Source organism: Phyllostomus discolor, chromosome 8, assembly GCF_004126475.2.
Source record: "Phyllostomus discolor isolate MPI-MPIP mPhyDis1 chromosome 8, mPhyDis1.pri.v3, whole genome shotgun sequence".
Lineage (NCBI taxonomy): Eukaryota > Metazoa > Chordata > Mammalia > Chiroptera > Phyllostomidae > Phyllostomus > Phyllostomus discolor.
The window spans coordinates 94,958,693-95,086,215 of record NC_040910.2 but is presented as its reverse complement, the minus strand read 5'-3'; the positions used below and the strand labels follow the sequence as shown (position 1 = coordinate 95,086,215).

General features: G+C 48.1%; 1 protein-coding gene across 5 annotated transcripts; it reads left to right on the top strand.

Moving 5' to 3' along the window:
* The first annotated feature begins 72,396 nt into the window (after window positions 1-72,396).
* HNF1B (HNF1 homeobox B) lies at window positions 72,397-124,702 on the top strand. 5 transcript variants are annotated; one of them, XM_028520233.2, is made up of 9 exons: window positions 72,397-72,893; window positions 77,379-77,578; window positions 82,279-82,465; window positions 83,863-84,098; window positions 103,014-103,174; window positions 108,225-108,357; window positions 112,423-112,617; window positions 115,029-115,147; window positions 123,750-124,702. In XM_028520233.2, the coding sequence occupies exons 1-9, from the start codon at window positions 72,550-72,552 to the stop codon at window positions 123,768-123,770; spliced, it is 1,596 nt and encodes a 531-aa protein (XP_028376034.1). In that variant the 5' UTR covers window positions 72,397-72,549; the 3' UTR covers window positions 123,771-124,702. The 5 variants fall into 5 exon arrangements, with proteins under 5 accessions (XP_028376034.1, XP_035889540.1, XP_028376033.1 ...); XM_036033647.1 differs by having other exon boundaries at window positions 108,222-108,357; XM_028520232.2 differs by having other exon boundaries at window positions 82,201-82,465.
* The last annotated feature ends 2,821 nt before the right edge of the window (window positions 124,703-127,523 follow it).

The window sequence follows — 127,523 nt, the reverse complement described above, 5'->3', positions numbered from 1 at the left end:
GTTTAATTCCAGAGAGTCAAGTTGTTATGTTACAAGTTTGTTCTCAAAGTAGCAACTCTAGTTTTTTTTTTAATCCTCACCCAAGAATATGTTTGTTAATTTCAGAGAAAGAGGAAGGGGAGAGAGAAAAACATCAATGTGAAAGAGAGACATTCATCAGTTGTCTCCTGTTCGCACCCTGACTGGGGATCAAACCTGCAATCTAGGCATGTGCCCTGACTGGGAATTGCAACTTTTCTGGTGTGCGGGGGCAATGCTCCCACCAACTGAGTCACTTGGTGAGGACAGCTCTACTTTGCTTATGATTCCATTCAATAGAAGGCATGCAAAAGTGGTTTGTTTCTTCCTTGGTTGCTTGGAGGTAATATAATATCAGAGTTCCTGGAAAACCTCTTTTGCACCAAATTCAGATATGCTTCATGTTGAGTAAATATTTCAATCAGATTCTAAAATTGTAGAGTTGATTCATTCCCTGCTTTAAACAAAATCGGACAGAAAGTGTTTCACTAGCATTTTTGGGTGAGCTGGCCAAGGAGGGTACATTATTATGTCACATTACTAGTCCTGAGTTTATCGCTTATTTCATTTTGGCTAAATTGTCTTTCATTTCTCTTTTTCTTTTCTGACTTTTCATGCTGCAAAGGCATCACAGCAGCAACTGAAAGTACCCTTGTAACCTCACGACGAAAATGCATCGGCGGGGTGATGTTTTCCTGACAGACGCAGCTGTCCACCGACCGGGGCGCACGCTTCCTTCCCACCGCCGAGGTGCAGTCGCCAGCCTTCTCCCCGCCCATCAACCGCGCTGATGGCAGGTGCTGGTATTTCCTGCACCTGAGAATGTCTGAGAAATTTGGGTCGCTAGTGGTACCTGCCAAGTTGAATCTGCATGGTTCCTAATAGCCTATTTCGTTAACATCGAGCACTCCTAAAGATGCTTTGGGGTGGAGTATAAACCAGAATGTCCTCAGGATCTTTTTTTCCACCCCGTTGGCTGTTCTCTCTGTTCAGCTGGTCTTATGCTTGAGTACAGTTGGCTTCTAATCTTCAGATTATTCTTATGCTCATGATTTCAGGTTTTTGTGCTGTGCTGTAACTCAGACTTACTTTTTACCGTAAGAAAACCCAACAGCAATGTGATTCAAGATTATTTTTTAAAATGTGGGGTGCAAGTGGCCTCATTCATGACTACTTTTAGAACCTGATAGATAACCTCATTGCCTTTATTCTTCTAATTAAAATGACAAAAAAAAAAAAAACCCCAACAACCTTGGAACAGTAACAATGTGTATAGGAAGGAGGGGGTTCAGCTCCTGATTTTTAACCAATTAATATGAATCACCCTGAAATTTCAGATGCCTGCCTGTGCTCTGCAGGTTTTCCCTGCCATCTTGGAAGGCTCAAAGCAGTTTCCTTCTGTTACTGAAGGTACCAGGGGCCACAGCAGGGCTTTTACTCTCTTCTCTGTCACGATCGCTTCCGGCACCGGAGTTGCTTAGATAGATGTCTTCAGTTAGCTTTGGTGGCCGAGTCATCCTCACAGACCCTTCCTCAGAGAGTTAAGGCAGAGGAGCCAAGTTATCTGTCCCAATTCTGTACAATGTTTTGCATTGCCCCAAAGTAACTTGACTTAAGAATATAACTAAGTAGGAATTGTATGGAAAGGCATCCTATTTGGCACCCACTTGTTTGATCTTACCCACCATCTCTGAATGCCCGTCTGGAGAAAGAAGAACCCTTCAGAGTGAAATTGATAGCGGGCGGCAGCTGTGATGAGGAGGAAAGCAGGCTGATTTCCTGGGACCAGCAGGAAGGGAAAGAAGACAGAAATCTGGGCATCACCTTCTCAAAATTAGAAAATGGAGCCTAGATGGTATTTTCCTTTACTTTGCAATAAAATGCCTGCCCTGCTCTGGCCAGAGCAGTGTCTGGACGCTAATCTGAGTGGTGAAATACTCTCCTCCCATCAGAAACAGGTCTGGGCATGCTGTTGTGCAACTGTGCGAGGCTCAGAGGTAGCCCACTGAGAGGACAATGGGGCTCTGATTCCGTCCAAGCTCCTCCCACCAAGCCTTAGCCCCTCAGGACAGCATCCTCCCAGAGAAGCAGCCTCTTTCAAAGGTACCAGGGTCCCTAATTGGGTGGCGGAGGCCCTGAGCATGCTGCTGGCTTGTCTAGGGAAAGAGGGAGGTTTGGGAGTCAGTCCTGGGCCCCTTACCTAGGACACCAGTTAGCCTCTCACCACCCTGATTCTGTAGGATTATCAGGAGAATTAAAACAAACCGACTGACTTAAGCACTAATGTATGTCTCCTTCTGCCCCACATCTCCCCCGCAGGCCCCTCACAGGCAAGGGAAAGGACTAGAAATGGGCGAGGCCCCGAGCTCCACTGGGAGTAGCAGCCACTTTCCTAGTTTGGCCCCATGGCCCGTCCCTGAGGGCCAGTCTTCAGAAATTCCAGGTCCCGTTTACACGCGCTTTGGAGTTACACCTGGTTTTGGAACAACAGCTCTGACACTTAGTAACTATTGTCTTGGGTGAGTTGTTTGACCTCTTTTCTGTAAAATGCGGGTAAGGACCTCAGAGGGTTACAGCAGACGGTCACCCAGTACGCATAAAGCATCGTGCTTGGAGCTGGCGCAGAGCAGGTGCTTGGGAATAAATGGTGCCCTCGTTACACTTTTCCTCATTGTCCTCCCTGGGCCTGAATGTCTTCTCATTAGGGTAAGATCACTGGAGCGGGGCCCCAGGGAAGGGGCCTCTGTCTGCTTGCAGCACAATAGGGGTCCTCAGCGCTGCAGACAGGGACCTTATTGTAGGGCTGGGGCCGAAGTCTCAGACGCTGAGTGCTCCTTTGCCTTTTCTGTCCCCCACACCCCAGGACTACAGGACTGCCATCGGTAACAGCAGCTGCCTGGACTGATGGACTCTGGCGGGGGGGGGGGGGGGGGGGGGCTCAACCTCCCTGGGGGCATAGTCAAAAAAGCAGTTTGTAGCTCTTGCAAAAGCCCTTCCTGGAGAATGATTGCTCTATCATCTAGTCCCTGACTAACCGAGATTTACTGGAGGCATGCAGGGGTTTTCTGAATGGGAAGTCCTGTTAACAAAATGTTGTCACATGAGTAAGTCACATAAGAAAAGCCAAATGGTCATTTTCATGGATGCTGAAAGAGTATTTGATAAACCTCAATCTCCTTTTGCTTTTGTTAGCTTATTTGGTTCATTAGATTTCACATATAAGTAGAAATCACATGGTATTTGTCTTTCACCGCCCAGCTTATTTCACTTAGCATTATACTCTCCAGATCCATCCCGGCTGTAGCAAAAGGTAGGAGCTCCTTCTTTTTCGTGGCCTGTTAGTGTTCCATTGTGTAAAGGTACCACAGCTTTTACATCCACTCATGGGCAAGTGGGCTGTTTCCAAACCTTGGCCACTGTAAATAACACTGCAATGAACATGGGGCACATACATTCTTTTGAATTAGTGTTTCAGGTTCCTTTGGATTTATGAGTATTCCGAGGTGGAATTGCTAGGCTCAATCTCCTTTTTTGATCAAAATTATAATTTTTAAAAAATATTTTATTTATTTATGTTTGAGAGAGAGGGGAAGGGAGACAGAGAGGGAGAGAAACATCTGTGCGAGAGATATCAATTGGTTGCCCCCATCCGGGGACCTGGCTCACAACCCAGACCTGTACTCTGACTGGGAGCCAAACCAGCAACTTTTTGGTTTGCAGGCCAGCACTCAATCCACTGAGCCATGCCAGCCAGGGCTGATCAAAATTATTTTTAAAAAGGAATTTTAAAAGGTACTTCATTAACATCATAAAATATGTCTATCTTAATAGTGATTTTTCTAAAAGTCAGAAGCAAGAGAAGCGAGTCTGTCCCTACCACTATTACCTAAACTGTATAAGGTCTGATGGCCAATGTGATTAAAGAAGCCCAAAGTATAATTTTTCCAAAAAATTTTTTCAAAGAGGGATTACAAATTATCATTTGTAGAACACCAGTCTGGGAGACTGAGTCCACAAATCATTATTTTCAGAAAATCAAGAAAACAACAGAACTACTTACTAAAAGTTCTGTAAGGCAGCTAGCATAGCAATTAGACAACAAGAACATGAAAGTAACGAAGGCCAGCAACCCGAGCACTTACGAGACTGTACCTGAGTGCGCTGTGCCACAGTGACACTCTTTTGAGTTCACAGAGCTGTTGGAATAATCATCACCCGCATCTTCCTTTCCAATGAGCAACTGGAAACCTCCTTTTGCTCATTCCCGTATTTCAAACAACAAAAATGAATCTATGACATATTGAAATGTATAGGTGCAGCTAAAGCAGGCATTGGAAGGAAATTTATAACTTTTGACTGTTTTAGGGAAAGAAACGGGTCTCAAATCAACCATTTACACTTCTAACTGAAGAAACTAGACAAATAAAACAAACTAAAGCAGGCAGAAAGAAGACAGTTATGGGGAGTGAAAGAAGCCACTTCCAAAAGATTCCATACTGTATGGTTCCCTTTGCATGACATTCTGGAAAAGGCAAAATTTTAGGAATAAAAACAAATCGCTGGTTGCTACGAATCGAGGTGGGGGAAGGCTTCGACACAGGGAAGCATGAGAGAGTTTGGGGGGACGATGGAACCCCTTGGAATCCTGATTGCGGCAGTGGCTGCCTAAATCGACGCATGACAGAACCCAAGGACAAGGCTACTCCCTCGAGGTCTGTTCTGAATTATTGATTCAGAATGACTCACTGGTACTCAAAAGATGGGATCTACCTTACGTGTAACTATGGCGGTAAGAACTAGCATCTATTGGCTGCTTTCTATTTAACAAGCGTGGAAAAGATTCTAGTTGCATTATCCTAATATGGTTATAACTCTTAGACAATCCTATTAAATGCAAGAATATATTTTGTAGCTATTTTTATTACTCACAAATTTCATCTCTTTTTGGTTTTCTTTGATTCTTTTGGCAAATGTTCTTAAAAAAATTCAAGCAACAAGCATGTCTGGGAAACCCCAGCTGTAAAGGTAAATTATAGCAATGCAGTGTGTGGCCAGCAGGTGGAGACAGAGAACACAAAATCTTCAGATTCAGGTCCTTTACCAAAGCTGTTTCTCAGTCTCAGAGGCTGCAGCACCTGGATGTCAGGTTGCATTCATTGTAACATTGGTTCTCAAAACTGGCTGCGCGTTGGAATTACTGGGGGAGCTTTAAAAAAATACAGATTCTGAGGTTAGTGGTCAGGGGAGCAGTCTGGGAATGGGGCATTTAAAATCTGCACAATGATTGTAACTGCCGCAAAGTTGGAGGCCTGGACAACCTGTGAAAAACAGACGCAGGCTGTCACAGTTTTCATCCTTTCAAGAACCCGTGCATACTGAAGTGGAGAGGTATTAAACTTAAGTTAGTTAAATATGCCATCAGGACTAAGTTGGATACGGCCTCATATTAGATTCTAATGAATCAGAGTAACTCCAGGCATCAAATGTTTAAGAAGATCTTACAGAAGAAAAGTTTTAATGAATAAAATGCTAACCATAAGCTTAAATCTCACCCCTGGAAATAAAAAGCAGGTCAGCCGGCCACCCCTGCACTATCCTGGGGAACGTAGGAGGGTTCCCAGTGCTGGCCCAGCAGGTTTCCTCCCCGAGGAGCGAGGAGCACAGCCTGCACGAGGTGTCTGGGTCCAGAAGGTTGCGGTCGTGTGGGGTCATTCCTGCCGCGAGGCGTTAGGAAAACATGGCTCAGGCACCTGGCTTCCCAGCCTTGCTGGGGTACACTCCCCGAGTATATTTTCACTTTCGTTCCCCAAAATCTTTCAATTATTCTAATATCAGAGTCATCATAGATTAATTTTATAAATAACATTTATTGATTTTCCATATTATAAAGGTATTGAGTCTTCACTGTAGAACTTTTGGAAAAAAACAGAACGATAAATATGTATAAGTAAAAATGAGATAATCACTGTTATTCTGGTATGTTTCATTTAAGATTTTTTCACTATCCATGTACATGTGAGTGTGAGTATACACTATACACACTCCATATGCGTGTGCGTGCACATGAGCGCTTTTCCATACATGACTATGGGAAATGTGTCTACAAAACTGGGATCGTAACCTACATTTGTAGCCTGCTGTTTTACTTAATAATATACCACAAGTTCTAAATATTCTTCTAAAACATGACTTTAATGACTTGATAATAGTCATAGTATCAAAATACCATAATTTAACCAGTTCTTTATTGTTGACCATTGATTTCCATGAAACTTATTAATAGGTGTTAGAATTTTATTTGGATGTGTGATGTGGGGTAAAGATGTAACTTTATGTCTTTGCCAGCAGTTAGCTGATTGTCTCTGCTCCACTGATTCCATAATCGAGCCACCTTTTCTCCCCAGGAGTCATCCTTGACCTGTCTCCTTGACACGTCTCCTGCTACATTCTCATATTCCCACAGGACTACGTGGGGTCCCTGTCCTGTGATCCCAGGGTCCTCTGCCCTTGTGTGAGTCTTTAACGCCTGAGCTTCACAACAGAAAATTCAGTAGCCAGATGACCAACCAGACAAGACAGGTTCCTTGATGGACAGGGCTTGACTCCACCTTTTGCTTGGGAGTCTCAGAGGCAGCTAATTGTTACTGAACATGTGGTACTGACATTGAAAACAAGGACTTTCTATGTAAGAGAAATGAATATAAGCTATAAGAGAAAGAAAATAGTTTTTTTTTTTTCATTTTACAAGTGTCCATAAAGTATTTTTTTATAAAGCCATAGAACTACCATCTGGCCACCTTTATTCCGAGGGCTCCTTGCTGGGATGTCTCTGAGATGGGCAAGTGGAGAGGTCCACTGAGCAGCCAGACAGGAGGGGCTGGGGCACCCAGAAAAATCTGGTAGCTTTACCAGCTTCTGAGTTGTTAGAATGAATGCCACAGAAAAAAAATGAGCAATCCCCAGAGGGTCTGTTCAATATAATTGGCTTTTCTGAGAAGTATTATGCTAAAGGCATCAGGAAAGGTACTGAGGTGACTACAATGAGCTTCTGACCTTGCCTCACAAACACAGAAACCTCTGAATCAAGTAGGGCACAGAACGCTCCGGAACTGTGCAAAAGGGAGAGCAAATCTAACCGGTCTGGGGGGGAAACCTCATCAATAATCAAAATGTTTCTTGACTATCTCCCACATACTAGGCAGTTTCACTCACATTCTCTCATTTACTTTAAAACAACAACAACAACTATATTATCCTCCTGTTCTGTTTCCCTCCCTCCCTTCCTTCCTCCCTCCCTTCCTTCCTTCCTTTTTTCTCTCTTTCTTCCTTTCTTTTTCCAGATTAGGAAATGAAGCTCAAAAAGACTGAGTAATATACTCACATTTACCCTGTGGGTGACAGGGCTGGGGTTAGAACACAAATTGTTTGATGCTAAAGTCCAGTGCTGGCTTCTGGAAACTTCTAGAGGGGGAGGCCTGAGCTCAGCATTGAAGACTTAGTGGGCCAGCGAGGGGGTGAAGTGGGACAGCGAACAGAACGATAGCTGGTGGAGGCAACTGCTTGGGCCAGGCTTGGGAAGGGGGCGGGGCACAGGGATTTGAGGTCTGGAAATGTTTCTCGGACACTGAGCCATTTTTTCATGGGAGGGGTCCCAGAACGGAGCTCAGGGACGCTAGGACATGGCCAACAGAAAGGGAAGGGCTCTGATGATGTGGTGAGCAGTGTTTTTACATTTATTCTGCTGGCACTGAATTGAGGGGAAAAAATGAGAATGCTGACTTAGGAAAAAGGTTAAAGACCAATTTATCTCAAATGAGTCTTGATCATCAGTGTGAGGACTACTCTGTCCCCTCCGACCTGCAGGGCACAAACACACTGCCCCACTCAGGCACCCAGGCCCCAGGGAGAGTTACCTGACGTCAGCAAATGCATCCCCAGAGGTGACCAATGCCACAGTAGAATCTGGGCACCATTTCAAGTTTTGTTTCCCTAACAGTGTCACCAGACACATTCACTATGTAGTGACAATCATCCAGCCTAAACCCACCATCAGGAAAGCAGCTGAGTGTAATCCTGAGGTACTCATGATGCATTCATAAAAATCTAGAAAACAGATCTAGATCTTCATGGAAGCCAGACCTTGAATCCTATCTGAATTTTCATAATAACTCATGAGCTGCTGATTGCATTATTTCTGAAGTTCTGCAAGGGTGCAACTGCTGTCATTTCCCCAGGCAAACTGCAGCGTGCATGCATGTGTGCGTGTGTAGGGGCAGCCCTGGCACAGGGCTTTTCTTTTCTTTTTTCTTTTCTTTTCTTTTCTTTTCTTTTCTTTTCTTTTCTTTTCTTTCTTTTCTTTCTTTCTATTTTTAAAGAGAGGGGAAGGGAGGGAGAAAGAGAGGGAGAGAAACATCAATGTGTGGTTGTCTCTCACACACCCCCTACTGGGGACCTGGCCCGTAACCCAGGAATGTACCCTGACTGGGAATTGAACTGGCAACCCATTGGTTCAAAGGCCGGTACTCAATCCACTGAGCCACACTGGCCAGGGCTGCCCAGGGCATTTCTTAGCCCTCTTGACTGGTCAGGAGCCACCTTCTCCTGGGAGCCTTCCTTAACCTGCTTTGTGCCCTGCCCTTTGAGGTCCATATGGCATCTGGGCCTCGAATAGCTCTGTCATTGCAGGTTTGTCCCCACATCTCACCCTGTGCACATGCCCACAACAGTGTGACCCTTCCCCAGAAGACACTAGGGAGGTTTACTCACTTTTGTATCCCCAGTACCTGGCGCAATGTCAGACACATGGCAGGAGATCAATGAACAATTACTAAGTTGAACTGAACCTTGTAAAAGCTTCTGTGTGTTAGAATTATCAGGAGCTGAAGGCTTTGTTTATTCTTGCAAATTCCTTCTCAAGTGGATCACAAACAGCATCCACCCTGCCAGCTCTTCTCTCTGCAACTGGGGAAGACAAACAGAAACACCACCACCTCACACCTGTCCGCTGCAGTCCCTCCCAAAGGAGCTGCTGCTGAGCTCAGCACCTGCAGGTCGCCCCGGCTCTGCCCACCCTGTCCTGCGGTTCTGACTGGCATGGACCCTCCCATCCCTCCCCAGGCTGGCTGGATGCCCTGTGTGCCCACCCTGCCTCGTGGCAGGGTGGGAGAAGCCACCAGTGCCCCCTGGGATGTGCCTTACAAAGGAGGCAATCGGCTCAGCCCTTCTCAAACCTGAATGTGCTCAGGATCCCCTGGGGCCCTGTTACGTTACAACAATGCGCATTCTGATCCACTGGGTCTGGGAGGGGCGGGGATTCGGCTCCACTGACCAGATGATGTCCTATTGTGATCTCTGGCCCATCCCACGACCCGTAAGGGGTGAGGATGCACCAGTCCCGACCCAGTTGTCCAAGATGGCGAAGCAGTGCCACTACGGCAAATGACTGCGTTTAGTCACTGTCCCTTCTCCTTAAGTCAACTTCTATAATTTCATGCATAGGCATTCTCAACAAGCCCCGGAGTCTTCTATTTTTTTTTTTTTTTTGTACCCCAGCACGGTACAAAGAACAGTGCCTGTGTGCATTACCCCCAACAGTATGTTGAAGTGCAAAGGAAACTGGAATAGGTACGAGGTGACGTTCCTTCCAGCCCCGGCTCCCCAGGCCCTGGGGCTCTCCGGGCTCTGTTTCCTGACCGGAAAGTGGGGCGACGGTGCCCGGCCTGGCGGACTGTTTCAGGGAGGGAGTGTGTCAAACCGGTTTCTCACTCTGCCTCTTCCAGACTCTGGCTGAGTGACCTAGGGAAAATGATTAGGCTTCTCTGAGCCTCCCTCATCTGTAAGTTAGAAACGAAAAAAAAAAAAAATAGGGGTGTAGAAATACGCGATGCCCGGCATCTACTAGACGCACAACAAACGGAGGATCCCTTCTCTCTTCAAAGGGCTGGTGCTGTGGGACCTCAGCGCCCCTTGTCTGTGAGGCCTCCCTGGGCGCCCCGATGCACCCTCGGAGCCCCCAGCATCTGATCCCCGCCTTGTCCAGGTCCCACCTTCCTCCCTGATTGATGATCACCATCTAACATTTCACTGACTCATCTGGTTTATTGTCTTCTTCCCCCACCAGAATGACTGGGCTGTGGACAGGGGGAGCAGAGGAAAGTGGGACCGAGCGCAGGCTCAAGGCCAGGGCTCTGGGTTCACACCCGGAGCTCAGGAACGACTTAGCCAAGCGACTCGAGTCGGCGTATCTTAGCCTCGGTTTCCCCGTTTGTAAATTACAAGGACAAGCATTACCTTGCAAGGTTGCCGTCATCAGTGACTCTCAAGGCATGCTCTTTGGAACATCAGTCCCACGAGCTGTGTCGGGAAGGGTTTCACTATCAAGTGAGTTTGGCAAACGCGGAATATCACCTCTGCAGCTTGGGGATTCTCAAATAACATTAGGCTTAACAAACTGAGAAAACTGAAAAAGAATTCATTTAATTCTGATTACCATAGTGTTTTTTCAAGCGACAGAACCCTCTTCGCGAGGAACGTGCATTAGCACCCCGAGGAGGCAGTGCCCCGAGTAACTCCTGTGCAGGAGGCCTGTGCGGGGATTCAGGGAGACGCTGAGCACCGCCCTCCGCGCGGCTCCCAGCGCGTGCGCAGTGCACACCCAGCGCGAGCCAGCGCCTTCTGCACTCCTTCCCTAAAGGCAGCAACGTTTATTCAAACTTGTCCTTGTTCGGCTACAAAGAACAGAAAAACAAAAAACAAACAAACAAACAAAAAACATTTTAGTCTATTGGGACAAGAAACTTCCCATAGAACCGTTGTTGATTCCTTTACGTGAAAGGAGAATCACATCAGGTTAAATTAAAGAGGTGTGTACTTTGGAAGCTGAAACATGCGACTCGTGAGCCTAGATTTGCAGAACGCTCGCCCTGGGACTCCTGGGGGGTGACTGGTCACTGCTGCACCGGCAGGAGGTGGCGAAGGCCAGTAACGTGCCCGAAGTGACGGAGTCTGAGCTCCTTCCGGTGACAACCCCACCTGCATACACAAACCAGAGTGGGTCCTATCACGTGGGTTTCTAAATGGCATTCCAGGCACTATGGTGGTGTCGGAGAAACCGCCCCTGCCCGCACAGGCTGCGCTGGGGAATGCCGCCCACCCGTGCCCGCCAGACCCCGGGAACCATATGCCCTGTGTTGCTACATCGTGTAGAGAACATGCACTCTTATTTAATATTTTTATAGAAATCAACTCAGTCTTTTCAACTTAAGTACACATATTTTTTAAAAGATTTTATTTACTTATTTTTAGAGAGGGAAGGGAGGGAGATAGAGAGAGAGAGAGAAACATCAATGTGCGGTTGCTGGGGGTCATGGCCTGCATCCCAGGCATGTGGCCTGACTGGGAATCGAACCTGCGACACTTTGGTTCGCAGCCCGCGCTCAATCCACTGAGCTACGCCAGCCAGGGCAAGTACACATATTTTAAAGAAATGGAAAAAAGTAATACCACTTTGCCTCAATGGAAAGTAACCACAAAAATATTGTTTTGCAGATAAAGCAAAACAATATTATCAAATTCTAGGCTGGCAAAGCTTCTGCCTCGGAGCCCTGTCGGGTCTCTGTCCAGTAAAGAGCCGGGCCCAGGGGAGATTCTTGTTGGGGAGAAAGGGACAGGTCACCCAGGGTTAGAGGTTATCAGGGCGTTCTAGCACAGCAACAGCCCCCTTAAAGGAATCGGAAAAACTGAAAGATAATTGAAAATGTTCTCACTAGAGATCTTTGTGTTTTTTTAAAGTATATTCTTTTTTTTTAAGATTTTATTTATTTATTTTTTAGAGAGGGAAGGGAGGGAGAAAAAGAGAGAGAGAGAAACATCAATGTGCGGTTGCTGGGGGTCATGGCCTGCAACCCAGATATGTACCCTGACTGGGAATCGAACCTGCGACACTCTGGTTCGCAGCCTGCACTCAATCCACTGAGCTACGCCAGCCAGGGCAAGATCTTTGTTTTTAATGATTTGCCCATGTAGCCCCAAACTGCCTCCATACCACACACCTGGGCAGGTGCCATAACGTCTTCCTAGCTCCTGTGGGTGTCCTGCAGGCTGTGGTCACTTGCGCAGCTGGTTTTAAACTCAAGGACAGATGTTTCTACTGTACACATCTTTCTATTCTTCTTATAATTCCAAAGTCTCACTTTTTCCCCAAGATCCACTGTTTCCAGGCAGTATCCCTAATGCCTGTATCATTTATTTACAAAGCATGTTTCGGGGCTTGTAAAACCATCAGCTCGCCAAAGCTGTGCCTGTTTTGATCTGAAATAGGCCAGGCAGGTTAAAAATGGCAAAAAAAAAAAAAAAAAAAAAAAAAGTCATCAGTGCTGGGGAAGGATGGAAGCCAGGCAAAGGCTTAGTGAACTTGAACTCACTCATGTATACAGATGAGGAAACTGAGGCCTGAGAGGAGGGAGGGACTGATGATCAGTGACAGAGTTGGGTTGGACTCTAGGTCCCCGAATCCTAGTTCAATGTCATCTCTCCGCTATGCTCCATCTGAAGTTTGCTCAGAATCCAAGCCACCATTTGCTTTTTTAGTGTGAGAGGTTTGTCTACTTTGGAATCTGTTTCTAGCTGCAGAACCAGAAAGGAAAACCAGAGACCAATGAAGAAGAGAAAAGGGTTGTCTGGCAAATGTTTCTCTTCATGTGTGACCTTACTTCTCTCTCTCCTGATTGGCTGGCTCAAGAAGAATCGCAGATCGATGAGCTTCAGCAGAAGGTAGGGACCTCATATCAGCCATTCAACCAGTATCTAGAGAGACTCCCCATCTGCTAGTGCACCTGGTCCAGCCACCTCATTTTATAGAAGACAGTGAGTCCCCGAGAGCAAGTGCAACCCACTAGGCATGGCCCAGCTAGTAAGCAGCAGCGCTGAGACTACAAGTCTGCTAGGTCACTGCTAGATCCAAGGCCAGTGCTCATTTAACAAAAAGGTTTTTAAAATAAAATTCACTTCCTAACTTGGGCAAGCACCAATGGGACCCTACTTAAAATCCATTTATTCCATCCATCCATTCAACAAATACTTAACTGAGTGGGATATGTCCACACATATTGACAAGGGACGTGTGATATGATCCCTGGCAGCACTAAGGAGCCACCTGAGGCTCGAGGCCGTGAACTGAAAGTGTGGGCCAGCAGCGTGGCTGGGCGTTTTTCTCTAACCTCACGCAGCTACACAGGGTCGGGTGCTAGGTGAGTGGGAAGTCAGATCTAACTGGTTGTGGTTTTGCCAAAGGAGGATGATGAAGGGGGAGAGTTGAAGGTCTGCAAGAAAGTGATTAAGATGAATCAGAGGATTTAAAAGTGAATTTTATTTTTCAAACATTTTTTAACACTTCACAAAATGAATTTTGAAACCATGCGTATTCAGGTTGAAATGATAATGTTGTCATCTTTCTTCAGAAGCTGTCTTAAGAGCCTTTGCCTCGGCTGGTTCGACTTGTAGATAGAGGAGGTTAGACTTGATTTAAATTGTTTGAGTCAGTCCTCAGCCTGAGAGCCTCGGGACTTTCCTTCCTCCGGAAGAGCCTTTTGAGACAAGTCTCGGGGTCAGTCCAAAGCTCAGGAGCTGCAACTCAACTTGTAAAGCCCTTTAACAGCATTACTTGCGTAAGTAAATAGTTGGCTTCCTATTTCAGCAAAGGACGCATTTGTTCTCAGGGCTGCCCTTTGTCCTGGGTGCCCACCCGGGTGCGAGGAAAACGACTCCCCTCCTGACATCCGATCTGAAATAGCCAGGGCAGTTTGGACGCTTCAGCCACAAAGAAACAATAGCACGCTGAAGCTGAAGCACAACCTCATTGCTTCCCCTCTCAGTTTTGTGGTCTGTCCGCCCCCTACCTCATCATAACACTCACTAAGGCCCTGGCCTGCTTTCCACTCATCGTAGGTGCCCAGGCAGACCATGCACACTGCCTGGATTTCATTGATGTCAGCCGTGGTAATGATTAAGTGAAAACACCCCACCCCAGTCAAATGTCTCCCTTTTCCCTGCAGATCCCCATTGTAAGCCAGAGTGCAATGTGCCTTCCAGTGTTTCTCCCAGAACTCCGTGGCTAGAGTGTAGGTGAGGCGACAGGACAGGAAGGAAACCCTTCTGACATGAGTCATGCCACCGCCCTTGCAGCACCCCAGAAGCCAGCCTCCGCCCCGCATGGGTGCAGCAGTCCTTGGAAAAACCCATAACAGATATTTCACTGCCAAATGAAGGTATATTACGTATCGATCAAGATGTACACTTCAAATGTGTACTCTTTACTGTACATAAATTATAATCTAATAGGAATATTTTTAATGAAGCAGAATTCTAGATCATGTCCTAACCAGCATGGGGTTTTAGGGTGGGGGCTAGCGAGAATGCTATTACTCACTTTAAGATCCCAGGATCCTGGGTTGCCTTTGATAAGCGGACATCAAAACAGTGAGGAATGATTGCTCATCCTTGTTTCCCACAGAGAACAAACAATAAAAGGTAAGGGACCCGACCCTCGACCCTCGACTCTCCTCCTCACATTCTCAGTCCCTCCGAGAGATTTACAAGAAAAGCCCAGGAAATTCCAAGCATGAATACCTCCCCAGATAAGACAGAAGTGGAAGAAAACCAAACTTTTAAAAGTAACCATTCTGATCTTCATGCAAACATGGAGTTAATCTCAGGACAGCTAAGCACAATTACACAGATGAATTCATTGTGTGAAATGGTCACTGAGCATAGAGAATGTTAGTGCCAGTTCAGAGTCCAGGCTCTGCTGGGGTCATACCTGAATCTGCTGAGTCGAGCACATGGAAACCTCGGTGCGCATTCAGCCTTGACCGTTGTTTTTTAATTTATTTCAGAGCCGCTCACTGGGGTGGCTTCAGAAAATGCAAATAGAATGTCTGTGGAGGTGTTTAAAGATCTGTCAGGTTTTGATGCATGTTAAATTGAAAATAAATGGAATAAACATCTGAATTTAAAATAATTGAAAATAAATTGAATAAATATCTTTGGGACTGTGTTTACATGTGTTCATGTTGCTCTTAAGATAATGGTATAATTTTTATAATCCTTTGCCCTTCAGATCAGCTTCTATTCGTACACAGCTGATACAAGCATTACATGGAGCATGGTGCAACCGGCCCTCACTCCTGCCCCGTCTCCAACCCTCCACGAGTCCTGTGTTGCTTCCCTCCTTGAGTCCAGGCCTCCGCACTGTGCGCTGAGGAGTGTGGACCGTGTGGTCCAGCCCTCTAGTTCTGAGGCTGCAACTCAGGGGAGTTTGGAGACACCACTTCCCCTCAAGGATTTCATTGTAAGCAAATGGAAAATATTTTTACAGTGTAAAATTCGCATGACTCTACAGTCTGTTCAGCCTACCAAACCCACAAACTTAGGGCCACAGTTGGAAAGAACTGAAGTCTTTGTTTTAAATAGCTGTTCCTGTTCCAACCAAGAGAAACATTTAAACTCATCAGGTTATCACTGGCCATGGTGACCCTGCGAAATTCAGCACTACACGGAGGAATTGCTCTGTGTTCATAACCATAAAATATTTGCACTGAAAGAGTCCTCCACAAACATGTAGGCCCAGAGAGGTCAAACAACTTGCCCAAGATCACACAGGCAGCAGGAGGGAATCAGGGACCAAGATGTAGGTCTCTCACTCTCAGGGTGCTGGTCAGGAGCTGCTGCTTGTGCCCTGAAGAATTAGAAAAGCTCACCTGTTGGATTTGTCCTTCCATGTCTACCTACACCCTCCACAGGAAATAAACATGTTGCATTTTATTTTTTAGATTTAGAAGTTGTTGAAATTCACCAGAGAAATGATGAAGCATCTTTGTTCAGAGCTGCCCCTGCCTCTTCACCAGAAGCTGAGTAACCCAAGAACTAGAGAAGGAAGCGGGGTGCCCCGACCCCTCAGGAGCAGGAGCAATCTCCACCAGAGACATCTGTGTTGACTTTCTGAGTTTGAATCAGAACAGGGTCGTGGCACATTGATGGAGCTTGGGCCTACGGAAAACAAGTTGGTATTGGAGTAAAACAAAACAGATCTGAATATGTCCCAGTGTTCCCTGACCTTGCACAGGGTCAAGCATAGGGTCTTTGGGACAAGCACTTCCATTTCCAGCATTCTCCAGTGCTTGAGTTGCCATACGCATCAGGTGCCACGCTTCTGCTCAGATGCACTTGGATTCGGGGGCCATGTCCGCTATGTGTCTTCTAGAGCAGGGGTCCCCAACCTCTTGCCCTCAGACTGGAACTGGGCCAGGCCTGTTAGGAACCGGGCCACACAGCAGGCGGTGAGCTTGAATGTAACCTGCTTAATCATCCCCAAACCATCCCCCCAGCCCCCAGCTCCCTTCTGTGGAAAACTGTCTTCCGTGAAGCCTGTCCCTAGTGCCAAAAATGTTGGGGACCACTATTCCAGAGACAGACGGCAGGGCCTAGAGGCAAGGGACTGTTACCTGAAACTCAGAGAAGCTAGCATGGCACGGTGGAAATGACAAGGGGCCACGAGAGCCAAGTGTCCTTGCTATCGAGCTGTATGACCTTGGTCAGGAAACTTACATTCTCATCTGTGAGATGGGGAGAATCCCATCTCCCGCTGAGGGGATTCAAGGAGAGAAGGCCTCTGTAGTTCCCTTTCTCTGCCCCTCTCCTTAGCAGGACCTGTATTGAGGAATGCTACCATTTACTGGGTGCCAGGCACCTCTTAGCTCATCGTATCATCACAGCTGAAAGTGTTTTCACACATGTCAGATGTGGAAAGATATGGTACCCGAGGTACGATGTCATTTTGGCATCCAATTCCCACCCACCTCCAGCCAACCATTACCATCATTTGTGAAACTGGGACGTGGCGTGAGCTTCCCTTGTGTACCCTCAAGCACATTCCGTTGGAGGTGGGAGCGCTTCCATCTTCCCTTTCTCCGTCCCTGTCCCCACTTTGCACCTAAGCATCATGCCCCGTGGTTGACGCTTATCCCCAACCCTCTTCAGCAAGAAAAGCAGCTTCCTATACATGAAAGAGGAGGGGCCACACTGGCCTTGGTGAGACACCGTGTCCCCTTCTCAGGTCCCCCCTGTACAGTCATCTGTAGTCTCCTGCCGTCCTCCTACTGGACGCTGCTGGCCACCAGCAAGGTTCTGGTACCGAAGAAGGCGCCCATGAGCATCACCGTGACTCCACCTCTCACTCAGCGACCTCAGCCAGCCTCAGTTTCCCCACTGGTAAAAAGAGGGCCCTGGATGAGGTGCCTCTCAGGGGCCCTTCCGGCTAGTGTGTGATGGGAGTTACCGTCCATCAGAAAATGCTTCTTTTTCTGGCTCCCCAATGGAACTGGGACTCCTCCACCCTATCTAGGCAGTTCAGGCTTTCTTTAAAGAGAGCTAGTTTTGCCAGGTTTTTGAGGCCTATTTCCACTCATAGGCCATAAGTATCCCAATGTCAGCAGCTAAAAGCAACAGATCAAAAAGCATCACCTGAACCCAGTCTCTGCTTTGAACCCGATGCCAAGTCTAGGGCTTATCAGCCAGGGAGTGTGTGTGAATTACCATATGAAAGAACTCTCTTGGATCGTATTTAAAAGAATCCTCTTTTAATTTAGATAAGAAAAACACCCAGTTCTCCAGAAAACACAAATAAATTCTTCTCTGAATGTCCGGACAGATTTATGCCCACAGAAGATGTAATTATCTCCTTCTAGAATAAAGGAATCTTCCAGCTATGAGGAAGAGCCGAGAAGCCAGAATGTTCTGCTTGAGACTGCAGCCGGACCACCACAGAAGGTTGCCCGAGTCATTCACCGCACAGGGTGCTCGGTTTGTTGCGGGTGGAGGGGTTGGAAAGCAGGGGTGGGGGGCTGGCTTAAATCCAGCTCGTGCTCCCCCAGCTGAGCCACATTCTCAGTGATGGATCCCGTGGGTTCAACGGGAGGTGCACCTTTTGTAACTCAGCAAAGGCGTTCAGAAGCTGATCTAATTGCCTCCAGCAAGAGAAATAGGTCTTTCCTCTACTTACAAATACATCATCTTCCAAAGGCTCATGGCGAGAGTGGATTGCAGAAAAGCAGAAGTGAAGGCTGGGCCTTGGGTGGGAGTGACGAGAAGCTCCTCGGGGAGACCATCTGGGTGTCTGGAGGGGCTGACGCCCCCAGTGCCTCCCAGCTGGCTTCCAACAGAGCACAGATTTGAGAGGAACCCAGAAAGAGACTGCTCCCCGCTCTCCCCTGCCCTTCACGACCCCTCCTTATGGCTCGGCTCGGCCTTCCCTGACCTCCCAGCCCAGGCCAGCATCCCTGTTACCGTTTCTCAGAGCAGTTTTGTTTTCTCTTTACAACTGTCCTGTTGCACTCTGCAAAATATGTGTGTAGGTAATGTGATTCCCTTCCACCTCCCCTATAGACTGCATGCTGTGTGAGGGGAGATGGTGTTGGGTTTTGCTCTTGTATCCCCAGCACAGCAGCTGGGGTACAAAGCAGGAGCTGTGAGTGGAGGGGCATGGTATGAATGAAAGGACCTGGGTCTTGAACTTGGCATCCCTTCCTATCAGGCCTATTTGGGCACAGCGAGTGATGTGCAATCTCTAGGACCTAAGCCCTGTGCCCAGGGACATAGACTAGAAAAGACATACCCAGCCCTGGTCTGGCATCCAAAATACACTAATAACACAGCTTCCTGCCCTGGCTGCGGTGGCTCAGGTGGTTGGAGTGTCACCCTGTAACCAAAAGGTTCCTGGTTCAATTCCCGGTTCGGATGCATACAAGAGGCAACCAATCGGTGCTTCTCTCTTGCATTGATGTTTCTCTCTCTCCCTTCCTCTCTCTCTAAAAGTAAAATGTCCTTGAGTGAGGATAAAACACACACACACACACACACACACACACACATACACCCCTTCCCAATTCACCCCAGGAGGTTTGGGCATCTAGGATTTGTATGTTTAACAAGGTTCCCCGGGTGATGCTAAACTACCTGTCAGGGTTGAGAAACCACAGATACTGTAGCAGCAAACATAAGGAGCCTTAGATGCTAAACAGAGAGAGCCCGAGGTCCAACCTAGACTTTCACGGAAGGCTTTCTAGCGGAGATGGTGCCTCGGCCAGGCCTTGGTGGTTGACAAAAGTGAGTGATGTGAAGAAAGGAAAGAACATTCTGCGTCAAATGAATGAAAACGGAGAAATGGGCCATTGCATGGAGTGCCTCTATGGAACACAGCAGCGGGACTGCATAAAAATGACAACCGTCGGGCTCCTAGCAGTACGTCAAGCACAAGCCACTTGCCATTCAGCTGGGCTCCCAGAACCCCTCGGGGCAGGCAACTCACATTTCAGCAGCCGACACAGGAGCTTCTCTACAGTGCTCTTGTGGTGCAGGCCTCACAGTTCTATTTTTGTTTTCATTCACCCCCCTCCCCCACCACCTCTCTCATATTCTCCCTCTAATGAAAGTGTGGCCTCACCAACAGCCTTCTAGCCCAGCGCCCTGAGGGCAGGATTGCCCTCCAGGCACCCAGATGGTCTCCAGAGGAGCTTCTGTTCACACCCACCCACGGCCCAGCTTCCACTTCTGCTTTTCTGCTATCTGCTGTAGCCGTGAGCCTCTGGGAGATTTGTATTTGTAAGCAGAGGAAAGACCTATTTCTCCTTGTGAGGGGCTGCCTGCTAGCATATACGGTGTCTTGATAAATAGGTTTGACTTAAGAGTCCCAAACTGTCCTGGCTGGCAAAGTGGTGGCAGCATCCGCAGGCCAATGGGCGTGGCCATGCTCAGCAACGTGGCAGGAACCGGTCATTTTATTCCACGTAGAAGCAACGTCTGGAGCGAAAAGGTCAGGCCCCCAAGGGGCCTGCACATCATGTTTCACTTTCATCTTTATTGGGCCCAGAATGGGGTTTTGGGGGGTGCAGGCTACGGTTGGGAGTGATACAGGGGATACGTGTGGATGGGAGGGCAAATCCTTACAGACCCGCCTTCACTGGAGTGGGAGCAATCCGCAGCTGGGTGCTGCAGGCTGCAGGAAGACCTCTCACCCCCACCCCCAGCTCCTGCCTGTCCTTCTCCATCTTTCTGCCTCCTTTGTCCCTGCTCCTGTTCTCCTCCCCTCCTGCACAGCTGGCCATGGTCCCCTGCTAGACTGGCAGGCTGATGCTTGCTCTTAACTGGACTTGTTAAACTGGATTTCTCTTCTGAGCCCAACTACTGCCTGGATGTGCTTTCCCAAACCAGCAAACATGCTGCAGAGAGGGAGGGAGAGTGCTTAGTGCATTCTTTCCTCTCTTTGGACCAGGGGCCTCAGGAACCAACGTGGGTCTGAGGTTCTCAGCCTCGGCTCCGAGCTGCAGACCCAGGCCTCTTCGGAGCAGTGCCCCGTGCCACAGTTCAGTGCCACCCCACCGAAGCCTGAACTATCTTGTCTGCTGTCCAGTTATAAATTAATCTCTTGTCATCAGTGATTAACTTATTCGAGTCACAGGAGCTGCTGAACCAAAACAGCTCCTTGGGGTGAAAGAGTCTCCAGCTTCGTGCGATGTGTGGATCTGCCTGTGACCCTCATCACTCTGGCCCCTGTGCTGTGTCAGCAAAGGAGTGGAGACTGGCCGGGACAGGGGTCCTGCTCTGGGCGCTGCTGCTCTGGAATGCTCCCCGGGCTCCTTGAGGTGGAGATCCACAAAGCAAAGGTCTAGGGTTTGTTTTCCTAGTGTGTTTGTCTGCAAGGACGGCTTTAGAGATGGGATTGGGGTGGGTGTAGTCTCGGGAGGCATATGTCACCTGAGTAAAACAGCCTGGGGCTGATATGGGAGAATGGGGAGCCACATGTTGCAACCTGCCGGATGTTGAGGGGACTTAGGGTCATCTCGTGGAGCATCAGCCATCGCAGGGAAGAGGCCTGGGAGGTCACCAGTTCCAGCTTTCTTTGGACACCAGGGAGGTGGGACTGACTCACTCCAGGTCACACTCTAGAGCCCCTGGGAGGAGGAAGAGTGAGTGTCAGGTCGTGTTCTGTGTCGGGTCAAGTCTTGTTTCCTCGCCGCCAGGGAGATGGGCAACATACAACTCTCCTGGAAGAAAAGATTCAGCGAATCCTTCCATACGCTGCATCTACCATTTGAAGTTCTTAAAAACAAAATTTCTCTGATTTTTCTGAAAAAAAAAAAAAATAATGCTGGCAGATTTGGTCTCACTTCTTAGTCCTAGGGCTCCTCATGGCAATTTTAAAGTGATGTCTTTATTTACCTCTGTGGCTATCCCCCCCAAAACCCTTAACCCCAGTCTCACCATGAGAAAAACATCAGATAACCCCCAGCTGAGGGGCATTCTGCAAAGGACCTGACCAGTACTGCTCAAAACTACCGAGGTCATCAAAAGCAAGGGGATTCTGAGAAACTGTCACAGATCAGAGGAGACAAAGGAGACTGATGATTAAATGCAACGTGTCCTGGATGGGATTCTGGGACAGGAAAAGACCATGAAGGAAAAACTAGTGAAATCTGAACAAGACATGCGTGGAGTCTAGTTAATGGTGACGCAATCGTGCTGGTTCCTGAGCTGGAAGAAACGCACCGTGCATGGCGTGCAAGGTCCCAGAAGCAGGGGACACTGGGGGACAGGTGTACTGGACTTCTGGACTATCTTTGCCACTTTTCTGTAAATTTAAAACTAGTTTAAAATAAAGCATTTATTGAACAAATCTTTAAATGTTGTCTTCCAATTTCCTTGGACTGGAACCTTCATCAGATGTGTAATTACGGTGTCCATGGCATGCTAGGTGTGGAATAAAAGTGTGTGAGGCGAGGAGGAAGTTGGGGAAGACACTGAGGTACGAAATACAAAAGTGAATGTAACTATTCAGCAACCGACGACTACACACACCAAATGTGGTGTACACACACGCAATGGAATACCACCGTCCACACACAGCAATGAATCACTGACACATGCTACAGCGCGATGGACCTGGGGAATAATACACTGAGCGAAAGAAGTCAGACACAGAAAGCCACGTGCTGCATGATTCCATTTACGTGAAATGTCTAGAAAAGACAATCCCACAGAACAGAAAGCAGATGAGTGGTTACCAGGGACTGGGGCCGGGGGTGGTGAGGAACTGCCAGTGGGCACAAGGCTTCCTTTCGGGGAGAGTGAAATGTTCTGCTGTTGGAGAGTGGTGATGGCTTCACAGCCTTGACTAAAACCACCGAATTGTCCACTCTACAAAGGTGCATTTTATGGTGTGAACTGCTTACTAAACTAAAAAAGATACAATAAAATGAAAATGTTAAAAAGTAAACACAACCTAATCTGTACCTTCAGGGAGCTCACCATGTGCTGGGGAAACCAGGTGAGTGTAAGCCTTTCTCCATGTCTGTGGCCCTGGGGTCAGGAGCCCTGATGCTCTTGTTCACCGTTGATTCCCCGGCACCTGGCACAGGGCTTGGCTCGTCACAGCCTCTCAGGAAGTACTCGATGAATGGAAGAATGAGTGTGCTAAGTCCGATGACAGCATGAGTGTGCTAAGTCCAATGACAGCTATGGGGTCATGGAAGAGAGGAAAAGGTGTTCGGAAAAACCACAGGCTGTGACGTGGACAAGAGTTACTGTACCACGACACCATAAAGATTTTGAAAGCCCTGCCAAGTGACTAATCCATGCAATCCCGAGCCCCCAGGCAAAGCCCTGCAAAGTCACCTTTTCTAGCCCACTGCCCACCCCACATGCCCTGGGACCCCTTTCTTTTGAACACCCACAAACTCAGAGCTCTGCTCCGCCTGGGAGCCCAGAGTCTAGAGCACAGGTGGCAAACACAAGGCCCATAGGCCGAATCCGGCCCTCCACCTTGTTTTATCTGATCCGGCACCTCATTTATACCTGGTGGCAGCACCGAGCTCCTTGCCCCTAGTTAAGGAGTCATTACATTTACACAGTCCTAAAATTGCATTCGGCCCTTTGAAGGCAACCATGAGGCTGATGTGGCCACCAGTGAAGGTGAGAGTGACACCCCTGCTCTAGAGAAAGGGGTGTGTGTGCACACACACCCCATGCTTCTGACGCAGCGTGCTGAGGGCCGGAACAGAGGCGTGCAGAGGAAGTGAGGGCCTGGAAGGAGCAGCTCCCGGGCCTGGGCACAGGCAGGTCACCAAAGGTTTCCTAGAGGAGGGGACATCATTGCAGCATGAGGGAACTCAAAGCACGAGGCGTGGACTGATTCTGAAACACAGTTTCTGGGTTTGTATACTTCCACCTGTTCATTTCACAGTTTGTTTTCTTGTTCCTCCTTCCAAATTGGGGAGGGGTGATGGGGTCCGCAAAGCCTTAGAAACAGGGATATGTGTCTTATGGCACTTTGCTTTATTGCACTTCACACATGTTGCTTTTTTTTTTTCTTACAAATCGCCAGCAAGATTACCACCTGCTTAACTGTGACAGTGGTCAGTTGGGAAACAAACCCACACTACTTCTGGGATGTGACTGCACAGCTTTTAATGTTGTCACTGAGACCTCTGTAAGGCCCCCCGGTGACTCAGCTACTCAAAGGTAAGAGTGGTGAAAACATGAAAACTAGCTTTGGCTTCCAGAACCAGCCAGAAGGAAGTGAACTTTTTAAAAATCTGGTTTCATGGACCTCAACACACTGGTGGCTGTGACTGGAAACCGAGTGTCATTGGGCCTTGACACTCTGGGCCTTGGCAGAGCTCTCCGTCACCAGCAGCAGCTTACAGGGAAAGAAATGTGCAGAGCTAGGCACTGCAGCCTTGGCAGGAAGTCAGAGGAGGAAGAGCAGAGGATTTGGGGTCAGACCAAGTTGGGTGTGAAGAATAGCCCAGCAGCTCGCCAGCCATGTCGTCTCAGGACATACTTGTGCAAAATCTGGGCCTTGGTTTCCTTGCGGGGACATAGTCCCTAGCCCGCTGGATTGCTCTGAGAGTTTTAAAATATAATGCCTGTGAAGCATTCTGGTCAATGCCTGGCAAATAAGAGATTCTTAATAAATGGCAGCTATTATTTTTCATGATTATTGTAATTACTGTTATAATGATAGTGACACCTTGTTGATTTGGAGGGTATTTGAAAATAAATTTCTGTCCCCAAATGCTCACTGTCCATTGTAACCTAAAAACCTATTCAAAGGACAAACTGAGTTCCGGGTTTTTATCCTGGCTAAATTGTGAATGGGGTTTCTATACCATTTCCTGATGAGTATTTGTGATGAAATCACAGAACCACTGAAACTGAATTGGAGACCAGAGGTTCCTGTGCCTTTGAGCCTTGTCTAAAAAAGAAAACCAAGAAAGAGCCTACAACAATAAAACCAAGAGCCTATGCACCTCAGTGGATATGCTGAAGATGAGAGGTTTCGTTCCTAAAATATTTCAAACTTTCAAGTGAAATCTGATTTCGTTGTCCATCTCTGATTTAGTCTTAAGCATTGCATAATGCACTACTTTCAAGTACCACCACACAGATGTACCCCATGGTTTAAACAGAAGAAGGAAAAGAAGGCGTGGGAGGGGGAGCGGGAGGAAGGACGAGCAGGGCGGGGGAAGGCACAGGTGTTGGTATTTAAAAAACACCCAGGTGATTCCAGGGTGCAGCCAGAGGCCCATTGGATGGTGCAAACTCCCTCGGGCACGTAATCCTATACACACCTTTGGCAAAATAGTGAATAGGAAATACCTGCTTTCTTGTGTCTCCTTACAGGTCATCTGGGTTTAATACAATTGCACCAGCCTGACACTTACTGTATTTGATAGATACTGCTGGGTGCCACGTGCTCCTTGTAAGACAATCACTAAGAATGCTGGGAACCACACTCACCAAGGACGAGGCTGTGCTTTTGCACACACACCCGTTAGTTAACAGGGGAGCCCAAGGCTGCAGCCCGGTGAGCGTTGCTCTTACACACCGGATGACTCACAAGGGATTTCAGAGATTTGCTGGGCTCTCTAAGCTATTGATCTGATCACAGACACCACATCCAAAGAAATAAGTTAAAAAAAATTTAAAGACTTTTTGAACATCAAAGCATAGTTGCTTCTCTTCAGTGTTTCCCCGCAATGCTGTTTGCACGTGGCGTCTCAGAGGTCGTCGGTTCTCGGTTTCCTCCTTGCTCGTGTGGCCACTAGATGGCGCGCGTTACAAAACCTTGGCCCTGAAGTGGGGCTGCATCCCTCACTTGCAATGACTAGAGGGAATCAGAGGTAGGGCTGACAAATTTAGCAAATAAGAAGGGAAGACCCCCAGTTAAATTTGAGTTCCAGATAAACAGATATTGCATGGGACACACTTGTACTAAAAAATTACCTGTTGTTTGTCTGAAATTCAAATTTAACTGGTTGTCCCGTATTTTGCCCCAGGCCCCAAAGTAGCACCATGTTTAGACGGTCTCATACGAATAGTCAGACAATGACATGTTTTGGAAATGTTTGCTCTGTGAGATAGCCTGAATTCCTCAGGTCAACACATGGACACACAGAAAAAGAAAGAGACTGCATTGTTCAGATTTTCCTCACGACCTCCAAGGCATAACGGTCCTAGAGAGGAAGCGGAGCCCTGCTCCTCGGGAAGGGAGGGGAAGAACCGGGAACGATTGAAGTGAGTCATCCTCACTCCCCTGCTGAGAGGTTCCCATCCTGGGAACTCTGCCCATCTGCTGGGATTCATTCCACACACCTTACTGAGCAATCTCCGTGTGCCAGGTGCTGCAGATAAAAATACCACATCGTTTTGCAAGCGAGGAACTCAGACTCTGAGTTCCCAAGATAACACAGCAAGTGATGCAGCTGAGGTTTTAATCTAAGCGGTCTGATTACAGAGAAGCCATTATAGAAACTCGATTAAAACGTGGTCCCTACTTTCAAGATTATTATCTAGCGAGGAGAACAGATCACACATACATACGTACATACATGCATACATACAGAATGGTACTGGAGGTAAGTAACAGAGGAATCATGGGGTAAAGTCATGGGGACTTAAACCAGTGATGGGTAGGAAGAGAGCACAAGGTTGCCCAGGAAGGCTTCCCCAAGATAACGAAGCCTGAAAAACAAGGAAGACTCAACCAGGAAAGGAGGGGAAGCAGAGTTTCCGTGGTGAGGGAGAGCGGCAGGCGGGCTCCCACGTGGCCCGCGTGGCCTGCGGATGTAAAAAGTCTGGAAGATGGTTGGAAGGGAGGGTCCCATGCCCATTCAGAGTGGTGAGGGATGGGCTCGGGCGCTGACAAAAGGCCTTTGCTATCACAGTGAGAGTTAGATTTTATTCTGAAACTTATAGTCACTTGAAGGATTTTAAATGCGGGGGTAATCTGCAACTTGTTCAAGTTTACTTGAGCAACATCGTGGAAAATGGATTGAGGCGGCACAAGGAGAAGCCCTAAAAACACTCACAGCGTCTCCCAAACCTGCTCCAGTCTGGCCCAGGTGTCCCCACGGAACATGACACCCTCAGAGTGGCTGGTGCCTGCCTTGTCTTCCCGCAGTCTCCTAGCTTCCTCTTCTTGTCCTCACCTTGTTGGAGTAGGCTGCCATGCAGAAACGCTAAGGAAAGTCACTTTACAGGTAAAATGTCTGAGTCCTAATAAGCTTGGACTGTCTTTATTCTGCCCTCACTTTCTTGGTCAAGAGAATTCTGGCTTAAAAACGTTTTCTCTGAGAGCTTTGCAGGCATCGCTCCACTGTCTGGTGATGCCTGGCCGACTGTCTTCCCTGTGACCTCGGGTTTGAAGAGGTTATGTCGTGCTCCGCATCTTCTTGAGCACAGCCCTTCAGTGCCCTGGCCTTCTCATTGTTCCTGGAATGAGTGGAGCTTTTGTCCACCTACTTGCCTCCTCTCCCTGGAATTGTCTTGCCCAGCTCCACTCACGGCTGTTTCCTGCCCAGCTCTGAGCTCGAATGCCAGCCCTCAGAGAGGCCTTCCCTTACTTACCACTTAGCCAACTAGCACATCTAAACATGCCCCAAAATGCTGTCTGACTTCATTTAAATAATGATTAGTTCATTCTCTGTAGGATTTTGTGGGAATATTTCAGAAAGGAGTTGGTGTGTCTCACACTCACAGTCTTAACTCGTTTTCAGTTGGTCACCCCCACGGAGGGTGGTGGGGGGGGGGGGTGTACCTCCAATCCATAGCTCATCCAATATATAAAAATTCATTCAGGTGCCTTATAAGTCTAAATGTGAGAGCAAAACTAATAAATATTCTAGGATAAAACAAAATGTCTTCATGACCATGGAGGATGGCAGATTCTTTTTTTAAATTATTGTGGTTTTCCATGACCACTTGTCCTCCTTGTCCTCCCTGCACCTCCACACTCACCATCCTGTTGTCCATGCCCACGAGTCCTTTTTCCTTTTTGTTCAGTCCCGCCACCCCCTAACTTCCCCCCGACAACAGATTCTTAAACAGAACACAAAAAGTATTAACCATTAAAATAAAACAGTAAACTGGACTAGATTAAAATTTACAACTTCTATTCATCAAAAGACACCATTAAAAGAGTAAAAAGGCAAGTGAGAAAAGACATTTGGAATATACAATACGCAAAGGACTCATTTTTAGAACATTTAAAGAACTTTCACATTTAATAATAAAAAAGGAAAACAACCCCGTAGAAATACAGGCAAAAGACTCGAACAGGCGCTGCACATGAGAAGATAGCCAAGTGGCCGGCAAACATGAAAATAGCGCTCAATTTCACTATTTATCAAAGAAACACAAAGTGAAACACAATGCAGTGCAAATACACACGCATCGTCTCAGTGTGTTTATGCTGCTGTAACAAAATACTGTTGACTGAGTGGCTCATAAACAACATAGTCTAAGCACAGATTTGGTATCTGGCCAGGACTGAACCAGATTTGATATTCCGGTTCATAGACTGTGCTTTCTAGCGGTAACCTCACGTGGTGGAAAGGCTCTCTTTGGGGCCTTTTATCAGGCCACTAAACCCATTCCTAAGGCTCTGCCCTCATAACCTAATCCCTAATCTTTTTTACGTTATAATAGGCAGTTCATTAACCTATTGCCTATTTAGCCTTGAAATTCAGACTCTGTCCTTCCTGAGGCTTTAACATTAAAAGATATTGTAAGAAAATCTCACAGTGTCAAGTGTGCAGATAACTTCTTCAGCAAGGTCTTCCAAGAAAGAGATATGATTAAAGTGAACATGATCAAGCCCTGGCTGGTGTAGCTCAGTGGATTGAGCACGGGCTGCGAACCAAAGTGTTGCAGGTTCGATTCCCAGTCAGGGTACATGCCTGGGTTGCAGGCCATGACCCCCAGCAACTGCATATTGATATTTCTCTCTCTCTGTCTCTCTCCCTCCCTTCCCTCTCTAAAAATAAATAAATAAAATCTTTAAAAAAAAGTGAACATGATCTATTCAAAAGTGAGCGGGAAGAAAATTTGGATTGGCTGAGAGTTGTCCTTTAGCTCGTGGCCTGTAGTTATAGTTGTCTAAGGGTCCAGGAGAATCTCAATAATCTTCCCTCAAGTCAAAGTTAGCAGAAGAAAGGTAGGAACACAGGAACCAACAGGAAATAGGATTAAGGACTGGGAGAGACTCCTCCCAAGCACCCCCGCCTCCCGTTATGCCTGGAACAACAAAGTCAACACTGCCCTTAGAAAGATGCAGCAGGATGCAGTCTGTGAGCAGCATGGAACAGTGGTTAGAGCTCCCTTAGGACTGTGGAACCAGGCTGCCTGGGTTTGAATCCCTGCTCTACCACCTAAGAGCAACTTCTTTGCTGCTCTCCTTGCCTAGTTTTTGCAGAAGGGCAATGATAACAGGTCCCATCTCATAGGTTTGCTCTAAGGACTAAGCAAGTTAATACACACACAACTTTAGAACAGTGTCTGCCCCACAGTAAGCAATCACTGAACGTTACTCATAATATGTTCGTTCTTATTGTGAGGAAGGGGTAGTTTTGTGAGTCATTCGCACCTAGCCTGTTGTTTTAGGTTGTTCTCAGGTAGAGGCCAAGAGAGAAGCGTTAAACTGAGGGCTAAAGGGATGGCCAGGCAGCCGGGCCTATGGCTACGCGATAGCTCTTCCTGGGCAGGGTCTGGTTTCAGAGGTTACAACGTGGCAAGATCTGACTCTTGTTACTATCCATGGTGTTGGCCAGAGGCAAATAAACCAGAATCCCATTAACTTTTTTTAAAACTGAATTTATTGGGGTAACATTGGTTAATAGCATAGCATTCAGGTACACAACTCTATAATACGGCATCTGTGTAGTCCATCGTGTGCTCACCACTCAATGTCCAGTCTCCTTCCCTCGCCAGGTATTCCACCCCTGCACTCTCTTCATCCGCCCCCACCCTCCCTCCCCTCTGACAACCATGGTGCTGTTGTCTGTGTTATGAGTTTATGTGTTGTTTATTCCTTTTTGCTTTATATCCCACATACGAGTGAAATCATTTGGTTCTTGTCCTTCTCCGTCTGACTTACTTCACTCAGTATGATACTCTAAGATCCAGCCATGTTGTCACAACCCATTAACTATTTAAGGACATCATTTTCCCAAAGAAACCTCAAACCTGGCTCACCATGCTCTACGACAGCGATTTCCAGACCCCCAAACCCACATCAGCGGGAAGAGAGCTGCTGAAACTGGGCTGCCCCCAGAAGGGCCCTCTCCTCCGGCGCACACGTCATTTGGTCCATGCAGGACAACGGGCAGGAGAGATTTTCCTGAAGAGACAAGCACAAGCCACAGAGGGCAAAGGGCAAAGGGAGCCTTCCAGAGGTCAGAACCAGGGAGGACTTGTACTCACTGCCAGGGCAGGGTGTCTGAGTGACTTCTGGTAAAACAGGACATTGGCTGGGGACTGGTGACCATTGCGAGTTGTCTCCTGCTCTTTCCTTTTCCAAAGGAGAGTTTTTACTGCAGCTCCTCTGTTCTCTCTCCATTCCTGTTTGCTGAGTGCATCAGCGTGATTAAATGTACTACTTGGCCACGATTAAATTGACTACTACGCAGGACCCCAAGAGCTCCAGAGCCAAGGGCTAAATATTGCCCAGAGAACCAGACTGAATGGAACTGTGGCTTGCCTCTTTTGGGAAAAAGAGGTTGACTGTATTTGTGCAGAGAGTTGGTATTTTTGAAGTTATCCTCGTATTTATGGAGATACAGGTGAGTGTGGGTGTTGGACAATTAAAGGGGGTGGACTGCACTGAACAGGTGTTTTTGCAACTCAGCATCCACTCACTGTCCTTCCGATACAATAACTCCACCAAACATGGTTTGGTTGGCATCGTGGTTCTGCCCCAGATCTAGGGATGGGTCTTGATTTTCTTCAGCCAATCCCCACGTCTTATCCCCTGGAAACCTAAGCAGAGCCATCAAAATCTGGCACAAGTGCTAAGCCTGGGGAAAAAAGAGTTCCTCACACCTCCCTCTCCATCTCGCTTTGACAGAAGTTACTGGAAAGCAGGCCACCCTTCCTCTGGATGGCATCTCGTTGGGATGTGAGACTGGCAGTCACCGTGGGATCTGGGGAGGCACTGGCCCTTGGTGACACTGACTCTAGTCCTCACCTGCGTCAGTCCCACCTCAGCCCTTCGCAGTTCCCTAGGCCAAACTGTCCCCCTGGGGTTTAAGCCAGTTTGAGTTAGGTTCTCTCGCAGCATAAGATGTTCTAACGGGTACCTTAGCAAGGATTGGTGCTTTTGTCTTTTAATAATGAAGCTCGTTATTTATCGAGAGCTTTGGGTTTACAAAGTATTTGCCTGCACACAGCCGGCCATCGTGCCCCCTCCCTGCAGGCCGGCGGCCTCGCTTTGCCACCCTGCCCTTCCCGCAGGAGGAGCCTGGGACGAAGAGATCCCCCTTTTCCTAGACAACCACCCGGCTTGGGCCCAGAGGTGGCTCCAGGAAAAAGCCTCACGTGGCGGCAGGAGCTGCACGGAAGCCGCCACAAAACGTGGCGAGGAACACAAGGCAGACACGCACCCACCCCACGCGCTTCCGTCTTGGCCTCAGACTCGCATCCGCGGGCCTGGAGCCTGGGCAGCAAATCCTGAGCCCCACGCCGCGGCTTCTACGACGTGGGGGGCGGGGGGACGTGTCCGCTGGAGATGTCTTGGGGGCAGTCAAGCGGCAGGTCATTTTGCCTTGTGGTTTCATTGATTTTATGATGCGGGAGTCTGTGATCTTAGTTGGAAATATTTCTACTTTAAAGAGAAAAACTCGGGGGACTCAGTCGTGTCCGTAGGCCAGTCACTCCCAGGGACCTTCTTAATTTAGCGGTTCCTCCCCTGCAGCACCCCTGACCCCCGGCCTTCTGTCAGCCTTCCTTGCCCCAGGTGGGGCTGCGCAGGTGGGGGGCGGGGATGGATTTATGAGACTGGAGCTCCAGAGCCCACGTGGAGGAGTAAATTACAAGCGACTGTACCTCCAGGACGGGGCAGCCTCCCTCGTCGTGGTGGCACTTCAAAGCGTCCAGAAACCCCCTCAGGAACAGCCAGGCTCCACAGGGCTCTGGGCAGCCCTCTGGGGGCTCCCTCACGCATCTGTCCAAGTGTCCTCCCAGGTCTGCAGGATTCCCTCCGCTTGCTCTGTGCTCCCCCACGCGGTTGGCCACACCCCTCGGCCGGAGGAGACACTGAGGCACAGGGAGGCGGAGCTAGCAGGCTAGGGCGTGGCACCGCCCTCCTGATGTCTGTCTGGAGATGCGTCTTCCTGCCTTACATACCTGAAGGGCCCGGACTGTGCTTGTCTTCCTTGGAATGCCTATTTCCAGCACCAAGTATGGCGATATAGCTGGAACTGAATACCTTTTTGCAGAAAGAGTGGACAATTTTGCTGTCCTATTCTTGCTGCCAAATTTGATTCAGGTCCACTTAGAATTTCCAAGCCTTTAGGCCACAACGGGCAAAGAAGTTGATGTTCACAGATGTTGGATAGTGTCCAAACTGATTCCTCAGTAACTTGCAGGCCTCAAAATAAAAACCCTTGAGTAAAATTGCTGGGCACTTTACAAAGCTCCTTTGCTGACATCCTGCTGTTCATCTCTGTAACCCAGGAGGCTGGCATAACTATGCCAATCTCAGAGATTATTAGGAAACAGACACAGAGAGGTTGGATGATTTGCCAAAGTTACACAGCTGATAAGTGACGAAGCTGGAGCTCCAACCGGGGCCTTTTGTTCTGAGTCTAGCATTCTTTCTGCTGCGTTGTCACTAGAGGTGTATTTTTGTACCCGACTGCTGAGGGGCCCTGGAGGGACAACTGAAGACGGAGGAAGCTAAAAGACGGAGGAAGAGGGAGGTGAGGGTTGTCTCCATGTGTCTCTCATTTCCTGACCTGTGCCACACACCGCGCCACGCACACACTTGCTTCCACGAGGGAGCTGGAGCTTCAAGCTCTCCCTTCTGCAGACCCTCCAATAGCCCTGGAGAGGGGGTGCCCTCAGTTCATCACACAGGAAAGCCTGAAATGCCCTGAGTTCACGTGTAATAGAAACCTGAGAGAGGCTTTCTAGATTTGACAACTTTTAAAGAGTGCCTAACATTGTAAATAATGACTTGTGAAGCTGAATAATAAGCTCTCGATAGTAAACTCTAAACTGTAATTGGTCATGATAAGGAAAGAGTGAATTATCGTTCTCTTCTGACTGTGGAAACTATTACACAATCTTTGTCATGCTGATGTCCCAGTGACCCTCTTTTGACTTCTTCGCTTCTCCTAGGAAGAGGCAGACCTTCATGCGGCTGTGTGTGCCGGCTGTGTGCGCCGTGCTGGCCAGAGGGAAGCTTTGTGGAACTAAGACCCCCTCTGCTGCCAGCTGCTCTGGAACCCAGGGCGGGTTTGCTCTCCCACCATGTCAGCACTCAGGGATCAGCTCACCGGGGCCAGGTCCGGCGTCTCTAACATGCACCCCAGGCGTTCTGGCTCTGGGGGGTCTGATCCCTAGGACTCCCTGGACATCGAGCTCAAATGGGGAGCAGGGTCTTGTGCTGCATTTCCCAGGGGTCTCTGCATGCCCCTTTCCCCTCTCCCTGTCGCTGGGGGCAGGGAAACTGACTCTCACTCACCAGGTTTGTTTATGTCCTGAGTTACTTCACGGCCGTGGGTTTTGAGTTTCAAAGTTCTAACACCTTCTCTGCTATTGACAGAAAATCCCTTCCCTCCAACTGGGTGTGTGTGGCTGATCTTAAGTGGCAGGAGGGTCAAGCAAGGAATAACAGAAATATCAGGGGAATAAAACGGCTAGTTAACATTGCACAATATTACCTTACTTCCAGCATCGCCATCATTGATTCTACATCTCGGGCTCCATGAATAAACACTTTTCATAGGTTATTAACATTCACAATACCTCTTTGACATATATCCATAAGAGTAATGACATTAGCACCAACCTCACAGATGACTGGGAAGATTAAAATGAGTTAAAAGGTTTCAAATGCTCGGAAAAATTTCTGGCAAACAGCAAGTGTCATGTAAAATGTTAGCCATTATTATTATTGTAATAATTTCATGCAATATTTGTCTTTCCCTTTACATGTGTTACAAGGTAAAAGACAATATTTTAAAAGTTTATTTCTGTAGCCCTGACTGGTGTGGCTCAGTGGGTTGTGTGTCGTCCTGCAAACTGAAAGGTCACAGGTTCGATTCCCAGTCAGGGCACATGCCTGGGTTGTGAGCCCCCCTACCCCACCCCTGGTGGAGGCAACCAATTGATGTTTCTCTTCCTCTCTCTTTCTCCCTTCCTTTCCCTCTCTCTAAAAATAAATAAAATCTTTTTAAAAATAAAAGTTTATTTCTGTATTTTCAACATATGCCAGGGTCTGGCACATAGTAGGTATTCAGTGTATGTTGAATTTAATTGAATGAACAAACTGCTGTGTTTTGTTCTCTGTCTCTGAACAAAAAAAATCAGATTTGGAAAACAGGCTGACAGGGATGGCGGGGGGGGAATTATAGGGGGAAAGGGTGCAGTGTTTGCAGGAACAATTACAAAGGGCACACGGACAACAACAAGGGGGGTGGAAACAGGGGAGGGAGGCGGGGAGGGCTGGGGTGTTGGGGAGGGTTGGGGGGAAGGCAGAAAACCACTTGAACAACAATAAAAACAATATTTTTAAAAATCAGATTTGGTGCAGTGAAGTCACGTGACTTCTCCCCACCTTCTACCCTTGCCCATCTCTCGCAGAAGATTATATTCCTTTTAATGTCAGACCTGGGAGCTCATCTGGTCTAACCTCAGTTTACAGAGGAGGGTTATGAGCCCCAGGAAGGGGAAGTGAAGTACCTGTGGCCACTTGGCTACTAGCAAAGGAAGGATTTATAATCCAGCAGACTGGGCAGGGGGTGGGGGTTAATCGCTTCTGTTGAACGGCCTGTATCTAAGAACTAGAGCTTGTCGCTTCCCTGTTCTCATTACTCACTGACAACACGAATACTCACTCCTTGCTCCAGAGTGGGACGAGTGCCGCCTACAATGCTAATAGGTCAGGGTTGAAACCTCGGGTCCACCAGTTGGCAGTTGTGCGCCCGTGGATGAATTCAGCCTCACTTCCCTGTTTACAAACTGGGGACAATAACAGAGAGTCTGCAGTTTTGTGAGGATTGGATGAACGGGTATGTTAATGTTTACAGCACATAACAGAAATGTTTGTTTCCTCCCCACGTCCCCACCCCATGCTCCGACAGCAAACCAAAGAATAGAAGTCAGGACTCTTATTCTCCAGGAGATTATAATCAAAGATATAATCATAAGCTTTCCAAGAACGAAGGAGCTTGGGCAGAGGTGAGCTACAGGCAGCATCCGTGGAGGGCAAGTTAACTGGGGGTGTGCTGTGGAAGAGGCGATCCTAGTTTTGAGGGAGGGAGAAGATAGATGGTCAGCGTGGAGCACAGAGCTTTTCCAGTGTGCTTCTCAGAGAGACCACCGTTGTAAAGCAGCCCTCCCTACCTCTCTACCCCCTCACCCAGCGTTGTTGATTCCCAGCAGTTACAGTGCTGACACGCTCATTTGTCTTTCTAGAGCTGTCTGTGTCCCCACCTGGAATGTCTGTTCCGTGAGAGCAGCGGCTTCATCTGTGTTGTGTTCCGTGCTCTCGCTCCTGTTCCTAGAACAATGTCTAGCACGTAATAGTTGTTCAAAAAAATATCTGTGAACCAATAAGGAGTGACAAGTTACAAAGTTAGGAGCTGAGTTCTCCTGGGAAGAAAGGAATGATCCGACTGGGAAGAGTCTGTGTTTAAAATACGGAGAAATACAGCAGAAGGTACTATGGTACGAAAGACTGAGATGTGATCATTTCCAATGGCAGACAGAGGGCCTCTGCTTGGAGCTGGTGGGCTGGCTTCCCTCTCTAGGAGGCCCACACTCCTGACCTTTGGGCCGTTCTCATACCAGCTGGTGAGCCCAGAGAGACAACCTCCACCCACTCAAGACTTCGGGTGCCTGTAGGTCAGCCCTTTACATGGGGATCATCTGTCGTCACAAGTAGTTCTCAACTGCATTTGACTTCTCTGAGTATTGTCAGAAAAGTGAGAGCAAAGTGTTAGAAAGACTGATATTCAGAGCCCGCAAAGAACATGGTTGAATTACCAAGCATCTTGTTTGTGTTGGAGGGTGAGGCAAACTCTAGGAGCCTTCACCCATAAAACTGTCTGCAGTATTGAAAACATGCTTTATAAAAACTCCCTGGTGACCAGGAATGTACCCTTCAAACGTGGGATGTGTCTGAAAACATTTTGAAAACCTGAATTACCACTGGTTGCCTAGTTTCTCTGGTGTACAGTAGGGGGCGCCATTGATACAAATTGTATCAGTTATATATTGACATCCTGATTGCAGTCTCCTTCTGTTTACAGCTTTGCACAGACATTTGGCCCTGTTTCTTAACCCTGGATAGGTAATGGATGTGCCAGGAGAACATGGTTTACGCAAATGGGCTGAAAGGAAACATTTTCCTGGTTGGCATTGTATTCACTGTAACTAGTTCCCTTTTTACGAAAACTTTTTCATCTTTTCCATTTCTCACCATGCAAGATGGGCTCTTCTCCTGAAGAGGTTATTTATGTTACACACCCCAAGGATCGATGTTTGGCATCCTGAGGATCCCTGTGTTAGAAGAACGTGAAAGTGTTGAAAATGGGGGAACCCAAGTCCCACCCACTGGCTCGAAGAACATCTAGATGATTCTTCTGGGTCAAGCCCTAGTCTCCCGAGAGATGAAGTTACTAGGAATGTAAGGGTAGTTGCTTAGAAAACTGCTCTCAGGGTTCCCCCGGGAACAACGCACAGTCATTTGAAAAAGAAAGCTGCATCCTGGAAATTCCAAAAAGCGGGTGCCTGAGAGCTTCCAGGTGCCAGATACTGCAGGGATGTTCACCCACTTGGGGGTAGGCAGTAGATTTGCATTTCTAAAAGCTCTGACCTTTTTAGAAACCTCCAACCCTTCACCTTCTCCTAAGCAACAAGCCTTCCAGACTAGCTCAGCTCCACCAGATCCTTCCTGGAGCGCCTGGGGACACCCAAGTCACCACATAGGTCAGGAAAGTACCAAGACTGCTGGGGACATGAAGATACGTGGATCTTCACTGGAGTCTTGGACCTCTGAGGTCCTCGACAAGCTTGCTTCTAGATCTTCTAGCAAAGGAGGGCAGGGGGTTCTCAAGCAGTTCTGGTGCTCCTCGTGGCTCAGGGACTCGAGACTGGGCAGCTGGGCTGACTCGGTATCTTAGGACCAAGCCAAGGGAGCATCCAGGAAGTCCCTTTGGGTCCCTCAACACCCTCCCCCTCCCTCCACACAACTCCAGCAGCTGGAGGTGCTAGAGAGAAGCTGGGAAACAAAGGTGGCTTTCACCCCAGAGCCAGCTGAGAGGAGACGACTGTGGCGGGGTCTGCAGCCCTGAAGCGGGGAGCTGTCCTGTGACTTGGAGCTCAAAAATGTGTGAAATTTCTTTTTGCTGGGTATTCTACATCAAGCGGAACCTGTTCTCAGAGAAACATTCCATTTCACAGACCCTAATGGCTTTCCTCTGTGCTGATGCATTAATGAGACTCTGGCTCATTCTAATCAGAATGAAGCCATGCAGATAATTGCCTGAATTTTTAATTCAGGGTTATGATAGGGGAATCAAAGTCACACTGCAGTTGCTGAGGCTGCCTCTAGTTCCAGGCCATTGACTTTTGCAATTTTCTTTGATTTCCCCCCTCCGTCTCTCTCTCCCCGCCCCCACTTCTCTCTGTCTCTCTGGGGCTTAGTGCAGACTGACAGTTTCGGGTTGGGGCAGAGTGGAGGATTAGGGACAGCCCTTGGGGTCTTCTGCAGTCTTTCTTCTTCCTCCTCCTCTTTTTAAATCTCCACTCCTCCCCCCTCCCCATGAAAAAGTGGACGCTGCCTGCCCCCGTCACCCAGCGCTGGTTCTGGGAGAGTGCTCTGCAACTGGCCTCCCCACTCAGGGTCTCCGTGGCCATAAGCAGAGACAGGAAATTTGCCCCAGGAGAGGATCTCCCTTGGCCATTTACTTCTCATTTCGTCTCAGTTGTTTGGGCCAGGGGACAAGAATGGAAAGGCCAAGGGTAAAGAAATCAGGTGACCAGAGCAGCTCCATGTCTTCCAACCCCCTGCAAAGGTGGTTTGCTCTAGGTTAGTGCTGGGGCCTAGGCCCGGTGGGAAGCTGCAGGAATCCAGGCCTGGGGTCTTTCCTGAATTAACTTAATCTCCTGGCATAACAATCACTGAATGCTAGAATTTTAAAGAATTTACAGGACTCAGAACTTACAGGAGGTAGAGAGAGGTGAATTCCAACTGGTTGTATTATATGCCACCAACCAGCAAATGAACCAGAACCCAGAGGCTGGTGCGGAAGAGAGCTCTCTGACGTTGGCCAGTTCTCCCAGAGTATCCAGGACGTTGGAGTGATATAGAACTTGCTACGCTGAGAGTCAGCCTTTCTGGCTCAGCTCCAACCAGGTAAGCTGGCTTTTCCAGGAGAGAGACTGTTTCAGCCAGGGAAATTGCTCCCAGCATCCTCCAGTGCTGGCTATAGTAACACTGTAGCAAATGTTTACACTTTAAAGCCTGTAGAATCAGCAGCTCGATTCTTTTCCTCCCAGACTGGAATGCTGAAATCGCTGGGCACCCGCCATATGGCCTCTGAGAGCAGAATTTATTTCCACATCTCTGGTTCTAGATAGGTTCAGGATTCTTACTTTCAAGAGAGAAGATATCTGCACCATGATTGAGCATCTTCTAGGTAACCAATGACTTTATGCCATTGTTTCAATGAATCCTGACAAATGCCTCTCGGAGAAGAGATGACTGCCTCTACTTTTCAGATCAGAATAACCGGGTTCACTGGAAAGAAACAGAAATTGTGCCACCTGCACCTCACCTGCCAGCGAAGTTCTCGTCTGTGAAATCTAGAAGTCCCTTTAAAGTTGCATGCTCAGGGCTTGGTCATGCCGCGGCTAATGCAGTCTTTCCAACGGCAGGCTGTAGCTTTCAGAACCGATAAGGAGCAGTTACTTTTATTATGCTGGTGGAATTTGCCCTCCACGGGGCTTTTGTTTCCTCAATAAAATGCCACCTCATGCTTGAATAGCACCCCTCTCCTGAGAATGCCAAAGCAACCTTAAACATGCTCTGCAGTCATCCAAACAGTAAGGGATAAAGGGAGAAGACTAGAACATTCCATCTCTTTTAGATCAGTGGACCTCGTCTTGGTGCTACGATAGTTTAAGGTATCACAGAGTATTTCAAGAGATGTTTGTGGACCTCTGTTGAACTTCTGACACAAAATCACTCTCCTATTTCTTTTAATGAAAAAGAAAGGAAAAAAAGCATGTGCATCGGGAAAAAACTGTAGGCAGAGTTAGGGTCTGATTTACTCAGCTGGTCAGCAAATATTTAATGAGCACCTACTATGTGCCAGGCACTGAGGATGCTGAGATAAAAGACTGAGTCCTGCCCTCCGGCAGGTCACAGGTTAGTGGGGCAGGTGGACCTACCTTGCGGGGTAAGGGCTGTGGCAGAGGGAAGTGCACTCTACTGTGGACACCCACAGGGAATCCTGAAATCGAGCTGAGAAGGTGATGGGTGACTCCAACAAAATCAAGGGGCAGGGCAAGTTCCTGAGCCCAGAGTGTAGAGCCACTCAGGGACCAAAGGCCCCATTCTAAACTTTGGTTCCTTCCCGTCTCAAGAGCCATCTTTTAGCTCCCTGGTGACCCAGATCCTGTGCTTTTCAGCTCCAGCCCTGTGAACTTGGAGTTAATGATTAAACTGGGCATCAGTGCCATGGCTTCCTAGGGGTGAGCCGCACTGCTCGGCCCTGGTGACTGCCAAGTGCCTGGCTCTGCTCCAGCCTGGGGACAGATCCAGCCCCCACACCCAGGTGGGGCTCATTTCCCGAGTCGGCTAGAGTCTCAGCCACCCCAGTTACCGAGCCTCCTGCTATGAACCTAAGGCACTGTGGTGCAGTAGAAAGTGGGGTGTGAAAGGCAATGGGAGACTTGGGTACAAATTGGTTCTGTTACTAATTAGCTGGGTGACCTTGGGACAGTCTCCTTACCTTTTCTGGGCTTCAGGTTCCTCATCCATAATAAAAGAAGTTTAGACCAGAACATGCCATGTTTTCTCACAGTTCCGTGCCTTTGCCCCTTACCTTTGCCTGGTGCGCCCTTTCTGTCCCCTTTGCCTCCTCACTCACTCCTCAGGATGCAGCTGACGGGTCATAGTCTTAAGAAAGCCTTCCCTAACCAGTTAGGTGCCCCTCCTTTAGGACCCCACCCCCACTCTCTGGTTCCCTTTATCAAGATGCTTAGCCTATTGTTAGTATAGTCCCCACCCCCCATGAGCTTCTTGAAGACAGAAGCTGTAGTTCATCCATTCTTGCATCCCCAGTGCATAGCCTAGTGTCTGGCGTCAGGGCTCTGTTCAGGAGTTTTAAGTTTTGTCCACTTAGAATCATTGTGATCACTGACACTGTAAACTTACTTCTGTCATTTTGATTTGTGTTTTCTTTTTATCTCTCTCTCTCTCTCTCTCTCTCTCTCTCTCTCTCTCTCTCTCTCTGTCTCTCGGCATTTTACCAAGTTGATTCTATTTTCCTAATTTTCTTTTGTTTGGTTTAAAAGTTTTACATTTTATTTCCATTCCTAAAAAAATTTTTAACACAAATTCTTGTCTTAATGACTAGGAAGTTAAGCAACATCTCTAACCCCCCCCCCGCCCCGCCCACCACCACCAAAATGTAAAAACCTTAGAGCTCTTTATTTTGTCCTGCCCAAATCCCTATTGTGTCTCAGTGCCTTAGTTCTATTTTATTTTTAAACATGCAAAATTACTCTTTTTAAAAATTGCATAGCCAATGACTATTGAGATATAGCAGTATGCTCACAATATATACTTTACTTTATTTTAGCTCCTATTGCTTCTTGCAATAACATTTCTTCCTTCTGGACTCAGTTCTCCTTAAAGGGCATCCTTTACTGGTCTTTTTGGTGAGAGTTTGTGACAGATAAGCGCTCTGTCTTCACCTGAAAACATCGTTGTTTTGCCATCTCTCCTGAGTAATATGTTAGGTGTAAGTTTCTACATAAGGGGTTATTCTTCCTTTGCACTTCGAAGATCATTTCCACTGTGTTCTGCCCCCTTGGGCTGCTGATGAGAGGTCTTGTTTCAGTTTAACAGACATGCGTGTGTAGGAAAAGGTGTTTTTATTTACCTCTAGTAGCTTTTAATGTTTTGGGGGGTTTTGTGTGTTTTGTTTTGTCTTCTGTACTGTAAAATTTCAGCCACTTCCTAATGCTGATGTGTCTGAGTGTGTAGTGGTTTTTATTTTTCTTGCATGGGACTCAGTATACCCCTTTAACCCAAGTACTCATATCTGTTTTCCATTTTGGAAAACAGGATCGCTTTACTATTGCCATTTCTACATTTTCTCCAGACTCTCTTTTAGAATCCCTATTACAAGTCTGCTGGACCTTCCCATTCCATATTTCCTGTCTCCTGACCTCCTTCCATAATGTACATCTCTTTACTTACCCATGTTTCATTTCAGGTAACTTCCTTGGGTGCATATTTCATGTCACTATTTCTCTCTTCACTGGCAGCTATGCTGCATTTACCTAAAACTAAGTTTTAGGTCTCAATGGCTGTATTTTTGGTTTTTAAAAAAATTTCACATTTTCCCATTTACTTATTTTTTTTTAGCATCCCATTCTCGACCTATTACCTCTTCAAATATGTTAAACACACATATGGGGTGGGCAAAAGTAGGTTTACAGCTGTGGGTGATTGTGCAAAACCTACTCTTGTCCATTCCTGTCGGAGTGTTCTGTTACCTGCCGTTTTGTGGATACTAAATCTCCTGTTTACTGTCTCTGTGAGCTCACCCTCATGGTGCTTCGTTTCCTAGTACAGTTTGTAACTTTTTAGTGTGAGCTCATCTTCAGCAGGGATTATTTTTTGTGAAGTTTCGCAGATGCCTCTCGTAAAGCTCTAGGCTTTTAGTGGTTTCAACTGGTTCTCATACTGCCCCACCTGTATTTAAATTTTTTTATTGTTGACAGTATTACAGATGTCCCCCATAATCCCCCTGGTTTGCCCACCTCCACCCAGCCCCCGCCCACCTCCCCCTGGTCTTCACCACAGCCGCCTGAACGTTATAAACTCACACTCTACACAAGCCTGTGGTGTGGGCTTGGGTTAAAATGTCTCATAGTCCCAGGAGGATATTAAGACTCCTTATACATTTTCTAGGCTGGTGAGTAGTTTTTCAGTTCCCATTTGTGTACAGGGGAGCCCTTAGAGTTCACTCTACTTCCTCACCTCTCCTGTCCTCAGTTTCTCTTCTGTGCCTCCTTTTGGTATTGAAATGTAGCCTCTGGCACCTAAAGCTTATCTCTGAATCCGAAACCATGTCAGCCATCAAGGCCTTAACACTTAACTTGCTGCTCTAGTTTTGACCCTTCTGCTTATTTCTCTTACAAGCTCAACATTGCACTTGCTAATTTTTTTTTGTTCTGCTGAATCCAGACTTTCTATGAGTTTGTAGAGAGACAAAGCCAGTTGGTCTCATTAACCAGAATTCTCCACACATTTCGTTCTGATGAAGAGTGAATGACTGGATGAATGTTCCTTCAGGTCTAAAGTCTATCATTTTAATGTACTCAAAGGAGACGCTTAGCATCAGAAATAGAAGTTCAAAGCCCTCATTCATCTCTCAATATCTCTCTGCAGACTTGGGGTCCAGGGACTCCAGCAGACACCCGAGTGCACACGACCTAAGGTCCCCTCCCAGGCACCTTTGGCAGCAAGGCCTAGCTTTTTTGTTCAAACTGAAACAATTCTATTGACCTAACTTGTGAAAGATTAGAATACCTAAATAGAGAGCCTTACAAGTAAAAGTTCCGTGTATTGTAGTTTATCCCCAACAGTGCTAACAGTCAAATGTGGAGGTCCCACGCCCATAAGCTCTTCATGGGCATTAAAAATGCCCGAGGCTTACTAAAGGGAGACTGAAACATGGTCCTCAAAAAATTCTCATTCATGCCTGAGCAATGGAAGGGAATGCTTTCTAGAATCTACCTTTCTAGAACGAAGACAGGGAAATCATTGTCAGCGTTACAAGATTTGGTCCGTGCTGCCTTGGGACTGCCCAAGAGGAGGTTGCGTTCCCCCATCCCCAGGGTATGCTTGTCCTGCCCATGAAGATCATCCCAGGTTGGTTCAGTCTAACCAAAGTTGTTGAGCTCTTGCTGGGGACCCTGCACGGAGCCACACCCTGAGGACACAGGGAGGAACAGGATGAAGCCCCTGCCCCCACCCCCATACTACCAGTCTGGATGGTATACAGCATTCATGGGAAATAGAATGTTTTCTGTGATTTTTTCATTTATTTTCATTTTTAATTTTATTTTCCTACTTAGAATCTTTGACATTTCTCCTAAACAATTTCCTTCCTCCTAAACAATGGCCACACCACACGTTTGTGGACCTTGGTTAGTCCACAGTAGTTTGTAGAGGGTGGGAGTGTCTCAGCCAGCCCCTCCCCATGAAACTCATTTTCCATTGGAGCCACGCAAGTGCTGAATTTAGAACAAGCGAGCAAGAGCCTCCCCTTTCTCCAAAGGCCCAGGGCCCCTTCTCTGCACTTCTCTTGGGGCACCTGCCACTTGTCACCCTCAGCAAACAACAGCTCTCTGATTTAGGGCTTCTCAGACTGTAATGCACCACAAGTCATGCAGGGAGCTTTTAAAATACAGATCCTGACTGAGGAGGTCTGGGGTGGGGCCTGAGGTTCTACATTTCTATCAGGCTCCCAGATGATGTCGGAGCTGCTGGCCCTCAGACCACCCTTTGACTAGCAAGGGACCAATACAAGGCAGCTACCTTGCTATGGGCACGGGCTGTGCTGGTCGGAAGTGATGCATTGGAAAAGAGCAACAGGTTTAAGAGAGAGACCCAGTGTGTCAAAGCTCAGAGCTCAGAAGGCAAGGGGAAATGCTGCGTGATTATGGTGAAGATCTGTCTGTCTGTACATAGTACTCTAGGTGCACAGGACAAAGAAGAACCAGTTATTTCCCCGGTCAATCACAGAAAACAGGCATTACTCTACTTCCTTGCAAGACAGTCACTTCCTTCTCTCGTGACTACCGCCAACAATACTGTCTCCTGAGTCTTCAAGAAAAACTGTAACAAGGCAGCTTCCTTCGGACATGCTCACTCCTGAGCCCAGCAACCCCAGCCTCTCACGTACCCCCGGTGCCCCTGCAGCCTTGGGGGCCAGAACTAGACCAGGTCATTTGATCAGATTACATTGCAGCCTCTCTGGTTCCTCCCTGCCTTCTAGTAATTGTCCTAGACAGGCTGTGACTGCCTGAATTCTTAGCATGATGTTGGGAAGAGGAGGAAATTGTGATGATAAGGGCTGGCCATCTGCCTATTCGTTTTTGTACGTGCAGCTGGTGTTGTTCTAGAGTGAGAGCCCCTTTGCTGTGCTGCTCCGACTCCAGGGACCTGTTGGTTTTTTCTTAACAAGAGGGGAAAAAAACCTCTTTCCACTAATAATCTCATCTACATTTAATTACATTGCCCTGGGCATTTTTCTTTCACTGGCTATGAATGTGGCCTATAAACAGCGTCTAGGGCCCTCCGGCTGCAGTCACTTCCTGCAAGAGAAACTGAGGTGGGGTCCCCGAGCCAGCCCAGAGCTGCCAGGGTACCCACAGTCTACACGGCCCCCACTGGGATGCATGCCAAATTCGACAGTGAGTTCTCCAAATGCTCTTAAAAATGCGCTGGAAAGAGCACAAGGATGAGGAAATTCCTTGAAGGGGCCTCTCAAATGTTGGTGCCCAGAAAGATGCAAAGGGTCCAGCTCTCCAATTCTGTATACTGAATATTTCCTTTCTTAAAGATTAACAGGGGGACAGCGGCTACGCTGAGCAGAGTGCCACAAAGTCCACAGGCCCCAAGTGCATGGTCAGAGGCAGAGCAGAGAAGTGTGTTAGCAGCCCTCAGCCCTGGCAGGGGTGGGGGGTGGGGGGCCCTTTCAGAAACACGCAGGGTTTCAGAGAGGAAGCTTGACCTGAGCAGCTGCACAGATCGACCCCCCAATTTACTAAGAAACCGAGGCCCACTGAGGGGGGAGGGATGCCCCCAGTCACCCTGAAAATACCCTCAGGGTGTTTTAAATGCATTTAAAATACAGAGATGAATTCATTTATTAAAATCTCCTTGGCAGAGTGTCATAGAAAACTTCAGAATTGATTTATGAAAGCTCAAAAACTGTGAAGAACACTCAACCATCCTTCACTTTCTCTCCAATACTGTTAAGATTCCCTTCCTTTGTCTGGGGGAAGAAAAAGCACCGAAGTCGTGAAAAGCGTGTGTAGCCTGTAAGTTGGGGCGGGCAAACTGCAGCCTGCGGTTTCATATCTCCCACGGGCTGAGGGTGACTTGCACACTTCGGAATGGTTAAAAAAAGAAAAAACAAAAAGAATATTCCGTGATGTGAGAATTACATGAGATTGAACTTTCAGTGTCCAGATATAAATTTTTGTTGGCGTGCAGCCGCCTTCATTGGTTTCCATGTTTCCTTCGGCTGCCTGAGCATCGCAATGGCCGAGTCCAGCCTCAACGCCAAAACTACTTACCATTTTGCTCTTTAGAGAGAGAGAGAGAGAGAGAGAGTTTGCAAACTCTTCTTGTAGAGAATAAAGATCTGGAATAGGATTTTGGAAATGACCCAGGCTTTGCCATTTAAAGCTAAACACTTTCAAGGGGGGCATATCACTCATGAAGGAAAATCCCTGGTGGCTGACAGAGGCCTGTGGGTGAAGAGGGTAAGAATTATCCCTTGTGTGGACACAGTCAGAGCTGTGGCCTCACCAGCTCTATTTCTCTCACTTCTGCCCCTTCCGCACATTCAGGAAGCTGTGTTACCCTTGAAGGTCCCCTGTGAGCCTCTTGGCTGGCCCCTTCCACATGTCCCTTTAATTTCTGTGTAGGTATCACAGATATACCTACAATCTGAGACTCTTTGTCTGTTACAGGGTATTAGAAATCAGAGATCAGAAAGGAGGGTACCCAATATAGAGACTTGTGCTTTAATCTAAGACCTGTTATTAACAATGTCAGAAAATAGAAGGAAGGAAGTTTATCCTTAAAGCCTCCAGAATGTCCTTTTCTGGGGTGCTGTCCCTGACTCCCTTGGGAAGACTGAGAGACAGCCAACCCTTCAGACTCTGAGCTACGCTCAGCATGACAGTGTAACTAACATATTGCATTGTAAGTGGTTACTTGTACCTCTATCTCCGGGAAGACAGGAACCAGAAGATAAAGTATTTCATCTCTGGATCCCCTAGGACCTTGGACCACACCCAGCACATAGCAAGTATATGAGTTTGCTAGGGTTTCTATAACAAAATATCCCAGACTGAGCGCTTAAGCAACAGGAGTTTATTTTCCACGGTTCTGGAGGCTGGAAGTGCAAGATCAAGGTGGCACCAGGTTTTGTTTCTCCTGAGGCCTCTCTCTTGTCTTGCAGATGGTGGCCATCTCCCTGTCTCTTCACACAACCTCTCCTCTGGGTGCACATCCCCCTGGTGTCTCTTCCTCTTCTAATGAGGACACCAGTCATATTGGATTAGGGCTCCACTCTTATGACCAAATTTAATCTTAATTTCTTCTTTAAAGACCTTATCTCCAAATGCAGTCATCTCGTGGTTAGGGCTTCAACATGTGAATTTGGTGGGGGGGAGGGGCACAACTCAGTTTATGGCATTGGGTGTTGACTAGATTTGTTTTGGAAAGAAAGAAGGATAGATTCTGCACACTAAATTGTTTACAAAAGGCAGAGCATGATGCAAATGTAAATACTATAATATCATACAGTGGAATAAACCATCTCCCTATTTAACTCCCCCTCTCCTAAAACAGAGTCACAAGCCACTGAACACCAATTTTGTTGAGTTTCGTACACTGAACAGGAGAGAGGAGACTTTGTTATTCTGGTCTCCCCATGGGTGTCGACCTCAAAGGAACAGACATCCTCTTTAGCCCTGTCTAGTCACATTAAGTCTTTCAGGCCAGTGAAAAATATGTTTTACATCATAACCTGGTGTGTACATTTCATAAAACAATGATATTGCTCTGAAATACACACTCATATTTTCAGCTATACTCTTTAAAAATACATTTTTGTTTGTGAACCAAAATATTGGTTTTATGACCCAGTAATGGGCCAGGGTTGGACTGCTAGTTTCCTTAAAGAGACAAGCAGAGAAGAGTTCTTGCCCCTCTCTCCCCAGATACCAACATCTCACACGACTCTTCACATTGTATGGAGTTCTACAGACATCATCTTATTTGAGCTTACAACAATCCTGAGAAATATATTTTATAAATGAAGAAATTTGGAATGAAAAATACTAATTATGCTTATAATAGTTCATTATGCTTAATGAACTGATTGTGTTCATTCAGCCAGAATTTAACTGGGATCTGAACCCGTGTTCTCTGACTCAAATGAAAAATTCTTGCTGAGTGGTTTCATTATTGTCAGAAGGGGAAATTGTTGCTCATTTTTGTCATTCAAATATTTATGTTACTGTTCTAATTAGCTGTTCTTATCTTGCAAGAAACTTTTAAACTTTTGGGTATTTTGACTCCTGGTTAGATGAACACAGTTTCAAAAAGTTTGCAAAGCCTGGATAAAAGTATTTATCTGATTATTAAAAAAGTAGAAATAAATTGTATAATATTTGGTAAAATATAGAAGAGTTGACAAAATGAAGTCATCCACAACCTGCACACCCAGAGAAAAGCACCATACGTACTTTGGATAGATCCTCTGGGTTTTTTTCTCCTCCTATCCACAGCCACGCTTCCAGCACTGACTTGTCACCGAACTTGAGTTCATCACTGAACATTATCCTGGAAGTCCTTTTCCATCTTATGTCCAACTCATATTGTCTAACAGCTGCAAACGCATTCCATGATGTGAATGCACCACAATTTACTTAACTATCCCCCGCCACTGGACACTTGTGTGGTTTCCAATTCTCATCGATAAATCAAACTTAAGAAAATAAATAATGACCTAAGTACTTTTCAATGCCCAAGCGATTTTTTTATGGGCTAATTTCAACAATCACCAAATCTCTTTCGGAAATAAGAGCTCCATGGCGACCCTCGATATTATCTAGTTCAATGTCTTTGATTTAAAGGTGTAGATTCCTTCAGAAGTTCCCATTGGGGCTGTAGAACATATAGGTGGGTGGCAGACTGAGCAGAGCCATAGAAACCATACTCTTGAACTTGAGAAATCAGATCGTCTGAATGCTTAGAAATAAAAAATAATTTAAGAAGACTCTTGTTTGAGGGCTGTATTCCCACCAGTCACCACTCATATGCCCACCACAGCGGGAAGTCTCTATGGAAGGAGCATCAGAATTGGGGTAAGAGGAAGTGATTTGCCCCAAATTACACTGTAAATGACACTGTGAGGTAGCAAGAGAACCAGGCCCTGAACCTGAGCAAGCGATTCCCTCTTCAGTGCTCTTTGCACCCTACCGAAGAGGCGCGGTAGAAATCATAAAGTATAAATGAAAATTTGATCATGCACCTGAACTTCACTCCTCCAAATGGGGAAACATTACCTGTGCACTGAGGTTTACTGCTTGACTAAGTGGCATATAAAACCAGCAAAGCAATAGCTTCAATGTATTATAAAAATCGAGAATAGATGAGTGGAGCGACTTGCTTTTAACAGCTAGATGAACTCTCCAAGAAAAGTTTATATGAACCAGAGAGGTGGCAATTAGAGGAAGAGAGTTAACTGTAAATGTGAAACTCGAGCAGAAATGTCGTTTTAGGCTTTCAGCCAGAAATAAACTTGTAAAGAGTTGCATTAAACACTCAGATAGTAACTATCTACCTTTAGTTGGTTTCTAACTACGCCTGGCCTAAGCCTCATTACCTCCATGCTGTCCTGCAAATTCCTGGCTCCCAGCTTTAAGACCCCACTAACTGCTGCACGTTGGCTCCTGAAGAACTCGCCTCTTGCTGAATTGCGTTGCTAACATTACCAGTCCCCACACCCTCCTGCTGCTAGCTTTGCATCAAATACAGGCTACCTGGCCAACCACGAAGTGAATTGCTATCAGCTTTCTAGGAGGTAAATTGGCATTTATTTAGAGCCACAAAAATGTCAACAGCCTTCGGCCCAACAGCCTCACTCCTGGGACTCTTTCCCAAAAGAGAAATCCAAAGCAGAAGAAAATCTGCAAAAGCCGCCCATCATGGTGTTATTTAGAGCCATCTCCATTAACAGCTGCCATTTGTCGAGGCATTTCTCTGACAGGTCTTGACATGCTTCTGAGCCTCATAGCCACTCTGTCATGGATGTGGAGACTGAGGCTCGGAGCACAAGGCAGTAACCAAAGCGAGGTCCCATGGCTGGTAAATGGCAGAACCAAGGCTAGAATGCAGATTTTGTGAGGGTTCCGCTCATTCCTGGGTTTGCTCCGGCCCAAGACCCTGGAGTAGTGAGTCTCAGGAGCGAGCCCTGATGCTCTAGCTTCCACGGTGAGCACAAAGCTGGCTCAGCAAAGCAGAGAAGCCTTCCTGCAACAGCACAAAGGGAAAGAGGACTCCAACATCAGGGTACCATGTGATTGTAATTTTTATAAAAACATGTGTAAAAACTGAAAGCAGTCACAGAGAACAGTCAGGCTAGCAGTGGGGGGGAGGGAATGGGTGGGTGCTTTATTCTATTTATATTACCCTAAATGTTGTTTTACTACCAAGCCTAAAAAAAAACAAAAACCGATTCGGCCACTAACTTGTACTTAATGAATGCACGTGGGTGTTTCTCTCTCTCTCTCTGTCTCTCTCTCTCCTACCTTTGAGTAACTTCTCTGGCCTGCCGTTTCTCTCTCGGTTTCATGATGCCAGCACCTTGCTGAAACCACAACTTCCCCTGTCGGTTGCTGCGTGCCCAGAAGGGAGTCACGGGAAGGTCTTTCTGCAGTGGAGGTGAGAGGATATTGGAATATGACATCACTATTCAAAATGGGGAGGAGAGAGGGAGAGCACCAAACAAACTCACATGCCAAGGAGAAAACCAGTGGGCTTTTATGGCTCTGTTTATGGGAAGTGCCTCACCGACCGAAAGGTCAGGAGCTGACGTGTCTCATGGCACTGGAGCATTACATAAAATTGCAAAAAATAGAACCTTATTAAAGATTCATAGGTTCGTGAAACACCGCTTGACTTATCATCAGGGGTCTGGTGGCCAGGGTTTTGTCAGGCCCCAGAAAAAAGGAAGCATGCTAGCACCCTGAGCACCTAGAATGCCCTCCGCACTGCCCTGGGCCCTTCTAGTAAAAGAATGCTGAAAGCTGACATGCATTTGGTGCAGCTCCTCTTGTCCTCACTGATCTAATCCTATGGCAGATCCCACTGGTTTATCTTCTGTGTTACAGAGGAGGAGACTGAGGCTTCAAAGAGGTAAAAGAAAAAAGTACTGGCCCTGCCCAGTCTGCCTGCCACCAGCCGCTGCACCCTGCGGCCTCTCACTATACCACACTGTGCAGAGGCTGTTGGTTCATTCCCATCATTGACCCTGTGTGGCCGCAAGTCCTGCCTCCCTCATGTGGAGGATACTGCTTTCCTTCAGTTCACAGGGCACGCTGCGCCAGAGCTCCTCCCCTGGCGAGCAGGTCTGAGTGAACGCTCACTGGGCTGCCAGCTTTTTCAGTAAAGGAAAGAGGCGACATGGCCTGTGGTGGAGAAGAATGTGGCCTTTGGAACAAAGTGGATCCAGGTTTGCATCCTAACGGCCACCTTCAGTAACTTGAGGGAGTCACTGAATGTTTGTGAGCCTCGATTTTCTCCTGGTGGAACGGGGGCCCATGTGCATGTGGTGAGGACTGGGGTCAGCACAGGGCCTGGCACAGAGTGCGAGTGTTTCCCTTGGTTAATGCTCTGTCCCTACTGATGCGAGAGGAAGCTCTGATATCCTCCTCTTCAGCGGGCCTGCTGTGGGAGAAGAGTTGGTTAGTGTCCTCAACGCTAAGACGCCGATTACCTGGGATGCACCTCCAGGCTGCTCCCTCTGGCTGCTTCCTTTGCCTTTGCACGGATGCTACCGAGCTTTGCCCGACCCATCCGCCAGCGGGGTTTCTCTTTCCTGGGATGGGCATTCTCTCCCTTTCGGCTATGCACTTCCCCAGCCTCCTAAAATCTTTATCTGAATCTTCATCGTGCTAGTCATTGATGTCCTTGATTCACCTCTCGCCAAACTCATCAGATGCTGTGTGCCTCACCTGTCTACACTGTTCTTTGCTTACCTGTCTGCACCCAGAAAATTCCAGCACTGACCATATCTGCTTTCTCACCTTTGTTATCCCCCGTGGCCTGAGCCCTGTACCTGGCATACAGTTGGTGCGCAATAACTGTGTGATAAATGGGTGAACAAAAGAACAAATAAACAAATGATTAACTAGTAGTGTGCATGGCCTGAGCGGAGAGTGCGTCACCCTACAAGCATTCGCCGAGGACCTACTGTGCGCGGCGGGAGGAGGGCCACGGGCAGGTCTGTTAGGCTATGGGAGGCAGGATGGATCATGTGCAGCTTCTCTGTTACGTGTTTTACGTGCATCCTCTCATTTAATCCTCAAAAGAATCGTACACATGCACGCGGAAGCCCCATTTTACAGTAGACTGGCTTGCCTTGTTACCCAGCTGGGTGAGGAGTCAGACCCAGGTCTCCTTGACTCCAAAGCCGATGGCACCTCCTTACACTGGGAGACCCCTTCGCCAAGGGGGTTAAGCACATGGGCTCTGATGTTCACAACCTGACTCGCCTGTTCCTAGCTGTGAGAATTCTGACAATTCATGGGCCTGTCCACAGTTTAATTACCTCATCTGTAAGGTCGGAGTATTTCCTACTTCAAAAGTTGATGTGAGAATTAAATGAGACAATTTCAGTAAAACACTATGAGCCAAGCATACAGCAAGTCTTTGGGAGCAGCAGTAGAATCGACAGCAACAATAGCAGTAATTATAGTAACAGTGGTGGTATTCACGGCGGTAGCGGTAGCAGTAGTGGTAACAGTGGCAGCAGCATTAATGGTGGTAGTTGCTGCAGTGGTGATAGTAGTAGTAGCAGCAGCAGTTAGAAGCCAAAATTGTAATTTGAGGAGGTAAATGGGCTTGTCATCTTAATGTTAAACTGAGACGCTGCCTGAATTGAGTGTAGGAGTGGGAGAAGGGTGTCATCAAAACCCAGCACCTGTGTGCCGGGGACCCAGTTGTCCTTATGCCCTGAACAGAACAGGAGCACTGCAATTCTCAGACATAACCACGAGGTGGAGCAGTGATTCAGCACCCACCGCGTCTGAACGGCCCTGCCCTGCAACCAGGGAAAAAGAACTGGGTTAGGAACTGGGAGTACGCGGAGGAACCCAGGAGACTCCTAGTAAATCAGAAAGAGTTGGCTCCCCATGCTTTAGAGATGATATTCTTCCTAGCATTTAAGACAGGCTTCAGGAGAGCAAGGTTAAACACAGGAGAGCAGGAAGAGCTCGGCAAAGTGGGGACAGAGCAATAGGGGGTGACAGGCAACAGTGGTTCTCAGCTTGTTCCACCTGACTGGTAATGTCGGGACGAAGTTCACTCATGCCCCTAAGCCCTGCCAGGGTGGAAGTGAATGGGCCGCAGGTTACAAGCAGTTCCCCTTTCTTTCTCACTCATTTGGACCCTATTATGTGAGTTTGAGAACCACTGGCCTGGACCAGACACAGGTGAGCATGAGGAGAGGATGAGGAGAAAGAGTTTGAATAGTATCGAAACTGTATTTAAAGAAACCACATACACGTAGAGGCCCCACTAGAGTGGGGGAGAAGACCGAGTGTGGGCTGTAGTTATCAACACCAAGAACTGGGCTTTGGCGGTGAACCTGGGTTCAAATTCTGACTCTATACTATAGCTATGCAACCTTGGGCAAGAGGATAATATTAGTACCAAACTGCTAGGATTGTTTTGCAGGGTAAATGAGACGGTATCTGTAAAGTGCTTAGCATGTGCCTAGTGGTAAGTACAGTAACTGCTCAAAGAAAGGTAACTATTATTCCTGCTCTCATTGCCATTAGGGTGGCATAATGATTAAATACACTCCCACAATCCTGTCAGTGTCGTATTGTCTTACATAGGAACGGTCTTGTGTTTTCCTCCGCTGGTGTCACAGGTGGTAGAACTGACCTCCCAGTGCGACTTTAAGGCCCCCAAAGGTAAGACTAGAAAGACACATAAGTCTCTTGACTATTACACAAGTCCAAGTACAAATCTGGATGTAGAGTAATTGGGTGACCAATAAACTCATCCACTGGTCAATTGTGAAACTGATAACTTACAAGTTCTGCAGTGTAGCACCTGATGTGTTATTCCAACAATCATTTGTTAAACGCCTGCTCTTTGCCAAGAACACCTAGATAATCTACTTTGGGGAGGTTGTCTCACATGTCCCTCCTTTCTCATTGCTAAGCTATGGCTCTGGGGGAGTCCAGGGTACCTCTTCGCCTCACTCTGACCAAACTGACCCCAATGCTGGACAGAAACACTGGCGTGGAACAGAAGGAACAGTACAAGAAACTAACTTGGTTCAGTGAATTTAGGCATTTGTTTTTCAGGTTCACCAGGCCATTTCCTCGGGGACTAGATAAAACTGATGTATGAGTTACTCTGACACTGAAGGAAAGGAAGGCAGGAAGAACCGAGAGCCCTGCTGAAATAAATTCCACGGAACCCGAAGGGGTGAAGGTCCATTTGAAGTCTCCTCTCTGGCCTCCTCGGGTCTCCTTGGCCTCGGTGCACTTTCTGCCTTACTGGTCTCTGTGTCCTCATCTGGAAAACGAGAGTGTGAGGCCGGCAGGTCACCGAGGGCCCTGCACGTAGCTCCGTGGAGGCTCAAGGCAGAGAGAGAACTCTCCCGGCCAGGCACAGAGCCACGTGCCCTCTCTGCACCTCGGCTCCCCCTTGGGCGGGTGACCTCTCGGTGTATGCTGGGGGACCTCTGGGGACCAGTGCTGCCTGCTCTGCTCTCACCCCGATCCCACACTGGTGGGGGCTCGAGTAGGAAGATTTTCAGTTCTTTTTCTTTCTCTCAGTGGCGGGTCACTTTCGTGATGACATACCCCATCCAGAGACGGTGCGGGCACACTTCAGGTAGATCGGGGCAAACCTGACTGTCCCCTGACATGAGGGGAAAACGGACTGGGTCGCTGTTGTCCTCGGCAAACCACGACCCCTCTCCCTGTGGTGGATCCCCCCTTCGCAAAATGAGAGCGCGTGTTTTGTTTTTAATCAGCAACATTACCCCTACAGAAATTTTGAATGGCAATGCTATCATTAACTACCTCAAGCAGTCAGTCACTTTGATAAACGAATCCTTTTTTTTTCTTTTGTTCAAATTGCAAAATGAATAGTCTTGCCTCTGCCCCCCCCATGCTCCTTCTGACTTGCCAGCCCAGAAATATGGGGGCTCATTGGAGAGCATTTACCCCGTTAGAGGAGAGGGAAAAAGGACATTCATATGGGCTAGCTCCCTTGCCCCGTTTCCCCTCGTTTTGTTGCTGGCTGAACATCTCCCTTCTGACCAGACGCACTTGAGTAATTACCGTTCAATAAGCTGAAAGGTTGACCTTCAGGGACTAGGTGACCCCTGAGATGAAAGTGTTGTACATGAAGGCAGGGCCTTACAGAACAGTCGAGGATGATACCCAAGCAAACATCCCTCGTTCAAGTCACGGATGTGGGGTTAGACCAGGAGCGACCATCACACCTGCAGCACGCCACCCAAGCCTCTTTGGAGAGCTCCCTAAGGTGCGGGAGCTGGGCCCAGGTGGAAAGGCAGTGGTAAGTGAACCACACCTCAGAAGAATGGCCATGTGACCGAGATAAAAACGACCTGCTCTGCAGATTACGAGAAGATGAAGCCTAGCAGAACTGAAATTCAAATACCTGTTAGGGGCCAGGGAAGTTTTATACATTCGTTCATTCAAAAAAAACATGTATTGAGACCTACTAAGTGACAGGCATTGTTCTAAATGTTGGCATTATAGTAGTGAATGAACCAGAACTCCCCGCTATGAAAAAGGAATTCCTGCCTTCTTGGGGCTCACATCTAGTTTAGGAGACAAACGACAAACAGAATTCATTCAGTATGTAGCCTGTTAGGTGATGATAAATGCTTTGAAGAAGAAGAAAAAAGCAAAAGTATGGAGCCAGAGAATATCAAGCAGGGGATGAGCTATAATTCTAACAAGGGTCGGCAGGAAAAGCCTCACCGGAGAGCGGGTTGTGCAGATACCTGGGTGAGGCTTCCCACATCAGGAACACAGCAAGTGCAAAGGCCCTGAGGCCAGCACGTGTCAGGAATGACAAGGAGGACCTGTGGCTGGAGACAAGTACCTCACACAGGGCTCTTGCTCTGAGTGAGGTGGGGTGCTGTTGGGGTATTTGTCAGCAGAGAAGAATGTGATCTGACTTTGACTGAACCAAATCCCCTTGCCTGCCGTGTAGAGGATAAACGGTGGGGCCAGGGCAGAAGCACAGGGACCAGATCAGACATCAGGGGAGATGACTGGTGTGTCTGGGAGGAGGCTAACTGAGGCACCAACCAGCGGCCAGCTTCTGGGGTTATTGTGAAGGAAGAGGCAGCAGGAGTCGCAGGAGCCTTAGATACAGGCATACGAGGGAAGGATGGGCTCTTGTTCGGGGTATGAGCAAGCAGAAAGAGGGATTGCCACTTTACAGAATTGGGAGAGCTGCAGGAAGAGCAGATCTGAGGATGGAAATAGGGAGCTGTGTATAAACAATAGGAAAGGAGGATCCGTGTGGAGTGTTTGCCTTACCTGGGGCGGGGGCGGAGGTTTCAGAAAAGCCTTACAAAACCAAGTCAGCTGGGGCATGCCCCACAAGGCAGTGTCTAGAGGTGGGGAAAACCCTGAGTTTTGAGTCGGAGCATCTGGTTTCGAGTCCCACATAGGCTCCTCTCTAGCCTGGGGATTGTGCGCTTCAACATACTCATCTTCAAAATCAGGAGGTGTGCATGTGCTCTGTGAATGCAAAGCATCACACGCAGCAATGGAGGCAGAGTGCAAGGAGACCAGACTCTGGAACAAAAAAAAAAAGAAAGAAAAAGCTGGATATGGAACCTCTTACTATAAATAGGATGTTGGGCAAGTTTCTTAACCTCTTAAAATCTTTGTTTCCTGTGCATAAAATGGAGATAACATTGCCTGCCTTACAAGATTGTTATGAATATTCCTGAGATAAAAGTTTTAAAGCATCTTTCAGAGAGCTTGGTATGTAGTAGGTGTTTGATATACTATGGCTATTATCACATGTAGAAGGGACTGTTACTGCAGTATATTTATTTGTATGTTGGTCTTCTGGGTGTGTGGTCACCAGTACAAAAATTCAAGGTGGCCACAAAGTCTGGAAGCATAGACGATGTTATTTCATCATGCATTCTGCTGTAATAGCAATAAATGATTTACTGTGTACTTGTGGCCACTCTGTGTATACCTTAAGGTTATGGGTCTCCAAGAGACTGCTGGAAGCTGAGAAATAATAAAAGAGGCTGAACATCCATTCAGACTTTCTGGAGATGAGGGACCTTACCTTATTTTTCATTCTATCTCCCACTGCTAGCCTGGTCCAATGACTACACCCAAGAGGTACTTAATGGACAGGTGGGATCAAAGAAAAGGATGGTATAGGTCTTCTTCTTATAAGACCAAGGAAACCAGAGCCCAGAGAGGGCCAATGACTTGCTAAAGTTATCCAGCAGGGGAGTAGCAGCAGATCTAAGGTAGGTATTTGCCGTTTCTGATGCTGAGGTCCATGGCTTTCCACAGTACCGCTCCTATTTGTGGAAGAAATAAAACCCGTGTGTGTTGGAATCTGGATCCTTTCATCCACTTAGACCTGCATACGTCTCTTCAGCGGGCTCATCCAGCCTGGCGGAGACTCGGAGGGTCTCCTTGGAGTGACGACAGGACAGAGAGGGGGTCTTGAGTGGTCCTTTGAGCCTCTTGGATTTCTCCGGGGCCTGCCCTGTTTGTGCTGGTATAGACATTTTCCACCAAACCTCCCGGCAAATATTTGAAAGCCTTGACACAATGCCACACAAATAAACATATCGAAAGCCCTCCCGTGTCAACAGCCCGAAGTCCTTAGTCAGTCAGCAGTGATCAGAGAACAAAAACAAAACCAAAACTTGACTCCTCAAAAGTTTTTAGAAAGTAAACCTCAAAGACCATCTAAAAGTTGACACATTTTTGTTGTGGTTAAAGTCACAATTGTTATTGATGCCGTTCATTGAAACCTTGGCGGGAGACTGTGTGTGTGTGTTTTAACAGCTTTTCCATGACACAGAAGAAATTCTCTGTGGTAGCAAATGGTGTTTTAAAAAGTAACTTTTAAACTTCAAAAAAACATATGCCTCTTTTTTAAAATAAAGATTTATTTATTTTTAGAGAGAGGGGAAGGGAAGGAGAGAGGGAGAGAAATATCAGTGTGTAGTTGCCTCTCACACGCCCCCTACTGGGGACCTGGCCCGTAACCCGGGCATGTGCTCTGATGGGGAATCAAACTGGCGACCCTCTGGTTAGCAGCCTGCGCTCAATCCACTGAGCTACACCAGCCAGGGCTGCCTCTTGTTTTGTCTCAAGAGTTCCATGTTCAACATTTGAATTACCCCTTTACCTGATAGGTGTAGGGGAAAGACTTTAGAATTGGATTAAATGGGAAAAATTTTGCTCTGGAATTATGAGATGGTTCATTTAATAAGCTTCCCATCATTGATAAAGGGAAAAAAAGTACTATTTCCTCTCACATTAGCAAATCTGGCAATAGCACTGAAGAAGATTTGGATGGGGAGATGGAGAGAGAGTCCCATGAAATATCAGCAATAACAGTAGTTAAAATTTAGACCAAAGGAGCCACAGTGGTAAGCCCAGGTTAGAAATCTCAGGACAGCCACTGAGCCTGACTGCCTGCCCATCACCATCCATCACCCCGATCACCAAAGAGTCTTCACATAATCACCCTTACTTTTGCCCTACCTTCCAACCTTGTAAACCGAGGGAATCCTAGTTCCTAAAACAGTCTACTTTTTTTAGCTCAGGTAATCACAGGTTAACCAGATCAACTATCCACTGGTAATCAGTAAACACGCCCTCTGACCAAAGCAGGGAACCAAATCATTTTAATGTATCATTATTATTATTACAAAAATAGCAACTAACATTTATTGCAGGCTCACTCTGTGACATCACTGTACATTATTTAATTTGACCTTCACTAAAACTTTGAATTTACACAATATTATCTCCATTTTCACCCATGTAGAACCCAAGTCCTAACTAGTATCACTATTCTAGTTTAAATACATGAAGGCTCCTTAGAAATAATTGATAGAATTTCAGGATTATAAACGCCATAAAAGATTATATGATCTAAATGTAGTATCTTGTATGTTCATTTTTACTAATACTTGATTGGCAGTAATTCATATGTCATAAAGAGAATCATACTATAAAAATGTTTGAAATTTGTTTTCTACTTAATACATTGATACACCTTGAAATAAATAAATAATGGTTAAAAAGTTCAACAGCAGTTGAGATGAAGAGAACTTGCTTTCTCATCTTACTTTAATTTTTTTACAATGATTACTTATCACCAAGGACAACAAAAAGAAAGTTCTTTCCATTTTTTTTTAAAGATTTTATTTATTTATTTTTAGGGAGGGAAGGGGGAGAGAGAGAGAAAGAGAGAGAGAGAAACATCAATGTGCGGTTGCTGGGGGCTGTGGCCTGCAACCCAGGTATGTGCCCTGACTGGGAATTGAACCTGCTACACTTTGGTTCGCAGCCCGCGCTCAATCCACTGAGCTACGCCAGCCAGGGCATTATTTCCATTCTTAAAACATTAAAGAAGATTCCAGCACTGCATAGGCCCGCGTAGCCCGGATATGAGTCCCTTCACACGGGCAGCAGTGATCACTCACACCTGCATAGAGCTTTACGGTTGGCAAAGCCCTTTTGCATACCACTTGGGTGTAATCCTCACAGTAATCCTAAATAATATGTAATATGATGTCCACTTTCGGGGCAGGGAAGCTGCAAAGAATTTATAGTGTGTGTGACTCAAGGTTATACATTTCTATAAAGTGGAACTGGAACCCTGGTCTCTCATCTCTAAGTGATGCCTGCACTCCACTGCCCCAGTATCTTCCTGAAATGACTTATCCATGTGCCCTGGGGCCTGATATTTTCTGGGTTCTGCTCTGCCACCTCTTCCTTATAAGCTTCTGTTAGAAGTTTTCACTCTTGGGACTTGTTATTTGGAAAAGGATATCTGTATTGTAACAGTTGTTCTTGATAGCTGGAAAGATAAAGATAATGCCTTCTTAATGTCTAGTTCTTAGTTAGACCCTCTGTGGAATGATGGTACATGCATTGCAAGTCTGAATACAGCACCTCCTACAGAGTTCTCCCTCCCTTGCCCCTTGCTGCCGACTTCCTCGAGCCCTTACAGCTTGCAGACCCAGGTCCTGGGAGAAGCTTCCAGAGAAGAACCACAGTCAGCCTTACTGTATGTTTCCTGTGTGCCAAGCACTTGCCACTCTTCTTTACATGAAGTCCCAGCAATAGCAGTGTACCCATTTCCAGGGGAGGAAGCTGAGCTTTAGAGAGGTTAAGTCACTAGCTCACGGTCACAGTCATTGAGGGTTGGGATGGAAATTCATCCCCAGCAATCAGTCCTCACTGCCCATGCGTTTAAATGCTCCTCTCAGCTGCCAAGGAGTAGAAAATGATTAAGAAGGAATCAGGGGTCAGGGGTCCTGGTTTGGTTTTTAAAAGAATAAACACACACACACACACAGACACCCCTGTGTGTGCATACATGAAGGAAACAGACAAACACGAGCAATTTGTTGGAGAAAGAGAGGGAGCTGAGGGCTGGGAATCAGGTCGTATACAGGTGAAAAGAGGGACTGTTTTTACTTCATGCTTCATATAACTGAATTTTTTATGTCTATTAAGTTTTTTCAATTGTGGTAAAACAAATAAAACATTTAGCATCTGAACCAGTTTTCATACCGTTCAATGGTACTAAGCACAGTCACACTGTGGTGTAGCCACCACCATCTTCTTCAGAACTTTTTCATCTCGCAAAACCGAAACTCTGCGTCTATTAAACAATAACTCCCACTTCCCCACTTCCTCTCCCCCCAGCCACCCTCGTTCTCATACTTTCTGTCTCTGTGAAGTTGACTGTTCTCAGTAACCCATATGAATGGAATCATACAGTATTTGTCTTTGGATGACTGGCTTATTTCACTCACTGAGCATAATGTCCTCAAGTTTCGCCCATGTTATAACATGTGTCAGAATCTCCTTCCTTTTTTAAGGCCGAATAATATTCCATTGTCTGCATACAGCATAATCTTGCTTGCATTCATCCACTGATGGACACTTGGGTTGCTTCTGCCTTTTGGCTGCTGTGGATGAGGCCGCCACGGACACGGGTGCACAGATGTCACTGTGAGACCCTGCTTTCAGTTCTTCTGGGTGTGTACCCAGAACTGGAACTGATGGATCATTTGGTGATGTTTTTTAGTTTTATAATTTAAAAGTAAAAGTCTCTTTTAAGTGAATGCTCAAATAGATTAGAAAAGTACTTCATAACGAGACACGGAAGACAATAGTGAAAACAAGGGGCTTAAGGGGCAGTGTGGGTGTCACAGGCTCCAGGAGCACTTGTCGGGCAGTGCGGTTCCTGGGGGCAGGGGCAGGCTTCGTGGCCTCACACTCCCCCCACCCTGTGCCCCATGCCATGCCTGTCCTCTCGTAGGCATTCAGTATACAGGAATTAAAGGAATGGCTTCACCAGAGCATCTAGGCAAGTGACAGACCTTCCCAACAGTAACAAAAGGGCTGCACGAAAGCAGTAGCCCAGTGACAGTGGAGCACAGGACTTTGCCACCTGCTTCCCGCATGACCTGGGACACCTGACTTCTTAAGCCTTAGTGTCCTCAGTTACGTGAGGCACTACCCACCTTCTATCATCAAATGATTGTGAAAATCCACCATTCATTTATTCATTCATTCCACAAATGTTGCACACCTCCTGGCCCAGGGCTAGGGCAAATTTGAAATGAGAACATTTCACTTGATAAACAGTCCTTGAATTTTCACCTTTTGTCATTTTGTGTAGTGTTTTTGTACTCACTGAGCACCTTGTCTCCTTCCTTTATTTTTAAAGCAAGTCTCTAAAAAGAAAAAAAAAGTGTTCCAGGTTCTCTGAGAGCCTCAGACATGACTTTCTTCTCTTGGCTGTATAAACCTGAAGCTCGTCTCCCATGTCCTACAGGAGGACACTCCTAGGTCAGAAACTTCTGGGAAATGGTGCATTCCCCGGCTCTCTGAAGAACCTGTCGGCTTTTCTAGTCCGCAACGGTCATCTCCAGCTGCAAGGGGAAGTTAATGAGGTGTGCGGGACAGTGATGGGAAAATGTCAGCCTTTACTTCACTCCTGACACCACTGCTAAGTGGGGGCCACAAAGGGGAACTTGCCATAGGGAAGAGACATGGACCAGAAAACAATATCCACTTCATTAGCCACTGATTCTGAGTGTGTGCAAAGAGGCCAAGGTCCAGCCTACAGACTGTGACAGACATTCTTACAACACCGTGAAGTCCGGGCAAAGGGGGATGGAGAGAATCCTCGCCACCTCTAACCAGGGGCATCTTGGCAACAGTTTCCTTCTATTCTTTGTTTTTCACCTTCCCTCCTTCTCTTTCTTTTTCCTCCTTCCTTCCTTCCTTCTCTCTCTCTCTCCTTTCTTTTTCTTTCTTTCTCTTTCTTTCTTTCTTCTTTCTTTTCTTCTCTTTTTCCTCACTTCTTTCCCTCCTTTTATTTTTTCCTTTGAAAATATTATTAATCTTATCCTTTTTTTCACCATCCCCTTTTTCTTTTCTTCCTTTTTTCCTTTCTCTCATTCTACACTTTCAATCAACTTCCTCTTTATTCTAAATTTTCAAAAATTCCTGAGAGGCAGATACCTAGTGACCTCTAGTCAGGTTTTCACTTATTATAAAACAAAATGAGACAGTGCTTTTATGCATTCAAACAGGGGTCCCAGGGTATAGTGTACAAGGTGACACATTGTGGGTATAGGCTGAAAACATTAACTCTTATTTTTATATTTATATTAACTTCACGGCCATTTGTGTTGTGTTTGCTTTATAACAAGCATAAAATATTAGAACTGTAGCATATATAGTAAGTTAATCAAGTAATACAAATAATAGAATTGAGTTGCCCAAACTTTTTTTTTTAACTGAGAGGAGCAATCGGAAAAAACATTTACCAATTTCTGCTTTAAAGAAAAGCCCCTTAAACACTGAATAACAAGTTATTAAACTCATTGCTATTTACAGTCAGTGCCTTTGACTGCACTCCCAGGGGATCTCGGGGTGCACTGTAGGCCCTAATCAGTGAGGAGGGCTCAGGCTTGACACCCCAAGAAGGGCTGCCCTACAGAGAAACTTTATGGAGTCTGATTTTTGGCTGTCTCTCACTCATTTGAAAAGTCTTTCCCGGGAAGACCCCTTACTCACAACGGGGTCTCCCACACTCCCTTTTTCTGTCCCCGCTGCCCTTGGTTTTTCCCCATAGCACGGGTCACCTGACACATCATGCACCTGCTCATTCCTCGGTTTTGTTGTTGCCTCCGCCTCCTCGCTGCAGCGAAAGCTCTGAGAGGACAGGGCCTTCTGTTTTTACCCCGGCTCTGTCCTCAGTACGCAGAACAGCGCCTGACACAGAAAGGTGCTTGATGAGCAAACAAAGTACGGCTAAGTGACACCAAACGTGGCTTAAGGGGAGTTCGTTAGAAATGGGGTCATGGGATCATTTCTCCTCTTTTTTATCCTTAATCTCCTGAAGGCTAATTGCATAGCAACTGTGGTGCTTAATTATGCGAGTTCAAACACTCTTTGGCTCCCTAGCCACACTGAACTCCTTCAGGGTAAAAATTGTCTTTAAATCCCCAGCATTTCACATTTAGTAAATGCTTAAATAGATGTCTGTTGAACGAATATGCATGTATTCTGTGACTTGGACACCCAGAGAGGTGAATCAGCATGACGCTGAAGTGAGGAAGCAGATGCTTACGGAGTGCCTGCTGCAGGCCGCGCGCTGTTCTAAACACCGCTGACAACACGGAAGGTTTACCCCTGTGCCTCAGGTATTCACAGTCCACTTTGAGAAGATAAAACATGGAGTCACGTAGTGTCTTAGAATAGCTAAGAATGACATCATGTGCCCAACACATAGTACAAAATAGCAGGTTAGTGTTTGATAAGGTAAGTTGTTAGCTCTGCAGGTCAGGCCCGTCAAGGAATGTTGAGGACCTACTACGTGCCTTAGGTCCTGGAGACACAGAGGTTAATAAAAATGCAAACTTGCCTCTGAGGAGCTTCCAGAGTAGATAGGTGGGAAGTCATTTAGACAACATGAACAAAGAGCTAGAACAGAAATAAGCACAGAGGATGCCAGAAGCAAAAAGAAGGAGCAAAGAACCCATGGTTTTTTCAGTGTTGGCAGTGTTGACACTTTGGACCAGATCTGCCTTTGTTTTGAAGCCTGTCCTGTGTATTGTAGGCTGTTTAGCAGCATCTCTGGCCTCAGCCTACTGGATGCTGCAGCAACCCCTTAGCCACGCCAGTAAAAAGACTCCCTAGACATTAAGACCAACTATGTAAGTGTGGAGCCCACTATAAGATGAAAATGTGAGACCCCTTGTTCAAAATGCAGGGGGAAAGTATCATTAAAGAAACTAAAACACAGCTCTGGCTGGTGTAGCACAGAGGACTGAGTGACGGCCTGAGAACCAAAGGGTTGCTGGTTTGATTCCCAGTCAGGTCACATGCCTGGGCCTTGGGCCAGGTCCCCAGGTGGGGTGTGTGAGAAGCAACCGATGGATGTTTCTCTCCCTCTCTTTCACCCTCCTTTCTCCTCTCTCTGAAAATAAATAAATAAAATCTTTAAAAAAAAGAAACTAAAATATAAAGATTTCGTTTTCTCAGTGGTCTATTCTCTTCCTCTTCCCACCCCCTACCCCACCCGCCTTGCTCTTGTTCTTACTCTCACTCTCCCTGTTTTCTATTTGCTACTTAATGTCCTATTCCCTGGGAAATGGGGGCGCTAGCAGGACAAACCCTCCTAGGTGACTGAGGACCCCACTCTGTGACTCGGTGTGCACAGGTGCACTCAGCCCAGAAGCTGCCAGTTTCCTCCTCTGACCAGCCATTGGACCTGTGCGTTGTGCCCCAGCCAAGGGCATGGAAGTCAAGCCAGGCATCTACCCTTCCCACAGCTGCTGCTCCAACCCATAGCAGAGAGGCCACCCCCAAGGGCATTGCAAAGATGATGGGTGAAAAGCTCCTATAGAGGCTTGTCTGATGCTCCATGGCACTGCCACCTGGGGTCCGATGGCCAAAGCCATGCCCCGCGCTGAGACACAACAGAGCAAAACACCTGACCCCAGTCTCCCGGTGCCGACAGTCAGGCCCTGTGAGGGCACAGAGGGCAGCAATGGTTGTCAGGTGGCAGTGGGGAGAGAGAGGCCTGGCAGGGTCAGGGACACTGAGTTGTGAGGGCTCTGGAGCCAAAACTGCATCCCAGAAAGTCAGGGAGGAGGTGAGCTGAGGCTCCAAGCCCCTGGGCTATGCCCCTTTGTCCCATCAGGCTTCACTTACAAAACAAAAATTCAAAGGCAAATTTATCAAGCATTTCAGGATTGACTAAGAGCATTAAACCCCAAGAACGCCCAAGAAGCTAGCCCTGCCATGTGTGGCCAAATCTCCCCTAGGGGCCCAAATTACTCTCAGTTGAGAACCACTGAACCCGACCTGGGGTTAGGTGGGGACTTCCTGAAGGAGTGAGCCCTCCGCCGATCCAGGAGGGTTACAGGGATGGGGGTGGGGTGGAGGTTATTAGAAGGGATAGAAGTAATCAGGAAGCTTCCTGCAGCTCATGAAATGTTAAAGCAAGTTTGGGGGGAAGTTGTGGAATTTGGTTTGACCTTTAAGCTTTGCTCAGCTGATCTTCCTGCCTGAAATGCTCTCTGGCGTTTTGTTGTCAAAATCCTACTTATACTTTAAGGGCTCTGAGCCCCCACAGAACTTTGCTGTTGCTCGTATTATTATTAACATTTATTTCTATTCATTATTGTGCCAGTTGTTTACATATATTATCTTCCCTTCCAAATTTTACACTATTTTCCTTTTTAGAGCTGAAGACACTGAGGTTTAGAGCAGCAACTTGCCCAAGGTCATACCTAGCAAGCGGCAGAGGCAGATTTCAAAACTACGGGAGCCTGACTCCAAGCCACACGCGGACCAAGTGCCTCTGGGCTTGTACAGAAAATGTTTGGAGTCAGACAGAGCTGCTTTTGAATCTCAACTCTGTATGAGCCACAACAGGCTTTCTGCACTGCAAGCTCTCTGAGCATCAGTTGAGAAAACCAGAAGTAGAAATAATGATCCTGTCTCATGGGACTGTTACAAAGAGTAAATGAGATGCTTTCTGTGGAGCAAGCAGCGCAGTGCTTACTGTAAAGCCTGTGCCACTCCACCTAGCAATAGAAGCATATCTGTCTCTCCCTCTATATAACCAACTCCTTTAGAGCAGAAATTGAAACTTGTTCATTCCAGCAGTGCTGGATACCTCCTGCAGTGCCCAGCACATAGTGGGTGCTCAGTGAATGTTTGCTGTGCTGACTCAGCACCCCGATTGCTCTCTACCCCCAGGCCTGGAAGCAGGGTCTTTGTCTAGCTACCACAGCATTAAAGGATATTATCCCTTAGCATGAAGCCCAGGGGTCACCTTGGTGCAACATGCCTAAGGTGCATGTTCTGGACAGCATTTCTGAGCAGATGCAGGCAGGTGGAGCAGGGGCAGGGTCCACCCTGGTCCTGCTCTACAACCCAGAACTAGGGTGGGCGGAGAGGAGACTTATTACACAGGGTAACACCAAGTGGGTAGCAGTTCCTGACTCAGATTGGACCTAGTGCCTTTGCTGACACCCTTTCAGCTTTTCCATCACAGACTCATGGCATCGGGAGCAGAGACGGGGGTCCCTTATCATGTCTTATTCCCAGGTCTTGCATGTGCTCCTGGGCTACACACACCTCGTGCTAATCTTGTCATTACACAAACACGGCGCCGTAGAGAAAACAGTGGAGTCCAAATTCACATGACTTGGGTAAATAGATGGTGACCCACCTTCAGGGGGTCGTTTTTCTTCTCTGAGCCTCAGTTTCTTCACCCATGAAACGTGAGTACTAATGCCTGCCTTGTCTTCTTTGCAGGACTATTTTGAGAATCAAACAGAAGGAGAGAGATCTTTGCACACCATAAAACTCTGAGCAAACATCGCAGGCCTTTACGCGGCAGGGATCTCCGTAGACAGGAAAGACTTTGGTCTCCCTCTCACGCACACGCAACCCCAAGACTGCTCTCTGTGCTGAGACTGTTCAGGCCGTTTCTAGGAGCTCCCCCTCTGTTCAAGTGAGTAGAGGGCTTGGAAGATGGGAAAGAGCCAGAAGGGAGACACTTAGGATTACACAATCTGTGCTTCAGGTCCAAGGTTCCATTTCTTAACTGTTTGTGGGCCCCTGGGCCAAGCCTTATCTCCTTGGAGCCTCCATTCCCCACCATTAAAGAGGGGATGATACTGTCTACCTCACAGGTTGGCGAGGAGAAAAAGGGAGGCGGTATAGCAAGGGCATCTCATTAACACTTCTTTGAATATTAACCTGAAAACAGATTTCAAGAAATTTTAGTAAAAGACATTGCTTTTTTTTTTCTTCTAAACACCACAGCCTTGCTTATATCCTTTATTCAATAAACATTTATGGTCCACCTGCTATGTGCAGGGCCCACTGCCAGCCTCACTGTTATGGGAGTAGGAGAAGGAAGAGGACTAGCTTATTGCTCTGGAGAAAAGGCCTTCTTTGCTGGGTGTAGTATTTATTAGTTTAATATCCTACTAGTTCACTAGTTTTTAATTTAATCTGTTACAAACGACTGGGAACACCCTATTTCTAAAAATGGCCCAGCAGAAGGATGTAGATTATTGAATCAAGATGAGGGAAATTTCCTCCGCCCTGAAGAGTTTCCCTGGCAAAGATCTGATGGGGAAATGAAAGCGGAGAACTGGAAGGGATTTCCAGAAAGGAAGCTGAACGATGGGGTTGATGGGATTTGAGAAATTCCGATATCCATTTGTTACCGCCTCACTGCTCCCTGCAAAAGGCTTCCCACACGGTAGACACTTGGTGCTGTTTGTCGGTGGACTTGCTCCAGAAGCTGTGCGTTTAGAAGGGAGGGCAGATGAATGGAGACAGGGAGCCCCCCGAGCACTTGTGTCACCAAATCCTTCTTGTGCCAGCCCCCCTACAGGGTGTTTTTCTGTGTTATCTAATTTAATTCTTCCAATAACCCTATGGGGTATGAATTCCATCATTATCACCATTTACATATGGCGATCATATAAAGACTCCAAGAAATTAAGTAACTTGCCCAAAGCCACCCCCTGCTCCACACACATACCCCTCCCAGAAAGCAGGGAGTCTATTTGACTCCAAAGCTAGGATTTTCCTAGTGCTCTATGCTGTATCTCTTCGGAAAGCCGTTTCTCCTCCTTGAATCTGCTTCCTCATCCCAACGATGAAGGAAGGGGCGAAGTGAGATGCCCCTCGGGTCCCTTTCAGATTTGTTTCTACCTACATAGGTGCTGTATCCAACAGTTGACAAGCTGGGGAGCCTGCGGGCCAAATCCAACCAACCATTTGTTTTTATAGAGTTTTATTGAAATACACCCACAGGTTTTCATTTTTGTATTGTCTATAACAGCAGAGTTACGTACTTGTGAAAAAGACTGTGTGGCACATAAAGCCTAGACTAAGTTGCTATCTGGCACTTTGTAGAAAAAGTTTGCCTGCCCCTGGAATATATGGGTCTGTAGATTTTCATAGTGATAAGCTGTGCATGCAGAATGAAAAAGAATCGGGGGGGGGGGGGCGGTCACACATCAGCAATAACAGTTGGGAGGGAGGGAGAACGTGGCTTCCATCCACTCTTTATATTTTACACTTTGGAATTATTCAATTTACTCTCTACTAAGCTACAACGTACAGCAACATGCACAAATCCTAAATGTGTAGCCTGATGAGGTACCCACCATCCCAATCAAGATATAGGACTTCCCCAGCACACCAAAAAGCCCTCTCAGGACCCATCCCTATGACTACCCAGAGGGAAGGTTGATTTTAACTTCTATCACTTGGGTTAATTTTTCCTGCTTGTTAATTTCATGTAAATGAAATTGCACAGTATATACCTTTCTGTGTCTGGGAAAGATATTTGACAACTTCATTGCTGACAACTTGGAAAATTGAGAAGTACAACTAAGGAAACAAAAATCAACCAGAAATAATCCTTTAGGCATTTATTCAACAAGTATTTTATTGAGCAACTGCTATGTTTCAGGCTTTTCTCTAGGCATTGCAGAGGAAGACATGAAATGGTTCCCGCTCGTGGAGCTTACTGTTTGTGGTGTATTTTTTTTTTAATGTGAAAAGTCCCATGTGCAGAGCTACACAGAGGTCTAGCCCGAGCTTCTTGGAAGATTGGCCCAAAGGCCTAGAAATGCACATGCTGGCAGTTTAGGACTATTGAGGAATTTTGAGTCATAGAAAATTTAGGGAAGTGAAATTTATTAGGATGATCATTTAGTAAGTTATGTAATGTCTAATCACTGGGGTGTACACTTGAAACTAATATGATAATGTGTGTCAATTGTAATTTAAAAAAATAAAAAGATAAGTTTTAAAGAAAAAGCCTGGGAACTTAAATACTCATCCAGAACAACTGGCCATTTTTCAAATGCAGGATGAGAGACCCAGAGGAAGTGCTCACAGAAACCTTTGGGAAGGTGGAGTCATGCCCCCCACCCCCGCCCCCCAACACATTATATCCAGAGCTAGAACTTTAGGCTACTAATGCTATCATCTAGAATGATCTCCAGGCTGGCACTGCTCTCTAACAATAAGGCCCCCAATCTCCTTCAGACCAGGACAGGGCAGCATTTACGTTTAACTCTAGGGATGATTTCATTTTGAGGCCTTCTAGAGCCTGTCCGGAATCAATGAGAAAGTCTCAGCGCCTGGAGTAGCCGTGGATGGAGGTGACAGGCTCTCCTTGCTGTAAGCAAAGCAGGGTTACCATGGAAAGTAGGAGAAAGACTGTGGGCACAAGAGCAAAAAAAGAATGAATATCACTTATCCTGCAAAGTTGCAAGAGAGGAGAGGCTCCGGGAACCACATTTGCCAGTCTGTGAGAATTCCAAGGTGGTGCTTGGATAGCCTTCATCGAGTGATAAGCCAGCTGATTTTAAATTATCTCACATCAGGGACTGCATCTCCCATAAAAAAATCTTGGGATTTGAACTGCAGATTCATTGTTTGAGTAGGAGAAACTAATATGGTCTCTTTAAATTCAGCGACTCTTAAAAAAAAAAAAAGGCTGGGCATCAAAGAGCCCAAATCTATCAGCTGCCTCACTTCCTGTTGTGTTTTCACAATGTGCTATGTGTGTCTTCTTACTAAACCTTTGAGCCTGTCACACTCCAGGAGCCTGCAGTTACTAACTCATTTAACCTTCACAGAAACACAGATGAATGTTACCATTTCCCACCTAAGGAAACTGAGGGTGAGAAAGACTATGTAAAATGCCCACTTCGCTGCAGAGCGGTTAGGCAGATCTGAGGCCCAAACTTAGGTCTGTTTGATTCCACATCTACCCTCTCTTCTCTGCTCTGAACCTTCATAGACTCCCCCCTTTCAACTTCCCATCTGCCACAGCAGTAAAAGCTGGAGATCTCTCTCATCCTAAAGCCCTGTTCAGGCAATCCTAAGCCCCAGTCTCAGCCTTTCTACTCACTTGCTCCAAGCCACCCCCTTAAAATGTTTTATTTTCCCATCTTTAAAATAGTCCTGCTGTATCATCACCACCTTATCTTATATGAAGTATAAACAGAGAGTATTTTCACTGTACTCTTGTCTCCTCTGCTTAAGGTAAGTTTAACCAAAGGGCTTTATGAGTCAATTCATTTAGTTAGCATTTCTGACTCACACCCTGAAGCACTGTCTGCTGGGGTGCTTACACTTTTCTTTTTAAATTTCCATGCGAAGGTGCAGGTGTTGGGTCTGTTCACAGATCTACAGTGGCAGTTACCTGGTGAGCACTCGGATTGCACTAGGAGGAGTATACAAGGTAGATCCAGGTGGGGGGGTTACAGGAAGTTGCTGGATATAAACAGATCACCTGCAAGACTACCTGGATATTCATAGGAAGTTTCCCTAAACTTTGTTAAACTTCCTGTATGTTCACATAATTTGCTTGGGATGGGGAGAAACGGGTTAGCCGCCACCTGAAAGTTGAGAGAAGGAAGCCTGAGAGTCAGACTGGGCAACAGCAGTTGGAACTACAATCAAAGCTCTGTTGTTAAAAAGGAAGTGGCTTTCTAATGGGTTTTCCCAGCTAAACACAGAAACTGACCTTCATTACACTTGACTTCTTCTATCATGACAGCAAGCAAGAGACAGAGAAAAAGAGATTGCTCTCTGGGACATTGCCTCTCAGCACTTCATTTTCCTGGTTGAGGCGAGCCGGGTAGGCGGAGAGTGTTTTCCCGGTGCGCTGAATTGTGAGGGGCAAGGACCTGCCATATGTCACAACAAACTAGAAGACAGTAAGGTGAAATGAAGAAACCTCATCTCCATGAACTTATTACCCTTTTCTTAGGGAGAGACTGGAGAGTGCAAACGTTCCCCAGGATTCCATGCACACAACCACCTTCCTTCCTTTCGGCTCCTTGCACCTGTGGGCCAGGCGTCTGTGGCAGGTTCTGTGTTGAGAGGCTGCCTCCCTCCTTAGCAGCCCGACCGCATCGGGCACACCAGGAGGACCAGCCCTCGTACACCTAGATCTGACTCTGAATCAGGCAGATTGAGAGCTGTTGACCCTTCCTCCTCCTCTCTTCCCGAAACTAATCCCAACTTCCTCCCACTTATCTGTTAAAGGTGGGAAAGGTAGAAGAATTTGCTTAGAAGCACCTTCGCAAATTCCCTGTGGTTTCTGAATTTTTGTCCCCAATCTCCGAGTCCCTCCAACCCCAGCGCTGGATCTGCCTGATTTTGAGAATCCTAAACCTCCAGGGGGTTAGATTTTACCACTGGAAATTGGCTTCCTACCTCCCCAGACTGCAAAGTGTGAACGCTATTATTAAACTAAAGGGTTTCACAGATGGTCTCATTCAGTGCATACAATCCCCCTTCTCCTGCACTATAGGTATCAATATTTTACAGGTGAAACTGAGGCTTGGGGGGGGGGGGGGAAGGGGTGTCCTGGGCTGCAGGAGCTATGGCTTTTGTGACCCGTGGATAAAAATTAAAAAAAAAAAAGCAAGCCCGTTTCCCTCTTTCTCCTGCAGGCCAGGATGGGGTGCCCTCGGGACCCTTTCCTGCCCTCTCCACGCCTCAGCGAGACGCAGGTTGAAGCTCCAATAGCGCCGCAAGGCTCCCAGCCTCCTTCCTGGCCCCTGCCGGGGTGGAAAAACGCTCCTTTCCCTCCGCGGCTTCGTGGATGCCGCCTCCCGCCGCTGCCGCTGGGACCTCGCGTCTGCCGAGTGCGGTCCCAGGCTCCGGGGACCGCTGGGGTCCTGGGGCTGCGAATAAACCGAAAGTCAGAGGGTCGGGGTGGGACACGCGGCTGCGACTGTTCCTCCAGGTGCACACAGGCCAAGCCTCGCTTTCACTGCTAGAAAGGAGGTCCCGAAATCGTAGTTTTGCCGGGAAAGCGGAGGCGTTTCGATATTTCGGGTTTAAACTGCAGAGCATGGCCCAGGAGTCCAGCTACCCCGCGGCTTGGCTCAGCTCGCCGCCGGGGCGGCCCAGGTGCCGGCGGAGCTCAACTTCGGCTGCTCACCCCCGGGCCATGCATCGGCCTGCGCCTCCTTCCCGCTCGCCTTCGCTCGGACGCGAGGTTTCTGCAAATCCAAACCGCCGGAGCTGGTTGGCAGGGCTGGGGGTCTGCAGAGTGGTAACAGCCCGAGTGGAACTAAACGGGGTCTCTGCAGTCCGCACTCGCCCCGCCTAACACCCCCTCTTCCGCCAGGTTTCGGCGCCGCTTCCCAGGCGGTCGGCATGTGCGCCCGCCCGGCTCCCCCGGCCCGGCTCCCCCGGCCCGCCACCCGCGTCGGCCGGGACGCCGCCTCGCAGGGCCTCTGCTCTCCGCTCCTCCTCCGTCGCCGTGTTCCAAGAACACCCCAAGGTCCTCCAGCTCTCACCTGAGCCCCGAAGCGCCGTTTCATCTTCTCTCCAGACCGGAGCCGGACCTGCGGCCGGTGGAAAAGCCCCGGGGCTTCCACACTAGGCTGCAAGCTACTTGCTCAGTAAGTCCAAAGGTCAGCTAAAGTTTGGCTGATGCACAGAAGCACTACAAGAAGGCCTGCAGCCCCTGGCGTGAGCACAATGGGCCCTGGCAAGCCCCGCTCCGGCCCGGGTCTCCCGCTCGCCACGTCTGTCCCTCAAACTCTCCCTCTCTCGATTTCCCCCCTCCCCGCGATCATTTGCATCTTGCCGAAAGCCAGGCCCTCCCCGCTGATTTGCATATCTTATATGGCCTAATGGTGGCGATCATGGCCAGTTAGAAGTTTTCTGACTTCTCGGAGGAGACTCCGGGACCCCAGGGAGTAACAGGTGTCTGGAGGCTGAAGGGTGGGGGGCTTCCTGGACTTGGGGTCCGCTTGTGAAACTCCCCACCACCCTCTTCTCTCGCACCCACACACCCTCTTCTTTTTCTGTCCTTGGAAAATGGTGTCCAAGCTCACGTCGCTCCAGCAAGAACTTCTGAGCGCCCTGCTGAGCTCCGGGGTCACCAAGGAGGTGTTGGTCCAGGCCTTGGAAGAGTTGCTGCCATCCCCGAGTTTCGGGGTGAAGCTGGAGACGCTGCCCTTGTCCCCCGGGAGCGGGGCCGAAGCCGACACCAAGCCGGTCTTCCATACTCTCACGAACGGCCACGCCAAGGGCCGCTTGTCCGGGGACGAGGGCTCGGAAGACGGGGACGACTATGACACACCTCCCATCCTCAAGGAGCTGCAAGCGCTCAACACCGAGGAGGCGGTGGAGCAACGGGCAGAGGTGGACCGGATGCTCAGGTAGGTGCCGGCCGAGGTGGGGAGTGTGCGCCGGACCCCTCGAGCCCCGGGCCTTGTACCTGAGCGACACTGCGCCCGACCACTCTCGCCGCGCCTGCTTCCCACCGTGGAAGTCCCCCGCGGGGGCGCCCCCCTTCTTTTCCCAACACCTGGACCCCTCCCAGTCCCTCAACCGGGCGGCCCGGGGCCCTGAGGCTTCATCTCCCCCTGCCCAGGATGGTGTCCCGGGCCGGGGGGCCCTCCCGGCAGAGCTGGAGCTTGGCCTGGGAGAACCCGATTTGTGGAGCTCTTTGCCTGGAGGTTTGCCCACGCGGCTGCAGTTGCGAGTGGGTGCAGTGAAACAGCGGCGGTTTTTCTGCTGCTCGGGTTGCCCAAGTCCCAGGTCAGGCATTTCTCCCGTCCGGGAAACCGCGGGCAGTCCTACGGCCAGCCGTCCTGCTGTCCTTTGCAGAGGGACAGGAGACACCTGGGCCGGGATCTGGGGCTCGAGTTCTCAGGTGGGCACTCGCATCTGCAGCGCCTGTGCAAGGCCCCAGAATTATCCGGAATCTCCTAAACAGGTTCAGATTTGCAAAGGAACACGTTTGCTTGTTGTAGGGTCAGGGTGGACCCGCAAGGGGCAAAAGAAACCACATCTCTAAGCAAGCGAGGGGCAAATGCGGCTCAAACCCCAGTTTGCAGAGATCTGGTCGCAACCTGGGAAAGGAGGGCGTTTCTGGATTTGGCTGCTGACACCCCGGCGTACCGGGGGAATTCGGACCGATGGCGGGCGGTCTAGCTCCCGGTTCAGGATCGTTTGCTGGGCCTACGAGACCGTCTTAGGGCTTTGACAGCTGGTTACTAGTTATTAAAGAAGCCGAAGGTTCCCTTATACTGCACGTTGCTCCCGACCACTTTGCTTCAGGACCGAGCCCCTCGCGTGGCCTCGGACACTTCAGTGCCGCGGCTTCGAGGCAGGGCCAGGACCAAAGTCGCGTCCCTAACTCAGGCAGCCTCGGTTGCACGCTCGCAGCAGCGATTTGGAATGGTATATGACCTTGCATTTGAATTTGCGATCTGGGGACCCGGCGGCTTACTCTGTAGCAAAGACAATCAGGGGGGACTTCTAAATTTTTCTCCCAAAAGTACTTGGCTACAATTCGTGGGTCTGAGGTTCTCCCCTCGTTGTTCGCCAGCGTCGTGGCGGTCTTTGCCGCGCCGGGGTTCGGGTGCAGGAAGGTGAGCGGGATCGGAAGGAGCAGAAGGAGCTGCTGGGGCGCCGGGTGGCCCGCGGGTGGACCGGGGCCTGGTGGACTCACCGAGCTCGCGCCACCTGCCCCTGGGGACCCCGGGGCCGAGGCCTATCCACCTGGCCCCAGGCGCCCACTTTCTCGCTGGGCTTTTGGAAGATCTGGGAAACCCGGGCGACCGCCCTCCGCACCCAGCCCCGCGCCGGGCTGGACGCAGCACCGATGTAACACAAACTGCAGCACGTGGAGGTAGGGTGTTATTAATTTATTCCTATAAATCATCAACAGAAAGATACACAAAGAGTCGTGATTAGGTTGAAAAGAGAGGCGGGTTATTCATTGGTGAAGTTGTAAACGCGGCTTGGAGGGGAAAGGAAATCAAAACGCAGACGCGGAGTCGTACGCCGCTCCCAGCGCACACGCAGGTGTTTCGGGGCGCTGTGGCCGAACCCCCGGCTCCCTGCCCGGGCGGCTGACACTGGCAGGCCCGGCGGGTGGACAGCCCTGTCCCGATCTCAGAGCTCAACCTTCCGCCCTCCGAGAAGCCCCAGCTCCCGCCGCGCAGAAAGGAAAGGGGGCCCAAGACCCTCGCTGGGGTGGAGACGCAGGACAGGCCCCAAGGTTTCTCTCCCCCTCCCAACCTGGTACCGCCTTCCCTCCCCCACCCTCGGGAGCGATTGGACTTTATTAAAGTAATTTTTCAAGAAATTGCTAACGGTTCCCCGGTCGCTGCGCAGTCGGCTCGGAAGCGCCAGGCACAAGCACTCCAGTTTTGCCCACCCAGGTCTCCTAAGGCACAAAGAAAGGAACAGGAAAAGTCACTTTTTGGAGCGCCTGAACGCACCTCCTAGAGGAGAAAGGGAGGTCGAGGGCTGCGTGCTGCCGGCCCCCGGCTCCAGGTCAAGCTGGCCTCACTCGCCGGCCTCCAGGCTGGCGCGCCGGGAGTTTGGAGAGTCGACTCCTGGCTAAGAAGCCAGAGTCGAGGCTGTGCGGAGGTTCCGGGCGCTTCTGCCCGCGGGCTGCGCAGGGATCGGCTGAAAAGGAGAGCGCTGGGCGGACGGGCCTGCCGCGCCCAGGTCGGGCGTCTGACACCTGTGCTCGGAGCACAATGGCCGTGCGCGCTGCTCCTGGTCCGTGTACTCAGCGGGGTTGGGAAGACTAAACACGAGGTGGATTTTCAAACTTCACAAAGTAACCAGTGCTCCGGGCTCTTCCTGGTGAATACGCGTAAATTCTGGGGTCAGAGAGCCGTAAAGGTGTAACTACGCCATCTTATCCCCAAGTCTAGCCCTTGAATGCGGACTTCAAGTTTTGCTAAAGTTAATGAGGTTTTCCTGCCCCCACTTTTTTAAACCTTCCCAGTTGTTGAGCTAATTTGCTTTTTGCACAGAACCTTGGCTCTTAGAACATTCCACTATGTCGCTAGTTTTCTTAGAACACAGGTTAAAAAAAATAAGCAAAACAAAAATAACCAAAGATTCTGTTAAAGCAGTATTAACTTTTAAAATGCAAATACTTTTTCTAACTTTAGACTTTTCTGTCTGTTGAAAGTGTTTTTCTCCCCTAAAAATATCTGTGGAAATATTCGCCAGAAATAAGTTTTTAAATGATGTTCGATGTTTACATGCGTATGTCCAAAATGTGACATTATTTTTCTCTTACTAGGTGACTTCTCCATATTTGAAACTACCACGTTTTCTCTCTCTCCCTTCTTTGTTGGTCTTGTTACTTCATTTTCTTTTATTACTTGGTAGTGCCTTTTTAAACTCTTGAGAAGCTCGTTAACTTTTAATTAATTAATCTTAAAGGCTTGCATTTCTCAAAATGTCTCTTTCACAAATTTAATATCAAAGAACTGCCGAAATTATCAAATGCTTACAACATACCTGTTTAATTATAGGTATTAATTAATTACAGGGTTTTAATTCATTAAGCAAAATTTATTCTATTTGACATATTATAGGCACCATTTATAAAGAAATTGGTTATTTAATTTGCAACACTACATCTGTTTTGACCTCTGCTTTCTACTGCTTTTTATTGTTTTATCTGGAACCAATTTTTCCCTTCGTTTTTTTCACATTCTCTTGGGCTATTATATATATCAACATACAGTAAAGAGATGTTGCATTTTTAAGTTAAATATGTAGCTGCATTAAACAAATAGTATATGTGGATGTATTGCTTCTTAAACACTTTTTTCTATACTATACATTATTTAAATTTTTATCTTAAATGATACCTCTCAGTTTCAAGTCACCTATTCAACAAGCAAGAAAAGATATCAACAAATTAGAAAACATTTAAAATAAATAAAATTCAAAGGCATCAACACATTGTTCTAAAGGAGTTTTTCATACCTGTGTTTATGAGAAATGAAAAATTCTCATTCTCAGCATTTCCTATCTCCAGCTTAAAATTTAGAATAAAACTTGCCTTCCAGATACTCTTACCTTATCAAGGCAGAAATGTAACAGGAAAACAAGGCATTGGGGATCATTAATATCCATTTAGAAATTGAAAGTATTTGTCCCCATTAGGTTTTATTTTGGAGGCGTGGCTGTGGTGAATTTTTTTTTTTTTTTTTTACTTTACCTGCTTGCCTCAATAGAATGATTTTTCAGTCCCAGGGAAGAATGTTATTGCACTTCTCAAAACTTTTCTAAAATTCTGAAAACCATCTAACATTTGGCTGAGAATCCTCCTTGCATCTCAGGAGGTGGATGTATTTGTTTTACTCCTATTTAATAAGATAAGAAACAGACACCATTCAGAAGGAAAATGATGTGAGTGAGGTCAACGTAAATTTAGAAACTCATGCTACCCCTCATCCATGTAGGATCACCCGGCGCAGCCCCAAGCCAATGCTATCTCCACTCTCCAACGGGACTCCTGCCTTCTAAGTCTCTCTCATTTTAGGAAAATGAAGGAAAGCAATATCAAATAAAACAGAATCTTTCCTTTCCGCTTCGTGCTGACAGTGCTTTCCCAATCCCAAAGCCAGGAAGTCATCTTCATCTTTCTCCTTCTAATCTCAGGAGAAAGGGTGGCATGTGGTATAGAGAAGCTTTCATATAGTACCACCTAGGTTCTGTTTTGGCCTCACATCTCCCCCAAGGATTCAGTTTAGACAGGTGAAGAAATAGGTGAAGATCAGAGACTTGCACAGAGTTTAGGTAAGACCCGTAGAAAGAGAATACTCCTCCCCAGACATCTTCCACCAGCACCCTAACTAACCACCTGTTTATCTGTGTAGCGAGGACCCTTGGAGGGCTGCCAAAATGATCAAGGGCTACATGCAGCAACACAACATCCCCCAGAGGGAGGTGGTCGACGTCACGGGTCTGAACCAGTCACACCTCTCACAGCATCTCAACAAGGGCACTCCCATGAAGACCCAGAAGCGTGCTGCCCTGTACACCTGGTACGTCCGAAAGCAACGGGAGATCCTCCGACGTAAGTGTTTTAATCCCGCCTCTGCCTCAACCTGGGGTGACCTTTGCCCTGACTCTGACCCCTGTGGGATACCTCAGTTTTCCCTTCATCAAGAAAGCCTGCATAGCACTTGGTAAATATAAGGAGGCTGGCAGGTGGATTTGGTCTTTCAGTTGGTGTATGATGGATTAGCTTATATCATTTTCTTTTTCCATGGTCCCTTCCTACCCAGCCAGGTGTTTTGACAAGTCCTCCAGTATGTGAAATTTACCTTGAATTTTTTGGTTCCTGCTTTGAACATCTTTCTCTTTGAAACTAAGCAGGTAACAGGGGACTATCATCCTCAAAGTAAGCAGAGCAGCTCCCCTTGACTCATTAAGAGCTCCCAAAGAAGGCATTTCATACTGATCAATAATATTGATCACTATTACTGTTATTTTTCTCCCCTCTGGAAAAAAAATATTTAAAAAATAGAGAACATTTGTATATATACATATATTCACAAGCTGACCCTGTTATTTGTGGGTGGGGGGAGGGTAGTGGTGACTGAGTTCTACAACGATTTAAGGTATTTACGCACATTTACCAAAATTGGTAGAGTTTGGGGACCTCAGCTGGTGACCATTTCTAATGAAGGAGCTGCCTTTGGCCAAGGCAGGACACAGTAAAAGTGTCTGCCTTTGGAGCTCTGACCAATCAGTCCTGGCCATTCTCGTTCTCGTCCCCGAATTTCCTTTCTGTCCAAAGATTCCTTTCACCCAAGAATACTGAGAGATTTTTGTTTTGAAGTCTAGGGAAGTTTGAACTTCATTTGATTGAACAGAGTGTGAACGACATACTTTTTTTAATTTTAGGAAACTACACTTTTAGCATTATACTTGAATTATTTCGGTCCCACCCTTTTCCTAGGAAAATATTGTGGGTTACTCTGTCTTTGTCAAAATAATTGTCACCATCACTTTCTAGGCTGGGTTTTCTCCCCTGTCTCTGGGAAGCCAGTTTTTAAAATCAGTTTTATTTTCTGGCACACACTGCCCCAAAGTGGTTATTTCAGCATTTATTGTCTCAGTGTGTGGGGACTGGAAAGGCCTTCAAGGTGAAAGGAAGGGTTTTTTAGGCATTCATCTCGTATCCTGGTCATTTGCTCTTTTGTTAGAAGCATCAAATGGATAGATTAGTAGCAGCAAAATGAGAGAGCTCTTCGCTGTTTGGGAAGGGTCTGTGGGTGGGTCCACTGTCTGCAGTGAGTAGGCCTGTAGGAATTTGGGTCTCTGACATGAAACAACACTCTGTAATTCCTGAAAAGTCCATCATCAGGATCCAAGCCCCACGTGTCATCTTTTGTTTGAGCGGCCTCTCTGTGTTCAGTGGGAGTTTCCCTCAGAAAGGAGAGGGAGGCAGGAAAGGCCAACTTGGAAGCTTCTAAAAAGACAAGTAGTCCCAGAAAATTTCTCAAGATATTTGAGAAAGGACGTTTCACAAAAATTTATGATAGCCTCTGCAAGGGATTTTAAAAAAAATTGTTGTTGTTATTCAAAGTCAAATGAGACATAAAGCTTAAGAACTTAAGAAACATTTGTTCATTCTATAACTATTATATGGGCTCCTGTTAGGTGCCCAGCACTGTGCTGGGCTATGGGATACACAGGTCCTTTTCTCCAGAGACTTACAACCTAAGGAAGGGATGAAATGTTTGAATAAATAATGACAACTGCTTTCTAAAGGCCATTAGAAAGGCCGTTATAAAAGTATGTACAAGGGACAGCAGAGGAATTGCTAAACTGCCTGGAGACATCATGGAGGGCTTCCTAGAGGAGGTGACATTTGAACCAAAGTCTGATGGATGAATATACCATACAATCATGAGATAAAAAGTGAGATAGGAAGTGAGATAAATAAAAGAGGGAAACAGTGAATGGGGCAGGAGGAGGGAGAAAGAAGGGGGAGAATTTTAAAAAGGTATTACTTGATAACAAATTTTCTTGAAGAAATATTCATGAGCCCTTCTACACACATAGAACCTCCTTGTCCAAGCCAGCTTCTGAGCCTATAAAGAGACTGCTACTGAACCCAGCTTCTCCAAGTTAATTTTTCAGCAGTGAACATTTTCTTTCTCTTCTTACCCACCTGCCTCTGCTGCCCAATTAATCCAGACAGAAGTGAAAGAGAGTTGGTGGTGGCTGGAGGACATGGGGGAGTCTAGTTCTTCAAAAATTGAGAGAGGCCAGGGCCAAGGTCCTGAGGTGGGTGGGGCCTAGATGTTTCTGAGCACCTACAGGCAAGTCACCCTGGCTGGTCCCAGCAGGCTCTGGGTTCACCATGCGGGCTGCTGCGGCCGACAGATAGGCAGCCTCCACGCAGTGGGTGGTTTTGTTAACTTCACACAAGTCACATTTGAAGGTTTTGTAGGTGTATTGTTTGTGATTTGCTTTTTAGTGACAAGTGGCTAGACAAAAGCTGCTGGCTAGGAGCCTTGGGGTCTGTAGGCTGAGTTCGCATCCTGGCTTCTTGCCCCATGTCCGTCCGTGTGACTTTGAGCCGGTCACTTAACCAGCCTGGACCTCAGTTTCTCCATCTGGAAAATGGAGATAGCAATACTTGTTGAAGGGAGAGGATGCGAGAATTAGATGAAGAGACACATTTAAATAACTTTGCTCATATCTCACCATAGAAAGGGTTCAATACATGTTAACTTGTATTATATCCGTTCACATCAAGTGAAGAACATCAGATTGATCCTGGGTCCTTGGACTTATCCATACTGGCTTTGCCTATTATTCATGGTGATTCCAGAGGGCCACAGGGAGACACAGAGACAGACGGCCACTGAGCAGGGGACTTCTGTCTGCCCCTCTCACTGAGTGTCCCTGAAGTAGCTGCACTTAGGTTGCTGCTGTGAAGACCAAATGCTGTAGGAGATATGAAAGCCCTTTGGAAAGTATAACTTCCATAGGAATTTGGGTCGCCAGCATCATCCTGACTAGAGGTAGACATTCTAAAGATATTTAGGGCCCCTTAGGTTTTCACCCAGTCCCATTGCACAGCTGGGGAAGCTGAGGGACCAGGGAGTTTGCTTGGCTGGGGCCCTACATTACCCTGTTGAGCCAGTGACCTCCTACCAGTGAATCTGGCAGAAACCTCCTAAGGTATCTGAAAGGATTATTGGGAACCAGTGAAAACGGAGCCTTAAGTAGCCTGAGAATCATCCAAAGTGGGTGGGACCCAAATAAAAGGCCCCAGTGGTACGTTCAGTTCGTCAACCAGGGAGACTGCTTATTGACTTGGCTGGTCAACAACTGGTTAAACAGAGCCCGAGATCACCTGCAGCTGGGGCCCTTTGTCCAGGAGCATTTGAGCCCACCGTTCCTTGTGATGGACCGAAATGGAAATTAATCCCTAGACTGGCAGTATGTCTCCCATTGCTGGAGGGGTATAGAATGGAGGACTGTGAAGTAGGGTGTTGTTGAGGGGATTCAAGAATTAAGTAGTGGCCTGACTTTGAACCTTGAAGATTTTGGATCCAGTTGTTTCTGAGACCTGTGGGAGCGACCTCAGGAATCAAAACCGAAAAGCATCAAGGTCCAGAACAGAGGGAGCAGGAGTTAGGAAATGAATCTGCTCCGCGTCCTCGCTGAGCAGGGGGTTTGGCCTCTGTGCCTGTTCATCTGTACAATGGAACCAATCTCCCCAGTGAACCCTGCGTCACAGATGGAAGGAGGAAAACAACAAAGCTCTCTTCTTCCATAAGTAAACACCGAAACCCACTCAGACCTGACAGGCTAGGGCATCACCACAGGGAGAGGTTCAACCACAGTGTGTTGGGAATCATGATATGCTTGGATCCTGGGGACTGGACAGGCAGGAGGCACTTTCCATTTGCATTTATTTTTTCTCCAACTCATTATATGTCACTCCTAGAAGAGCCCCGTGTTGGCTGTCTTCTGCATTTGCCATCTTTCAAATGTGTGGGTGTAGGACCTTTTCCTCATAAATGGACCCCTGGACGGATGGACACACACACACACACACACACACACACACACACACACACACCATTGCCTTTGAAATTGTCTGATATTTAAAGAACTACTTCTCTTTCCGATGCAAAGCTCCAGGTGGATTTATTTCAAAGTCGTGGTCAAAGCTTTGGGTTTGGGGTTTTTCTAAGAGCATAACATAATCATATAGATACCTAGGCTATATGAGGAGAGAGGAGGGATGGGGAGAGCTATTTTCATTCTCCGAACTGCAAACTGTACCTTTGAGTGGTCTTCCCCTAGACCCAAGATTTGGGTTAAGTTTCCCTCTTGACATCAAAATACAAGGCTTCAGGGTACAGAGTGTTGCTTCGTGTCAGAAGCCAATGAGCCAATGGAAAAAAGTAATAATAAATCGCTCCTAAAACAATGCTTGGCCACCTCTGAGCTCCTTCAAAGAAAGGAAAGGGGTGGCTTTGGTGGCATGAACTGAAGTGGGCAGTGAGGGGCCTGTCGTGAGCCTCCCCCCGCACCCTCTCGTACAATAACAGCAGGTCACAGGTGTAGGGGAGAGGAATAAAAATGTTTTTGTTCGTCTGTCTGTCTGTCTGTCTGCCAAGTGAAGGCTATAGACCCTATCAAATCTACTCCTTTCTCTTTTTTCAGAATTCAACCAGACAGTCCAGAGTTCTGGAAATATGACAGACAAAAGCAGTCAGGATCAGCTGCTGTTTCTCTTTCCAGAGTTCAGTCAACAGAGCCAGGGGCCTGGGCAGTCCGATGATGCCTGCTCTGAGCCCCCCAACAAGAAGATGCGTCGCAACCGGTTCAAATGGGGGCCCGCATCCCAGCAAATCTTGTACCAGGCCTACGACCGGCAAAAGAACCCCAGCAAGGAAGAGAGGGAGGCCTTAGTGGAGGAGTGCAACAGGTAATGCCACCAGAAGCACCCCCCAAGCAGGCGGGCGAGCACCTGGACCCGAGATCCATCCCCTCAGCCCTGGGACACCGAGACACTCGTTACCCAGAGACGTGTGGCTCAGTTAGGGTTTCCCAAAGTATGTTCCATCGAACTATAACTTCACATCATTAAAACACAAACGTGAGGGACATCACATGCATACTTCTTCTTAGGAAGTCATAAAGGCTCTGAGAAGTCCTGCAGTTAAGCAACCCACTTAGCTTTGTTGAACTCTTTTTTCCCTGGGAACTACCCCTGTGAACTATTATTCCAGAAGATACTCTGGAGAGTGTTGGTCTAAAATATGATGCCAGTGAAATGGGAGTCACGTGTTTGACCTTCACATAGACCAGGGAGAAACTACCCCTTAGCCACAGACTGGCTCTGTCCTCTCAGCCAATTACACATGCATGCATTGGTCCACAAGGAAGCTCAGCAGGAGAGCTAGATTGGTTGGATCAATTCAGTCCACTCCACCCATACACGTAATTGTAAAGAAAACTATTAGAAATCCTTGAGATCTCTTTTTGCTTCATTCCTGCCCCATCCTTCCTGACTCTAACAGCGACTTTCTTAAAATTCTGCTCTTGGCTCTGGCCAAGACCAGCGGACTTCCTCTCTCTCTCTCTCTCTCTCTCTCTCTCTCTCTCTCTCTGGCTGGACGGGCTCTGGCCAGGGAAGGATGTGGTGAGGAAGGCCAGGCCAGAAAGTAATCTGTGCATGTCACGGGGTCCTCAGGCTGTGTTCTGCCCCCGACAGCAGCCAGTGGTGTCTAAAAACTTCTCTCATCCCTGGCATTGGGGGTTCATCAGCAAAGATAAAACTGGAGACCAGCCATCTCTGCATGTCCTCTTTTATACCTCGCCCAGCCTGCTCTTTGGCGGGGCTTCTGCAGTGCAAATAAGGGATCTGGCTTCCCTGGCACCCTTTCGGGGTATCCAAACCCCAAAATACCAGAATTCCTTAAGAGCACTGTGAAGGGACTCAGCCAGCCAGCCAAGGACTTTGGCTGTTGCAGGGTGGGGAGAATGGCAACGTAAGGAGGGTCAGGAAGCCCGACCTGGACCTTCCCCCTGCATTGCTGGTCCCCGGCTTGCTCTCTTCTCCCTGGAGCCACATCAGAGCTAAGCCCTGGCTTCCAGGCAACAGAGCTTGCTTGGTACCTGTGCTCAGCCCCATTCCAGCCTTCTCATCAGAGAGCTACACGGGCGACTTTTTCTCTGGACAGCTTTTTCACACGCTCCCACTTTCTCCTTGGTCTCTTCACACTCTTACCCGAAACCACTGTGATTACTTGTTTGGGGCCAAGCACAGCCGGCCGCCCCCTGGCCACCGCCGCTCACCTTCTCCCCTTTACCCATTCTCAGGGCAGAATGTTTGCAGCGAGGCGTCTCCCCCTCCAAAGCCCACGGCCTGGGCTCCAACCTGGTCACTGAGGTCCGTGTCTACAACTGGTTTGCCAACCGCAGGAAAGAGGAGGCCTTCCGGCAGAAGCTGGCCATGGACGCCTACAGCTCCAACCAGACGCACAGCCTGAACCCCCTGCTCTCCCACGGCTCCCCGCACCACCAGCCCAGCGCCTCTCCTCCCAACAAGCTGTCAGGTAAGCGGGTCCTGGACCCTACTCCATGACCACCCAGCCAGCCTGCTTCTCTCAAGGATCTCAGCTGGCTCAAGATTTTTCAGAGGAGGAAATGCTTTGGGATGACCCAAGGCCTGGTGCCTCCTGTTACCAGAACATTCTCATGAAAAGAGTGTGTGGCCATGGTCAGGTTCCCTCTGAGTCCTTGCTCAGCCTGCAGGGAGCCCTTCACCCCCTTATTTTCTGGTCCCCCTTTTTCTCCCTCTGTGGGTCAGTGCCGCCATGCGATTGGACCAAGAAGATGACCTTGTTGGTATCCCGGGTCCAAACTACAAGCAGAGAGGTTGCCTGGCCATATCTCATGCCAGGGCTCTGTCCAGCTCCAGTAGGAGGAGCCCGGAGACCTCTGGGGCAGGGCCACTCTATGGGTGGCCTCCACTTGTTGGCTTCTGTGCTCTGCCAGAGTTAGGGTGGAGTCAGTCACTCGAAATCTTTGCAGTGATGAGTTGGCCAAAACCAACTGAGTACCATGTGTTACTGTGTGTTTCTGTGTGCCAGGCCCTGGCCCGGATTAGGATGCCTGTGCTGTGGGGTGCAGGCTTGTCAGGATGGAATCCCACATCTTCATTGTGGAAAAGCACCCCTATATGCTGACCTTAGTGTCCAGCATGTGCGGGATGAGCCCTTCTCCCCCTGGGGTTCAGTTCTTCCAGGAAAGCTGGCTTAGTAGAATGGGTGTGCTTCCCGAGGCCCGTTTGGTGGCATATAGACAAAGTGCGTTGTGATCTGCTCTGGGATCGGGCTTGTGAAAGGAGAGCCAAGCACTGTGTCTAACCTCAGGGTGGTTCTGAAACCTGCTCCTCCCGTCGCCTGCTGGTTGCCCTTCTGCTGGGAGAGGCTGAGGTCTGGAGCTGACCTAAGTGCTGTGTGGGGCACAGGCTCAGAGCCACCAGCTGGGTGGTATCCAAGCATTCATTCCACACTGTACCCTCACATAGCACAACCTCTTCAAGGGTCTCTGGGAGCCTGAAACTGTCCAGCATGAAGCCCAGGTCAGGGCTTGGAGCTTCTCTGGACCCAGCTTCCACTGAAGCCATGGACTCAGCCATGTGGGGAAAAAGTTGGGGTTACTCTTGAGAGGCAATGAAGCCCCCAGACCAACACTGGCCTCATTGCAGAGTAACTTAGCCCCTTTATGGAAATTCTAAGGAGGGTTCAGAGGACAGTGGCAAAGGGCTGGTGGCCAGCACCGGGCAGCACTAGAGCACTCGCTGCCCGCAGTGATCCATGGCGCTGGATCTGGGAGCTGCGGGGGGCGTGGCTGGGGCAAGGGGCATTATTGAGAAGACAATGGCTATTGTGCTGGGACTTGTGATCTCCACACCAAAGTCAGGGAGCCTGCAAGCCAAACAAAGGCCCAGCAGCTTTCTGACAAGCTGGGGTTGTGGTGAGGTCACCACGGAGGAGTCGTTAGCTTAGGCATTCGCGTATTGACAGGAGGACCAGAGAGCTGGGCTGGAGGGACGGCGGCAGGCCCCGGAGACTCGGCAGGGCCCAGAGACCCCTCTGATGGTCTGAGAAGGCACATCCTACTGGAAGTAGATTCTCTGGGCTCCCCAGAAGTCTTGGCCTTTTTAAAAATCATGGGATGTTAGAACTGGTGGGGATTTTGAAGAAGGACACTGAGGCCTGCCGATTCCCACGTCATACCCACTGAGTCCCAACACCATGCTGGTGATGAGCAGGACATGTGTCTCTGCCCTTGTGAGCTTATTGAGCCAGTCCCCAGAACAAGGTGGGAATTGAGGTCATCTTTGGGGGCTTCATGCATCTTTCTAGGGACAGACTGCTCTGCATAGAGCTGTAGGTGTGGGACACTGCTTTGTTTTGTTTTTTTTTTGTTCGCGATTGGCTGCTTTTCTGTCCACCCCAATTTTCACTCAGGGTTGATCAAGCTAGCCCTGGTCCACACCCAGGGACTGGATTCTCTGGGCTTAGTTTTGAATCCTGGTTCTAACCAACCAAGTAAATTCCCATGACTATGGTCTAGCCAATTCATGTAACTTCTCTGGGTCTGACTTTCCTATCTGTGAAATGGAGCAATGGTACCTACCTCCTCCGGTCTGTGTGAGGGTTCGATGAGAAAACGTGTAAACACCACCTTTCCCAGTAAACCCTAACTGCTGTCATTATCATTATTCTTCTTATTACCGAGGGTTATACAAGTGGCAGTGGACAAAATGACAGGCAGCAGAAAGCTATTGCCTTTTAAATTTCACACACCAGGGCCTTATTCTTACGAGACAGTGGGATGTGTCCTGGCCCTGGGCATGGCGGCGTAGGCAGCCCGTAGGCTGGTGCCTGGGGTGCAGGATGTGAGGATCAATTCTGGGGGTTCCCTTCTCAGGCTGCCAGGGCCAGTGGCACATGAACTATGACAGGGCTGCTGGGGAAAGTGTCTGAGACTAGGCGGAGAGCAGCCTACAGCCCCGTGCTCAGGGAAGGCTTTGGTCTGCAGGGCCGCCTGGTGCACTTCTCATCACGGTTTCCCTGACGAAGGTAGGGTCTCTTGGTGTCTAACCAGGCCCGTGGAGTAACTGGACGAAGAATACAAAAAGAGCTCTGTGACAGCGGAAGAGAAACCAACACTCAGAGTCAGCAGTAGCAACCTCTAGGGCTGAGCCAGGGAGATAAGGCCCCAGTCCCCTCACCCCGAACTCCCTTGCCTCCTTCCCCTCCAGACACCAGCATCTGAGCCAGGAGGACTGGAGGCACCTAAGAGACAGACCTTTCTCTTAAAGCCTCTTCCTGGAGAGGAAAGCGTCCCTTCGCTAACTGAGCCCCTTCGCTCCCAGCCACGCTGAGTGCGCTGTGGCCCACTTGCCCACGATGACCACAGTGTGACCCTGGTCCTGGAATGTCCCGCACAATAGGAGTGGCAGGAGGAGCACTTTGCCTCTGTCAGCGGCTGATTGGTTACAAGGTGCCCTACAAACACACTGTCAGCAGAATCAGCTGTTTTCAGCATTGCCCCTCCCGGCTTTACAATCACACATCAGCATGCAGCCCGGGGTTGTCATGGCTTTGTGTCCCTTATGCATGCTTAATTGACAATTAAGTTGGGGCTTTGAACCAGCCTGGCTGCCGCTGATGGGCCTTCATCTTTCCAGGGAGTGTCACAGGGGCACCCTTTGTTTGCTCTTCTTGGGGGCCTGCAGTTACTGTAGCAGGCTGTAGGCAGCCATTTATCTTCAGCCTGGAAAGCCTTTATCTGCACCCCCCCATCCCAACACTTGCCAGCAGGAGCTGTCCCTGGTTATAGGCCCCATGACAGCCCATTCTGAGGCCATTGAGCAGGCCCGGAGTGATGGCCCCTACCTCCATTCTGGAGCGGAATCAAGAGAAAGGCCCCCAAAAGGTCAGAGAGCAGGGCGGTGGCAAGGAAAAGGACTGGTTGGAGACTGGTGCTCGTATTGATCGGCTCCAGGAGGAGGAGGAAGTTGGCGTGGGACAGAAGTTGGGCTAGCCTTGGCCCACGCCGTGGGACCTGGCTGCGTGATCTGTGGTGGCCTTGCTCACTGCACCCTTTGCTCCAACCTGCAGCAAACTCACCTGGCCACCTCCGGCAAATCACCCAGCCACCTTGCAACAGCAAGGGAGGGGCAGAAGGTCTTCGTCAGCCTTCATTCACCCCACACCTAAGCTCCTCATTCTTGTATCACCTTGACAAATGGAGATCAGGGCTCATTCTCCCGGAAAGCAAGGGAGGCACCAAAGTGAGCAGAAGCCCTTCCAGGGTAACTTCCAGCTACCCTGAACCGTGCCTCTTTACCTAAGAGGAGTTGTTCTTTCCTGTCTCAGCTTGCTCCTCCCTCCCTCTGAGCTCTGGTCCTCACTCCCAGCCCAGGGGACTTGATTGCCCTAGTGGTCAGCTCAGAGTTTGAAACCCAGAACACCCTGCCTCCCCCCTCATCCCTTTTCACATCTCCCGAGTCACCCACAGGAATCAAACCCTGGGTCTCAGACAAACCAAACTCTGGGCTAGGATATCTGTGTGGTTGTATTGTTTTCCTTGGTGCTGAAATCCATGGGACCCAAGGAAATCTCAAAAGTGGCAATAGTTGTAACGCAGGGGAGTCATCATAACAGTTAGTGTTGGTGGAGCACTTTCTGGGGACCAGGCCCTGGGCCGAGCACCTACATGTATCATCTTTAATCCTGACAACAATCCTGACAGATAGAAACTGTCTGTATCCTTATCCCCATTTTATAGTCAAGGGAGGTAAGATGTTTAGAATCTAAGTAACTTGTCCAAGCTCATAGAGTTTGTAAGTGGCAGAGACAGGTTTTGAGCTGCTGTACACTGTCCATCTCTCTCTGCTTTATACAGATGGTAAGAATTTTGCAGGCATGAAAATCAACACACACACACACACACACACACACACGCAATCCCCACGCAGTGCTTCTTTTCCCCCGTTTCTACCGCTCTCCTCTGAATGACAAGGAGGCTTGGGAGAGCGTGGCCAAGGAGGTGCGGGAAGAGTGGGGTTCTCTCAGTCTGGTTATTTTACTGCTTCCCCCTCTCCAGCTGTTGCCCCTGACCGAGGTGGATTCCGTGCCCTGCCCAGGGAAGAAATCAAAGCCCCCATCTGAGGAGCTCTTTCCCCATCTGGGTGGGGATTTGAACTGCCCTTGCAGTCAGCACTGTCTGGGGCACTAAATGTCTTAACAACTTAATGAGGCTTCTTAGATGGTACAGGCACCTCAGCTCACCTCTGGAGCTCCACCCCCTCCCTGTGCAGCAGACAAGGGGAGAGGGTTTATGAGGGCGGTTGTAAAAATATTCATCTCGGGCATCAAATGTTACCACAGTAAATGAGCCCCATCGTCCCTAAGTAGCAGATTATTTCAGTTTAAAAGAGAAACAAATCCTGCCTGGAAACGCCTGCTATTTGAGGAAACCCTTTTGTACTGACTCGGAATTCAGTGGTGGCCGCGGCCCCAGCGTTCTCCTTCGTAGGGACTTTTTTCTGACTGCCATCTGATCTGTTGGATTTGAAGGTCGCTTTATCTTGCGGTATCACCCCCATGGGCTGCCGCTAGATTGGGGAAGACAATCAGGATATTAATGAGATTAAGAGGCCCGGCCTTCGGAGCATTGTGCCGGCAACCTTACCTTGATAGGGGACCAACCCTGCCCTGCATACAAAGAAACTGGCTGCTGGGCTGGCGAGGCTCCCCGCCTCTGCCCAAGGGGGACAGGAGACACTGGAGTCTTATCACTGGAAGCAGCCTGTTGGCCCTGCCTGATCCCCCTGGAGGACCCTTAGATGATTCCAGGACACCTCATGGCCTCCAGTGAGCGCTGAGGAGGAAGGAAGCTGCCTGCAGGCACAGCGCCCTGGCCTGCAGGTCGTGGGAGAAGTGCCCTTGGACTCTGTTGGTTGAAGGTCTGGTGGGAACTGGCAGGAACTTGGAGGGCATTGAACACTGAAGGTGCAGAGAGAGGCAGAAATTCGTGCAGGGGTCTTTGAAGCTGACTGCTTGATGGGAAGGCACAAGATCTGGCCTGATGCCTCTGCCTGCTTTTCAGGAGGAAGTACAAGCGCAAATGGGAAAGGGGAAATGTATATATGAATGAAATAGAGCCCCAGATAAAATCAAATGAAGCATTCAGTTGTGGTTATCATTCTAGCTGTCCACAAGAACGCTAGCATAGGGGTTTACAAAGTGTTTCTGATGGTAAATATTTTAGGTGTTTCAGGCCACGCTGTCTCTGCTCAACTCTGCATTTATAAAGGAGTACAGGTAGCCAGGGACTATGTGTAAATGATGCACATGACTGTCTACCAAGAAAACTTTATTTATGGGGACCAGAATGTGAACTTTTTATAATTTTCATATATCACAAAATATTCCTCTTTTGATTTTTTTTCCCAACCATTCTGAACTCATGGGTCATAAAAAAATAACAGGCTGCTTTGACCTGTGGACCCCAGTTTGTGGACCCATGCTCCAGGACAATGGTTCCTGAACCTCACTGCCCTTTACAATCTGCTGGGGAGCTTCTAAAAATCCCAGTGCGTAGGCCGTGCCATGGATGCCCGACCTCCAATAGCTCTGACACCCTGACATTTAACAGACACCAATGATACTCTCCGGGAAATCCTTTTATAAACCCAGTGGGCATAGCAACAAAATCATGGGCAATAGAAGCAGGTCTGAATTCCAACCTCCACTTGCCCACTTACTAGCTGTGTGAACCTGGGCGAGCCTCTGGGATCTCTGAGCCTCGGTTCCATGGGTAACGTTGGGGGGGGGGGTGGGTCACCCACTCATGCAGGTGCTGGAAGGGTTCAATGAGAACATATGTGAAGCACCCGGAGGTGGCAGAGTCTTGTCAATGGCAGCTCTTACAGTTCCTGGCAGAGACTTGCTTGCTTGTACTTTGTTTTTGTTTTTAGTTTCCCCCTCTTTTCCTCTTGAAGGTTTCCATTAATCCTGATTTTTAGAGAATTTGAGTATTTTTTAAAATTTTTTAAAGATTTTATTTATTTATTTTTTAGAGAGGGAAGGGAGGGAGAAAGAGAGAGAGAAAGAGAAACATCAATGTGCGGTTGCTGGGGGTCATGGCCTGCAACCCAGGCATGTACCCTGACTGGGAATTGAACCTGCGACACTTTGGTTCACAGCCTGCGCTCAATCCACTGAGCTACACCAGCCAGGGTAGAATTTGAGTATTTTGAGCTAGATCCTCGCCCTGGTGTTTGCAGCAGATTCAGGCTGGCTTCATCCTTCCAAGAAGGGCTGCTCTGTGACATCCACAGGCATTTGCAGTGCCACGGGAATTTCATACAAATACTCTAAACAGTGAGAGACAGGTGGGAAGCGCCAGGGGCTGTCGTTGGGGCAGGGGCAGAGGGTGTGGTGGGCTCCTGAACATGTAGCAGGAGCTCAGGTTCATAAGATGACCCTGAAATGTTCTATACCTAATAGGGCATTTTTCTCCTTTAATTAAAGGAGGTGTGAGTACCCTGCTGGTTAGTAATTAGCACTGGTAACTTGCAAATTAGGGGTGGGGTGAGGTGGGGTACTTGCCTGGGGGAGGCCAAATCTGAAAAACATAATGGTCTTTGTTCTTAGGAGGGACTCTCCCCCAAACTTCAGGCAGAGAGCAGTAAGAAGGGGAGGGTGGACCCAATCCCTGCAGTGAGCACGGGTGGCCTCAGAGGCTCCTGAGGCGTGATTTTCTGGAAGCCGCCTCCTTCAGCGTGTGAACAGGCGTCTGTGTAAGAGGCCTTTCCGTTGCCTCTGCTCTGGCTTAGGCAGCGCCCACAAAAGCACACCTGTGTGAGTTCAGCCACTCAGGAGTGCAACAATGGGGCTCGTCTCTCTAACGCTCTCAGGAGGTCAAGAGCCAAGTTTCTCAGGACAAGCACTGGGCAGGTCCTTCTCAAGTTGGAGGAGCACCGTGCAGACAATCTTTAGTAATTAATGGCTTTCCCAAAGGGTGTCTGCATCCCCCAAGGCAAAGTGGCAGCAGGCAGTCCCCTGCCAGGACCACACTCTGACTCACGGTATGTCTGGGTGGCAAGGTATAGCACCCAAAGCAGGCTTGGGCTTGAATTGTGTTTCTGTCACTATCCGGTGGTGTTGTCTCCAATAAGTGGCTCAGCCTTTTGAGCCTCAGTTCCTTTATCTGTGACATAGGGATCATGAGACCTGTCTCCTTAGGGCTGCTGTAAGTAAGGCTTAAATATGATAAAACACGCCCAGTGCCAAACACAGTGCCTGGTGAGCAAGGTGTTATAGGCTTGACTCAGGACCCCTCAGGACCCTGACAGGAGGGCGAGCTTTGGGTCTCCCTGGGTTTTCAACCAGGGGGTGGCTTGCATTTTCTCTGTGGAAGTGGTCCCCTTTTTATGAACCCTGCTTGTCATTGGAGACACCAGAAACAATGAAACCCAAATATTAGCAAGATCTATGGTTCTCAAATCTCCTTCCCAGGCCACATAAAAGGCATCTGGGGCGCTCATTAAAAATACCCGTGGCTTCCCCACTCACACCTTTTTTAATCAGAGCTTGGAGTAGAGAGTCAGGCATGTGAAGTGTCAGGAGATCTAAATGTTCGGTCAGGGCTGGGCATCACTAGACTAGATGGAGAAAGGGGGTTTTTAAGGGGCTGACGATCATTCCGATAGCCTCTTAGTGCTCTGGGCAGCTGGGGTGAGGGACCCTGGACTAGGATGCAGGAGCTGTGAGCCACCAAGAAGCAGGGGGTGACCTTGAGAAAATCACTTAGCTTCTCAGGGATTCTGACAAATGCGGGTATTGGACCTTTCCTCTCCGACAGGTTCCTGTTTGGAGACTGTGTGGAGCATCGAGTCTGGGCGCCCAGCACTCTGCTGCCTGAGTGAGCAGAGGGAGGTCTGCTGTTGCGATTTTTATTGTTCAGCTCCTCATCTGTCTCTCTCCCTCCAGCTCTCTCTCGCTCCTTCCCCGTTTCAGGAATTGTGTGCTGTGAGAGGCCTTCCACCTTTATTAGGGACCATTAGAACTTTACAGCACCAGCACATTGGGTGAGGCCAGTCACAATAAACAGATTTACAATGGGTATAAACCAGACACCTATAACTGCTGGATGTTAACACTTTCAGGGCCTTTGAGTGGCAGCTCGCCTGCCTTGCCTTCTGGCCCTGCCCGCTACGGGGTGCCTCTTTCAGTCAGACGGGTTGGCAGTGGAGTCCAGTGAGTTCTTGCTGGACGAGGGTGGAAAAGGTCTGCACAGCATCCCCTATTTATGTCACATCAATTTGCATGTTGGGCATAAATTAGGGGCTTAATTTGTCTCAAGATGTTTTGTGAATGGAGCCTTCTCCTCCTCTTTCTTGAGAATCCTACTGCAAGGTGAAGTATAGGGTTTACATCCCTACCCGTCAAAGAAAAAGAAACAAACCAAGTAAGTCTTTGTCTCACTGTGAAGAAAGTAGTCCCTAAAGTCTCTGAGAAGCCAGCTCACTACGTGTGTATTCCAAGGGGTCGAGTTGTGCGCTGTACCAGCACGGGAGTCTGAGTTGGCTTTCTCCACCGTGGTGTCTCCAGCCCACAGCCCTGCACCTGCAGTGTGGTGGGCATTCCATATGTTTGAGGAGTGGGGGTATATGTTATAAAGGGCTTATGTCCAGAAGCTTAGCACTGAAATCCCATTTTATAATCTGTTATTCAATTTTAGAGTTAAACTCAGCATGGACTTCATTTTATTTTATATAACATATGTATATATTATTATTTGAAGCATATTTTCCCTTTTCTAGGAACAATGCCATCAGCTCCACTTCCCTTAATACTGCTTAACCAAAGTATACTGTTCTCAAAAAGGGAAAAACAAAACCCTCAATATTAAATGCTACCAGGAAGTTTTTGAAGAATATACTATTATTCTTTCTCCCTAATATTCTAAATATTAGTTTAGTTTTTCTACTAGTTTAGTTAGTCTGCTGGTCTAGTGTAATTCTTTTCATTAGTTTTATGTTCCTTGGATAATCTCTTGGGCAAGAAAAGAGCTGGAACAATTCTTCCTGTGTGTCTATTGAGCGATCTGAGGTTTAGAAAAGGGACTCATTTTTTGCAAACCAGAGTCGTTTAGACAGAAAGAAAACTGCCCAGCCCAAGGCAGCCACCAGGTCTCCGGAGGTGCCCCCTGAGCCATTCACTGGTGCTCCCATTCAGTGGGAGTCAGTACATCATCCACCTTCCGCAGTCTCCATGCCCAACACCTGGGCCCAGCGTCCCCGAGCTGGTGATTGGTGCCTGTCTGTCATGCTGGTGATGATGGTGGTGATGACGATGCTGATGGCACGGCCCTCACCGACGGTGATGAAGAGGCCGGGGTCTGGCCAGGCAAACCCTTCCTGACAAAGCAGCTCTGACACTTGCCAGGTCTCAAAGGATCTTCTCCCTCACTGTCACTTCCCAGTAGGGTCCCGCTTGTGAATAGGTCGCAGTGGAAAACCTCTCTTTTCTAAGGCAATTTTATTAGCCCTTCAGTTACAATACAGATGTCTGTTTATAGGACCTAACTTTTGTGTGGACACCCGGCGGCTCAGTCTGCTGACGGCTTTACAGCCTTCCCCCGTTGCCCAGACCTACAAGAAGAATTGTCATTCTCCTCGTCAGCCAAGACTTGGGGCCCTTGTCACAGACACATTGTCCCTGCCCGCAGAGGCAGGGCTCCGTCTGTCCCGGCAGCCTTTAGGCCTAGCGATGTCCACTGTTAACCCTTCCTAGTTTTACTCTAGGTTCCTTGGGAGAAAAAAAGCACTTTAGTCACTCTTCTTTCCTCAGTAATTGATCAACTCAATGAGCCTAAAACTGGATTCTAACATGGTGAGTCTAAATTTGGGGTCCCCACCTGCAGCCCCAAACCTTTAGAACAGGTAAGCCTCTGCTAATGGAAGCACCCATTCCCATGCCCCTCACAGCCTCCTGGGCAATGGGCGCTCTGCTTAGGCCTCAAGAAGTGGAGAGCAGGTGGAGGTGGGGGCCCATGCAGGCATCCCATCGGCCCTTTAAAAAAAAATGTTTTTAATCCTCACCCAAGGACATGTTTATTGACTTTAGAGAGGGGGGGGAGAGAGAGAAAGACACTGATATGAGAGGGAAACGTCAATCAGTTGCCTCCTATACTCTTCCTGATGGGGATTAAACCCACAACCTAGGTATGTGCCCTGCCTGGGAGTTGAACCTGGAGCCTTTGGGTGTATGGGATGCCACTCCAACCAACTGAATTGCCCACCCAGGGCACCACCAGCCATTTTTTGCACAGATAAAGTGCTGTCCGAGATCTCGGGTGTAAAAAGGAAGTCCTGCTGCTTCACACTTACTCCTCGGCACACCCACCTGGCATCTACCGGCGTGAAATTGCCCAAATGTGTGCATACTGTTTCTTCATTGTGATTATGTTTTTAATCTCTTTGTCCCCTTCTGTCCTCCTCCCCTCTCTTCCTCCTTAAAAATGCACGCCTCTCCCTCACTTCAGAAAAACCAGGAGACTGAGAGGATAAATGTATACCACCACCAGTTCACCGCTCAACCAAACGGGCTGAGGGTGAAGCCCTCAGTCAGAGCTGAAGTGTATTGTAGGTCATTCACCCATCAGTTACTCACTGGACAAAGACTTATAAGATCCTGTCATGAGCCAGGCTCTGCACAGGTGCTGAGGAGACAGTGAAGAGAGCAGACAGGCCCTGCTCTCGTCGGGCTTCTATCCCAATGAGAGATTCACAGCCAAGAAACAAGTGAACAAAGTCATTTCAAAGTCTCGGTGGGTTATGATGGAAGTCTCAGCATATGTGCAGTCAGTTTGGGGCCTATGTGGCAGAGGGAGAAGCATCAGCTTTGAAATACCACTGATGTGCTGGGAGACCCTGAGCAAGAGGCAGTGAAAATCACCTCCTCTGCGTCGAATCTCAGCTCTCCACTCTGTCGAAGGGGCACGCGTGACACCAGGAGAAGCAGACTGTGTGTGAGACACTCGCATATGCGAGGGCTTCTCATATTCTTGAGTGCCAGCCTGGTTTCTCTCCCCTGCAGCCTCGATCTCTAGGCTGAAATGCTCATTGCAAACCCTCTGACGTTTGCCTGCAGAAACCACTCTCTGGTAAGAACCAGGCGTGGTGGCTGGTGGACCTGGTCGGGGGGACAGGTGGCGTCGGTGTCCCTCCTAACGCCCGACATGTGCAATTTTAAATTCTCAAGTGCAACGTGTACATTAGCTTCTGTTCTCAGCCGAGATGCTTAAATGAAAGATTTTTTTCTTCCCTTGGTTACATTTGCTTTGGTTTTTATAAGAAAACCAGTTTGTGGGCTTCCCTTAAGGGTCACTCAACTTCTACTCCTTGAGTTCAAGAATGTTTACCATCCCCGCAATCCTGTCTGTGTTTCTCCTCTTATGAACTGGGCTCCCAACTAAGCCACCCCGGGGAGAGGGGGATCTGGAATGGAAGCCAGCCCCGTGTTTAAATTGCTTTCATCTTGCACCAGCCTTTTCCTCCCTGGCTTTCGGAGTTTTCATCTCCTAAACTCTTTGCAAACGTTCATCCTTATCCTGGCAGAGGCGGTCATATTAGTAAGGACTGGCAATAGTCCCATGTTACTGATGAGGAAACTGAGGCAGCAATGCTAACTCATTTGAGAGCCTTCATTTCCGGAGTTCCCAGATTTGAGCTGGGGAATGGTTCACATTCTTTTATCCCAAATGTGTGTCTCAGAAGTTCACCCAACTGAATCATTTGTGTCTCTGCTTCTCTCCTTAAAAAAAAAAGAATTTCTCTTTGAGAGAAGAGGGAGTAGATTTCTAAGGACACAGTACTGGGCCCATCAAGACTGGCCTGATTCCTCCGGGTCCTCTCCCCAGCCCTTTTAAAAAAGACAGCTCTCTCTACCCAATAATTGATGGACATGGTGGTTTCCTTTTGGGAGAGCTCTCTCCTTTGCACGATCCCACCTGCTTGAGTTTAAATTCCCAGTTTCTAGACCCAACAGGGTTGGGCTGCACTCTGCATGAGGTTAGGAACACAGGGGAAGAATGCGTGTGACAGAGCCCCGGCCCGTTGAGTAATGTTTACTCTGTTGGTGGCTGGGACGTTCGCTCCTGCTGGCAGAGGTCCACCAGCCAGAGGAACATTCCTGCATTATCAGGGATGGGAGATTGGCTTTGAAATGTCAAGGGTGAAAGGCATCCCACCAGATTCTGGGTGCAGCTCACCCCAGTGCAAGGGACCCCAGGCGTCAGTGCCAAAGACCAAAGACGTGGGGGCAAGCTGAGCCCGTCATTGCCCAGGAGGCTCCGCCCCCCTCTTGCTGTCTCACTGAAAGAGCAGTTCCGACCATGCTTTCCAGGCTGACTTTACTCCGCTGTTTGCCTAGTGTTTTTCTCTCCCAGGAAATCCCAGTGCTTTTCTAGCCTTATTTTGTTCATTCACTATGGCTGCTGAGGACGGGAGATCTGTTTGCCCAGTTTGTAGGCAAAAATGCCAAGGCCCCAACGCTGACAGGCCAACAATCATCAGAGTCACAGCAGAGAGGCAGAAACTATTAGTGCAAAGTGTCTCGACACGGGTGCCCTGTTGATGTCTGGAATCACGGAATTGGGGTCTCAGCTGTTTTTTGAAGTTCTTAGGGAGCTTGATTAGATACCCAGGGCTCTAGGAGCTGGGGCTCTAAGCCCCTGAAGCCCAGATCTTGGTTAATTACACAGGGAGCAGCTCCTCGCTGGGGTCCTCCTGTGAGGCAGTTGGCTTTGAACATGGGCATAGTCAGCTCTGTAGAACCCGACATACACATCATAAACACCACCCTGCTTTACAAAGTCACACCACAAAACCCACAGGGCTTATGGGAAAAAATGGGATTAAGGGCACAATATTCAAAAACTCCATCAGTGACACCTTTTCAAAAGATAAGAATCTAATAAAAACATTAGTAGAGTTTTACACCTGTTAAGTGATTAAGAAATACATAAATGCTGTAAAATGATAAATGTGGCACTTGGCTTTGAAAAAGTCCTAAAGCTTGCCTATGGATGAGGGTTGCAACTTGTGAGCTATTGGGAAGTGGTGGACAGAGGGTGGTCGGAAATCAGAAAGGAAGTTGTAGCTCCAGATATGGACACATGCGGCTTACAGCACAGGCGGCGAGCCGGCGGTAGACAGTAGGCGCTCGGTGGTGTCTGTGCACACACCTGCGCACCCAGGGTGTTCGGTGTATTCCTCTGTGGCTCCATTCAGCTGGTGCAGGTTTATGAGTTCTTCTTTTTGTTGTTGTTGTTCAATTACAATTGTCCTGCCTTTTTCCACATTGCTCACCCCTACCCTGTCCTCCAAACTCTCACAGTCAACCCCCCACATTGTCCATGCCCATGAGTCCTCTATTTGTGTTCCTTTGCTTGCCCCTTCGCCTTCTTTTCCCCTTTGTTCCCCCTCCCCCTTCTGGTCACTGTCAGCTTGTTCTTTATTTCCATGTCTCTGGTTCTATTTTGCTCATTTGTTTGTTTTGTTGATTAGGTTCCACTTATAGGTGAGAGCATATGGTATTTGTCTTTCATTGCCTGGTTTATTTCACTTAGCAAATTCTTCAAATGCAAAATTCATGTTGCATTCAAATTATTCCCTAATATATCAGTAGACTTGGAAGAAATCCACACTTTTTTCAGTACAAACATTACTGCAGAACTGACTGTATTTTCTCCTTCTGCCAGAAGGATGCTTCCTTGTTGTGTGGCATGGACACTCAAAACACGTGAGAGCTCATTTCTTCATTCAATAAATATTCATAATGTCAGGCCTTCTGCTAGACTCTGGGGATACTACAATGAGTAAAAAGCCAACTCTTCCTTGAAGAAGGAGAGAGAGGTAAAGATATCATCAGAGCATTATGGTGCATGGTCACCTGATCCAGGTGTAAGGATCTCTACTGCATGTAAAAGACAAAGGACAGAGCCGATAACTACCAGGATGATTCAAGGAAAGCTTCACAGAGGAGGTGACATTTAGCCCTCTTAAAGGATGTGACTTGGAGAAGAAGGGAACAGCTTTCCAGGCAGAAGGAACAACATAAGCAAAGGCACAGAGGCAGGAAATGGCGGGTACTCTGACATGGTATATGGGATGTGGTGAGAGATGCTGCAAATAAGACAGACTGCAATCACAAAGGCCTAATTCTGCCTGTCTTAGGTGCTGGGGCTTTTCCAGAAGGTAGTGAGGAGCTGTCACAGGTTTCCAAACAGGGCAGTGATGTGATGCGGTTTTCTTTTAGAGGGAAATCCCAAGCTGCAGCTGTGTGAACAGTGCCCTGCAGATGGGTGCTGGTATGGGAAAGCAGGATCTGGAGATGCTGCCTTCTGAGAATCATTAGCTTCTTTTCCTTTCTGACACTTCTGAGCAGTCACATTGGATAGAAACCAAATGATGAGTCTCTCTCCCATGTGCTGTTAGGAATTCAGGGGTGGCATCGTCACCCACGATGCTGAGGACTAGGAACATATGAAAGTGCATAACCTCACTGGGGCCACCGGGATGTCTCCAGATTCTGGCTGAGCTGACTTTCGCTGCTGGACACACTTGCTGTGGCCCATAGGGCTAGTGATGGAGATGTGGCCAATCAGTGACTTGGGCCAGGAAGTGAGTGGAAGATATATAGCCACCTTCTGGCATTGCCATTTCTCCTATGGGACCTCTGTAGCTATTAACCTGGCATCTCTGGCCAGTTAATATTACACCAGAGCCCTCCTCGCATATTTTCAGAGCTTACAATGGTCAAGGACAAGGGAAGATGTCATTTCACTTCTTAACACAGGCTCCTTAGCACACTACCTGGCATGTGGTAGGTGCCCAATAAGGTTTTGTGAACTCAGCCTTCGAAAAATGTCTTTCAGACAAAGATAGTTCCAAAGTAGGAGGAACCGATGTGTCTTGAGCAACCATTAAGTGCCAAGCATGGTCTGGGTACTTTGATAGCCATTATTCATCAGTCTCCTTCCCAGTAAGCTAAGGGGTGGATATTGTTAACAGTAAAGAAACCAAAGATCAGGGAGGTTAAGTAACTTCCCCAAAGCCACACAGCTATTACGTGGGAGAGTCGAGATTTAAAACCAGGTCGCCTGGCTCCAGAGACTGCCCTACTTTCATTCTCATCTCAAGCCCTCTCCTGAGTTTGTGAAATACACAAGGACCTGGCCTCTCCTTCCTTTAATAAGAGCACCAGCAGACACCTTGTGATACACCCTCCACCTCCACACCCGCCTTTAAGGCACTTGGCTGATTATAGTCACCCTCTCAGGGTCCAGAGTGATTACCAAATTCCTGGTGAGAAAAGCAGCGGTGGGAAAGGTTACAGGTGAGTGTGAGCTGATGAGCGGCCTCAGGCCTGGTTCCCACCACACTCTGCGGTGATGCTGGCCCTCCCACTGCTAGCGGGCAGTGTCCTGGCTTAGGGGTGAGGGAGCTGGAGTTCACCCAATACATGGGTGGCAGGATGGAGATCAAAACAGGGATCCCTAATTCCCAGACAGACACCGTCCTTGAGCCAGAGGTCTTCGAAGGACTGTACCAAGGTCTGGGCCTGTCTGTGTTTCAACAGGGGAGGTCCACCCTTTTATTTCTCACAGAATGACGTTCTGCTAGGGGAGAAACCAAGGTTGGAGAATCAGAGCAACCTTGGGCTATGCCGCCTGGATTCTAACAAGTGGTTCTTGACTCTTCCCTGCCAGACTCCCTTGTAAAGAAGGCTTTTGTCTCCTGTGCATATTTTTGGTTAATTATTTTTAAATAAATAATTATGGAGCCTGTGGTAGGAGAGAAGCCTCCCACTGACCCATATTTGATCATCCGAGGGCTGGCCCTCTGCTTTCAGCCAAACTAAATAGGCTAAAACCGGAGTCTGTTTGACTTGAGACCGAATCGATGGTGGGGACAGGCTGGGGCGGGGGTGAGAACACACCCGACTCCCAGCGTTATCACCGCTCTCTCAGGAGCAGAGCATCCTGGGGAGGTAAATAGCTAGTCGAGGCGTCAGAGAAAGCAGGAGCGACGCAGGGTGAAATCCAGAGCTCCCAAAAAGAGGCGGCAAGAAGGCCGGGCCAGGCCTCCCTCCCAAACTGCTTCCAGGGCAAACCATCAGTAGTCTACCAGGTCTGGACACTTTGGAAACTCTTCTCCATGAAAAGATAATTCCTTTCCATACTTAGAAGTTACCTTAAATTGTCCAGAGTTCTAGAGTCTGAGAGCATATATTTTAGGGTGTATACCTATACCCTCAGCATCTCCCCTCATCGTTGCCCTTTAATTAGCATGGTGCTAGGGGCTTTATAAATGTTACCTCTAATATAAAAAATAAAGAAGCATTCTCTCCATTTTATGAGAAGAAACTCAGGCACAGAGAGAAAAATGTCCCAAGATCGCACACCCTGTTAAAGGCAAAGTCAAGGTCCGAACCCAAGTTTGTCTAGCTCCATAGCCCGCAGTCTTCCCCACTGTCCTCCTCGTTAGAAAATTCTTCTTTTCACTGATTTGAAATATGCCTCCCTCTTTCCCATTGAACCTAGCTCTGCTTTCTGAGCTCATGAGTTTCAGGTCTTTCTTCTTCCACATAACAACACTGTGAGCTAATGTGAGTGGAGAAAAAGGACCAAATTTAAACCAATAGGATGGAGCAGAAGGTGATAAACAGGAAAGCAGGGGACTGTAGATCAGCGCAGAGGAAGGCAGACAGGACTGGCCAGGGGAGGTGGTTTGGAGACGTGGAAGCCTGTCTTCCTTTTAACTGCATGGCTCCTATGTTCCCCAAAAGGTGATGTCCCAGACCAATAGCCACTGAGTTGTAGTGTTGCCCCACTACCAACCCCACCCCCACTAACAGCCCCTTGAATCAAAGGATGGGGAAAACAACCAATAGAAGGAGCCTGCCTGTAGGACAAGCGCTAAGCCCCTTCATGGTCAAACAAGTTGCTCTGCAAGATTAGGGCCCTGCTTTAGCACTTATTTGTCCTCTCCCCAGCCCTCCTAAACTCTAGGTCCTACCAGCCTCGAATAATGCTCTTCGGAGGGCCCAAGGAAAACCGGCTGGGTTCTCCTCCTGGCAAGCTTCCTCTTGGTGAACTGAGGGCTGCGGGTTACTGTCGCTTGCCTGGGGGGACTTTGTAGCCTCCTTGGGAAGGAGGCAGGTCGGGGGAAAGCAGACCAGCAGAATCAACCTGCTTTATAAAGTGACGGTTCATCTTGGGAAACTGGGCAAAAGGAGAAGCACGGCCAAGCGGCTGGCCCACCTCCCCAAATGATTTCATGCCTAGAACATTTGGTCTCCCTCCCTTGCAGAACAGGGTCCCGCAATCCTTTCTTGTCAAATCCAAATCGGAAAACAAACACATTCTTTTCTAAGCTTGAGCTCAGGGGGAGACATCCACCTGCGCCAACTTTGTCTTTGGCTGTTTCGGGGGCACATCGAGCAGGACTTTGACTTGGCAAACTTACCCAGGTTCTTTGCCCAACCCCTTCCTTCGGTTGCCTGGTCTCTACCCAGCATCTTCCCTTTCCTGAGCACAGACCTTCGTTCTGGTTCCTGAGCTAGAGGGCTGGTCAGAGCAGTGAGACTGTGAATGTGCTCAGTTCTCGCCCCCCCCCCCGCCCCCTTGCAGACCAAACTGCAGGGCTTCACTGAGCATCTGCATCCACCTGTGTGTGCTGCCTGCCCACCTCCCTGCAGACGCCTCTTCCCCTGTGCCCTGGAAGTCAGCCAAATGGGACCCCTTCCAAGGAATGCGAGTCCCGGAGCCAAAGACTCCCCTCTGCAGCCCCATCCCTGTCCTCTGCCCGTGTCCCCCAGGCCTTTTGGGCTCAGCCAGAAGGGTCATGCACAGAGACTGATGCATTTTGCTACAGCTCTTACAAGGGTCACTGGGCAAGTGCCTCTTTGTAAACGTATGGGTCAGCCCATACGTTGCAGCCACACATAGCCAAGAGACACCGCGGAAACATTTCTAGAAGGCATTTGAAAGAATAAAAGAAGTACTCCAGCCAGGAAAGGAAGACCCTAAATCCTAAAAGCACGGTGCTGACGCAGCACCAAGCAGAATCCATTCATTCATTCATTTGACACGTATTTATTGAGTGGCCACCAGGTGCCAAGGCAGGAGAGATCTAGCAATGAACAAAACAGGACAGACAGAAACGGCCTGCCCTCATGGAGCACACATTCCAGAACTCAGCAGCGGCCTTTCCCCTAGAAAAAGATAGCCGATATTTCCTGTGGGTAGTCGGGGAGGCGAAGGCAACTTTGTTTTCTTGTCATCCACCCTGGAAAACAGGGGGAGGGTCGGAGTCAGTGTTCCGGAGCCCTGGTGGCACTAACGTTTGCTGGCGGGTCTGCCTTGTTTTGCAGGAGTGCGCTACAGCCAGCAGGGAAACAGTGAGGTCACTTCCTCCTCAACAATCAGTCACCACGGCAACAGCGCCATGGTGACCAGCCAGTCTGTTTTACAGCAAGTTTCTCCAGCCAGCTTGGACCCAGGCCACAATCTCCTCTCACCTGATGGTAAAATGGTGAGTACACCTGGGCCATTGTAGCCCTGGAGCTGATAAGATAAGAGGCAAAACAAACACGACTTCTCACAAGGCCTGCCTCAAACAATGAACCATTGTAGCCCTACCAGGGAAGATGGGGGCTGCCCAGAGTTGGAATGGAAGGCTAGAGTGGGTGACCCAGCCTTTGGCGGGTGGAAGAGGTGTTCGGTTTGAACCCAGCCAATAAATCTGACAGAGCTCTGCTCTCATTTTATTGATTGAATGCCTCGTAAAGGAGCTAGCCGGGTGGGACAGTGTTTGTTTTGGGGCTGCCAATGACATTTGTGTTGATAAAATGTTCATTCACCACCACCCCCAACCAAGGCCTCCAAAGCCAGTTCTTTTTAACCCAGAGAGGGCCTCACTTTGAAACAAGCCCCGTTTTTCTCTTCACCACCCCCTGGTGCTGGCAAGGAGAGTAATTAAGTGAGGAGTTAGTGGATGGCAGGTGGGGAGAAACATCTGGAGCTGGAATTTCGAAGCACATCGGGTGGCATGCTAGTGAAGATCACAGCGCAGCATGGCAGGTGGGGTGGGGCAGTGCTTACGCAGCAAGTGAGAAGCACCGACTTTGAAGTTGCAATGACCCAGGTTCAAATCCCAGTTCCAGCACTTAATAGCAGTGTAGCCTTGGGCAGGTTCCTGAGCTCCTCCAGGTCTCTTTCTCTCATCTATAAAATGGAGATAATAACCATAGGGTTATTGAGGAGACAAGGGTGATAACATGGGAAGTACTCTGCACAGTGTTTGGTAAGGTAAACATACAATAAGTGACATTGTTGTTGTTATGGTAATGTCAGTGTTACACCCTTTAAGTGAAGATTTCTATATCCATAACCACGGTCTACACCCAGATGTAAGTTGAGCACACTTGGTGAGGAATAAACTTTCTGAATTTGAACTTTCAAGGTTCTAGTCCCCTAGCAACACAAGTGCGGGGGGGAGCAGCCCATGAGAGAACACAAGCATGACGAGAGCAGTAAGGGCGGGGGGGGGGGGGGGGGGGGGGATGGAAACCTTTAGTCTTTGGTCCGGCTCTGTGTTTCGGCCGCGGGGAGGAGCCGCAGGTTCCTGGCTTCTAGGCTCCATGTAGAGCTGCACACATTCCCTTAAGGTGTCTTGACCCAGAGGCAGGTGGGGGCAGTGTGGGGGAAGGGACAGAGAGCAGATGCCATTTTAGACCTTGACATGGGTGCTGTATAGGCAACACAGGAATGGTGAGTCACAGGTGATTGAGTCCCCAGCTCCCTGGAGGGAAAACAAAGTGTAGTTTCCGAGCAGAGAGCTGGCCTCGTCGACTGTAGTTCCAGGGGACTCACCATCTCCCTGCTAGGGATCTCTGCAAAATAAATGACAGGGTGTCCCTGTGGGAGGCATTTTGCAGCCTCCTTGCCCTCCCCTCTTCCCTTAAGCTTCTTCATGATGAACGATTTGTCTCAGCTTCCTTGGGAGAGGTACAGACAAGTCTTTATGAGTTTTAAAGAATCACGTTGAGACTCAAACAAGTGCAGATAAGGAATACCCAGGCTTTCCTGGAGAAGGCGCCTTGTGGAGGAGGCCTTGACTTCTCAGTGCATGGAACTTTCCAAATCTCCACTCCTGTTGCTTGAAGGCCCTTGGGGTTTCCCTCTGAGCACCCCCCCTCTCGTTCTCCTAAGAGGTGAACTGCCTCACCCGGGGCCGGGCTGCTCCAAGGGCAGCCTGCAGACATACTTTCTTCTTTTTCCTGTTCTGCTTGGCAGTGCCCTCGTGGGACTGCATCCAACGTAAATGTGTTTGGAGTTTGTAAAGTGCTTTCACTGACTGTCCAACACATTTACGTTATCCTTGGATTGATGATTGACCGAGACAGCACACCTCGACATGAGCAAACGCCTGGAAGTTTGTTTGCAGGGACCAGCTTTTCACTAGTCTCCAACACCCTGGCTCATATATTAATGTCACTGGTACTGGAAGCCCAAATCTAAGAGTCTGTTTTCTGTTAATATCAAACACATCTTGGTCCACCGATGCAGAGGGGAATATGGTTAAAAATAATACAAGCAAGGTGTGTATTAGACCAGTGTGTCTAAGTCTTGGGCTCTGTTATTTATCACCAGTAGGATGGGTGTTGCTTAACTAGAGTTTCCTCATCTGTAAAATGAGGGGTCATGGTTGTGAGGACTGCTTGCAGCTCTTCTGCTCTTCGAGTAAACGCTGCACAAGGGGTGACAGTTCCTGTGTGCTGGTGTTCAGCAGGACATGCAAAGAGCTGGCCAGGTTTAGGGTTGTTGTCATGAGCAAACGCCTCATGACAGGCGTTTGTTGTTGTCAGGTTTTTTTAAGCACGTACTGGATATTTTTTTTTAAAGATTTTATTTATTTTTAGGGAGGGAATGGAGGGAGATAGAGAGAGAGAGAGAGAGAGAGAGAAACATCAATGTGCGGTTGCTGGGGGTTATGGCCTGCAACCCAGGAATGTACCCTTGCTGGGAATCGAACCTGGGACACTTTGGTTCCCAGCCCGCGCTCAATCCACTGAGCTACGCCAGCCAGGGCCGTACTGGATATTTTAACAGCATCAAAGAAACAGGACCTAATGGTGTAAAGCTCAGGCCTTGGAGGCAGGTAGCTGCTTTGTACACCAACTCTACCACCTGAGCCCATTTCCTAACTTCTCTAACTCCTGTTTTCTTGTGTGCAAAGTAGGTAGAATAATAGGTTGTTGGCAGGTAAAGCACTTAGCACAGTGAAAGGACTGCAAATGGCAGCATTCAGCTGATTTAGGCTCAGAGAATTACCATGTCAGGATCAGGGCTGAGATCCTTGGCAGCTCCCTGGCTCCCGCCAGTCCCGGAGGCAAACAGGAAATAATGGTTGCACCTGAGAGTGGGCAGGAACTTGACCAAGATTACCCAAACATGGTAAATGGGTGGGATATAAACTCCAGCAAAACTGGGTCTGGACCCTGGCTTCCTCACTGACTGGTCAGATGACATGCAGCCCGCCTCTCAACTCTTCTGAAGGTCACTTTCTTAATCCGTAACGTAGGGGCAGTCCTCGTAATGACTTTCCCTGGGGGCGTCATTATCTATTGAGGACAGTCCGTGAAAGCACTTTACAAACTGCAGAAACATCTACGTTGCCTTTATCATTGGGCATCCACACTTCTCTTTCACCACTAAAATCCAGCACTGAAATGGCAGAGATTACGGTCACTTCTTTGACTTTTCCTGAAGGACTGCATCACCTAAGGGGAGTCTGAGTGCATGTTACTGCCTTTTTTTTTTTTTTTTAATGACTCTGACATTTTGAAAAACAAGCCCAGCAAACAGGCTGGTTCTCTCTTGTTTGATGTGGCTGGAATTCCTTCTTGGTCACCTGACCCCTAACTCACTTCTTGATGCTTATATTAAAAACACAAACAAACCTGTTTTGTTTTGTTTTTTCTTTTTTTTTTTCCAAATTAACCTTGGAAGCTATGAGGCTGATCAGAAGGGCAGGGTGGGAGGGAGATAGTGTCTCACCAGGGTGTTGGTGTGCGACCTGTAATCTGGGCAGCCCTGGGTAACGACAGATACAGGAGGAGGGACTGGACTCCCCAGACCTCTGCGGTATGTATGTGTCCTGGCCTGGAAACACTCTCAGGGTCCCCGATGGCACCAAGAATGTCTGAGTTAGTTCAGAATGAGGGGATGTCCTTTCTTAGTAACAATTTTAAAAGTTATTTAAAAGCTATAAATAGTAAACAACTTTGTCATGAAAAAAAGTGTATGTGTGTGCATGTAAAACTGATAGTTCCTTATAATTAATGGAGAAACACTGGAAGCATTTCTGGTAACATCAGCATCAAAGCAAACACAAACTATGACAGCTGTCATTACTTAATACTATTCAGAAAGTCCCACCCAATGCAACGTAACATGTGCACATATTAGCACTGGCATGGAAGAGACCCTATCAGCATTATATGCTAGTGATGCCTTTATACACTTGGAAAAATGAAGAAAATCAAAATAGAAAAGACACTATTAGGACTAAGTAAAAGGATTCAATCATCAATAAAAAGATTCAGAGTGGCCATGTATGTAGTAAACACACAAAAGTCAGCTTTTTCTTACTAATCTGTCATTAATATAATGGTAGAATAGAATGGGGATACTTGGCACCAAAGGCTTATTAGTAGCTTTATCATTACAATATCACCTCCTTAATGAGGAAGGAAGGAAGGGAGGGAGGGAGGGAATTCTAAGGTATAGTGGAAATTTGGAAAAATAGAGAAGCTCAATAATGGCTGATCTCTGCCAACCCTTAGTAATAATTGGAGGAGTTGGGGAAAGTCTTCTATGAAAGAGAAGAACTTGAGTTCTGGAGTCAGACAGACCTAGGTTTAAATACCAGATGTACCATTTACTGCTTGTTGAATCTTAGGCAATATACACATGTACTCTGAGCCTCAGTTTGTATCATCAGTGAAATGAGAGTGGCAGAAGTATCTACCTCATGGGACTACTGTGAGGTTTGTGACTTACTGTATGAGCATTGCTTGGTAGAGCCTTTAGTCAGTGAGAGCTTCCCCGCTCTCACTGGGGAGTCCCAGGACATTTCTTCAGTTACTATTTTTAGCACACTTGTCTTTAACACCAACAATATAGAAGACATAGAGCAGAACAGAGGATACTTCCAATGTGAGCAAGTGACAATCATGTGATACCCAAGGGCAGAAGACTCTCTAAGACAAGCTAGTAGTTCAAAGATAGTCAACAAATGGAAGCACCGTTGAGTGGGGGGATTATTGTCTATTTTACTTAGTGTTCTGTCTTCAGCACCTAGAACAGTTCCTGCCCAGAAGTAGGTGCTTAATAATTGTTATTGAGTGAATAAGTGAGTAAATGAATGAATGAATGGATGGATGTATGAATGAATGAATGAATCCACCCATTAACTAGTTGTGCCAAGGAACTGCTAAGTGATGTCATTTTGGACACGGCTCTCTGCAGGTCCAGTTTCACTCATGCTGCTCTTGTTTTTTTTTTTTTCTCTCCAGCAGATCTCGGTCTCAGGAGGTGGTTTACCCCCCGTCAGCACCTTGACAAATATCCACAGTCTGTCCCATCATAACCCCCAGCAATCTCAAAACCTCATCATGACGCCCCTCTCTGGAGTCATGGCCATTGCACAAAGTAAGTTCTGTTCTTAGTCAGAAAACCGGGGGGCACAGAGCAGCAGCACGGGAAGTGAGTCATCCTGATAAGGAAGGACTAACTAAAGAAGACTCCCTTCAAACTCGCCCACCACTAGTAGATTTGACTCACCTTGTTTAGTTTCTTATCTCTCTCTTCCATGATATTTGGATTGTTTAGCCCAAAACAAGAAAAAGTTATGCAATGGAGTTGAATCTTGGTTGTAGTTTACCAGCCGTGCATCCTGGTTCCAGTCATCCAACCTTCGTGAGTTATAGTTTTCCTCATCTGGGAAATGGGTCGCTGATCAGTGACAGTGTGCGCAGACGTCTTGTAAATCTGTCAAGCATGAGTATGTGTAACACTGTGGCTTTTCCTTTTATCTGATGTTCATTCCTATCACTAAGTGTATGGTGGATTCTGCGGCAATCCCCAACCTTTTTGGCACCAGGGACTGGTTTTGTGGAAGACAGTTTTTCCACGAACAGGGTGGGGGCTTGCTGGAGAAAGGAGGTTGTGTTCAGGCAGTATAGCGAGCGAAGCTTTGCTCGCTTGCCTGCCGCTAGCCTCTTGCTGTTGCTGCCGGGTTCCTGATAGGCCACGGAGCAGTACAGGTCCATGGCCTGGGGGTTGGGGGCCCCTGCTCCAGGAGGCTGTGCTGATGTTTCTTTGCATTGGTGAAGATGGTATGAGTTCTGGGGCTTCCTTCTAAACAGGGAGTTTTGTGTGATCAGATGAGACCTGTGGCCACTGGTAAAAATGCAGCGAGAGGGAACTGAAGGGAACGGTCATAATATCTGTGGGTCTTTAAGGAGAAATAGGTCATTGAGCCTGTTAAGATGGGGAGATGCGTCAGGTCCTTCCAGCTCCAGGAGTCCTATATGACACAGCCGGGCTGTACGCCACCCGGGCTGTACCCCACCCCAGGTGGACTATTTCAGGGCACGGGAAAGCTGACGCAGGCTGTGTCTGCGGACGCCCCTCTCAGAATTCTAACCTTGATGAGTATCCAGTGTATTCCCAGCTTCATCCTGACGGCCCGAGCGGAGCTGTCACTGTGACTCTGGGAAGAATTCCTGAGAGGTCTCAGGCACATTGCTCATCTTTGTTTCAACCTGGGGCTGCCCTGTTGTCCTCTTGGCCTCCTTGTGTCAGGTGCCCATGATGACCACCTCTCTGTTTTAGTCTTGCTGTTTCCTCTCCTTCCCTCCTGTCTCCCTAATTTTTAAAAAAAAAATTTAAAGATTCTATTTATTTTTAGAGAGAAGGGAAGGGAAGGAGAAAGAGAGGGAGAGAAATATCAATGTATGCTTGTCCCCTCTTGGGGACCTGGCCCGCAACCCAGGTATGTGCCCTGATTGGGAATCAAACTGGGAATCCTTTGGTCCACAGCCTGTGCTCAACCCACTAAGCTACACCAGCCAGGGCTCCCTAAAGAAGCTTTAGCCAGGAGAGCAAGCTGCATCACTTGTGAAGAGAATGACTTATATGCCCTGTAAGGGCAAAACAGGACTAGGCCCAAAGGAGACACACAGATTTACTGAATGAGTATGTGGGGCTCTCGCCCTCTCCTTAGCTGCTGGAAGTTGTACTCCCCATTTATTTTTATGGAGGGCAATGGGAATGGATAAAGCCCTTAGAGGACCCACAGAATAATAAATTACCTTAAATTTACTGCCTTTTCACTGGGTCCTCTCCAGAAATGTGGTAACCATACTAACAGCATTGAGAATGAAACAGGCAACCTGAAACCTGTTTGCTTGCTATCTACAAGATTTGATTAAAAGACCCATGGATAAGATATCCCACCTCTTTATTTCTACAACCAAAGTGGTGCACACACCATCCTACTTACCCTCTTTCTTCCCAGGTCAAACTTTGGCCAACACACAGTTACGTACTTTCTTTGGCACTACCTGAACTAAAATCTTCCCTGGGGCTATTCTGTATTTTTCATTTTTGTTCCTTCTCATTTTCTTCACCCATGCTCTTCTGCCTTCTCACAATAATCCTAATCTCCTTCCAGTGCCAGAGTGTACACTGAACTGTGTGTGTGTGAGTTTGCAGTGGGAGGGAGATGAAGGAAGGTGAGGATCACCGGAAAACTCGGCCGACCCTCAGTGGTCCTGCCTGTGGAGTGTCAGGGTGAAGAATTAGCGGCAGGCACCCTCTTTTAGCCAGTTCATGTCCTGTTGATACGTGGGCCAACGAGGCCAGGGAGAATGTGATGACAAATTACTTGGTAGTGCCAATTCCTTTTCTCCACTCACCTACTGGCCTGGACAATATGCTTCTTAAGCAGGAACCAGCACCCAGAAAACAGATGAGAAGGCCAAGAGTCACACTCCACGGGAGCTAGAATGACATCAGCGCCTCTCAGTCCTGGAATTAAGGCACATCAGGGTCACAGGCTGTGTTGAAAATACGATTCCTGGGCCTCACCTCTAAAGGTTCTAACTCATTAAGTCTTGGGTGGGGCCTAGGAATGTGTAGTTCTGAAAGAGCTCGCCTAGATGATTCTAAAGCACTGGCAGGCTTCAGAACTGTGCCCTCAAATGTCATCCCCTCTAAACAGGATAATTTGCCTTTCTCGGCAGAGATTTCCTAACAGGCAGTAACAGTGGACTTGGGGGAAACAGCAAATCTGTGGGGCTTCCTAGGAGACTGAAACCCTCAGGGGAAGGTGGGAGAGGGAAACAGTAACTTTCAGAGTATCAGGTGGGCCACTGGCGTGGGGAGGAGCTGAGCCCCTGCCGGGAACTGGAGATAGTGCTATTCTGAGGGGGATCCTAGGACCCCGCCCCCTGCCCCACCCAGGAGAGCCAGGAAGGGGCTTATTCCCCTCACCTTTTAGGCTCCTGATAACAATATCAGCTCAAGCTCTGAGGAGGCGATTGTTGAGCTCTTTGTGCTATCTCCAGAGAGGATTTCCCATAGACCTGCTTGTGAAACCTCCCCATTTCAGGACTGGCTCTCTGGGTGTCCCTTCCCCATTTGCTTAAAAGAAGCCTTTTTCTGGATTTCCTCTTCATTTCATTCTCTCCTCCCTACCTTCACCCCCACTTCCCAGAAAGCAAAGCCAGAACTTTGGCAGCTCCAGGAAAGAGGTTGGGGTATCTCCCCCCCTCCCCCCACCACCCGATCCTCTTGTCCCCGCTCCCACCTGCCTCAGCTGGCTTCCCCAGAGTCCCACCCCGGGAACAGATGGAAGGCAGGGACCAGGGACCCAATCTTTGCAGCGCTGGCCCCAGTTCTAGAAAGGCCTCAGCATACAGACAGTACAGAACCACAGAGGTCCCCGTGCCCCCCGATCAAAAAGATGGCAAGATCCACCGCCAACCTCTAACTTACTATCTCCTCCTCCCAGTACCTCCTCCTTTGGATGCCACAAGCCCTGGTGTTACCAGCTGAGATATGCCCCCTTCACAGCCTGGCTGAGCTCCAGGGTTCTCCCCCTCTTTGCTACGGTCAGGAGAATGAGCAGCCAGCCTCCCTTGGGGTATTTGCTCAAACTGCCAAATGAGTGTCTTCAGGCTTCATACTCCCAGGACTGTGGGGGTTGTTCTATTTTGTTTTTAATCAAAATATGGGTCTCTGCACACTCCTGCCCTCTGCTGGACAGATGGATCTGGGCAATAATCTGTTCCTTAGAGCCACTGCCTTTAACTCTGCCCTGAGGGCCCCACCAGGGCAAGCCTCTCTCAGAGGCAGGCACAGATGGACCGAATGAGCAAGTAGGTCAGCTTTCCCCCGGGCCTGGCAACCTCAGGGGAGCAAAGTTCAGGAGGTCATTTGACTTTGGGAGACTCTGGCCTCAGTCAGATCTGCTTAAAGCCCATTTCCATCTACAACTCACTGTGGAATTTGAGCAAGTCACTTAATCTCAAGCCTCAGTTTCATTGTCTGCAAAAATGGGCCCATAAAATCGCTTGCCATGCAATCTCTCATGTAGCCGGCTGAGCCCAGTGCCTGAGACATAGCAGGGGCTCCGCCGATGGCATTGCCATCCACTCACCTCTCCTCATGGCCGAAGCCATCGCTGATCTTTCCCTCTTGCCCCCACAGGCCTCAACACCTCCCAAGCACAGAGCGTCCCCGTCATCAACAGTGTGGCCGGCAGCCTGGCAGCCCTGCAGCCGGTGCAGTTCTCCCAGCAGCTGCACAGCCCGCACCAGCAGCCCCTCATGCAGCAGAGCCCTGGCAGCCACATGGCGCAGCAGCCCTTCATGGCCGCCGTGACTCAGCTGCAGAACTCTCACAGTAAGGACACGGGCGTGCCGGGAGGAGCGCGGAGGGCCCTCAGCAGCCAACCTCTGCCCTCACTGGGTCTGCGCTTTCTCGGAAGTTGATCGATTTGGTCCCTTCTTCCTACCTATGCTCAACCAAGACGGTTTTTCAAGCATAACTCTTGGATGGTGCCACACCTTTTCTGTTCCTCTCCTCTATCCTCAAGATCCTGGGGAAGGTTTGAACAGGACCATTGAGGCCTCCCTGTAAGGGGAGCTGGAGGGAGCAAGCAGGGGTCGTGTGTATGCGGGACATGTGCCGCAGTTTCCCCCTCTGGCACCCGAGGACGGTGTCACCAGTCAACCACAGCACCTTTCCCGACGAGCCTCAATTTAGCCTTTTTAGTCCAAAATTCTGAGAAGCCATCACCCAATGATTATAGGCGGCATATAATTCTCATCTTATTTACTTCCCCTGGAGTTGAAGAACTTTCTAGAGATCCCATGCCTTCCAGTTTACATACTCCATGCATCATGAATCATGAATATAGGTGGAAAATACCAGCTGTATGCCTTCCCGGACAAGGAATATTCGTGTTTCTGCTCCCCACCCCCAGAGGCTATTTCCCATTTCCAGTGTCTACACCTACCCTAAGTCTACATCTCAACCACTTGCTTTCCACCCAGCTCCAGGCCCTGTAGCTCTCCCCACCCCCACCCTGAGCCCCTGGGCCCCAGTCCTCTGGCCAGATTAGGGTGTAGCCGCTGGCCTACCACTCTGGGGAGAAATCGTGGAAAGGATGGCTTCCCCAAGTCAAGCATGACCCCACAGGAACATCAGAGAAGTCTCTGGAATAGAGTGGTAGCCATGGAGTCAGACAGACCTAGAGTTAAATCCTGGCTCTGAGACTTACCAGCCATGCAGCCATTGCTATGTTTCTTAGCCACTCTGAGCCTCAGTCTCTTCATCTATGAAATGGATATAATATGCATGTGGAGAGGTTCTGGAGATAAAAATAGTTGTGAACTGTGTTTGGTAAGCATCAAGAGTTATAGAAGCCCGAGTGACCATTTATTAGGGGACCCCTTAACAGGAGGAGGCAGCCATGAGGAAAAGGGTTTCAGTCTCTCCCCTGGCTGCCTCAGGCAGAGCTGCGGAGCTGGGGCAGGCAATCAGGTTCCACTGCCTTCTGTCCTCGGGGCTCTGTCCGCCCCACTTTAGGCCTGTGGAGCTTGTTTCTAAGCACCATCTCGCATTCCAATCACATTTTCGTGGCTTCTAAAACATCTGCCACAGCCTGTCACAGAGTCTGGGAGATCATGTGCCCTAGTTCCCTTCTTCTCAGGGCCTGACAGTCTGCTCCCCACGTGCCCCTGCCCCCTCACCTGGGCTGGCTTTTTCAGTGGCTCTCTGGGTGGGTGGGACAGTCAGAGAGTGATCACCAGCGATCTATGAACTGCGGAGGCCCAGCTGGCCTGGCTGGCTATGGAGAGATAGCCTGGCAGGAAATTGCCAGCCTCCCTCCACAGGAATGGCAGGCTGAGGCGGCGGCAGTGACCTTCACCCCTGTTCCCTACTTGGAGGACTCCTTGGTAGAACAGGCTGGTCCCTCCCCTAAGGCCAAGCATCCACATGCTTTCATTAGTCAGTCATGTGGCCTAGAATTTACATAAATCTTACGGATAACTAGTGTGAGTCCAAAGGTTCCAGACTGGGTGGGCAAGTCCTAAGAAAAACTAGAAAAGGAGTCACATGTTCCTGGAGGTTTTATTTGATTCCAGTCTCCTTTCGTCTCTCCTTCATATTTCTGGGGTGTTGGAAGGCTGTGCTGTCAGAAGGCATTTTAGCACCAACTGGAAAGCCCAGAATTATATCAATTAATGATACCTATGTCTAATTACAGTTATTAATTAATCTATAATTGCTAGCATGAGCCCTGGTGCTTGAGTCCTGGCTGAAATGGTGAGCATGTGCCCATCAGCTCTTTCATGTTTGCCAGCTACTTAGAATTTTCTTGACTTAAAATCTCAGAGGTCCCACATATGCCTTTGGATCACTTGGTGGTCCCCGGGCATCTAACACTTGATTGAAAGGCAGGAGAACAGACGTGCTGTCCACCACTACATACTAGGCACTGTGCAAGGCTGTTTACTTATTTGGTACAAAGTGCTTTAAACATGATCTCTTCTAACCCTATAACAGATATCATCCCCCTTCTTCTGGCAGGAAACTGAAGCTAAGTAACTTGGTTAAGGAGCCAGGATTTCAATACATGGCCATTCTTATTACCACATCACACTGCCTTCCCACACATCACCATCGCCAGTACCACCCTGCCCCTTTTGTCTGCCCAGGGACACGGGAGCTGCGGTGTGGGGTGGAGTGGGAAGTGCATACGCCTGTGTGATCTGCGCCTTGATTTTGTCTTCGCTCTGTCTCTGCAGTGTACACACACAAGCAGGAGCCCCCCCAGTACTCCCATAGCTCCCGGTTCCCATCTGCCATGGTGGTCACAGATACCAGCAGCATCAGTACGCTCACCAACATGTCTTCCAGTAAACAGGTAATGCTGTCGGGAAAGGGTGGGGGCTGCGGGGGTAATGGCTAAGGCTAGCGATGTGTGGAGAGTGTGGCATGTTTGGGCTCACCACAAGTCTGGGCCTTCTGAGGCTCCCTGTTACTTGAAGGGAATCTCTGAGGTCATGGGCAAGGAAGATGGGCTATAGGCTAAAGGGGCTTATTGTTTCCCTGGTGCCCCCCAACAAGAGCACCAAATGAGGACTGAAATGTGATTAGTCAGTGGAACCTGGAGTACACAGTGGATTGCCAGTGACCTGTGGGAAAGGTATTTCCAAAGAGAGCTCAGGAAGTCAGACCCTCTGGATTTTCATGCTTTGTAAGAGGGATCCCTGCAGATTTCCTCAAGTGAGTCGATGGAGAAAGTGAGTAGTCGGTCAGGAATCCCGAGGCTGACTTCCCCAGTCCAGGACCCATTCTGGACCTAGAATGCTGTAAGCTCTAAAGAATGACGCAATCCCACCACCCCAAGGGTACTCCCCAATGGACAGCTGCCCTGTCCAGGGGCCCGAATCCACTTCGTGTTTTATCAGAAAAACTTAGAATCAACTTCCTGGTGTACTGAAAGTGGGGAATCCAGAGGCTCAGTCACCATTTCAGTTGATGACTAATGCCCCTGTCCACACAGAGGCGATGGGGTGGTAAAGGCAACCAACAGCAAGGCTTGTTGCTGAACTTGGACAGCCGGACGGCCACGGGGCACTGAGAGTTGGAAAGCAGGACAAGGTTTCTGACACAGATGACGATTCCAGAATAATACAATAGGCCTTTTAGTGGCTGGGCTCTCTGCCTTGTGGGAACTGTTTAGCCTTTATTGATTACTAGATAAGTAGATGACAAACCTTGAACTTCATGTCAGAGACTCTCAGCAGGGTTTGGTCTTGTTGATGGTCTTTTTCCCATCTGAGCTCTGTGAATCACACCTCATCCACGGCCACGTGCTTCCAGCAGGTTCTTTCATGGCCTCAGGGTTCTCTGCTCTTCCCTTTGCCCCCACCTCCACCTGGGTCCACAGTATCGTAAAGCAGGAGGGTTCTATACCTGGTTGTACCACTTGCTTGGTGACCTTGACTTTCCTGAGCCTTTGTTTTTTCATCTTTAAAACAAGAGTTGTAACACCTTGTTGTGGGGGTGTGAGGAGGTCACCCAGATTGAGTACCTGGCGCACACACACGCATGCGCACATACATACGGCCTACACAGCTGGGCTCTGGAGTTGGGGGGGCGAGGGAGAGGTGTGTGGGACCTGCCTTGCTACTCTTCTCTCACCCAATGGAAGATGAAAGGACGCCCCCCTCCCACTGCCTTGCCCTTCGACTCTGTGATTTCCCACTCTTTGTAGTGAGCAGGGAAAACATTTATCTGTGCTCACAAATCTCAATCAGGGGGGCAGCCAGGGGCAGCCATGCGCAGCAGGCCTGCTTGGGAATACCTTCCCCTTTGAAAGGTTTATCAATCCATCTGCCGCTTGGTCAGCCCTAGACAGGACTGTGATTAATTATTTCTGTCTTTCCCAAGTTGACTTTGATGCTTGCTTGTTGAAACAAGTCTCTGAATTCAGGAAATGGTCTCTTAATCAAAATACTTCAAGATGCTCTCTGAGACACTGTACCAACCCCCACGTGATTTCTCCCCTCCACAGGGGAGGGGACAGAGGGGCCAGCCGGCCTTGAAGCTGCAAGCACGTCCCCCTAGAACTACTGTGACGTTGTCTCCAAGTCCCCAGACATTTCAGGAGTCTGGTGACAGACTCATTTCCAGGATGAGGATTACATTTAGTGAGGATAAAGCTATTAATGTGGCATTTTGCAGTTTGTACTTCTCATAAACATCATACCATCATTTTCTCTTTACTGAAACCTCCTAAGAAGTACAAAGACATGAACTAAGGCATACAAACGGGGAGTGCTGTGCCCAAGGGCACATGTGATCAATTCCAGAGCTGGACCTCCAGACTCTGGTCTTCGACAAAATCCTGGACTCTTTCCACTTTCAATAACCCTTGCCTTCCAATACCCATCTTTAAAATACCAGTGGTAATTGCTGCTTTGTGGTCTTTAACAATCAGAAACAAGAGTAAAAATTAGGCCCACATATTGTATTTCCGTCAGGAGAAGAGAGAATGAGAAGGGCAGAGTGAAGTGGAAGGAGTGTGAAGGAACCCAAGGCACAGAAAATTTGTGCAAACTCTGTTCCAAAGACAAAGAGTCAAAAGTGAGTTCCGAAAGAGACCTGATGGCAAATCTGCTTCCTTTTTTAGCTTTGTTTGTTTTAAAATATGATTTTCTAAAAGGACTTTCAAGACTATTGCTAGGAATCAGGGTCACATAGAATGAGGAGAAGAGGATCCTTGGTCAAATATGTTGAGAGAATGATTGACCCAAACAGTTAAACACCACAAGGCAGGGCTTCCAGAATCTTTTGCGTGCTGATGGGCGCATAGACAGGGCCATTAGTGCGCACCTTGCTCTTCAATGATCGAGACAGTGACACAGCTGGGGCAATGCTCCTTCCGAGCCACCCTAGAGTGCTAGGAAAAGCCAGTGGATCCGAGCTGATCTCAGCTCCTTCACCCCTTGCTACGTGACCATGAGCAGTAGGCCTATCGCTGGAAGAGTTTCTTCATATTCTTCATCTCTCAGGGGAAAATCCCACTCCAATCTCACAAAATATTCAAAGTGCCTGAGAAAGTGGCTGGTACATAATCCAGTTTTCAAAGCAGTAACCCCCTCTCTTCTCCTTTTCGTGATTCTTTAGGAGACACTTTCTATGCACTCTTTCAACATTTAACTCATTGCTTGGTCTACATGTGGTGAAAACTGGTTCTGATGATAACATTTCTCAGGATGAGGACTGTCTCTCAAGCACATCCCACATCTTGGGCTTGAGCTCCAGGTCCCTGCCCCCTGTTCTGCTGACACGCAGATGTCTTCTAACCCACCTCCCAGGCAAAACGCAAACAGTTCAGGAGCCTCTCCTGTGCTTAGCTAAATGCTTGGGCTATAGTAGGTGTTTAATAAATATGAATGAATGAATTCAGAACGAGCATTTCTGAGTGCCTCCCATTTGCCAAGCAGCACTCCCTGTGCTTTTCCATCTTATCTTTCCTGGCTAACCCTCCCACCCATCCTGCAAGGCAGATATTTTTATACCTGATTTACAAATTGAAAAACTGAGGTTTAAAGTGGGGGGCGGGATCTGGTCAAGTTCACACAGATGATAAATCCGGAGCTGGACTTCCAGATGCTGATCTTCTCTTCTCACTCCAAATTCATTCAACAACACTCACCTTCTACTATATATTTCTAAGCATCCATAAAAATGACCTAAGGTTATGCAGGTATATAAGGCTAAAGCCAGCATTTGCACTTGGATCTGTCTGATCCCGTGATTTCCACTTGTCAGGACACATGCCCCAGGGCCTTGTGGAGTGTGTTTCAGGAACTTGAGCTAGGACTTTCTCATTGGAGATCCTGCAGCTTCTGCCAGCTGTCCTTTCCAGAGCTTAGCTGCCCCCCAGGCTACCACCCCCCTCAACCTTTGTGTGCTGGCAAGTTACTCTCTGAATGGGTTTGTGCCTGAGCTCCTTCAAAACAATGCCTTGCCAGTTTGGAAACAAGACCACAGCAAGCAGCGACCTTGGTTAGAACAAGTGTGGGCAAGCTGTGAGCCGACTCCTGTTTCCACAACTTCTCGACCCACACCGCTCCACTTCCCAGTTTATAGAGAGGTCAGAAGAGGGTTCTCAGAGCAAGCAGTAGTCAGGGGTGCTGATCAGGAGGGGGTGGGAAGCCTCCTCATAAACCCCTGGCAGCTCTTCCCCAGCCACCCAGCCTTCTCCGCCGGTGGCGCGGCACTATGGTCTGTTGAAGGGTACCGACTTGGGAGCTGGGCAGACCCAGGCTCAAGATTCTTTCATTTCCTTCCTGTGTGACGTCAGGGAGAAGTCTTAGCCTCTCTGAGCTTCAGTTCCCTTACCTTTAACATAAAGATAATGATCCCTCTCTCATGGGGTCTTTGAAAGAACTAAATGTAATCCGTCTTCTAAAACACTTAACTCAGTGCTTGACATGAATCAGCCAGTCCCTGGCAGCTGGGCCAAACTGGCTTCCCCTGCTGGCAACCCTGGGAGTCTCTCAACCTTAGAAAAGAGGATTCTAAATGGCGAAGAGCATTTATTCCTCCGTTGCCGCACTCGGAAGGTAGCAAGAGGTGATCTTCTTGGTGGTTAAGAGCACAAGCTTTTCTGCTAAGGCCCTGGTTGGGCAAGTTCCTTAGGGTCTCTGTAGACATCAGTTTCTTCACCTGTAAAATTGGAATTATATTCACTTATTTTGCTATAATTAATCAAACTTAAGTTAATAATAATAGAAGTGAGTTATTTACACTCACCGACTCACTTCCTTACCCCCAATTCTCTCTTGGGAAGACTCCAGACTGGCTTCTGTATAACATTCCACTGAAGCCTGTCGTTCCATTTCACTGATGGCGCCACCTTCCCAAAGCCAGTGGTCACTTTTCCTATTTATTTATTTTTAAATTACAGTTGATGTTCAATGTTATTTTGCATTAGTTTCAGGTGTACAGTATGGTGGTTGGACATTTACTTAATTTACAAAGCGATCCCCTGGTAAATCCGGTACCCACCTGGCCCCATACACAGTTATTACAATACTGTTGCCTGTGTTCCCCGTGCTGTGCTCTACGTCCCCATGACTATTCTCTAACTACCGATTTGTACTTCTTAGTCCCTCCACCGTTTTCATCCAGCCCCCAACCCCCTCCCCTCTGACAACAGCCATCAGTTTGTTCTTTGTATCTGTGTGTTTGTTTGCTTCTGTTTTGTTTGTTCATTTATTTTGTTCTCTATCACTTCACGTGTAAATGAAATTAAGTGGTATTTGTCTTTCTCTGGCTTATTTCACTTAGCATAAAACCATGTTGTCACAAATGGTAAGATTTTGTCCTTTTTATGGCTGAGTAATATTCCTGTGTGTGTGTGTGTGTGTGTGTGTGCACCATATCTTCCTTATCCATGGCCACTTTTCTTTTCTTTTTTTTTTAAGATTTTATTTATTTATTTTTAGAGAGGGAAAGGAGGGAAATAGAGAGAGAGAGAGAGAAACATCGGTGTGCAGTTGCTGGGGGTCATGGCCTGCAACCCAGGCATGTACCCTGACTGGGAATTGAACCTGCGACACTTTGGTTCGCAGCCCAAGCTCAATCCACTGAGCTATGCCAGCCAGGGCTCATGGCCACTTTTCAATCTCTGTGTCTATCTCTGACACAGCTAATCACTCCTTTCTTTTTTCACTTCAGTTTTGGAACATTACCCATTTCTGGCTCTCCTCCCACGGCACTCCACATTTCCTTGGCAGACAAACTCATCTACCCTGTATTTACTTGTTGGAGGGTCACTCTCTTCTTAGTTCACTCCTGGGTGACCTCACAAATCCCATGGATCAAGTGTCACACTGGTGGATTCTGCAGTTCCGTCTCCATTGAAGAGCTCTCCTCTGAATGCCCATTCACACACCCCGAGCTACTTTGGCCTGCACACGTGCATGCCTAATCTATCCGACAAGCCTGTGAGACTGAACCTGCCTAATGTAAGAACTCATCCTTTTACCCCTATTTCTCCCTACTCCAATTGTTTCTTCCTTGGGCTTCTCCATTTCCAAAAATGGTACCAATTGTTCAGGTGAGATACCTGAGGGTCTCATTGATTCTTCTCTCCATACCCCACATTCAGTCCATCAATAAGTTCTGCTGGGGATCCTCCAAAATGCATCCCAGATCTATTTCTCACCGCCCCATCAGTTCAGCGCCCCTGTCTCCCACTGACCTCCTGCAGTGGCTCCTGACCTTTCACTCCCACTTTCGCTCTTGCCCCACTCTCATGGGCATGGTCTGTTTACCACACAGCAGCCAGAATTCTCTCTTTAAGAGGGAAATCAGTCATGGTAGTCCCCTGTCAAAACTTGCCAATGGCTTCTCATTGCAACCAAACTGAGGTGGGGACTTCCAAGGCCCTCTGTGCTCAGGCCACGGCCAGCCCTGCTGTTCTCACCTCCTTCCCCTCCTCCCTCTTTCTCCTGGCTTCAGCTGAACTGGATCCCGATGTGATCCTGCAGCAGAGGTCTGCATTTCTGGTACTTTCGGCCAGGAATACTCCTTAAGGTGCACCTTTCTGTGCTTGCTCCCTCATTTCATTCAGCTCAAATATCTCCCTCCCTAAATTATTCTCTTTTCCCTCAAGTCACCCTAGCCTCTCACCATGCTTATTTGTCTACACAGTATTCATTCCCACCTAAGGTTTTATACATATATATGTATAATTGCTTGTTTGTTGTTCAAAGCCCTCCCTGAAACGGGGAGAGGATGTCAACAGGGTCTTGTTCACGGCTGTATCCCCAGTGCCTGGAAAAGTGCTAAGCATGTAGAAGGCACCCAAATGTGCTACGTGAACGAATGATAATTACCTGTCTCAAAGGGCTGATGTAAGAACTCAGTGCAATGATATGAGTAGAGCCCTTACTTAGCATGGTGCCCGGCACACAGTAGGACCTCAATAAATGTTAGCTATCACTTTATGTAACAAATCCTTTCAGAATGAGGACATTCTTAACAATCACCACAGACACCACGCCTCTCAGGTGGGGGGCTCTGTAGTCACTCAGAGACCCTGTGGGCAAGGCGCCCCGTGGGGCTGTGGGTGCTGGGCCTCCATTCTAAGGGACCACAGGGTCCCTCTTATCAGATGTTTGTGTTTAGGCTCTGAAGGGGGCAAATAACTCGAGTTCCTTTGACAACATTTAGGGCCCTGCCACCATTTTATTATGTGAGCAAACATTTGATAGCTGGGGAGCCCGTCCCTAATGACAGGTCGTAGAATCTCGCTGGCGTCTCCTTATCTGCCCTCTTGTTTGCTCTTCTATTGAGGCCTGCAAGGTCACAAGCCATTTTCTCTCTCCTCCACCTGAAATCTGAAAATTGGAAAAAAGGCTGATAGTGGGAAGTAAAGAGACGTGAGAGTGGGGGTGGGTGGAGGGAGGAAGAGGAGGCAAAGGGTATCAGAGGACCCTGATCAGGGCCTCGAGAATTTAAAGGGGACAGAAACCTACCTGGTCATATGAATGTACCGCTCCCTCCCACTGTGAAGGGCACTCATGGCGGGGGGAGGGGGAGGGGCTTCCTGTACAGCGGCCTCAGTGACAGCAGTTGTGCCAGGGACTAGTCTGAGTACTTCGTGTCTGTGTGGGCCCGTCTAATCCCTCAACAACCCCCGTTTTATAGGCAAAGAAACTGAGCCACAGAGAAAGTAACTAAGAGCTCAAAGCTAGTAAAAGGCTCCCAACCTCAGAACATCTTAGGAAGAACACGAGCTGGGAAGGCACCCAGAACAGGTTCCAAGCTGGCTCCACACCCTCATAATCCTGAAATCTTGGACAATCCATGGCCTCCCCTTAAGCCCCGTTTTCCTAATCTGTAAAATAAACTCCGTGGAAACCTCACCTAAGGTTACGGTTGGAAGGAGTGGCTAATGAAGTGACGATGGGATGACAGGCCTGCACTAACAGTGGTCGGTGCGTGTGTGTGTACGTGTGTGTGTTCGAGGGGGCGTCTTGAGAGAATAAGCCACTAAACCAGAAGCTCCCCCTGAGTTGCCACCAAAAGTGAAAAGGAAGGAGGAGCAGAAGGAAACAAAAAAAAGGGCTCCTGGGAAGGAAACGAAGAGGAGTGATGTCCCTTGACAGCTGAGATGAATGAAGAAGCCCAGGGCTCTGGAAGGGAGTCTGTCCACCCCTGGAGGGGGGTGTGGCTCCTCTCAGAGGCTTTCTCATCTGTGCTGGGGTCTCGCCCCACCTCCCCAGCCCACCCGAAAAGTCTGGCATCAGACACCTTCTGCCTTTGGATTTCTTTCCCGGCCCTCCAAGTTCCTTGTCCCAATAGTAACAAACCTTAGAAAGCACTTTGCAGTTTCCCATGTTCCTTCCCCGATACATCGTTGGAGGAAGTGCTGGTTTTCTCCTGTGCATTATGGCCTTGATGCTCCAAGTAGATCAGCAACATCAGTGCATCCTGGGAGCTTATTAGAAATGGAGATGCTCAGGCCCCCCCAGGCCCACTGACTCAGAATCTCCATTTTAACAGGATCTCTGGTACTCGTAGGTCCATTAAAGTTTGGGAACCAGTGGTCTTGAAAACTCTGCTCTTAGAGGTCTCACTTCCACGAGAGGCAAGAGCTGCCCATCCCGCTGCTGTTGCAACCACACTGAGCACTTTATAAACACCACTCTCACAGAAAGAGGAGCCCAAGTTCAGGATAAAGGTCAGCGAGTAAATGACTATGCCAAGGTCTGCGGCAATTCTCGTCTCTCTTCTGATGTGGCTGGGAAAGACGGCTGGCAGGTTTTGCTAAAGGAAGGAGCAGCACCGTAGATCTGAGCAGGCGCTCAAACCCCAGCCCTCCGCTCCCAGCTTTGTGCTGGCCGACCTGGGTTCCAGCTCCCCTAGAGAAGCCACACTAATGGCCTGTGTCCCTGCCAATCGCCCACAGCTGAGCTCTCTCTCCTTTCTCTCTGCAGTGTCCTCTCCAAGCCTGGTGATGCCCACACATCACTCGCTTTGTGCACAGCAGCAAGGGTCCTGTTTTCCACACCGTCGCTCTCCGGGCAGCTGTCACGGAGAAGCCCAGTGACCTGACAAGCACCTGCAAGGGGTCCCTGCTTACCTGACGTCCTGCTGGTACCTTGGACAATCTGTTCTCAGGAGACGCAGCCTGAAGCCCAGCTTCCCTTCTATGCAGTATTGTCACGATGCCTCTCCCAGGATGCCAAGTGCTCCCATCTGTCCCGGAGGTGGGAGACGAGAAACCACGGGAGAGGAAGAGAGAAAGCCGTAGAGTCTACGTTGTGCTTCTTCGTCGAACAAACTGATGTGAAAACTTGAATCTGTTACGCAGCCGAGGAGAGGAGAACACGTGCTGTCGAACTGAGCCAAACACACTGTAAATACCAGCTCCCCCTCCCCCACCCCTCCCAGCTGATCTTCAGATTTCTTTTAAAGAAGTAAATTTGTCCAATGGTGTAAACTATAAACTACTGTAATTAAGTGCAATTTCCCCTCCTCTTCCCTGCCCCTCTGTCGTGTATATAGTACGAAAGTGTCTATTAGTTTTCTTTGTAAAGGTCAGAGTTGAATTTCCAAAGTGATTTGTCCCTTTTCCCTTCCCCTGTGGAGAAACATCCTAAGTCGGGAGTGACGCCCTTGCCCCCTCCCTCAGACCTGGACACACACAAGGACACTGTATGTTTTGGACTGACTGCCAGCGAACTCCAATCTCCTGATGTTAAGTCACACCTCTGGATCCCTGGAGGGGCCGAACATAGTGTCAGGGGAATGTCCTAGCTTCTTGTGGGGCTGGGGGGTTCAGCCGATGCACCCCCAAGAAACCCCAAGGCAGGGAAACTGGCTGTTTGATAGCAGAAGAAAAAGTTGTCCTTTCAGATAGCCTCCCATTAAAACTATTTTATCACTGCCCAGAGTCTTGTATTTCTGTCTCTGACATTTCCACTGCCACCGTTCTGCCAAGGACCCTGCGCCCTTGCCTCCTTGGAATTTTCCACTTACTCTACTGGGCTCCCTGGGGCATATCCCCATGTCTCTGTGTGGGCTTTACTGCTGAGGTATGGAAAGCTGGTTCTCCCAGCCAGACTCCACAAGTCTGTCAGAGGGGATCTGGCCAGGGCAGGAGTGAACACCTTTCTCTTTTCTGCAACTCACAGGAGTCAAGTGATAGAGCCAATTCTTGGTGACTGTGGTCATAGGAACAGATAAAAGGCAGGAAGGATAGAAATCCTGTGGGTCACTTTTTCAACCTTCTGTAGGGCTGTCAGTCATAGGAGAGTGGGCTCCTGTGGGTGTCGCCCACTGCTTGTGTTTCCCCTCTAGTGGGGATGCTAATGGATACAAATAGTCCAAAAGGGGGACAGCTAAAGGCCTGGATATTTCACCAGCAGGGACTATGCCATAATAAATAATCGTGTTGGCTCAGGAAGAAGGAAAATGGACCTGTCCTCTTGGCTGTCTCCTCCGTCGTGCAGCACAGACTACCAGCATTTCTCACTTCTGATGGTTACGTGCTTCAAGACAGAGCATTTCCCAGTCAACATGTAGGCAAGGGAATTGTGCCGACCAGGCCTCAAGCGATGGGTTTTTCAAAACCTCAGTGTAGTGGAAGATACAATTCTCATGAGCCAGGCAAACTTACTGAGTACCTACTATGTGCTCGGGGCAAGGATGGATGAATGTGGAAATACTTTCCTCCTTTGGTGTCTGCCCCCTCTGGACAATGTGCTTTGGGCTGAAGTAGCCAAGAGCAAACTCATGGTTGGGTTGAGATGGCTGAGGCCAAAGCTGAGCACCACGTGTTGAGACAGGTCAAAATCCCTGTCACTAATTGAGATGGTCTGTGAATTCCAGAAAGAGGAAGGGGATATAGGGATCCCATTCCTGGATTCCAGTTGTTTCTGAAACAGCAAGTATCTGCATTTGATAGATTTAAGATCTTGCATTGCAGTGAGAACTCTGAGAATTCAGAAAGTCTTATTCATCCCAAAGTTTACATAGGAAGAGGTGGAGGTGGTGGGGAGGGAGAGTATGTGGGCTAGGGAAGTCTTTAGGGCTTTTCCTAACCAAATCCTAGTGAACAAAACATGTAAAAGGTGGCCCCATCAACTGAAAGCCCCCGAGAAGGTGAACACCTCCCTTCTAGAGCAAACTGGGACCCATCGGTGTAGCCACTATGAAAAACAGCACGGAGGTTCCTCAAAAAATTCAAAATAAAACTACCTTATGACCCACCAACTCCATTTCTGGGTATTTATCTGAAGAACTCTAAAACACGGATTCAAAAAGATATATGCATCTTTCCATTCATTGCAGCATTATTTACAATAGTCAATATACGGAAGCAACCTATGTGTCCATCTATAGACGATTGGATAAAGAAGATGTGGTACTTACATACAATGGAATATTATTTGGCCACAAAAAGAATGAAATTTTACCATTTGTGACAACATGGATGGACCTAGAGAGTATTATCCTAAGTGAAATAAGTCAGAAAAGGACAAGTACCACATGGTTTCACTTGTGTGTGGATAGAATCTAAAGAACAAACTCAAACAAAACAGAAACAGACTCATAGAAACAATGGTTGCCAGATGGAAGGTCGGTTGGGGTTCTGGGTGAAAAAGGTGAAGGGATTAGGAAGTACAAATAAGTGATACAAAACAGTCACAAAGATGTATAGTACAGCATGGAGAACATAGCCAGTAATACTGTAATAACTATGTATGGGGCCTGGTGGGTACTGGACTTAACAGGGGAGTCATATTGTAAGTTATATGTCTAACCACTGTGCTGTACACCTGAAACTAATATAATATTGAATATCAACTGTAATTGGAAGAGAAATAAATAAAACAGGGACCTCCCTCCACTGGCTGTAAAAGGGGCAAGGAGGCCCACTGTGACTGGGTCCAGGTGGGAATTACCCACTCTGAAGATTTCATTTGCAACTAACCCCCTCCCCCTTACCTTCCTCTAGCACCTATGGACCAACATTTCCAGGGTCTGTCTTCATACCCTGAGTCCAGGTGAACAGACAGATGGTTCCATTTCTACCACGGCCGGCTCTCTCTAGGGTGAGCTCTAGGGAAGGTTGATCTCACTTTAACATCCATGGATAAGAGATAAAACTAGGAATGAAAACCTGCCGTAAAATGGATTAAACTTGTCTATGCCAAACAGTGGGTTACTCTCCCACAAGGCAGAGATAACAGGAGTATTAGCTGCTGAATTCAGGTGGATAAAAACACAATGCAGACAGCCAGGGAATGTGAGCTCTTGACCTCCAGTTGGGGGCAGGTCTTTGATACTCATTTTGGAGCCAGAATGACTTGATTAGAATCTCTACACTCACCTCCTAAGCCCTTACTCATTGTCCTCCTGCATAAAATTGGGTGATAATACAGCACCTACTGTATAAGGTTGTTTGAGGAGTGAGTTAATACATGTTAAGTGCTTAGCAGTCTGCCCTGTGTGTTGTTGAGTGCTGGTGTTCATAGTCTTCATCCCAGAAGGCCTTCTCATGTAGTCTTCTAGATCTGGTTTGATATTTCCAGGAAACCACATCACAAATTTCATGCTTGGTAAAGAAAACTGCCAATAATTGGTTAAATGATTTTGTTCATTTCTGTGTGTGTAGCAAATCCAGGAGTGAACCAAAAACGAGTCAGGAAAAGGAAGTCTGAGGACAGAGTAAAGCTTCGTCTCCTTAGGGAAAGAAGAAGGTA

Excerpts from the sequence above, each read along its gene's own strand:
- HNF1B (XM_036033645.1), top strand. The coding sequence starts at position 72,550 with ATGGTGTCCAAGCTCACGTCGCTCCAGCAAGAACTTCTGAGCGCCCTG. Across the intron at positions 72,894-77,378 it reads GAGGTGGACCGGATGCTCAG|CGAGGACCCTTGGAGGGCTG; the intron begins GTAGGTGCCGGC and ends TTATCTGTGTAG. Across the intron at positions 108,358-112,422 it reads AGTCATGGCCATTGCACAAA|GCCTCAACACCTCCCAAGCA; the intron begins GTAAGTTCTGTT and ends TTGCCCCCACAG.